The 144,179-nt window shown below is 42.4% G+C and overlaps 1 protein-coding gene and 1 long non-coding RNA gene across 2 annotated transcripts; one reads left to right on the top strand and one right to left on the bottom strand.

Annotated features, from left to right (window-relative positions):
• Positions 1-33,762: 33,762 nt before the first annotated feature.
• Positions 33,763-49,930, bottom strand: LOC144694565 (uncharacterized). The gene is made up of 3 exons (XR_013579776.1): positions 49,242-49,930; positions 46,908-47,047; positions 33,763-35,273 (listed from the first exon to the last, which is right to left on the bottom strand). It is a non-coding gene; the product is annotated as an uncharacterized LOC144694565 (long non-coding RNA).
• trim8b (tripartite motif containing 8b) lies at positions 48,415-136,861 on the top strand. Its single transcript, XM_078565133.1, has 6 exons — positions 48,415-50,031; positions 121,507-121,602; positions 124,199-124,432; positions 127,206-127,237; positions 129,333-129,448; positions 134,451-136,861. Exons 1-6 carry the CDS (start codon positions 49,369-49,371, stop codon positions 135,119-135,121), a joined length of 1,812 nt encoding a protein of 603 aa, XP_078421259.1. The 5' UTR covers positions 48,415-49,368; the 3' UTR covers positions 135,122-136,861.
• The last annotated feature ends 7,318 nt before the right edge of the window (positions 136,862-144,179 follow it).

Here is a 144,179-nt window from a genome sequence, read left to right as displayed (position 1 = left end):
TTGATTTCTGAGTGTCTATCTTATTGTGATAGCCTCTAGTTTTACTCTTCTGGCAAGTGGAAACGCTCGCTCTGTCAAATTATTTCACAATGTTAAAGACCTGTATTAGGTTACCCTTCAACCTTCCCTTTTCAAAAAAAAAAGAGACCCAAACTGTTCATCCTTCCCTAACCTCACCGTTCTGGCATCGTCCTTCTAAATCTTTTTTGCACACACTCCAATACCTCTATATCATTTTTATAATATGGCAACAGAAACAACATATAGTATTCCAAGTGTGGTCTAACCAAGGTTCAATACAGGTTTAGCATAACTTCTCTACTTTTCAATTCTATGCCCCTAGAGACAAACTCCTGTACTTGGTTTGCAGTTGCTATGGCCTTATTGAGCTGTGTTGCCACATAGTGATTTGTGGATTTGTACTCCCAGATCCCTTTACTTCTCTACCCCAATTAGGTTCTTATTTTCCAAGTATTGAGAGACCTGCTTATTTTGCTTACCAAAAGGTAAAACCTCATACTTGTCTATATTTAAATTAATGTACAACTCATGTACGATTCTGTGAAATGATTCTGAACAACACAGGCACAAATGCTGTTGAACCACATGTTAAACTCAACAGGCTCAAGCCTGAAGTGTAGTCCTGTGTGCCACCGAATGGTTAGTTTGTCACAGAGCTAAAGGCTGATCCTGGGATCTTCCTGGCCTTCGAGGCTCAATTTTACGCTGGACAGTGCGTTTCCTAACTGAGCTATTGGGAGCCCACATGAGGACCAGAGGGGGTGAAATTCAACTCTCGGCTGCTCATTTTTCTGGATTAAAATTGGCATAAGACCCTCTGAATTTTGTGTTGTACACTCTGCTGAGCCTGAAGTGTGCTGGAAGCCATATTGGCTTGGGTGAATTTTAGATGTCGGGGTCGTCCCCCTGATCTGGTGTTAGGCTCCTTAACTGTGCAAGTCAGGATCTTACATTGATTCCAATCAAGGCACAAATGGGAGGAGGCATTTTGGCATTCCTTGTCTAGTTGCCCCAGGTCAAGTGACCTAACCAGCAATTGTTAAAAGGGTAGTGAGTACAGAACAAGGAGTGAACCTTAAAGTTAGAGATAGGTCTTTCAGGGTGATGGCAAGAAGCACTTCTCCACAACAAAAGGTAGTAGGAGTCTCGATTTCCTCCCCCAAAAAGCTGTTGGAGGCTGTAGTTCAATTGAAAATTTAAAAACCAAGATAGGGTTACGGACCCAAGCCACGTAAATGGAGTTCAGTTGCAGCTCGCCCATGATCTAACTGAGTGGCAGAGGACAGGCTTGAGGATCGCGATGGCCTGCTCCTGTACGAGGATTTGTTTTATTCAATCACTGGATGTGGGCACTGCTGACAAGGCCAGCATTTATTACCCCTCTCCAATTCCCCATGAGAAGGTGGTGGTGACCTGCTGCCTTGAACCGCTGCAGCCTGTGTGGTAAAGGTACACCCACAGTGCTGTTAATTAAGGAGCTCCAGGATTTTGACCCAGTGATGATGGAGTGGCAATATATTTCCAAGTCATGATGGTAATTGACTTTTTCTTTATTTGTTCATGGGATGTGGACATCGCAGGCAAGGCAAACATTTATTACCAATCCTTAATTGCCCTTGAGAAGGTGATGGTGAGCCACCTTCTTGAACCACTGCAGTCCATGTGGTTTAAGTAGGCCCACAATGCTTTTCGGGAGTTCTAGGATTTTGCTCATGCAATGGTGATTTGCTCATTTGGAGAGGCGGTGCAGAGACGATGGGCCAAATGGCCTCCTGTGCTGTAACAATTCTGTGATTTGACATAGCAACATTGAAGAAATGGTGAGATATTTCCAACTCAGGATGGCAAGTGACTTGGAGGAGAACTTGCACATGGTGGTGGTGCCATGTGTGTCTCATTGTTCTTTAGGTGGTAGAGATCTCAGGTTTGGGAGACATTGTCAAGGTTAAGTCTTAACCTTAACGTTAGAGCTAAGCCTTTTAGGGGTGGTGCCAAGAAACGCTTTTCACAGTACATTTTGTAAAAATGGTGCAAATTGCAGCCATGGTGCCTCAGTGATAGAGGGAATGAACATTCAAGGCAGTGTGTAGGGTGCCAATCAAGTGGGCTGCTTTGTCCTGGATGGTGTTGAGCTTCTTGAGTGTCGTTGGAGCTGCACTCATCCAGGCAAATGGAGAGTATTCCATCACACTCCTGATTTGTGCTTTGCAGGTGGTGGAAAAGCTTTGGGGAGTCAGGAGATGTGTTACTCACTGCAGAATTCCCAGCCTCTGACCTGTTCTTGTAACTACAGTACTTTTATGGCTGCTAAGTTTCGTTTCTGGTCAATGGTGACCCCCAGGATGTTGATGGTGATGGATTCAATGATGGTAACACCTTTGATTGTCAAGGAAAGTTTTTTAGATTCTCTCTTTTTGAAGATGGCCATTCATTGGCACTATGTTATGCAAATATTACTACTCATTTACCAGACCAGCCTGAACATTGTCTAAGTCTTGCATACGGTCACAAACAGTTTCAGTATCTGAGGAGTTAGAAATGGAACTGAACACTGATCAGGAATTTCTATTTTTGTGGTCCCTGAAGAAGCAGGAGTTCTGTTCCTGAATCCAGAAAAAAACAACTCCAGCGAACCTACTGTCCGGCGCTCAAGAGTTCCCCCAATCCGGGGCCACATGCCAGCCAGTCCATTTTAGCAACGCAAACTATTTTCCACCGTCTCCAGCTGACAAGCTGAAGGGCAGCATTTAAATGAGGCCCCTAATGCATTTGACAGGCCTCTGGCCATTACATGGAGTCGTCGCTCTGCCAAGTTTGTACCCTTTTGGGTGCAAGTTGATTTTCTCAGCCATAGTCTTTCCTTGGATTGCCTGATGGTGTTAATTCCACAATGTACAAAAATCTAAAGTAAATCCAGGAGGCTGGGACAAGGGGGAACTAGTTAGGTGGAGCTGACTTATGATGGTGAAAATGTGCAAATATTTCTGTGAACAAAGTCATCTTAGAGCCTGGGGCAGAGATTCTAAAGTCACACTCATTTCAACAGAATTTGTCTGTGTTCTGCCAATTGGAAATAGTTGCAGCTTGACATGAAGCCTAAAGGAAAACATCAGGAAAGTTGAGCAAACCTGACTCATTTCCTGCACACAACGTGTCTCACTTTTTGCAAATAAGACCAATCACAGAACCGGAAATAAAGCAAAGCAGAAGAAAAAGGTGAAAATAATCTTTTTCTGCTCTTCGAATAAATTCTGGCTATTTTCTATGTAAAAACAAAGTAATCTGCGCAACCCACACAAGGAAACACTTCAATAAACTGAGGATCAGAAAAGGGACTTGGGAGACATATTTAAGATATCTTAAATGCATGACAATAATATTTCAAGCACAGAAGGGTGAGACTCATTCCCCAGGAGACAAGACTGTAGCTCAGTTAGATTGCCCAGTTAATGCTGAACAGATGCACAGTTCACATCCATCAAATTCATACAGAAATATGATAGGACAGAAGGACGCCACTTGCCCCAACGGATCTGAACTGGCTCTTTAGAAGAACAATCCGGTTCATCCCACTCACCTGTACTTTCCACATATTCCTGCAATTTTCTTTTTCTTCAAGTATTTATCCAGTTCCCTTTTGAAAGCTACAATTGAATCTGTTTTCACCGCTCTATTAGGCAGTGTATTTCATGTAAAAAAAAAAATCGACCTCATGTTGCCTCGTATTCATTCTGAGCCTTCTGGTTATCGACCCTTTAGCTATTGGAAATAGTTTCTTTTTATTTACACTATCAAAACCCATCTTGATTTTAAACACCCCCATCAAATCTTCTCTTAGCTCCTTCTGTTCTAAGGAAGACAAGCCCCAGCTTCTTCAGTCCATTGTTGGGCTTCAAGAAAACTGTAGGACTCTCCCATTGGGCCAAGTACTTTTAAACAGCGTGGGCAGTATTTAAAGAGCAGGAAATGTGGTGGGCAGGCAGACCTAATTAGGCAGGAGCCAAAGTCTCGGTTTCCTGACGTCAGGTTGAGTTTGTGAGATGTAGTGGGCAATGTGTCAGCGGCAGAGCGGCCAACATGTCATCATCTGGCCGGAACCAATTTAACATTCATTTGCATACCATGAATACTTATTAATAGGATGCACACTAAATTAAGCCCCACTTTCAAGATTAAGTCAGTAGCGCGCAGGAAACTTGTGTCTCTTGTTTCCCAACATCTTAACGATGGTGTGCGCCAGGCGAGATTGTTCAATCCTTGGATCTGAGGTGAGGTTTTGTCTTTGACTAACTCAGCTGCACAGGGGACCTGGGGAAGATGGTCCAATAGCAGAAAGGACGAGATGGGGATGGAGAGTATGGTGCTCGGGTCCTCAAAGCGCAGAAGTTGAGCTGGCAAGAGGGTGGAACTTTTGCTTGGATCCTCAAGTGGCAGCACAACAGGGCACTGGCATATTTGGGGGCGAGGAGGGGCAGAGGTGTCAGAAGGGAGCCAGGCTCCGGACTGTAGGGCAGGGTCCATTGTTGCAGTGCTCGCCCTTTGTTCCTAAGGGAAGCAGCTGCACCACACATGGCAGGTCAACAATCAGAGAAGGAACCTTGAATTTGAAGCAGGGCAGGTCCAGCTGCAGGGGGAACAGGTCAGTGGTCTATGAGGGAGGGTTGAGGGAAAGCGAAGGTCGATGAAGAATGATGGAGGGAGGCTCCAAGATGATAGCAGGAAGGTCACGGGTAAGGATGGGAGGGTCAAGGGTGAGAGATGTAAGGTTGAGGGTCAATGTCTCCGGATCAAGGATGATGGTTGAATGATCCAGGATGATTGGGGAAGGAGACGGGTAAAGTTGGGAGGGTCAAAGGAGATGGGAGGAAGCTCGAGGATGACAGAGGGAGCGTGGAGGTGGGTGAGCTCAAGCTGCAGGGTCACAGTGTTAGTGTCCGTTGACTTAGCCAATAAGAAACTGCTACATTGCTGGAGATAAGGTGCTGATAGGAAACATTTACCTCACAGTAGATCAAGTTCTTATGGGAGGAGAGCACTGTAGGATGGGAGGAGTTCTGGGTGTGGACCCTGGGAGGGCATTGGATTCCCATTGGTCAACCGCAGCTGCTCTATGAATGAAAGCCCTGTCAGCAGAGGTTCTCATATCTCTGCCTGCCTTCTTCACATGGTTCACTTTGTTGATTTGCGATAGGTTTTTGCAACCTCAGACGGCGGAGGAGAGGATTTTCCAGAGAAGGGCATTGGCTGCATAACAACATAGGCCAGAAAGTTGTCAAGATGGCACCGGCTGAGCAGGAGGGAGGTTGGGAGGAACCCAGCCAGGACCATCTTCATTGCCAAAGAGCGCTGGCACACTAGCACACATTGACCTGTGTGTGCTCCTACAATAAGACTTGCAGCCCCATGGCTTTGGAGGGAACCCCATGTCAGCCACCTTCAAGGTAACTGTGGCCCTATTCTTCTCCTCTAGTGGTTGATTCTAGGGCTCCACAGGGTACATGTGGCATTTCCCAGGCTGTAACAAATAGGTGCATATGGGAGGTGACCAAGGCCAACAAATTCATCATATTCTCAATAGATGCTGACAGCCAGGCTGCCTAAGCAGTTGGCTTTGGGGCCATGGCATGGTTCCCACAGGTACAGGATATAATGAACTGCATATATGTGGTCATTAGGGCCCCCTGGGAACAGCCAGGTGCATTTGTAAATTGGAAGGCATTTTGCTCCCTTAATATTCGAGTTGTCTGTGACCACCAGCAAAACATTATGTGGGTGTGTGCTCATTTCCCAGGGAGCTTTCATGACGTATACACCTTAAGGAGCTCCCAGCTGCCACAGCTACTTGATGCCCCTGCCCAAGTGCAGGGTTGGATCCTGGGTGACAAGGGCTATCCTCTCAGGACGTGGTTCATGACAGTAGTGCATCCTCCCCAAAGCCCTGAGGAGGAATGTTACAATGGTGCACACTGCTCAATAGGGCAATTGTAGAGCAGACCATAGGATTGTTCAAAATGCACCTCTGATGCCTTGATTGTGTCACAGTGGGTGTCCAGGATTGTCATTGTACATGGCACAGCAGACAATGCAGCATTGCAAAGGGGAGGAGAATTGCCAATCGAGGATATGGAGATGCTGCTAACCTCCTCAGATGAGGATGATGGGAAGAATATGAGGAGGAGGAGGACAGATCTCACGGCAGCTCTCCTAGATGCCAAGGCCATGGAGAGACATGCCAAGGCTGTCTGGGATAACCTAATCTTCAATCATTTTAACACAAATGATGCACCAACCTGACCATCATTTCCTCGCCTGAAAACCTTTGCCTGCTCCAGTGGCGTGCCCACTTCTGCCAACCTCCATGATCTCATGGCTACCTCACTACAAATGTCCTCTACCCCCTAGAAGACCAAGAGGAGTGGACCGTTTTCACACAGGATGAAAAGCGATGACTCCCCCACCCCCAAGGATACTGGCTTTGCACTGACACAAGTCAATGAAGCTATCATGAGCTATCTCTCAGCCCTTTGCCCAGATTGTCAATGCCATGATTGCACAAGCAGCACATCACTTCTCTCACTCATCAGTGACCTTGGCCAATCTCCTTGGCATGTCATTTATAGGGAGGCCAGCATGATGCTGCATGTTCAGCCACGACGCATTGTCTTGAGAATACAAATCACACCACACACATTACCATCCAAAAAAGACTGACCCCTAACACACTGCCACATTATTGCCGGGACATGTGAGATGTCTCTCAATTCCCTTAATTCAACTACGACTGTCAAACATGAAGCATGACAGTGCAATATGCCCTCCAAAGGAGGACAACCCAACAAATGCACATAATGCATACAATAGTCAAGTGAACAAAATATATTATGATATCCATATACATATGCTTACCATAACAGCATCTCAGCACCTGTGTCACCATTGTGGCCTCAATACTACTTAATTTTTCTTTTATAATCATTACACCTTGTTGTAACCCTGATATCAGCAACTGATAAAGAGGCAGACTGCTGAGAGTGAAAATCGCCCGCCACGTGATTGCACATTCTAGACATGTCCGTCATATGCATGTGAAAGTTGCATTGTGATTTGCATGGGTGGCGGCTCCTGACAGGTAAGTGGAAGTGGCGCTCACTTTACGTCCCACTATCGGGGAACTGTGCTCATCTTATTAAATTCCACCCCTTGCATCTATGCCATACAAACTAGGAATGCTCCAACTTAATTTCTTGATGAGTGCCAAGTTAACTCATCACTGCAGGGCACAGAAGTATCCACAAGGAGGGTGGAGCAAAAAAAATCTGGCAGTGCTCCCACTCTTAGTGGAGGTAAGATATGTGTATGGGCATTGGGTAAGGACTATTGTGACATCCCATGGTGTTAATGCTCATTGTTCAGACTCCCACATAAGCAATGACTACAGTACAGACAGCAGCCTATATCTGTGGAGACCTATCCCATGTGAATCAGTGTCCACAGGTCAGGTATTGGCATTGAACCTTCTCAACAAGTTTCCCTGTAACAGCAGCAACTTGTAGTTATACAGTAGGTTTAACGTGAAAAAAGTCCCAATACACTCAAGTGGCCATTGACTCACATGAGGTGTGATTCCATAGGTGCAAGCTGTCTAGCTGTATGGAAAACAGACTTGAAGGTGTGGCTAAAAGCTTGGTCAAAGACAGATGTAAGGAAATTTTTAGAGGAGTTAAAGCTGGAGAAGTTGACAGAAGGGGTTTCCAAAGATGCTTTCTCTTCTAAATTCTCCTTTCTCACATAAGCGTCTGTTTTCCATACAGCTAAGCATTCGGAGAAGCAATGATGGGAGGTGACCTTTCAGACTGGTGAAGTATACGCTCTGTCTGCTGAATCAAGCTAGCTTTCCCATCGGAAATGGGGTCTTCTTTCATGTGCTTATACCCTGTCCCACAACCCAGGACATAACCTGATAAACTGTCTGCCATTTTCAGATAGTTTTCACGATGGAGTGACAAATAAAGAAGGATCCAACTGCACCTGATCATCAAAGAGTCAGTCAGTTTGACTTTGAGACACAACATACTGGAAGTCTAGGTCAGTGTAGTCCAATAGTAATCCAACTGACCACAGGTGTGGTTATTGTGACACTGTGTTAGCCACCTGCACTCATTTTAGTAGAACGTACACTCATGTTAAATTTACCTCAAGATGTTTTTATTTAACAAACATCTATCACCATTCAGTAACCAAGAATTGCAAGCACTCAGAACCACCAGAAAACACTCCCATACTCTGCTTTTCACCAGCAAATCCCAAAATAGGTTAAAGTTCATTTGTATTTGCAGTATGAATATGAGTATTCAGATCATGTGCCCAACAACCATGTCTATTACTCATTTCTCGTTCATTAAAATTCATTCTTGGGATGTGAGCATCGCTGGCAAGTCAGGAGGCATTTGTTACCCAGCCCTAATTGCCCTTGAGAATATGGTGGTGAACTGCCTTCTTAAACCAATGCAGTCCATGTTGTTAAGACACACACTGCTTTGGATTTTGACCCCGTGACAGTGAAGGAATGGTCATATAGTTCCAAGTCAGGATGGTGAGTGACTTGGAGGGTAACTAGCAGGGGGTGATGTTCCCATGCATCTGCTGCCTTTGTTCTTCTAGGTGGTAGAGGTTGTGGGTCTGGAAGGTGCTGTTGAAGGAGCCTTGATGAGTTGCTGCAGTGCAACTTGTATATAGTACACACTGCTGTCACAGTGCGCTGTTGGTGGAGGGAATGAATGTTTAAGCTGATGGTTGGTGTACCAACCATGCGGGCTGCTTTGTCCTGGATGGTGTTGAGTTTCTTGTATGTTGTTAAAGCTGCACTCATCCAGGTAAATGGAATTCCTTGGAAATGGTGGACAGGCTTTGAGGAGTCAGGAGGTGAGGTACTCACCACAGAATTCCCAGCCTCAACTTATGAGCCCCCACTGTGAAGCAGCAGTCTGACACTGTGGAAGCTTTTGAGTTCTCTAGCATGGCAGGCATGTAAAAGCCGATCCAGTGTCTGCAAAAGATGTTGCCAAGGAACAGCACAGTAGCAGCAACATGCACGATCAGGACTTCATCATAGATTGTTGGGGGGAATCTGGTGGTGACAAGGTAGTCAGGAACAGAAGCCATTGTTCTCTCTATATTCAAACCATGCAAAAGCAGTTCCATAGAACTGGACAATGGAGGAGAAGTGTTGGAGGAGGAGGTCAACCATGACGAAGGCCATGGGGAGGGACAAAGCGCTATAGTCAGTCACAGAGGATGTAGTTGATGACTTCAGTTAGAATTTAGTTACTCCCTTCTTTTCCTCTAATTTTCATTTTGATATTTCTCTCTTTAGCAGTTCTCTCCTCGAGGGATTGACTCATATTGGGCTATGCTTCCGTATATACTAGTGACTCACCCATAACTTGCCCAAAGTGTTGTGAGCCTACAATTGTCAGGATATTTGACTATGAAGAGAAACTCATGCTAAGTTCGTCATCCTACCCAAAGGCTACTGTTACACTTTAGGATTTCTGACTACTGTGGAAGAAACTAGATGTAAAGAATGTTAAAAATGCTACCATTGAGTTACACTTAGCTCTTAAGGTGTTAAATGTACAGGACAACATGGCTAGGAGATGTAGATGAGAATTTACTTAAGTAGCATATGCAGCACTGAAGCAGGTTATTCAGCCCAACCAATCTGTGCCAGTGTTTATACTCCATACAAGTCTCCTCTGATCCTATCTACCTTACCACAACCTTCCAGCATATTTTTCTATTCCTTTTTTCCCTATCATCTAAGTTTCCTGTTAATAGGGACCCCTTCCTCCAACACTTCTCCCCCATTGTCCAGCTCCATGGAACTGCCTTTGCATGTTTCGAATGCAGACAAAGCAATGGCTTCTCTTCCTTGTCACCAACAGATTCCCCCAGTGATCTATGATGATGCTCTAATCTTCCATGTTGCTGCTACTGTGCAATGAATGTTAATTTTGACATTTCAGTGACTGTTAGCAACTATTCTGTTTGAGGTGACTCAATTTAACTGAGTTCTGTGGAGGGTTGCTAGGCTAGTTTTGTGAAATTCTGCTTCCTAGCAATGAGGAAGGAAAACCCATGTTTGGGTCATTCAGGTCAAAGGTTGGGTTACGGACAGGAAGGGGATTAATTTAAACAGCCCTGATTTCTCTTCTCACTACCAGTCCATAAACAGAAAGGTGTTTTTGATTTCTGATCTCCCCCTTTATAAGTGGTGGCATGTTTTCACTAACCCTTCAGTTTGGAGTGATCCAATCCTCTATTAACAATCCCATAACAAATTCGAGATAAGGTAAAATAAGATGGTTGGTTTATTTTTATCCACACACACAAAACAGGCGAAGGGGGATTTGCAATGTCTGCCCCTTTTTGCACTCGTACGATAAAAGAGGGATAAGGGAAAGAAAGGGACACAGAGCAAGACCACGATAAAAATAAGAGTTATGGTTTCACATGAGTTCAGAATCAAAAGTCCAGTGGCGTATTCCTTCAGAAGTTAGCAGGCTGAAATTGTTGCAGGGTAATACGTCTTTCCAGAAGCGAGAACTTCCATGATGGGAGAAGGCATGTAGAGATGAATTAGTCTTGAAGGCATTGTTACAGAAGTCCCAATGTTCCAGGTGTAGATGAGGGCCAGGCAATTTACCTGGACAGAGTTCTTTCTGCTGCTACCTGTTAGATGGTAAAATGATAGACTGTTTGGGTTCAGATCCACACAGCAAGATTACAGGTTCCAGCAGCTTGGGGGAGGTCATGTGACATACCTCCCACTTCTTCTCCTGGGTGTTGGACAAAGGATGTATTTTCCCAGGTCTGGAATTTTGAGGTGTTTAATAGAGGAGTCAGCATCTCTTTTGTCCTTGCAGTCATGCCTCTCTGTTGGCCAGCTCTGCCTTAGAAATGTAAAAGGATAAAAGCAAAATACGGCAGATGCTGGAAACCTGAAACAGAAAATGCTGGAAAAACTCAGCAGGTCTAACAGCAACTGTGGAGAGAAAAAAAAACCAGAGTTAACATTTCAAGTCCTTATGGCTCTTCTTCAGAGCTAAAGAGGATGTTGGTAGATTTCTTTGGAATTTGATTTTCTGCAGTCACAGGGTCATTAGTGCCTCTTTAAAGCTAACGAGGTCACTGCTGGTTTCTGAATGTTAGAAATTTCTCTGGTATGAATCATGGCTAGTCAGGGTAAAGCCTTGGTTAATTTAAAAAATAAAATAATAAGTTTATAGAGTAGCCAGGTTGACTTGGATATATATAATTTGTAGGCCTGTGTCATTCTTGAAGAAAATATGGCTGGACAGAAATTGATTGCTGTAAACATGCAAGTCCGATTCAAGGGTGGCCAACTTAACAGCCGCAACCGTTCTCACAAATGCTTTGCTGGACTCCACTTCCACTGTCATGTTGGATATTCCCGAAAGGATCTTGTGTTAGCAACTATTCTGTTTGAGGTGACTCAATTCAATTCAACTGAGTTCCGTGGAGGGTTGCTAGGCTAGTTTTGTGAAATTTTGCTTCCTAGCAATGAGGAAGGAAAACCCATGTTTGGGTCATTCAGGTCAAAGGTTGGGTTACGGACAGGAGGGGGATTAATTTAAACAGCCCTGATTTCTCTTCTCATTACCAGTCCATAAACAGAAAGGTGTTTTTGATTTCTGATCTCCCCCTTTATAAGTGGTGGCATGTTTTCACATGAATGTAAAAGGATAAAAGCAAAATACGGCAGATGCTGGAAACCTGAAACAGAAAATGCTGGAAAAACTCAGCAGGTCTAACAGCAACTGTGGAGAGAAAAAAAAAAACAGAGTTAACATTTCAAGTCCTTATGGCTCTTCTTCAGAGCTAAAGAGGATGTTGGTAGATTTCTTTGGAATTTGATTTTCTGCAGTCACAGGGTCATTAGTGCCTCTTTAAAGCTAACGAGGTCACTGCTGGTTTCTGAAGGTTAGAAATTTCTCTGGTATGAATCATGGCTAGTCAGGGTAAAGCCTTGGTTAATTTAAAAAATAAAATAATAAGTTTATAGAGTAGCCAGGTTGACTTGGATATATATAAAATGTATATATTTTCCTTCCTGTCTGGCTGGGACAGTTGTGAGAATGGAAGGTCAAGGCCTGAATTGAGAATTCAGGTAGGGAAGTGATTTCTTTCTCAGCTAGAAGCTGAGCCAAGTGGAAATAAAACAAATATTGACTATTCTGTCAGCAGATAATCCAATGTGTTTTTCTGTTGTTATGGGATTTATTATGGGAGAAGATCAGAGATGTATGAATTTTGCAAAATAATTAGGTTTGTTTCTTTGTCTCAGTTTTTCCAGCATGTTCTGTTTTTGTTTCAGATTTCCAGCATCCGCAGTATGTTGCTTTTTCCTTAGGTTTGTTGTTGACCTTAGTATAGAACAATACAGCACAGAAAGAGGCCATTCAGCTCATTGAATGAGCGAGGTCTTCCAAAGAGGAATTTGATTAGTGCAGGTTCCACAAAGAGCAATATGATGAGCAGATAATCTATTCTAGTGAGGCTGGTTGATAAATATTAGCCAGGACACTTGGGAGAACACCCCTGCTCTTCCCTTTTAACAGTACCATGGGCTATTTTATATCCACCTGAGAGGGTAGACAGGCCCCAGATTAACACTTCATCTGAAAGATGGCATCTCCCTCAGTACTGTGTTGGAGTATCAGCCTAGAACTTGTGCTCCAGTCTCTCTAGTGGGACTTGAACCCACAAGCTTCTACCTCAGAAGAGAGTGCGCTAACAGTTCAGCCAGGAATGATATACACTGAGACACGGCTGACACCTATATGCAAAACTGGCACTACATTAGCAATTTCACTCAGAGAAGCCACTGGATAGCAGGCACGGAAAATGTCATGGTGGTACAGAGGAGTTTTCCACTGAGCTTTGGGCTTAGGGATATTGTTGGGCAGAGTTGCACAATTTTACCAACATACAAAATAGGAGCAGAAGGAGGCCATTCGGCCTCTCGAACGTGCTCCGCCACTCAATAAGATCGTGGCTAATCTGTTTGTGTTTTGAATTCCACATTCCCATCTACTTCCGATAACCAATGATTCGCTTGTCTAACAAGAATCTATCTACCGCTGCCTTAAAAATATTCAATGACCCCTCCTCTACCATCATCAAAGGCAGAGGGTTCCAAAGTCACACAACCCTCAGAGAAAAAAATTGACCCTCATCCCTGTACCAAAAGGGCAACCCCTAATTTTAAAACAGTACCCCCTAGTTCTGGACTCACCCACAAGAGGAAACATCCTTTCCACATCCACCTCGTCAAGGCCTTTCAGGATCTTATATACTTCAATCAAGTCACCCCTCACTCTTCTAAACTGCAGTGGAAATAAGCCCAGCCTGTCCAACCTTTCCTCAAAAGACAAGCCACTCATTCCAGGTATCAATCTAGTAAATCTCCTCTGAACCGCCTCCAAAGCATTTACATCCTTCCTTAAATAAGACCAAAACTGCACACAATATTAAAGATGTGGTCTCCCTAATGCCCGGTGTAACTGAACCATACCACCCTTACTTTTATGTTCAATTCTATTTGTAATAAAGGTTTGCATTCTACTAGCCTTCTTAATTACTCGCTGTACCTGCATACTAACTTTCTGTGACTCATGCGCTGGAGCACCTTGGGATCCTGCATCAGTTCTCCGTTTAAGTAATCGCTTTTCCTTCAGTATCACTCTGCTTTTTTATTCTTCCTGCCAAAGTGAACAACTTCGCATTTTCCTACATTAAACTCCATCTGCCAGATTTTTGCCCACACACTCAACCTATCTATATCCATCTTCAACTTCCTTATGTCCTCTTCACAACATACTTTCCTACCTATCTTTGCGTCATCTTCAAATTTAGCTAGCGTGCCTTCACTCCTCGCATCTAAGTCATTGAAGTAAATTGTAAAAAGTTTGGGTCCCAGCACAGACTCTTGTGGGACTCCACTCGTCACATCGGGACTCCACTCGTCACATCGGGACTCCACTCGTCACATCGGGACTCCACTCGTCACATCGGGACTCCACATGTCACATCGGGACTCCACTCACCACATCGGGACTCCACACGTCACATCGGGACTCCACTCGTCACATCGGGACTCCACTCACCACATCGGGACTCCACACGTCACATCGGGACTCCACACGTCACATCGGGACTCCACTCGTCACATCGGGACTCCACGCACCACATCGGGACTCCACTCGTCACTTCGGGACTCCACTCGTCACATCGGGACTCCACTCGTCACATCGGGACTCCACTCACCACATCGGGACTCCACTCACCACATCGGGATTCCATTTGTCACATCCTGCCAATCGGAAAAAGACCCATTTATGCATATTGTCTGCTTTCTGCCAGCCAGCCAATCTTTCATCCAGGCTAATATGTTACCCCCTACACCACAAGCGTTTATTTTCTGCAATAACCTTTGATGTGGCACCTTATGAAATGCCTTCTGGAAATCCGAGTACAGTCTGTCTACAGGTTCCCCTCTAACCACCGCACATGTTACTCCTTCAAAGAACTCCAATAAATTGGTTAAACATGACTTCCCTTTCACAAAACCATGCTGACTCTTTCCGATTACTTTGAGTTTCTCTAAGTGCCCACCTATAACCTCCTTGATGATCGATTCTAACACCTTCCCCACAACAGATGCCAAGCTAACCGGCCTATAGGTTCCCACGTTCTGCCTCCCTCCCTTCTTGAATAGAGCGGTTATATTTGTTACTTTCCAGCCTGATGGAACCTTTTCAGAATCTAGTGAATTTTGGAAAATTAACATCATTGCATCTACTGCCTCATTAGTCACATCTTTTAAGACCCTAGGATGAAGTCCATCAGGACCAAAACTTGTCAGCTCACAGTTCCATCAGTTTGCTCAGTACTGCTTCCCTAGAGGTTGTAATTTCATTATGTTCCCCTTTCCCTTCCAACTCCTTTACAGCTATGACTGGAATGTTTTTTGTATGGTACTACTACCGTGCTTAATTTTGAACAGATCTAGCAAATCAAGACTGGGCATCCATGAGGCATTGTGGACCAACAGCAGCAGCAGAATTGTGCTCAACCACAATCTGTAACCTCATGGCATATCCCCCATTCTACTATTACCACCAAGCCAGGGGATCAACCCTGGTTCAATGAAAAGTGCAGGAGGGCATGCCAGGAGCAGCACCAGGCATATCTAAAGAAGAGGTGTCAACCTGATGAAGCTACAACACAGGACTACTTGCATACCAAACAGCATAAGCAGCAAGTGATAGACAGAGCTAAGTGATTCCACAACCAACGGATCAGATCTAAGTTCTGCAGTCCTGCCACATCCAGTCGTGAGTGGTGGAGGACAATTAAGCAACTCACTGGAGGAGGGGTATCCACAAATATCCCCATCCTCAATGATGGTGGAGCCTAGCACATCAGTGCAAAAGACTGGAATATTCACAACAATTTTTAGCCAGAAGTGCCTAGTGGATGATCCATCTTGGCCTCCTCCAGAGGACCCCAGCATCACAGATGCCAGTCTTCAGCCAATTTGATTCACTGCATGTGATATGAAGAAACGGCTGAAGGCACTGGATACGGCAATGGCTATGGGTTCTGACAGTAATTCAGCAATAATACTGAAGATTTGTGCTCCAGAACTTGCCACGCCCCTAGCCAAGCTGTTCCAGTACAGCTACAACACTGGCATCTACCCGGCTATGTGGAAAATTGCCCAGGTATGTCCTGTACACAAAAAGCAGGACAAATCCAACCCGGCCAATTGACGCCCCACCAGTCTTCTCTCAATCATCAGTAAAGTGGTGAGGAGGCCATCAACAGTGCTATCAAGCGGCACTTGCTTAGCAATAACCTGCTCACTGACGCTCAGTTTGGGTTCCGCCAGGACCACTCAACTTCCGACCTCATTACAGCCTTGGTTCAAACATAGACAAAAGAGATGAACACCCGAGGTGAGGTGAGAGTGACTGCACTTGGTGTCAAGGCCATATTGGCCGAGTGTAGCATCAAGTAGCCCTAGCAAAACTGGAGTCAATGGGAATTAGGGGGAAAACTCTCCACTGGTTGGAGTCATACCTAGCACAAAGGAAGATGGTTGTGGTTGTTGCAGGTCAGTCATCTCAACTCCAGGACATCACTGCAGGAGTTCCTCAGGGTAGTGTCCTCGGCCCCACCATCTTCAGCTGCTTCACCAATGACTTTCCTTCCATCATAAGTTCAGAACTGGGTATGTTCACTGATGATTGCACAATGTTCAGCACTCCTGAGATACTGAAGCAGTCCATGCCTAAATGCAGCAAGAGCTGGACAGTATTCAGGTTTGGGCTGACAAGTGGCAAGTAACATTCGCGCCACACAAGTGCCAGGCAATGATCATCTCCAACATGAGAATCTAACCATCGACCCTTGAAATTCAATGGCATTACCATACCTGAATCCCCCACTATCAACATACTGCGGGTTAACATTGACCAGAAACTGAACTGGACTAGCCATATAAATACTGTAGCCACAAAAGCAGGTCAGAGGCTAGGAATAGTGCGACGAGTAACTCACCTCCTGACTCCCCAAAGCCTGTCCACCATCTACAAGGCACAAGTCAGGAGTGTGATGGAATACTCTCCACTTGCCTGGATGAGTACTGCTCCAACAACACTCAAGAAGCTTGACACCATCCAGGACAAAGCAGCCCACTTGATTGGCATCACATTCACAAACATTCACTCCCTCCACCACCGACGCACAGTAGCAGCAGTGTGTACCATCTACAAGATGCACTGCAGGAATTCACCAAGGCTCCTTCGACAGCACCTTCCAAACCCACGACCACTACCATCAAGAAGGACAAGGGTAGCGGATAGATGGGAACACCACCACCTGGAGCTCATCATCCTGACTTGCGAATATATCGCTGTCCCTTCACTGTCGCTGGGTCAAAATCCTGGAACTCCCTAACAGCACTGTGGCTGTATCTACACCACAGGGACTGCAGTGGTTCAAGAAGGTAGCTCACCACCACCTTCTCAAGGGCAATTAGGGACAGGCAATAAACACTGGCCCAGCCAGCGCCACCCACATCCCGTAAATGAATAAAAATAAATCCTCTATAGTAAAGACAGAAGCAAAATATTCGTTCATATCATCCGCCATTTCCATATTATCTTCTATTAACTCCCCACTGTCATTCTCTAGAGGACCAACACTCACTCACTTTACTTACTATTTTCCTTTTTAAATATCTGTAGAAACTCCTGCTATCTGTTCTTACATTTCTAGTTGGCTTGCTTTCATATTCTAATTTCTTTCTACTGAATAACCTTTTAGTCATTCTCTGCCATTCTTTATATTCCGACCAATCATCGGACCTGCTGCTCATCTTTGCGCAGTTATATGCTTTTTCCTTAAGTTTGATGTTTTCCTTAACTTCTTTAGTTAACCACTAATGGTGGGTCCTCCCTGTAGAATTTTTCTTTACGGTAGGAATATACTTACTCTGAGTATTCTGAAATATCCCCATAGATGTCTGCCACTGCTTCACTATTGATCTATCACCCAGCCCAGTATCCCAGTTCACTTCAGCGATATACTTGACTTTGATTTAACAGCAGTTCTCAATAATTGGAATATGTACCACTATCTTGTACTTAGATCAATCTCCTAGATGAACATAAATTTAATTTTAAAAATGAAAGAAAATATTAGAACACAAAACAAGAATTAATTGAAACACTTAATAAGTAACAAATTATGTGCCTCATTTGTTAAAAACTGTTTTAATAGCAACCTTTGACAATACTCAAAATTGAGTCACTAAACTTGTGATTTTGTTTCATATTTCTATGGGGAAGAATATTGACTGTTGAAACTTAACTGAAGCAAGTTGCACAGCGATTTATGAAAAAAAAACTAAAGAAACAGTTGCAATAGTGGGGAAAGACTAGGTGTGTGGCTATAGACAAGACAATGAGTCAGTCATTGTTATGGCCAGCTGCCAAGAATTGGCAAACACCAGGTCTAGAGCCTTAGGCTGTCTTTATCTTGGTATTCCATGATAGTGCAACACTTCAAAGCACTTCTAACATTTTGCTCCATAGAGTTGTCAAGATGGAAGATTGTAGCAGTGATTCACCACACAATGAGTTCCCTATCTCAACCATGCTGCAGTGAAAAGGAATCAAGTGAAAGCCAACCTTTTCCCCATTAAAAGAAATAACTTGCAATTATATAGCAACATTAAAATGTCCCAAAATGCTTTACTGGAAATTAAGTACTTTTAAAGTGTAGTCACTGTTGTAATATAGGGACCCCCTAAGATAATGAGGATATAAAGGACAGTTGATTAATACACCTCTAAACATTAAGGTATACAGTTGCATTAGTTTTATACTGATGACAGGTCTTTCCTTATCTACTCAGCCACAGAAACAACTTGGTGCAGGAGAACATAGGTGAGACAAAGACAATGAATTATCCTCCTCCCTCAAAATAAAATCTTAAATACTGGGTCCAATGCAACTGTGACAGACAAGAAGGGTTGGTCACATATAAGTTTATGGAGTGAAATTGGTCTAACCTGATGGTACAAAACAGATGATAGTGAATCCACAGCCTATTTTACACCTTACTTGATCTCCAGAAAGCTGGCTCTAGGTTGGGAAAATGATGGCTATCAAGAATTATGGACAGCATCAAGAGCTGCAAGGTGTCATAAAAGGAAAAAAGTCCAACCCAAATAAAATGGGGATTTATACACCCTGCATGGTAAACAGCCCACTTAACCCTGTTTTGAAGACAGGAATTTATGCTAAGGCACAGTCCTGTGGATTAGTACAATACACATGTGTCACATTTGAGCCCTCAGGGTGGGTCAGTCAACTACACTGGCGATGTTGAGGCCAATTATAGCACTGCCATTTCAGCTGACAGTAACTAATTCAGCACAGGCTTTCAAACAGATCTGGGACCTTCCTGATCAGTACAATGCCTTATTGAATCGAAGGAAGGGAGGGAGTGTACCTCTAAAACAACCTGGTAACTGCATATCCTGAATAGCCAGCAAGTTGAGCAGAGTAGGCCTAGTTGCTTCTCTAGTTTTATTGGTTAACTACATACACACAGGACAATTGCTAAATTTTGCAATCTGGGTTGAAAAAGGCATTTGCTCTTACATGATTCATCTGCACTGCTCACCTGTTGGCTCTTAAACACTCACACAAGAATTTTCAGGAATCATGCTGGTTTCTGTTACTCAGGAAAGGACAAAATATCATATATGTCAGATCTTGCATGTCTATGTCCAATTGTTTAACAAGCCAGAATTTGTCCAGCTAGTTCACTTAACAATTGTTGCTAAATCCAACCAACCCTTTAAATCTCTATTCAATTCAATTATCATTGTAGGTGAATGAATTGGGCCAACAAATTGAAGCAAACTATTGATATCTTCAAAATACAAGGATAGGATGGAAGAGTTCTTTGATTTGAATAAGGTAATGGTGATGTGTCAGGCAATACAACTGAAACATGTCAGATTGAGGTGGATGTACTTTCAATTTTACTTTTTAAAATACAGAATTTAGAGAATACACATTTGAACCTGAGAAACCTATACATCAATGACAGGAAACTGGACTCTTTTTCTTTTATTCATTCATAGAATGTGGGAGTTGCTGGCTGGGCCAGCATTTATTGCCCATCCATAATTTTCCTTGAGAAGGTGATGGTGAGCTGCTTTCTTGAACCACTGCAGTCATGTGGTGTAGGTACACCCACAGTGCTGTTAAGGAGGGAGGGAGTTCCAGGATTTTGGCCCAGCGACAGTGAAGGAACGGCGATATATTTCTAAGTCAGGATAGTGAGTGGCTTGGAGGGGAGCTTGGAGGGGTGGTAGTGTTCCCATGTGTCTGCAGCCCTTGTCCTTCTAGATGGTAGTGGTTGTGGGTTTGGAAGGTGATGTCTAAGGAGTGTGTCCTGACATCAACCCACGCTCGCGCGATATTTCGGTCAGCGGGCGCGCTTCCAACTTCTGCGCGCGCCCGCTGACAATTAAGAGGCCAATTAAGGTTATTAAAGGTGCAATTGTCTCTGATTTTTCATGGTCCTTCCAACCTTATGGTTGGCGGAAGGGCGAATCAGCCAGGCGGACTTTGCATTTTTCATGAAACCTCATCCAAGGACAGGATGAGGTTTCCGTTATTAAATGAAAGAAAAATAAAAATCTATGGGCAGCATTTTTATTATTTACATATTCAGGTGACAGATTGTGATGCTTAGACCTTCTATATTCAACTTCCTAAATTTGGATTTCGGGGGTCCTGACTCATGGACCTAGCCTTTAAGAATACAAGTTAAAAGTAGACCAGTATGAAAGTAACTTAAACAGGAGATGAGAAGAACATCCAAACTAGTGCTCACACATAAAGACAACGGTGTACCATTGCTCTAATTATGCATTGAATAAAGAAGAGTTTTTTCCTGATTTTAAAAACTTTATTTAATGCTTTTAAGCATTCTCTCTGCCTTCACGGAGCTTTCTACCAGCGCTGCCCAGGCCCACGCTGACGTCAGCGCCCACCCTCCTCCCGCCACCACCCAGCAGCGCTGAACTCCTCAGCGCGGGCTGCAAGGCGATCTGTTCACTGGCTGATCCCAGACCCGCCGATCGCGCCCACCCACTGACCTAAACGTTCTGCCCTTGGTGACTTGCCCTTAAGGGGATTTGAATTTATGGAGAAATTTTTTGATGCTGGCCTCTGTTCTTTATTCAATGTATAATTAGAGCAATGGTACACCATTGCCTTTATGTGTGAGCACTAGTTTAGATGCTCTTCTCATCTCCTGTTTAAGTTACTTTCATACTGGTCTACTTTTAACTTGTATTCTTAAAGGCTACGTCCATGAGTCAGGATCCCTGAAATCCAAATTTAGGAAGTTCAATATAAAAGGGTTTTTAAATTAGTGCTTGAGCCTCTAATAATGGGAGTGTGCGGTAATCTGAACATTGTCAAGAGGCACAAATTGACAAAAATAAAAGTACCCAAAGATCAGTACTATTTGTTTATAGTGAGCAAATGAGTCAAATTAACAGCATAGGATTCTGGAAGTTTTACTAGTATTTCAGTACTCTCATTCCATCCATTCCATTCCAGGAATTCACCAAGGCTCCTTTGACAGCACCTTCCAAACCTACGACCACTACCATCTAGAAGGACAAGGGCAGCAGATAGATGGGAACACCACCACCTGGAAGTTCCGCTCCAAGCCACTCACCATCCTGACTTGGAAATATATCGCCGTTCCTTCACTGTCGCTGGGTCAAAATCCTGGAACTCCCTCCCTAACAGCACTGTGGGTGTACCTACACCATATGGACTTCAGCGGTTCAAGAAGGCAGCTCACCACCACCTTCTCAAGGGCTTTTAGGGATGGGCAATACATGCTGGCCTAGCCAGCGAAGCTCACATCCCGTGAATGAATAAAAAAAATGAATTTTATAATTAGGGCCATTGGTTTACAGTGACCAAATAGGTGAGATTTAATATTATTGCATGAGATTGTAAGGTTGTCTGGGATTCTGGCCAGTGTTTCTGGTGATAGTTTCTGTAATTCTGTTCATTTTTTGGTGAAAAGCTGAAAATCAGTGAACTTGCCAATAATATTCTACTTAATATTCTACAAGCCTATTGCCTAGCTATGTAATTTAGATGAATAAGGCAAGAATTTTCATTACAAACTGAAATAAAAGGTGATTTTTAACAAGATGGCAGTCCGCTTCTCAACCAGTATTTGAAAAAATGGGGGAAGGGACACCTCAGCTGACCCATGCATCCCCAAGGCCTGTCCAAAACAATTTTCAGGTGGGCTTGTAGGCCTGTTTTAGGCCATAGGCTGCTTACATTTGCAAATCAGCAATCTATCCTGGTTGTCGAAACTGGAATTTTTAGGCACAACAACAACTTACCGTTCTATAGTGTCTTTAACACAGTAAAAGTCCCAAAGTACTTCACGGAAGTGATTAGGAAACAAAATTTGACAGTGAGCCACATAATGAGCTATTAGAGCAGATAACCAAAAGCTTGATCAAAGAGCTAGGTTTTGGGAAGTGTCTTAAAGGAGGAGATACAGATAGACAGGTAGAGAGGGTTTTTGGAGCGAACTCTAGAGCTCAGGGCCTAGGCAGCTGAAGGCAATGCTGCCAATAATGGAACGATTAAAATTGGGGATTCCAAAGAGGCCAGAATTAGAAAAGCACCGATATCTCGAAGGGTTGTGGGGCTGGAGAAGATTAGAGAGCTAGGAAGGAGGCAAGATCATGGAGGAATTTGGAAACAAGGATGGGAACTTTAAAATTGAGGTGCTGCTTAACTGTGAGCCAAGGAGGTCAGCAGCACAGGTGATGGGTGAATGGAACTTGATGGAAATTATAGTATAGGCAGCAGAGCTTAGGATAACCTAAGTTTATGGAAGGTAGGATGTTGAAGACAGGCCAGGATTGCATTGGAATAATAGAGTATTAAGGTAACAAAGGCATAGATAAAGATTTCAGCAGGTGAGTTAGGCAGCAAATGTTCTGAGCATTTGTACAGGCGGTGAATGGCCGAACCTGTTGGCCCTTAACAGGGAATGTATTGAGGCTGATTGCCTCAAAAGCCGAAAACATTTTTGGAGGGAAAAGTTTTTGCAGGGCAGGAGGAGCATTCCACAAAAATACTCCACAGCTTCAGGCCCACTTATGGACTGAAGTCAAGAATGTGCTCTGTAGAGTCTTGACCAGTCTTATATCAGATCTCTATATTGTTGATTTCCCCAGCCCTACCTGCACAATCCACAAACACAATTGCTGAATTTTTCTGTGGGACTATTTTTTTTAAAGAACAGTAAGACCATAAGACATAGGAGCAGAAATTAGGCCATTCGGCCCATCGAGTCTGCTCCGCTATTCAATCATGGCTTTCTAAATCATGGCTTAAAGACTTTCTAATTATATGTTGATTTGTTACAAGGTATGGGATACAAACAGCTCAAATAGAAAGCAGTTTGCTCATTTTAATGGATAGATGAATCTCCTCGTCAGCTAATCGGAAGGAAACTTTATATTTCTGCCCACGAGCACTATCACATAGGCCACATTAAACTATTCTACTTACAGCAGCAGGATGTTTAAATCATGCAAAAGTGAACTGTGCCTATTTAAGGTTTCCTTCTGGCAGAAGCTCGTTTCATTTCCTCTAACCATTGACTATTAAAAGGCTTCAATTATCCAGGAGTTGCTAGCACCCTGCTACATCATGTAGAGGAAAGGTATTTATCAAGTTAAACCTAACCTGCCAGCCAGTAACGAACTATAAGCATTAACATGAGCAATGGCCTGTCCCAGTATCATAGCCAGGGCATTTTTTTTTTAACTCATACATTGGAAGTGGGCATCTCTGGCAAGACCAGCATTTATTGCCTATCCTTATTACCCAGAAGCTGGTGGTGGAGAGCTGCCTTCTTGAATGCAGCTGAATAGTTTGCTAGGCCATTTCAGAGGCGGAAGTAGGCCAGGTCAGGTAAGGATGGCAGATTTCCTTCCCTAAAGGACATTAGTGAACCAGTTGGATTTATGACAATCCGACAGTTTCATGATCACCAGCCCTGGTGTTAGTTTTTTATTCCAGATTTTAAAGGACCTTCTGCACTGTATGATTCAGCTACACATTGACCGCAAAATTCCATGAGGTGATTTGCATCAATAAATTGTGCCCCTGTCAATATTCTACAGAGCTGTAGCTGCCAGAATTTTGTGGGACTGCTCAATTACACATCCATGGGAGGATCCATTGGTGTAAAGAAAGGAACAAAGTGCTGGAGGTCCCTCAAAATTGGAGCGCAATCTTTAAAAAGTGAATTCTGACTCAAGGATGCAGCAGCTGTTGGAAGGACAGCACAGAGGACCCCAGTTTCAAGCTTTGACCTGTGCTAAATCAGCCTGGCTTGGATAAAGATGACTGTACTACAATTGGCCTTGGCACAACTGGGTTCGGGAGAGAAAAATCTGCTCGAGTTCCTGCTCTTAACTGCTATTCAGTGACTCCTGCTTCAGAAGGGGATCAAGTGAAAATATGACTTTGCATGGTAAAATATGCACCAACATTCACCGTCAAAGTTTATGCATGGAGTGGTCTCATGGGTGTCACACTGGGTCATATGTGTTGAACTGCATCCAAGCATGTCAGCATCTTTAAAGAAGGGGAGTACATTAGAGGGAAAGCATTTGTTAAGTATTGATTTAGGTTGGGTTAGGTTGGTTATGTTACTGCACTAGTAATCCAGGGGCATAGACTAATGATCCAGAGACATGCACCTGGGTTTTTCCTATGGCGGATGGGCTGGGCGGGCGGGGGGAGGAGGGAGAGTCGGGGCCTGCATTCTTTCCCACTCATGCAGGGAAGACCGTAGCAATCTCCCTGAGGCACGGAGCTGCCTCAGGGAGATTGAATATATAATAAAATAATGACAGAAATGATTTAAAAATTTATTTAAACATGTCTCCTCTTGTGACTGTGTCACATGCGTGGGGACATATTTGTAAGTTTATGACAATTTATTTATTCATTAAAAGCTTCAGGAAACCTCATCCCACCCATGGATGAGGTTTCCTGAAAAACGCAAAGGTTGTTTGGGCTTTTCGCCTGCCCGTCAACCTTAAGGATGGATGGGCAGAGTTCTTAATTGCTTTAATTCATTTCTTAATGGCCTTAATAGGCTGTTGACATTTCAGTGGGCGCGCAGCCGATTCCAGCACACACCTGCCGGAAACGAAACATCGCGATGGCGCACGTTGATGTCAGGACGCACGCCCGACTTCATCGCATGTCATTTTACATGTTAGCGTGTTGGACCTGCCCCTGCACGCCGGCCAGAAGATTCTGCCCATGAATTTAAATCCCACCATGGCAGCTGTGGATTTTAAATCTCAGAGTTCACTGTCAGCTAGCTGCCCTAAGTGGCATAGTCTAAAAATTAGACCCAGACCTTTGAGTGAAATTATGAAACACTTCTACATGCAGAGTGGTAGAAGTTTGGAACACTCTTCTGCAAACAACAATTGATACTAGATCAATTGTGACATTTAAGACAAATCAATAGATTGTTACACAAGGTACTAAGGAATATGTGGCAATGATGGGTGTATGGGGTTAGGTTGCAGATCAGCTCTGATCTCATTAAATGGCACAACAGGCTGAGGGGATAGGTGGGCTACTTCTCTCCATCTGCAGTGGATTATATGTTTGCCACACTTATCAAGAATGTCTATCCAGTAATAAAGGTTTGGTTTGCAGCACCTACATTACTAAAGTTGAGATTTTTAAACTTATCACTGGATCCACTGACTGGGCTTGGAACTCTGTGCAATTATATGGGTTGCATGGCCCTAACACTACCCCTGTGAGGGTCTGGCAGAGGCAGTCTCAAAAAGGACAAGGGCACAGTCAAGTTTAGTGTGTCTAACTTTCAAACCATTTCTTGAAAAAATAGCAGATAGGAGAGGCCGTCCCTTGGTCCTGCGTTGAAGGAAAACTCAAATGTGTCTTGTGTCACGGAAGGAATTGCCAATTGTGTGGAGTACCAACTGATTTAAGCCCCACCAAACGCCACAATAAATTCAATAATCTGATCAGAGGAGTTAACATAAGACCATCCAAAGCCAACAAAGCTCCCTAACCACCTCTGGGTCACAACCTCCCCGATACATTGGAGCATCCTTGGAGTGAATGGAATGTAGTAGTGCAAGCTGGAACTTTGTGTCTAGTTCCAACAAATTTGGTTTCCTACCTTGAGCACCCTGGGTACAAGTTAACTTTTCATCATCTTAAAATTAACACTGACAGGAGGGTCAGTAGCCAGAGGACATAGATTTAAGGTAAGTGGCAAAAGAACAAAAGGGGAAATGGGGTTTTTTTGGTACAGTGCATTATGATCTGGAATGTACTGCCTGAAAGGGCAGTGGAAGTAGATTCAATAGTAACTTTCAAAAGAAATTGGATACATACTTGAAAAAGAAAAATAAATCAGGGTTATGTGGAAAAAGCAGGGGGTAGCTCTTTTCAAAGAGCTGCCATAGGCATGATAGGTAGAATGGCTTCCCTCTGTGCAATAAGATTCTATCATTTCATTATTCCAGTAAGGGTTATTTACCATGGTTACTTGTGCTGTCACCCTTACCTCATTCTCTCCAGTGCATCAGAGGGATCTATAATTTAAGTTGTTCATATGGTGCACAAGAAAAAAGGCTTGTATTTGTATAGAATCTTTTCATGTTTCCCAGAAACATCTCAAAGTACTTCATATAAAATGATTAACTTTGAAGTGCAGTTACTGTTGTTGAGTGCTGTATGCTAATACTTAATATATTTCAAACATGTCAGCCACATCTTCCTTTCAACAATAAAGTTTCAGTAGGCCTTCTGCTCATCATTAGTAATGACCTGGCTCCCATCCATTTTCTAAGCTTCCTGTATATCACTGCCTGTATTGTCAGCTTTGGCTCAGTGACAGCACCTTTTGCCTCCGAGTCAAAAAGTTATGGGTTCATGCCTCACACTCGAAAGTTAAGCAGATAATATAGGCCAGAGATGTCAAACACAATTTACATGGTGGGCCAGCTCCAACATCCTGGCATTTTCTCTGGGCCACATTCAGAAAAACTTATTTGAACACACTGGGGAAATATTGGCGTGCAATTTACCCATTTTCTTTGAGCGTAAAAAACAGTCACATTCTATACCAATTGCTGCGCCTAATCTGTTGCCATGTTGGTCCTCACTGTTTGTCGTTACTGCCTGAGGTCAGCTTTGGATCCATTTAAATATGTAAGAAGGGTCCTGTGCCTGTTTCGAGATCCTTCTGTAAGATGCGTGAAATACTAGAGTGCAGCATGTGTGTGCAAGTTCCGACTAGTTTTTCCTGTTCTACAGCTGGAGGCTGCTGAAGAAATGGTAGGGGAAGTTTTTTTTTTAATATCCCCTTCCTACTCACCAAACTGCTACCGAGCCATATTTTCTGCCTGCTGGAATTCCCTTGTGACCCTTGTGATAATTTCCCAGAAACAAGGGGAAGTGATTAGTCAATGTTTTCATTCACCTAGCAGAACGTCATCCTTCGCTGACCCAAGAACAAAAAACAAGCTCTACATGTCGGTGAAGCTTATGGAGTGGAAATATTAGGCCTTGATTCCCTCAATCTGCGCCTAGTATTCTCTGAAAAAACTATATCTAGTTCTTTTGGTTGTCACCCCTGGAAGCGAGACTATTACTGCACCTAGCTTGGTGTTTGCTCCACCTGCTAAGAAACAATTTTTACCGCTGTACTTCAGATTATGTGTTACATATCAATGACATTTAAACTGGTGATAGTGGTGCATGATGTATGCTGTGAGAAGTCCATCTTTTTTTCTGTGACCTCTGCCTCTCTCTCCTCCTCTTAAGACATTTCTTAAAACCTACTTTTTGACTTAACTATTGGTTACCTGTCCTATCATCTCCTAATGTGTCTTGGTGTCAAAATTTGTTTTATCACACTCCTGTGAAGCACTTTGGCATGCTTTACTATGTTAAAGGTGCCAAATAAATGCTGATTGTTGTTATGAAAAATTCTCTACAAAAAATAAGACCAAATCAATACTGCGAAGCTTTCAAGAAAATGTGGGTTAGATTTTGTGCAAGTGTAAAATGATAGTGTATCAATAGCCAGTTTTATATCTCCCCTAATTTTACCTATATGGACTCCCAAAGAGGTAAAGATCCAGACTAATCCGTAGGATGGCGGGATTGTCTTATGAGGAGAGATTGAGGAAACTGGGCCTGTATTTTCTAGAGTTTTAAAGAATGAGAGGTGACCTCATTGAAATTAGAGGTTGTGACAGGGTGGATGTAGATAGGATGTTTCTCCTGGCTGGCGAGTCGAAAACCAGGGGAAATAATCTCAGAATAAGGGTAGGCCATTTAAGACTGAGATGAGGAGGAATTTCTTCACTCAGAGGATCGTGAATCTTTGGAATTCTCTATCCCAAAGGGCTGTGGAAGCTCAATTGTTGAGCATGTTCAAGACAGAAGATTTCTGGAGACCAATGATATCAAGGTATATGGAGATAGTGCGGGAAAGTGGAAGTTGAATGGTCAGCCATGATCTAATTGAATGGTGGAGCAGGCTCAACAGGCTGAACGGCCTAGTCCTGTTCCTATGCTCTTAGAGATGCCTTCTGATTCGCCATCAACTATTTTATATCAGAAAAAGTACCTCCAATGACTTCAGCCCTAAGGCTTTATTTCCATCTATCTCTGGTGTGCAGATTAGTTTTCTTAATCTGATTTCAACAAACCTGAGATGTTTTGTGGTCCTTATTACACAAAAATTACAGGATAATTTCAAATGAGGAGGGCCATTTGATCAATATTAGTTCAACCATCTGGGACAGATCCTAATGTTCTCCCAGCTTTCACTTACTTCTTAAATGAGTCCAAGGTTTTTGTCTGCATTACTGTCTGGATGTTTAACTCCATAAATGTATATTTTGTTATTATTCACAGGATGTGGGGATCGCTGGCAAGGCAAGCACTTACTGTCCATCTTTGATTGCCCTTGACAAGGCAATGGTGAACTCACTTCTTGACAACTAAGTGACTTGCTAGGCCATTTCAGCCTGTTGAGCCTGCTCCGCCATTCAATTAGATTATGGCCGACCATCCAACTTCCACTTCCCTGCACTGTCTCCATATCCCTTGATATCATTGGTCTCCAGAAATCTTCAGAAGGGTCAATCACATTGCTGAGGGTTTTGAATTACATACAAATCAGACTGGGGAAGGAAGGCAGATTTTGTTTCCTAAAAGGACATTAGTGAACCAGTTGGGTTTTACAACACTCTGGTAGTTACATGGGGCAGGATTTTCCGCTTAGCGTGCGGGTGCACGCCCACACACCCGTGTGTGAAATAGCGCGCAATGACTTTGGGCGAGTGTCCTGATGTCATCACGTGATAATTCAATCGGCAGGCACGCGTGAGAGTTGGAAGCGCGCCCGCTGACAATTAAGAGGCCTATTAAGATCATTAAAGCGTTAATTAAGTGCTATTTTTCGCTGCCTGACCAAACTTACGGTTGGAGGGCGCGCGAATAGGCCAGGTGGCCTCAAACAGGCGGGATGAGGTTTCCATAATTAAATTTAAAAAAAACATTTTTGGGCAGCATTTTTCAAATATACATGTTAAGGTGAATGAGTTTGTTGCGTGTACATTTTTTCCAGATTTTTAAAAACTTTATTAATTGGTTTAAAATTCTTCAGCTCCCTGCCTTCAGGGAGCTTTCAGTGTACGCTCCCCTGCGCCCACGCACAGACTTTTGCGCTCGCACTCCTCCCAGCCCCCACCCCAGGAGCACTGAGCTTTTCAGCGCGCCTTTCACGCTGGCTGGGCGTTAATTGGCCCGCCAGCATGAAATCGCCGTCGGGTGCCAATCGCAGGGGGCGGGCCATTTCCCAGCCCACCCAATAACCCGAAAATCCTGCTCGTGGTTACAATTACTGTTACTATCTTTTTATTCTAGATTTATTTAAATTGAATTTAAATCCCCCAGTTGGATTTGAACTCATGCATCCAGACCATTAGTTCAGGTTTCTGGATTATTAAGCCAGCATGTAGAGGTCTGGATTTTGAAGTAGAAATGATGGCAAAACTGACAGCGTTCACCACTGTTATTCCTCTGAAACCGACAACAACTTCTGGAGTTCGCCATGAGGAAATCCAAAAGTTGCTGTCAGTTATTCTGTGCTTCTCCTGAGGGTGCGCTGCTGAAGTCCCCCCCACCCCACCGAATACAATCGATTAGGAATCGTGGAATTTATGAGAATTTCCACTTTAACTCCCTGACTCAGTGTAAAAACCCTTGAAAAAGTTACATCTTGTTGAGATGTAACTGGGATTTTAACGTAATGAGGTCATACTTACTCTTTCAGGGCCAATGTGCCATTTAAGCATTAAGTTCATATTTGTTGAATATCAGATTTCTCTATTTAGATATGAAATTCCACAATTTTAAAATTATTTTTAAAGTTTGTTTAATGTGTATATCCCTATCATTTATTTCGCTATCTGTGGGATTCACTGCATTTTGCTTCCTGGTTTGCTATCTGGGAGAATACTTTGATGTGACTGCTTGCTTAGCGTGTTTGATGACATTACACTTGCTGAATGCCTGGAGATCCCCTTGACAGCACTAGAATCAAACTGACATTGGAAATGGAGAAGTCGGTAGCTTTCTTTGACGTCAGCACTGATTTGCACTTTTTTAAAAAATTCATTCACGGGATGTGGGCTTCACTGGCTGAGCCAACATTTATCCCCCATCCCTAGTTGTGCTTGAGAAGGTGGTGGTGAGCTGCCTTCTTGAACCACTGCAGTCCATGTGGTGTAGGTACACCCACAGTGCTGTTAGGAAGTTCGTTCCAGAATTTTGACCCAACGACACTGAAGGAATGGCGATATATTTCCAATTCAGGATGGTGAGTTACGTTGAGGGGAACTTCCAGGTGGCAGCATTCCCACCTATCCGCTGCCCTTGTCCTTCTAGATGGTAGTGGTCGTGGGTTTGGAAGGTGCTGTCTAAGGAACCTTGGTGCATTACTGAAGAGCATCTTGTAGATGCTACACACTGCTGCTACTGTGCGTCGGTGGAGGGAGTGAAATTTTGTGCATGTGATGCCAATCAAGCAGGCTGCTTTGACCTGGATGATGTCAAGCTTCTTGAGTGTTGTGGGAGCTGCACTCATCCAGATAAGTGAAGAGTATTCCATCACACTCCCGACTTGTGCCTTGTAGATGGTAGACAGGCTTTGGTGGGTCAGGAGGTGAGTCACTCTTTGCAGGATTCCTCGTCTCTGACCTGCTCTTGCAGCCACAGTATTTATATGGCTAGTCCAGTTCAGTTTCTGGTCAATGGTAACCGCCAGGATGATGATAGTGGGGGGTTCAGTGATGATAATGCTATTGAATATCAAGGGGTGAGTGATGATTAAACTCTCTCTTGTTGGAGATGGTCATTACCTGGCACTTGTGTGGTGCGAATGTTACTTGCCACTTGTCAGCCCAAGCCTGGATACTGTCCAGGTCTTGCTGCATTTGAACATGGACTGCTTCAGTGTCTATGGAGTCGCAAATTGTGCTGAACATTGTACAATCATCAGCGAACGTCCCCACTTCTGACCTTATGATGGAAGGAAGGTCATTGATGAAGCCGCTGAAGATGGTTGGGCCGAGAACACTACCCTGAGGAACTCCTGCAGTGATGTCCTGGAGCTGAGATAAATGACGTCCAACAACCACAACTATCTTCCTTTGTGCTAGGTATGACTCCAACCAGTGGAGAGTTTTCCCCCTGATTCCCATCAACTCCAGTTTTGCTAGGGTTCCTTGATGCCACACTTGGTCAAATGCGGCCTTGATGTCAAGGGCAGTCACTCTCACCTCACCTCAGGAGTTCAGCTCTTTTGTCCATGTTTGAACCAAGGCTGTAATGAGGTCCAGGGTTGAGTGGCCCTGGCGGAACCCAAACTGGGCATCAGTGAGCAGGTTTTTGCTAAGCAAGTGCCGCTTGATAGCACTGCCGATGACCCGTTCCATTACTTTACTGATAATCGAGAGTATACTGATGGGGCGGTAATTGGCCGGGTTGAATTTGTCCTGCTTTTTGTATACAGGACATACCTGGGCAAATTTCCACATTTACGGGTAGATGCCAGTGTTGTAGCTGTACTGGAACAGCTTGGCTAGGGGCGTGGCAAGTTCTGGAGCACAAGTCTTCAGTACTATTGCTGGAATGTTGTCAGGGCCCACAGCCTTTGCACTATCCAGTGCCTTCAGCAGTTTCTTGATATCATGTGGGGGAATCGAATTGGCTGAAGACTGGCATCTGTGATGCTGGGGACCTCCGGAGGAGGCCAAGATGGATCATCCACTCGCCACTTCTGGCTGAAGATTGTAGCAAATGCTTCAGCCTTATCTTTTGCACTGATGTGCTGGGCTCCCCCATCATTGAGGATGGGGATATTTGTGGAACTTCCTCCTCCAGTGAGTTGCTTACTTGTCCACCATCATTCACGACAGGATGTGGCAGGACTGCAGAACTTAGTTCTGATCCATTGGTTTTGGGGTTGGTTAGCTGTCTATCACTTGCTGCTTATGCGTTTGGCACGCAAGTAGTCCTGTGTTATAGCTTCACCAGGTTGACACCTCATTTTTTGGTATGCCTGGTGCTGCTCCTGCTATGCCTTCATTAAACCAAGATTGGTCCCCTGGCTTGATGGTAGTGGTAGAGTGGGGGATATGCCGGGCCATGAGGTTACAGATTGTGTTCGAGTATAATTCCACTGCTGCTGATGGCCCACAGTGCCTCATAGATGCCCAGTCTTGAGTTGCTAGATCGGTTATGAAATCTAACCCATTTAGCATGGTGGTAGTGCCATACAACACGATGGACGGTATCCTGAATGTGAAGGCGGGACTTAAGTCTCTAAAATGGCTGTATGGTGGTCACTCCTACCTATACCGTCATGGACAGATGCATCTGTGGCAGGCAGGTTGGTGAGGATGAGATCAAGTATGTTTTTACCTCTTGCAGACCCAGTTTGGCAGCTATGTCCTTTAGGACTTGGCCAGCTTGGTCAGTAGCCAATCTTGGTGATGGACATTGAAGTCCCCCTTGCCACCCTCAGTGCTTCCTCCAAATGTTGTTCAAATGGAGGAATACTAATTCTTCAGCTGAGGGAGGGCGGTATATGGTAATCAGCAGGAGGTTTTCTTGTCCATGTTTGGCCTTCGTGGGGTCCAGAGTCAATGTTGAGAACTCCTAGGGCAATTCCCTCTGACTGTATACTACTGTGCCGCCACCTCTGCTGGGTCTGTCCTGTCGGTGGGACAGGACATACCCAGGGATGGTGATGGTAGTGTCTGGGACAATATCTGTAAGATATGATTCTGTGAGGATGACGACGTTGGGCTGTTGCTTGACTAGTCTGTGAGCCAGCTCTCCCAATTTTGGCACTAGCCCTCAGATGTTAGTAAGGAGGACTTTGCAGGGTTGACAGGAGTGAGTTTGCCATTATGGTTTCCGGTGCCTAGGTCGATGGTGCGTGGTCCATCCAGTTTCATTCCTTTTTGAGGCATTTTTTCAGAAGACATTTTAGAGTCAACCACATTGTTGTGGAGTCGCATGTAGGCCAGACCAGGATGGTAAATTTCCTTCCCTAAAGGGCATTAACAAACCAATCAACAATGATTTCATGGTCATCATTGGACTTTTAATTCCAGATTTTTAATTGAATTCAAATTCCACCAAGTGCCCTGGCAGGATTTGAACCCAGATCCCCAGCACATTACCCTGGGTCTCTGGATTACTAGTCCAGTGACAATACCACTACGCCCTGCTTTTAGCAGTCAGTTGCTTTACCACTGACTGCAAAATCCAGTCCCAGCTCTTTGCTGGCATTCCTGACAGTGTTCAGGAATATTAGACAGATGATCTCTGTTCCAAGAGGTTCTCCAGCCAATCCTTATTTACCTGTTCTCGGGTATACAGCTAGAATCCTCTCTGTAACTGAAGAGACAAATAATTTTACAAGAAAATCAATTAATATTTATTTACATCACCTTTCCAAATCATTTGTGGTGGATTACTTTCAAATCCAGAAATTTTTTAGGGGTATCAAATACAACGAATTCAGTGGCATAAAAAGCTTGCTTCTGTTCTTACAAGCCTGTGATCTTTCCTCCATCAGAGTAAATAGATAGAAGACTGTGGACTGGCAAGTATAGAAGCAGAACATCTACCCAGTCTATCAGGCGTATATTTGATAATGGTAGTGCTTTATATTGTCCCACGATGCATCAACTGTTGAAAGTGGTTCACTGATGGTCACATTGTGAAGCTCCTCTAGTCAGTTTTCTCTCTCATTTCCATTTCGTGTTGTCAATCCACAATGATGAAAGCATTACTCAATGCTTTCGAGGCACGAACCACAGACCCACATCAGCTGCAAGATGGTCTGCACCCCAATGTAAAATTCCCCCATGATAAGTCCCCACATAATAGAGCTGTTACATTCTACTGAGGTATCTTTTCCTCCATCCTCCACTGTCTCCACCCCACCCAACTGCACAGTTTTCACCCCTCTTCTGAAGGCAGTGATTTATTTTGGGTGCAGTTCTGTGGAAGCAATGACCCTCAACGCATGGTGTCATATTTTTGGGTGCAGGCCATTCAGTTTGGGATCTATTGATCTCCTGGCATCTCTTCGTTCACCTCATACATTCAGCCTTGAAATGCTATATTTGGGGCCAAAAAACCCAATCCTCATCATAGCTTTTAATGGGATCCACTGACTCATGGGACTCTGTCATTTATATTCAAATACCTTACCATACCCTGAGATTTTCTGTAAGTCTGTTGTGGGAGCTCCTCTTACACGCTGCCTCTTTTCTCAGCTTTTCCTTTTCTGCTGAAATCTTGTAACTGCTTCAATTACAGTCAGTTTCTCTGAATTGGCAGGTAATAAAATATTTGACTAGTCCAGTTTACACATATACATTATCTCCTGTTAAAAGACAAAAAAAGTTAAGTAACTTTCCCATAAAATTGACAAAACATATGGAATCATACAGCAAAGGAGGCCATTTGGCCCATCAAGCCTGTGCTGGATCTTTGAAAAAGCTATTCAATTAGTGCCACTTCCCTACTCTTTCCCATAACCTTGTAAATGTTCCTTTAAGTATTTATCCAATTCCCTTTTGAAAATTACTATTGAATCTGCTTCCACCACCCTTTCAGGTAATTAGCTGCATTTAAAAAAAAGTGTTTTAATCTCTCCTCTGGTTCTTTTGCCAATTATGTTAAATCTCAGACTTCTGGTTACTGACCTTCTGCCACTGAGACCAGATTCTCCCTATTTACTCCATCAAACTATTCATAATTTTGAACACTTCAATTAAAACTTCCTTTAGCTTCGCTGCTCCAAGAAAGCCAATCCCAGTTTCTCTAGTCTTCCACATAAGCTCCTCATGCCAAGCAGCATTCTATAAAATATGAACAGCAATGCTGGAAGCACTCAGGGAGTCAGGCAGGCAGCTCTCGCTGTGGAGAGAGAAAACAAAGTTAATGTTTCAGACCTGTGACCTTTTGTCAGAACAGTAAAATGTTACATTTATGACAAGTCTTAAGCAAGTATAGGTGCAGGAAGAGAGGAGGAGGACAGGTAAGAATAAGAGCAAAAGTCTGTCGTAGGATGGAAGACAACTACAGCAACAACTTTTATTTGTATAGCCTTTGGCATCCGTCCATCACTTGAGTCAATGGACTGCGCCCAGGGTGTATGTCACTCTGTTTTGAACATCCTCTTTTGTGGCTGCAGAGGCTGATTCATGGGGCAGTCCTTCCACAAGACTGGCAAGATTTGTATTCCTAAAGGAGGAAAGTGAGGTAGAAAGGCAAAGAGCAAATAGGTTATTTCAGAGCTTAGGGCCTAGGCAACTGAAGACACGACCATCAATGGTGCAGCAATTAAAATTGGGGATGCACAAGATTTAAAAGAGCGCAGATATCTCTGAGGGTTGTGGGGCCGGAAGAAATTACAGAGATAGGGAGAGACACAGCTATGGAAGGATTTGAATACAAGGATGAGAATTTTAAAAAATCAAGGTATGTCTTGACTGCAAGCCAATACAGGTCAATGAGCACAGGAATGTTAAGGGAACTGGACTTGGTGCGACTTAAGACACCATGTGGTTTTGGATGGCCTCAAGCATATAGAGAGTAGAATGTAAGGGACCAGCCAGGATTGTGTTGGCAGGAGTGATGTTATGAATAACAAAATCATCTAGTAGCACCTATCGAAAAAATGGGAGCAGTGGTTATGCTCTGAAATTATTGAACTCGATTTTGAGTGTGGATGGCTGTAAAGAGCCTATCTGAAAGATTGAGGTGTATGATATCAAGGAGAAAGCCCTGCATTTATATAATACTTTTCATGACCTCAGATTGTCCCAAAACACTTTATGCTTTTACTGTTGTAAGAAGCAAGGTAGCCAATTTGCACACAAGCTCTCACAAACAGCAATGCGATGATGACCAGAAAATCTATTTTTAGTGATGTTGATTAAGGGTTAAATATTGATCAGGACACCAGGGATAACTCTCCTGCTCTTCTGAATAACGCAATAGGATCTTTTACATTCACTCTGGAGAACAGATAGGGCCTCGGTTTAGCGCCTCATCCAAAAGATGGCATTTTTGATGTTGCAGGACTCCCTCTGTTTTGCCCGGAGTATCAGCTTAGATTTTTGTGCTCAAGTCTCTGTAGTGGGACTTGAACCCACAACCTTCTGGCTCAGAGATAAGGGTGCTACCAACTGAGCTACCAGACAGGTAAATCACAGTTGAAGCGGGACAGCAAATTAAACTGACAAGCAACCAGAAGCACAGAATCACCCTTCTAAATCAGAGATGTTCAGCAAAGCGATCATCCAGTGTAGAGGAGACTGCATCACGAACAGCGAAAATAATTATAACAAACTGGAAGTAGTACAAGTAAATCACTGTTTCATCTGAAGGAGAATTTGGGGCCCCTGGACATTCAGAAGGGAGGAAGTAAAAGATAAGGCTTTTTTCTGATTCATCCATGGATGTGGGCATTGCTGGCAAGGCCAGCATTTATTGTCCATCCCTAATTGCCCTTGAGAAGGTGGTGGTGAGCTGACTTATTGAACTGCTGCAGTCCACATGGTGTAGGTACACCTACAGTGCTGTTAGGTTGGGGGTTCCAGTATTTTTACCCAGCAATAGTGAAGGAATGGCAATTATAGTTCCAAGTCAGGATGGTGAGTGACTTGGAGGGGAACTTGCAGGTGGTAGTGTTTCCATGTGCCTGCTGCCCTTGTTCTTCTAGGTGGTAAAAGATCAGAGGTTTGGAACCTGCTCTCAAAGGAGCCTTGGCAAGTTGCTGAAGTGCATCTTGTAGGTGGTACACACAGCTGCAAATGATGGAGGGAATGAATGTTTAAGGTGATGGATGGAGTGCTGGAGTGCAGGCTGCTTTGTCTTGGATGTTGATGATCTTCTGGAGTGTTGTTGGAGCCACACATCCAGGCATATGGAAAATATTCCATCATGATCCTAACTTGTGCCTTGTACATAGTAGAAAGCTTTGAGGAATAAGGAGGTGAGTTACTCACTGCAGAATTCCCAGCCTCTGACCTGATCTGGTAGCCCCAGTATTTATGTGGCTTGTCCAGTTAATCTTCGGGTCAAATATAATCCCCAGGATGTTGATCATGGAGTATTCAGTGATGGTAATGCCTTTGAATGTCATGGGGAAGGTAGTTATATTCTCTCGTTAGAGTTAGTTATTGCTGGGCACTTGTGGGGCATAAATAACATTTACCCCTTATCAGCCCAAGCCTGAAAGTTGTCTGGGTCTTGCCACCTGGGTCATGGGCTGCTTCGTTAACTGTGGAGCTACAAGTGGAACAGAACACTGTGCAACCATCAGCAAACATCCCCCCTTATGATCTTGTGATGGAGGGAATATTCTTATGAAGCAGCTGAAGATGGTCAGTTCTAAGACATGGCAGAACTCCTTCAGCAATGCCCTGAGTCTCAGTTGATGGATCTCCACCACAACCATCTTCCTTTGTGTTAGGTATAACTCCAGCCAATGGAGAGTTTTCCCCGAAACCAATTGACTTCAAATTTATTAGAGCTCTTTGATGCCACAATTAGTCAAGTGTTGTTTTGGTGTTAAAGACAGTCATTCTCTTGAATTCAGCTCTTTTGTCCATGTTACAAACACACACATGATATATGGATTATTTGCTGGAGTAGGCTTCTAAAACTTCAATGGATACAGGCCCAACTTATTCAACCTTTCCTCATAAGATAACTCCTTCACTTCAGGAAACAATCAAGTGAACCTTCTCTGAATTGACTCTAATGTAATTATATCCTTTCTTAAGTAAGGAGACCAAAACTGTACACAGTACTACAGACGTAGTCTTACCAATGCCCTGTACAAATGTAGCAAAACTTCCCTACTTTTATATGGGGGACGGTCATACGGACTTAAACTATTAACTCTGTTTCTCTCTCCACAGGTCCTGCCAGACCTCCTGAGTTTTTCCAGCATTTTCTGCTTTTATTTCAGATTCCCAGCAAACGCAATATTTTGCTTTTATCTTTTCCCTACTTTTATATTCATTCCTGTTGCAATAAACAACAATTCAATTTCCCTTCCTAATCGCTTGCTGTACCTGCATACTTTTTATGATTTATGTACCAGGACACACATCCCTCTGTATTGCAGAGTTCTGCAATCGCTCTCCATTTAAGTGGTATAGAATCACAGAATTGTTACAGTGCAGAAGGAGACCATTTGGTCCATCATGTCTGCACTGGTTCTCTGAGCAACTCACCTAATACTATTACAGTCTGGAGCCAAGTGGTCCTGATGGAACTCAAACTGAGCATTGGTGATCAGGTTATTGGTGAGTAAGTGCCGCTTGATAGCACTGTCAATGACACCTTCCATCAGTTTGCAGATCGTTGAGAGTAGACTGATGAATTGGTCAGATTGGATTTTCCTGCTTTTTGTAGATAGGATATACTTAAGACAATTTTCCACGTTGTCAGGTAATGCCAGTGTTGTAGCTGTACTGGAAAAGCCTGGCTAGGGGTGTGGCTAGTTCTGGAGCACATGTCTACAACACGAGAGCTGGAATCTGATCAGGGCCAATAGACTTTGCTATATCCAGTGCAGTACTTGGCCATTTCTTGTTTTTACATGGAGCGACTGAAATTTTCTGAAGCTTCAAATTTGTAATGCTGGAGACCTCAAGAGGAGGCAGGGATAGATCGTCCAGTCAAGAATTTCTTGCATGCAATATCTTTTGCACTGATGTGGCATTGCTGCACTTGCTTAAGAAAGTAAGTGGTGCTGGGGGTGCTGCAAGACCCAACCAAGACCAAGGGGTGTGGAGGGAACAGTCTTTACGTTTACAGCACAGGCCATTCAGCCCATCAGGTTCTAGCTGGCCAACAAAGATCTGACTATACTATTCCCATTTTCCAGCGCTTGGCCCACAGCCCTGGAGGCTATGGCACCTCAAGCGAATACCTAAATACTTCATAAATGTTACGAGAGTTTCTGACTCAACCACCCTTTCAGGCAGTGAGTTCCAAACTCCCACCATCTGGGTGAAAAAATTTCTCCTCAACTCCCCTCTTAGACTTCTACCTCTTACCTTAAATCTATGCCCCCTGGTTATTGACCCCTCTACTGATGGAAAAAGTGCCTTCCTATCCACCCTATCTATGTCCCTCATAACCTTATACACCTCTATCAAGTCCCCTCTCAACCTTCGCTGCTCCAAGGAAAACAACTCCCGCCTATCCAATCTTTCCTCACAGCTCAGACCCTCCAGCCCAGGCAGCGTCCTGGGAAATCTCCAATACACCCTCTCCAGTGCAATCATATCCTTCCTATAATGTGGAGACCAGAACTGTACGCAGTACTCCAGTTGTGGCCTAACCAGCACTTTATACAGTTCCAGCATAACCTCCCTGCTGTAGTGCTCTATGCCTCAGCTAATAAAGGCAAGTATCCCATATGCCTTCTGAACAATCTTATCTACCTGCCCTGCTACCTTCAGGGATCTGTGGATATGTGCACCAAGGTCCCTCTGATCTTCAGTACTTTCCAGGGTCCCAGCATTCATGTGTGTTATCCTTTGCCTTGTTAGTCCTTCCCGGGTGCATTACCTCACACTTTTCCGGGTTGAATTCCATTTGCCACTGCTCTGCCCACCTGACCAGTCCATTGATATCCTCCTTCAGTTTACGGCTATCCTCCTCACTATTTACCACCCTACCAATTTTGGTGTCATCCGCGAACTTCTTGATCATACCCCCTACATTTAAGTCCAAATCATTTATGTACACCACAAACAGCAAGGGCCCCAGCACAAAGCCCTGCGGAATCCCACTGGAAACAGACTTCCAGTCACAGAAATATCCCCCAACATCACCCTCTGCTTCCTGCCTCTCAGCCAATTTTGGATCCAATGTGCCACTTTGCCTTGGATCCCATGGGCTCTTACTTTCTTGACCAGTCTTCCACGAGGGACCTTATCAAAAGCCTTGCTAAAATCCATGTAGACCACACCAAATGCATCACCCTCATGAACACTCCTGGTTACCTCCTCAAAAATTCGATCAAATTTGTCAAGCACGACCTTCTCTTAACAAATCAATGCTGACTATCCCTGATTAATCTGTCTCTCTCCAAGTGCAAATATATTCTGTCCCTCAGAATTCTTTCTAGTAACTTCCCCACCACCGAGGTTAGACTGTCTAGCCTGTAATTTTCTGGTCTATCCCTTCCTCTCTTTTTTAATAATGGGACAACATTAGCAGTCCTCCAGTCCTCTGGCACCTCACCTGTGGCCAGGGAGGATTTGAAAATTACTGCCAGGGCCCCTGATATCTCTTCCCTTGCCTCCCTCAACAGCCTGGGATACATCTCATCCTGCCTGCAGATTTATCCACTAAGGCTGCTAAACTCGCTAGTACATCCTTTCTCTCTCTGTTAATTTCCTCTAATATTTCACAGTCCTCCACCCTGATATCTATACCTGCGCTGTCCTTACCATTGTGCAGACGGTGCAAGGTATCCATTGAGGACTGTACCATCTCTTCTCGGTCCACATAAAATTACCTTTGTGGTCCCTAATCGGCCCTACTCTTTCCCTAGTTATTCTCTTGCTCTTTATCTATTTAAAAAAACCCTTGGGTTTTCCCTTATTCTACCCACCAGTGCTTTCTCATGCACTCTCTTAGCTTTCCGAATTTCCTTTTTAAGTTCCCTGCCTGCACTTTTTATACTCCTCTAGGGACTCTGCCGTATTGAGCCCTTGACATCTGCAATAATCTTTTTTACTTAATCCTAACCTTTATGTCTCTTGACATCAAGAGTTCTCTGGGCTTGGTCCCCCACTTTGTCTTTCCGGGAACATATTTGCCGTACTCTCGCTATTTCCTCCTTGTACGGCTCCCATTGCTCTGACACAGTTTTATTTGCAAGTAGCTGCTCCCAATCCACTTGGGCCAAATCATATTGCATCTTAGGAAAATTAGCCTTTCCCCAGTTTAGAACTTTTATTTCCAGCCTAACTTTATCCTTTTCCATTACTTTCCTAAATCTAATTGAATTATGGTCACTGTCTTCCAAAATGCTCCCCTGATACGCCTTCCACCCGCCCAGCCCAGGCTCATTTCGGGATATTGGGTCCTGAACTGTCTCCTCCCTTGTTGGGCTTTCTACGCACTGGCTAAAAATGTTCTCCTGGATGCAACTTAAGGATTTTTCTCCCTCCCTACCTTGCACGCTAAACCTATCCCGGTTAATATTTGGGTAATTAAAATCCCCAACTATTACTGCCTTATTATATTTACACATCTCTGAAATTTGGTTACATATTTGATCCTTTCTCCCTGACTGTTTGGGGGCCTATAGTACACACTCAACAGCTCGTTTGCCCCTTTTGTGTTTTTTACTTCTACCTATATGGCCTCATTTGATGATCTTTCCAGGATATCATACCTCCTCATTGCCATAATTGATTCCTTGATCAATATTGTGACACCCCCTCCTCTTCTATCCCACTCTCTCTCTATCTGAATACCCTATAACCAGGAATGTTGAGCTGCCAATGCTGCCCTTCTTTTATAAAAGCAAAATACTGCAGATGCTGGAAATCTGAAACAGAAACAGAAAATGCTGGAAAAACTCAACGGGTCTGACAGCATCTGTGGAGAGAGAAACAGAATTGATATTACTGGTCCGTATGACCCTTCTTCAAAAGAAGGTTTATACGGACTTGAGGCGTCAACTCTGCCCTTCTTTCAGCCAAGTCTCAGTCATAGCTATGATATTATACTCCCACATGCCTATTTGTGCCCTCAGCTCGTCTGTCTTATTCCTCAAGCTCCTTGCATTAAAATACATTCCATTTAGCCTTGCTAAACTCACTTCTTTCTTATCTAGCCTATGTTTCCTCTGCTCTCCAGACTCACTCACTAGCGTTTTAACTTCTAATTCCACCCCAGCTTCTCTCCCCTCTGAACTACTTTTTAATATCCTGTCCCCCTGCCAATTTAGTTTAAATCCATCCCAACAGCATTAGCAAACCTCCCCACGAGGATGTTGGTACTGTTCCTGTTCAGATGTAACCCATCCAACTTGTACAGGTCCCACCTCCCACAGAACTGGTCCCAATGCCTCAGGAATCTAAAGCCCTCCCTCCTGTACCATCTCTCCAGCAACGCATTCATCTTCTCTATTCATATTGTCACTACTGCGTGGCACCGGGAGTAATCTGGAGATGACTACCTTTGAAATCCTGCTTTTCAATTTCCTACCTAACTCCCTAAAGTCTGCTTGCAGGACCTCATTTCTCTTTCTTCCTATGTCATTGGTCCCAACATGGACCACGGCCTCTAGCTGTTCACCCTCCCCCTTCAGGATGCCCTGCAGCCATTCCGTGACATCCTTGACCCTACGACTCTACGGCCACAGAAATGACTGTCCACTCCCCTCACTAACGAATCCTCTATCACTATTGCCCTTCCACACTTCTTCCTCCAAATGTTACACCCTTTTCTGAACAAGGGTGTAAAGATAAGCCCAGCAACTACAGGCCAGTCAGTTTAACATCGGTGGTGGGGAAACTTGGAGGAACAATAATTCAGAACAAAATTAATAGTCACATGGACAAATGCAGGTTAAGTAAGAAAAACCAGCATGGATTTCGTAAGGGAAAATCATGTTTAACTAACTTGGAGTTTTTTTGAAGAGGTAACAGACAGGGCTGATGAGGGCAATACTGTTGATGAGGTGTACATGGACTTCCAAAAAGTTTTTGATACAGTGCCGCACAACAGACTTGTAAGCAAAGTTATAGCTCATGGAATAAAAAGGGACAGTAGCAACATGGATACGGAATTATCTGAGTGACAGGAAACAGACAGTGGTGGTTAATGGGTGTTTTTTGTGCTGGAGGAAGGTTTGTAGTGGAGCTCCCCAGGGGTCAGTGTTGGGACCCTTGCTTTTCCTGATATATATTAATGACCTGGACCTTAGTGTACAGGCACAATTTCAAAGTTTGTATATGATACAAAACTTGGAAGCACTGTGAATTGTGAGGAGGATAGTGTAGAACTTCAATGGGCCACAGACAATTTGGTGGATTGGGCAGACAGGTAGCAGATGAAGTCAATGCGAGAAATGTGAAGTGATTCATTTTGGTAGGAAGAACATGGAGAGACAATATTATATGAAGAGTACAGCTCTAAAGAGGGTGCAGGAGCAGAAGGACCTGGGTGTATATGTGCATAAATTATTGAAGATGGCAGGACAGGTTGAGAGAGCAGCTAAAGCATACAGTATCCTGGGCTTTATTAATAGGGTCATAGAGTACAAGAGCAAGGAGGTTGTGTTGAATTTGAATAGCACTAGTTTGGCCTCAGCTAAAGTATTATGTCTGGGCGTCGCACTTTAGGAAGGGTGTTAAGGTATTAGAAAGGGTGCAGAAAGGATTCACGAGAATGGTTCTATGAATGAGGAACTTCAGTTGTGAAGAAAGATTGGAGAAGTTAGGACTGTTTTCCTTAGAGAAAAGAAGATTGAGAAGAGATTTGATAGCGTTATTCAAAATCTTGGGGGGCTTTCCCAATCATGAAAGGATTGAGAATGAGGGCACAGATTTTAAAATAATTAGTAAAAGGAGCAAAAGGGATACGAGGAGAAACTTTTTTAAGCAGCAAATGGTTAGGGTTTGGAATGCACTGCCTTGAGGGTGTGGTGGAGACAATTGAAGCATTCAAAAGGGAATTAGCCTTTTATCTGAAAAGGAAGAATGTGCAGGGTTGCAGGGAGAAGGCAAGGAATGGTACTAGGCAAGTTGCTCATTTGGAGAGTGGGTGCAGACACAATGGGCCAAATGGCCTCTTGCGCTGTAACAATTGTGATACTTCAACTGAGGCCTAACCAGTGAATTTTGAAGGTTTGCCATAACTTCATTCTTTTGTACTCTGTGCCTCTATTTTAAACATCCAGGATCCTGTATTATTTAATTTAAAAAATCTAAGACTTGCATTTCTAAAGCACCTTTCACAATCACAGGATGCCCCAAAGCATTTTGCAGCTAGCTAATGAAGTACTTTTAATTGCAGTCACTGTTACAATGTAGGAAATGTGGCTGTGAGCATAAAAAATAGCAATGTGATAATGAACAGAATCTGTTTTTGTGATTTTGATTGAGGGATAAATATTGACAGGGCACCAGGGATAAATTTCCCTGTTCTCCAAAATAGTACCATGAGATCTTGTACATCCACCTAAGAGCGTGGAAAGGGCCTTGGTTTAATGACTCATCCAAAATATGTCACCCAACAGTGCAGCACTCCCTCTGTACTGCACTAAAGTGTCAGCCTAGAGTTTGTGCTCAAATCCTGAGGCAGAATTTTGCTGTCGGTGAGCAGGGGGTGGGGCGTAAAATGACGCAGGATGACGTCGGGCAGAACCCCCAATGTCATCCCGGCCCATTTAAATTTTCAGGAAGGTGGGGGCGCAGCAAAATCAGCTGCGGACCTGCTGACCTGTCAATGGCCAATTGAGGCCATTGACAGGATCATTTATACAATTAAAAGGACCTGCCCGTCCTTTAAGGTTGGCGGGCAGGCCAGGAGCCCCGGCGGCAAACAGATAAAACACGAAACCTCATCCACCGGCAGGATGAGGTTTCATGCAGGGTTTTAAAATTTTTAATAAAGTTATTGTATTAATTATGAACATGTCCCATCTGGGACATGTTAGGAATTTTTTTTTTTCTATTTTTAATATTTTTTAAAAGTGTAAGTGATTTCCCTGAGGCAGCACTTAGCCTCAGGGAGATGTGCGCTCTTTCATGTGCATGCGCGAAAGAGCACACTCTCGCTTTTGGGGAATCCACCCCCCCTCACAGGAAGCGCATAGCGCTTCCCACCGGATGTCATGCTGGGCGGGCCTTAATTGGCCCGCCCATGTAAAATGGCAGCGGGGCCCGCTTCTCCGGTGGGGATCGGCTCCCCACCTTCCAGAGATTAGGTCGGGCCCGCCTGCCCGACAGGCAGAAAATTCTGCCCCTGGAGTGGGACTTGAACCCATAACCTTCTGACTCAGAGGCAAAAGAGCTACTCACTGAGCTGATACATCTAACTGATCCTGGCACTTTCACAGACTTGTGTATGTGAACCCAATCTCTTTCTGTTCTTGCACCCCCTCTAAACATTAACACAGTAAAACTGGAACTTAAAAAGCTTCCACCCTTTTTACAGTTAATTTGTATTTGGTGCATCCCCAGGAACAACTCCAGGTGAGTGAAATGAGTGTCCAATGCAATACTATCTTAGGCAGAAAAAAAATAGCATTATGATATATTTGAAAAGTTTAAATTAAATTCTTCTCTAATTAGAGTGAAGCATCTTAAGCTGACTAGAATATTGCATTTGTGGACAAAAATGGTACAGGTCTCTTTATAAGGGTATTCACCTGATTCTTTGTTGCCCAACTCCCCACCCCACTCTGAACCATAGTGACCAGGGAAAAACCTACAAAACATGATATTATGGACATCCCCCTTTCCAGTTGCTCTGTGAAGCCTCTAGGGTCCCAAAACTTCAGTTCTAAAACCTGTGCGGCCCTGAGAATTCCAACCATCACCCCCTCCACCACTAAAACCTATGCTTCATCCAGAATCCTAGTTGTAAAACTTGTGTCTCCTCCTCAGATCTCAGACACTCCGAAACCTGCTCCAAATCCTACAAGACCTTTAAGAACATGTTTGCATTTTTCAACTGTAACACCTTAAACTTAAGGGCATTCTCAACATTAATTTTACTTTTTCCTTCTACATTAAAATGACTACAACTCATATTTGTATAGTGCCTTTGATGTAATAAAACATTCCATGGCGCTCCACAGGAGCATTTTAAAACAAAATATTTAAGGAGATAATAGGTCAGATGACAAAACATTTGGTGAAATTGGCAGGTTTGAAGTAGTGCCTTAAAGGAGGAAAGCGAGGTATGGTGAGGGCATTTCAGAGCTTAGGGCATTGAGGACTTAATGCATGGTCACCCAATGGCACAACCATTAAAATCAGGGATGCTCAAGAGGCCAGAATTGGATAAAGGCAAATATCTCAGAGGGTTGGGAGTCTGGAGAAGATTACAGGGAGAGGAAGGGGCAAGGTCATGGAGGGACTTGAAAACAAGGATGAGAATTTTAAATTTAAGGTTTTACTTGACTGAGAAAGGAGGGACAGTTAAAGTGGAACCTACCTGACGAAAAAAAAGAGTCGTGAGGGCAATAAGAACGCAAGGCGGATGATGAAAGGAGAAAGTGTGCTGGGTGGGAAGTGATGGCGATTTATGGGAAAATGGATTACAAATTTTTCCGATAAGAAATTGAAGCAGCGATGTTTGTTTACTGTTTTAACAGCAGAGTCCGCCTGGAATTGCACAATAGCTTTGATGAAATTTGCAACAAACTACAGTGACCCTTTGAATCGGGTGGGTTAGAGTTAAATATTTTTTAAAATCCCCTAATCATTTTCGACATTTTTTTTAATTGCCAGGGAGAGAGAGAGAAAAAATAAAACGGAGAGAAGTTTTATGAACCTTCCAATAAAACTTGCCAGGCGAAAACTGGCGTATCTGAGCAGGAAATGAGTCACAATCTTTTTTTTTCACTGTGTGCGTGCGTTAATATCCGCCTCGTCATTTTCGGGAGTGATTGGAAACAGCCGGCTCCCTCACCCCTGAAATAGAGAAATGATCAATTTTGCATATCACAAGGAAACACTGCCTCATTACTCACTGACTTGAAAATGTTTAATCATTTTTAATGTTACTGCTGTGCAATTTGATCGCACAACGGTGTGTGTGTGTGTATGTGAGGGGTTGTAGAAACTGCATTCATTATACAGCAATCTTAATGCATTTCTCTCTCTATTTATATATAACTCTACCGCAAAAATAAAAAAATATAGAAAGCATATTGTTTTCTTTATAGCAGATGAATACTGAATCTTTATGGGCTGCCTAATAACCACAATCTAGACAAAAGTAGGAGCTTAACCTATCATATGAAAGGCAATCGTTTTAGTTATTAAGAATTTAATCTCTTGGAAGGGGTCGAGTAAACTTGCGAGCTGTAAAGAGTAATTTAAAGGGGGGAAGGATGGAATTGGGCTTTCAGGTCACACGTAATGAGCGGTGGGTGACAGGGAATGGCGAGGCTGTCCTCCTGCACACTGACTGTGGTGGGTCCCACAGATACCATCAGCCTTTCCGACAGACTTCTACATACAGTTGCACTGTTGGGATAGTAGCTCCATTTCAAATTTAAGAACGTTTGCTCATTACATGTATTAACATTAGTATTAAATATCTTTAATGGGATTTTAAAAAATCTTCCTGGGATTTCTTAAGAGGCCAGCTTGGACCATTCTCAAGGGGACCACTAAACATGCAATTAAGTATATAATATACACGCGCGCACTCGTTCAAGTAAGGTGCAAAATAATTATGGAGCCATTTCTGTCAGACGTCCCATTTTTTGGAAGAAAAATATCGGTTTAGAAACGCACGTTGCACATTTAATAATCCCGACGACGATTCAAATTGGAATGTGTTAGGAATTAGGCGTTTTTTAACTTGGATCATTTAAAAGCTCCACTTGACTTACCTGATGACAAAATTGATTTTAAAACTGTATATTTTTTTTAAAAAAAATCAACTTTTGCCAGGCATTTCCTATTTAATTGCATATGGCTTTTCCTGACTGTGTATATATATATATATATATTTTTAAAAAGTGAATTATCACATGATGAACGAAAAAAAGGGGAGGAGAGGAGAGAGGGGGAGAGGGGGGAGAGCCAAACTCAGTTTGGGCAGTGCGTTGTATATTTATTCTGATGATAAGAGCAGACAGGATTTTTTTTTTCCATATCCTCCTCCTCCTCCTTTTAACTCCCCCCCTCCAACCAACCTCCCCTACACCTCTGCCTGCGTATGTATGCTTGAGGAAGCCTGTGGTCCATTACTGAAAGATCAATGCCTTCTATCTGATTTAGTGCATGTGTTTTTAAATTATATATATATAGGCGTACGTATAAAAAGGAAACCTTTCAACATAAATGCACACTTTTAAAATACGAAGGTGGTGGAGAAGAAAAAATAACAGACAAGAAGAAAGCAAGATGGCTGCAAACTGATTTGTGTGTGTGTGTTAGTGTGTGTTAGATTTGGATTTAATGGTGATGAAAGCGAGCAGCAGATTGGATTTTCACCTCTTCTGAGCCTTTTATTTAGATTTATCTAAGGACTGGGGGGAGGTGTGGTGGGGGGGAGGAGGAGAGTCGAATAGTTTGGAGTTGACAGAAGAGGGTGGTGTTCGTCTGCGGAAAAAAAAAGCTGAAAAGGTAGAAGGTGGTGGTGGTGAGGGGGAAGAAAGAAAGAAATGTGCCATAAATATAAATGATTTAAAATCCTTGAGGAGGAGGAAGAGGAGGAGGAGAGTGAAAGGCGGGGAGAAAAAAAAAATAAAACGAGCACCCAGTTTTTAAAAAAAAAATAATAAGACTCGCTTTGACGATGGCTGTAAACGAGTGGATTTGAAACCCAAAGAACATTTTTGGCGCTGCCTTTTTTTCTCTCTCTCTCTCTCTCTTTCCAAAAGGATTTTGCAATAGAATGATGCCAAGAAAATTGGAATTTCCCTTTTAAATCTCTTTTTGGAAGAGAGAGAGAGAGCAAGAGAGAGAGAGAGAGAAAAAAAAGAAGCGAGAGGCTTTTATGAGCTGGATGGCAGTGAAGAAGTCAGACAGTTGAGGCTGTGAAGAAGAAAGGGAGGGAGAGATAGAGAGAGATAGATAGAGGGGAGGGTTGGCTGCTGTAGATTATTTTTAAAATTTAGTCTAGTTGTCTTTTAAATGAGGAAAACCTCACCTGATATTCGTTGAAAAAGGTGGTGGTGGTGGTGGAGGGGAGAGAGGGAGGAAGAAGCTCGAGAGAGTTTGGCCGTTGGTGGTTATTTTTTTTAAATTTTTTTTGAAAATAACGACTTTTATCCAAGATGGCTGAAAACTGGAAGAGCTGCTTCGAGGAGGAACTTCTGTGCCCCATCTGCCTGCAGGTCTTCGTGGAGCCGGTGCAGCTGCCGTGCAAGCACAACTTCTGCCGGGCGTGCATCGGCGAGGCCTGGGGGAAGGAGTCGGTGAGCCGCTGCCCCGAGTGCAACAACGTCTACCCGCAGAAGCCGGCCCTGGAGAAGAACCTCAAGCTCAGCAACATCGTGGAGAAATTCAACTCCTTCACAGCCGATGCCGCCGCCGTGGCCGCCGCCACCGCCGCCGCCGCCGCTTCTTCTTCCTCCTCCTCCTCCTCCGCCGCCTCTTCCGTCGGTAACAACGGCAACTCGGCCGCCTCAGCCGCCGCCTACAGCCCGCTCTGCTGCCGCTACTGCCGCAACTCGCCCGCCCAGAAGGTCTGCCTCCGCTGCGACACGGGCTGCTGCCAGGCCCACGTCGGCGCCCACCTGCAGGCCGCCTCGGTCAGCGGCAGCCACTTGCTAATCGAGGCCGGGGACGCGCGGGCCTGGAGCTGCGCCCAGCATGACGCCTACCGGCTGCTGCACTGCGAGACGGACCAGGTGGCCGTGTGCCGCTACTGTTACTACATGGGCAGCCACCACGGCCACAGCATCTGCGACCTGGAGGTCAGGAGGAATGAGATACGGGTAAGGCCGCCGCCGCCGCACCTGGAGCTGGGTCGCGTTAGAGCTCGTTAATCTTTTATTTAAATGCATCGATTTAATATTCCGCCCCCCCCACTCTCTCCCCCCTCCCCCCCCCCACACTCTCTCCCCCCTCCCCCCCCCCCACACTCTCTCCCCCCTCCCCCCCCCTCTCCCCTCCCCCCCCCCACACTCTCTCCCCCATCCCCCCCCCCCACACTCTCTCCCCCCTCCCCCCCCCACACTCTCTCCCCCCTCCCCCCCCCACACTCTCTCCCCCCTCCCCCCCCCACACTCTCTCCCCCCTCCCCCCCCCACACTCTCTCCCCCCTCCCCCCCCCACACTCTCTCCCCCCTCCCCCCCCCACACTCTCTCCCCCCTCCCCCCCCACACTCTCTCCCCCCTCCCCCCCCACACTCTCTCCCCCCTCCCCCCCCCACACTCTCTCCCCCCTCCCCCCCCACACTCTCTCCCCCCTCCCCCCCCCACTCTTTCCCCCCCCCCCCACTCTTTCTCCCCCCCCCAACACTCTCTCCCCCCCCAACACTCTCTCTCCCCCCCCAACACTCTCTCTCCCCCCCCTCCCCCCCACACTCTCTCCCCCCCTCCCCCCCACACTCTCTCCCCCCTCCCCCCCACACTCTCTCCCCCCTCCCCCCCACACTCTCTCCCCCCTCCCCCCCACACTCTCTCCCCCCTCCCCCCCACACTCTCTCCCCCCTCCCCCCCACACTCCCCCTCCCCCCCACACTCCCCCTCCCCCCCACACTCCCCCTCCCCCTCACACTCTCTCTCCCTCCCCCTCACACTCTCTCCCCCTCCCCCCCACACTCTCTCCCCCTCCCCCCCACACTCTCTCCCCCTCCCCCCACACTCCCCCTCCCCCCCACACTCCCCCTCCCCCCCACACTCCCCCTCCCCCCCACACTCCCCCTCCCCCCCACACTCCCTCCCCCTCACACTCTCTCCCCCTCCCCCCCACACTCTCTCCCCCTCCCCCTCCCCCCCACACTCCCCCTCCCCCCCACACTCCCCCTCCCCCCCACACTCCCCCTCCCCCCCACACTCCCCCTCCCCCCCACACTCCCCCTCCCCCCACACTCCCCCCCACACTCCCCCTCCCCCCCACACTCCCCCTCCCCCCCACACTCCCCCTCCCCCCCACACTCCCCCTCCCCCCACACTCTCTCCCCCTCCCCCCCCACTCTCTTCCCCCTCCCCCTCCCACTCTCTCCCCCTCCCCCGCCCACTCTCTCCCCCTCCCCCCCCACTCTCTCCCCCTCCCCCCCCACTCTCTCCCCCTCCCCCCCCACTCTCTCCCCCTCCCCCCCCACTCTCTCCCCCTCCCCCCCCACTCTCTCCCCCTCCCCCCCCACTCTCTCCCCCCTCCCCCCCCACTCTCTCCCCCTCCCCCCCCACTCTCTCCCCCTCCCCCCCCACTCTCTCCCCCCTCCCCCCCACACTCTCTCCCCCCTCCCCCCCACACTCTCTCCCCCCTCCCCCCCACACTCTCTCCCCCCTCCCCCCCACACTCTCTCCCCCCTCCCCCCCACACTCTCTCCCCCCTCCCCCCCACACTCTCTCCCCCCTCCCCCCCCCACACTCTCTCCCCCCTCCCCCCCCACACTCTCTCCCCCCCCCCACACTCTCTCCCTCTCTCCCCCCCCCCACACTCTTCCCCCCCCCCCCCACACTCTCTCCCCCCCCACACTCTCTCCCCCCCCACACATTCTCTCCCCCCTCCCCCCACACTCTCTCCCCCCCCCACACTCTCTCCCCCCTCCCCCCCCCACACTCTCTCCCCCCTCCCCCCCCCACACTCTCTCCCCCCTCCCCCCCCCACACTCTCTTCCCCCCCCCCACACTCTCTCCCCCCTTCCCCCCCCACACTCTCTCCCCCCCTCCCCCCCCCAACACTCTCTTCCCCCCCCACACTCTCTCCCCCTCTCCCCCCCCCACACTCTCCCCCTCTCCCCCCCCAACTCTCTCTCTCTTCCCCCCCCCAACTCTCTCCCTCTCCCCAACTCTCTCCCTCTCCCCCACCCTCTCTGCCCACCTTCTCCCCCCACCACCCACCGTCTCGTTCCCCCCCCCCCCAATCTCCCTGCCCCCCCCCCCCCCCCAATCTAACACCCTCCGGCCCCCTCCCCCCCCCCGCCCGCCCATTTGCTCCGTCCCCGATCATGTGCCCCCCTCCCCGTCACCCATCTGCCCCCTGTCTCTAGCCACCTCCCCACCCCCATCTCCCCCACGCCCCCCGCCTTTGTCCCCTGGCCCCCCCGCCCCCCCCGCCATCCGTCATGCACCTACCATCCTTGTCTGCACACCCCTGTCCTGTCCCCTCCACCCTTGTCGTGCCTTCCCCCCCGCCGTCGCCCTCCCCCCCCCCCCGCCGTCGCCCTCCCCCCCTCCCGCCGTCGCCCTCCCCCCTCCCGCCGTCGCCCTCCCCCCTCCCGCCGTCGCCCTCCCGCCGTCGCCCTCCCCCCTCCCGCCCTCTCCTCCCCCCTCCCGCCCTCTCCTCCCCCCCTCCCGCCCTCTCCTCCCCCCTCCCGCCCTCTCCTCCCCCCCTCCCGCCCTCTCCTCCCCCCCTCCCGCCCTCTCCTCCCCGCCCTCTCCTCCCCCCCCTCCCGCCCTCTCCTCCCCCCCTCCCGCCCTCTCCTCCCCCCCTCCCGCCCTCTCCTCCCCCCCCTCCCGCCCTCTCCTCCCCCCCCCTCCCGCCCTCTCCTCCCCCCCCTCCCGCCCTCTCCTCCCCCCCCCTCCCGCCCTCTCCTCCCCCCCCTCCCGCCCTCTCCTCCCCCCCTCCCGCCCTCTCCTCCCCCCCCTCCCGCCCTCTCCTCCCCCCCCTCCCGCCCTCTCCATCTGCATCAATATTTCTTTCCTCTTCAGCTATAGAGTGATGAGGTCTTAAGCTAAGAGGGGCTGTAGTATGAGGGAGTCGGTGATGTGTTAGGCTATAAAACTGAAAAATGTTGAGTTCTGTCATGAGCAGATTTCTTCTTGAGACTTTGCCTCCACCCTATAAATTCTAGAATTTTAGCATGAAGTTCTGTGATGTGTAGAGGAAAAAAATGAGAACCTGGAGACTCCTTCTCAAAGTTATAGAACTGAAAGCTTTAGATGGGGGAATTCTGTAATTACACGCGTTAGAACTGGGAGGCTACACCTCCCATAAGAACAGATGACATTTATCAGCTGCAAATATCTTCTGTTGGGGAAAGGATGGGAATATAAACTTTCCTTTATAGTAGAGTTAAATTCTGACATGGCCTAAACTGCCTGGAATTAACTGAGGATTCACATATCTAGAGGTGGGAGCAGGTAGTTGGGATTTGTGGTGGTAGGGGAGGGTCTCAGAAGTGCGTGGTGGTTATCCACATGGACACAATTCTAATTTATAGCACAACATTCTTCATGTTTCTATGCAATTCCGTTTTGGTGGTATCTTCAACTCTGACAGAATACGGATAGTGTCCTAATAAAAATGCACCTTTTAAAATTTTTTATATATTTCATTTTTATTAGTGGTCAGATTGTAAGTGAAATCTTAGTCTTAATACCTTCTTGAAGGTTGTGAAAATTGGAGATCTGACAGACCAAAACAATAAACTGGAGTGAAACTTGGTCATGGGTTGTGAGTATATAACAGTAATGATTTCCCCATGTACTGGAATGTTTTAAAGGCAAGCTCTACATTAACAAGAATAGTTGGTTGTGCTACATATGAAGTATACATATCTTTTGACAGAAAAACCCTGGTTGGTTGTATTTTTTTATATATATATATGTATATATAGAAACTGAAGCAATTTAAAAAAAAATCTTTTTGAATGATATTCCATTGAATCCATGGATCAAGTCCCTACATTTAAACAATTTGCGTGGGAATATTTTAATTTTAATTATTGCAGCTTTTTCAGTTTTGTTACTAAATTCATCCTTTCCACTTTTTTTAGTATGCAACTTTTTCCCCCAACCCCATAAATATACTTAACATTTGGACAATTGATTCAAGAGAGCTAACTTTTATTAAATCTAGAAGCCCAAAGTGATTGTCCTATTGCCAATATTTTCATCTACCCTGAATATCTCTGCCTTCTCTTCAACAAACATTCATGGCAGTATTTAAGTGAGGTTGGCAATTGCATTTTAAGATGTTAGGGCTGGTACTTGTGTTCATCAGTGTAAAAGCCATTAGACGGCTTAGTTTGGAGACCACAAAGAGTGCTGCATTAGCTAAATGTTAGCACTTTTTCAAAATTAGCTAATGGCATTGCCAGTATAGTGCGGACAGACAGATAGTGTGCAGGTGTGGAAAGGAGGAGAGGTCAGATTAAGTTCAGAAATGCAGAATTACTGCTACAATTTCCATGAATTTATGAAATCAGCAACACTATCAACAACGGCTTGCTGCTCAAAGTCGAGATGGTTTGGGAAATGGCTTAACTCCCATTCATCTTAAGCTTTGTGGGATCATAGAATTAATTAAATCTGACTTTTATGAGGACAGGGTCTTTTGATCTTGGTTCTGAACATTTTCCTTAAAAGCATTTTTAATTGTGAATAAATAATCTGTTTTGCAATATTCTTGGATTTATTTTTCTATTTCTCGAAAGGAGCACAGCCTGCCTTGAGGTCTGTAGATGATGAGGGTTTGGGGAGTATTTGCTTCCTGTTGCTTGTACTGTGCAGATGTAAACAGGCATCTCTCAATTTTTTTTTATTTCATTCATGGGATGTGCCAGCATTTATTGCTTGTTCAGAGGGCATTTAAGAGTCAACCTGGAGTCACATGTAGGCCAGACCAGGTAAGGGTGGCAGATTTCCTTCCCTAAAGGACATTAGTGAACTATTTGGGTTTTTACGACAATGGTTTCATGGTCATTAGACTTTTGATTGAATTCAAATTCCCCCATCTGCTGTGGCGGGATTCGAACCCAGGTCCCCAGGGCATTACCCTGGGTCTCTGGATTACCAGACCAGCGACAATACCACTACCCCATCACCTAATTGTGATAGACTCTGAAGTTTCCATGATTTCTGTAACTATGGATCAAATCAGGTGGCCATTTTGAAGACAAATGCAGTTTGCTGCTACAGCAAGGAGCCACAGTGATCGCAAAAAGGAGTGTAGGTCCAAATGAGAAGCTTAAGATTTTGAATGAAGACTCCATTCACTAGCCAGTTTCAATAGAACAGAATGTGAGGTGGCCTTATCCACATGTTGTGCGATTTCCCCCTTTGCCTTTGTTTTTCTAAGTTTCCTCAGATTGTTTGTCAGGAACCAGTGTAACTTGTTTATTTTTAAGTCCATCAATTATATATGTCCCCGGACCAAACAATTTAAGGAAACTTGAGCTGAATTTACCAACAGCAACAACAGCCAAAACTATTTCCAGTTCACTTAAATGGTATGACAAAGTGGATCAACTCCAGCTAGATCCTTAAAGTTCATTGACTTAAATCTATCAGTCATCTCGGATAGGAAGGCCAGGGAAGGAGGGTTTAGGAAATCTGTTCACCAGGTAGAAATTTTATTGCCGATTTTCATAAGTGGTTTTTGGCAGTCCCAGCTTTCCACAGGTTGGGTTGGTCAATGCATAAACTCTTAACCATTGTCAAATTTGAAAGTGACTGAAATGTGATTGATTAATCTCAGAGCTAGTCTGTGTGGCTATGATTCTCTCATTGTATACTTGGTTTGACATGATCATTCAGCTCCTGCTCTGTAGAGTAGCAGTGCCATTGTTGCTGTAACAAATGTCATTCTTGTTGAGTGAGATCAGCTGTCAGCTGGGAGGGGAAAAGCGCAGGTTGGCTGGGCTTGGCTTTGCAAGATGCAGTGTTAACCAGGAAACTGTTGCCAGGCCTGTGAAGACTCACTTATGTAATGGCTCTGGTTTTTGCTTGTCTTTTGCCTGGAACTGAAACTGAAAACCACCTCTATCTCTTGCCCAAATGAAGTTCGGTGAAGTGTATAAAATGGAAATAAGAGGCAACTTTTGCACTTTTTTGGTGACTTCTGACAGTCAAAATAAAGCTTCGTTTTGGTTTTCCTTCATTGACCTTTGTCTGACAGCGTGAAGTCCTTGTCACATCCATGTGATCTACTGAATGCTCCACTCCAAAGAATATTCTATGCACCAACTTTGGTTTCTCAAGGAATAGAGCATGATTCAGTGCAGTTCAGTTAATAATATTTCAGATGTATTTGCTGTCCTGCATGCAGTTTTTTCTTCCCTTAGGGTGGTGACCTATGTTCAATTTTACTGGTGCTGGTAGTCCTTCTGGTCCTACATGAATTGCACAGTCTACTCATAGTTAGGGGCTTCATGGCCAAGCCCGGATTTGTCCACTCTTGACAATCACTTTTTTTTCTCATAAAATCCAGTTTTCAATGAAGTTCACTGGATACTGAGGAAGTGGGAATTCTAGCTTCCTTCTTCCTTCCCCCAACTGAGGCCATTTATGGTGCTTCCCACTAACTCTGTATAGGCCAGGGTTTAAAGTGGGGACTTGTATGATTGTATTCCTCCTTCACAGCCTTTCTGCTGCACTCTATCTTCTTAAACTCCCCTTCCTCTGTATTGAAGAGTGGAGGGAGAGGGCAGGATAAATGGAACATGCACTCAGAGCTTGTTTTCTCAAGGGGTTCTACATATTGGAATATCTATAAGTGAGTTTTCAGGCATGGCTTGTTTAATTATCTCTGCTCTGCAGCATGTAGTTGCAACTGACATATTCCAGATTAGACAGCATTCCACTGAAAGATCAGTCCCATGTCTCTTGTCTGCTGGAAACTGCTTGAATCTGGGTAAAGGCAAAGCCTCTTGGAAGTGGGATAGCAGCTGATGTTTGCAGTGCTTTGCTGTCTGAATTCGACTGCAGTGCCAACAAAAATGCATCAAAATGAAGGATGACTACTTGCACCCATCTGACTAATGGATTAAGGTCTCTTGGCTAAAAGATCAAGAGAAGCGCAAGCCAACCAGAAATGTTGTCCGTATTTTGTTTAATTGACTAGTGGAAAGTAGCCAACTTGAAGCTGTTTGCACTGCCAAAGTCAATACTTCCCGATGCAATTAGCTACCAATGGGAGGGTCTCAACGTTTGCCATCTGTGACCACGTCAGTTATTTTCAGCCGTGTTCATGCATCTTTGTCAGTCATTATGACGGTGTGATGTATTGCTCAACCAGATAGAGGACAACTGGAGCTTGAAGTGCTGTTTTCTGTTGAAGGTATTTCTTTAACCAGGATTGCACAGAAAATTGGATACTTGGAAAAAATACTTGGGAGAGATACTGTATCTTTTCATCCCCCTCGCTGTTTTGTTTTTATTGCTTTTTGTTTCTCATTTCCTTTACTTCATACACAGGATGTGGGCATCACTGGCTAGGCCACTATTTCTTGCCATTCCTAATTACCCTTGGGAGGGTGGTGGTGAGCTGCTCTCTTGAACCACAGTTGGTGCAGTGAAGGTACTCCCACAGTGCTGCTGGGTATGGAGTTTGAGGATATTGACTCAGAAGATAAAGGAAAAGCAATATATTTCCAAATTAAAGATGGTGGTGTTCCCATGTGCTTGTTGCCCTTGTTCTTTGAGTTGGTAGAATTTGCGGGTTTGAAAGATGTGGTCCGAGAAGCTTTAGTGAGTTGCTGCAGTGTGTCTTGTGGTTGGTAGAAACTGCTGCAGGTGGTGGAGGGAGTAAATGTTTAAGATGGTGGATGGGATGCTGGTCAAGCTTTCACCTGGATGGTGATGAATGTCTTGAGCTGCACTCATCCAGGCAATTGGAGAGTATTCCATCACACTCCTGACTTCTGCCTTGTAAATGGTGGACAGGCTTTGGGGCATCGGGAGATGAGTCACTTGGCTGCATAATACCGAGCCTCTGACCTGCTGTTGTAGCCACAGTATTGTGTGGCTGGTCTAGTTAAGTTTTCCGGTCAATGGTAAACCCCAGGCTGTTGATGGTAGGGGATTTGACAATGGTAATACCATTCATTGAATGGCAAGGGGAGGTGGTTAGACGCTCTTGTTAGTGATGATCACTGCTTGGAACTTGTTATTCATGTGGAACCTTTGACTTACGGCAGTTCAGCATTCCTTGCTGAATGGTTCTTGCATTCATTGCAAGTTCCTCCTCCAGAAGTGAGGGTGAACCCACAAGCTGTGTACAGCACTAAAGAACATTGATAGTCAGTGCATCTAAAAATTGGAGTACTTTATTTTACCTACTCTTAGCAACTATCTTGATATTTCAGTCTACTTGTAGACTCCCAGGAATAGAAGGGTAATTTTCCCTGCAATCTCATTGGTTTGTTTACTCATTCCCTTTTCTATGAAGAAATACGTTGACTCTTTGCTGCATCCTTTTAACCCACTGAAATTGTCACATGATGTGAGGATTCTGAATGTTAACCTACATCTGATGTAAGAAATAGTAAGCTGACATGTTAAAATGTTTTTGAGGCATTACCACATGATGACTTCTTGTTGAATTTAATGCTGCTCATAGCTTGGGCAGATTTTTTAAAATGCTATATCCTGGCTCATAACTCTATATGTAAGCTAAAATATGCATGAGGTCATTGAAACCCTTTGCAGACCTCACTGGTCTCCAGCACTAGATCATCCATTAAAACACTAATCGACTCTCAGCAAGCTAATTAAGAGTTTGCTTTGCATCTATCTGGTTATAGTGGAAGGAAAGAGTGTGTTGATTTTATCCATATATATTATGTATGTGCCTCTGGGATAATTTCTAGGTGGTCATATTTACCTTGTTTGATGGTGAAGCAGACAGTGTCAATGGTTTGTTTGAGAGCAGGAATGCCTTGCTTACCATGTTGCTTTCCTGCCACCAACCTGGGGGCAGTGCAAATACTGTCAAGGAGAGTCATCTTCCGTTCTTGGTAGTTATCTCTTATTCTTTGCTGTTTCTGAGGTTACACCCAAGGGACAAAACTGGTTTAAAATCAGGAATTTCCAGCCTGGATTTCAAGCCTTTGTATAGGGTGCACATTGCTTAATGACAAAGAATGCAGGGAGAGAAAAGGCCTTGGAGAGGAAAAGCTTTCATTTTATATTTTCTTTAACAAAATCTGGGTCAGCACCAGGCCATATTGAGAGTTATGCTGTGGGCAGCCCCTAACCCTGCAGGTTGTATGTGTGCATTGTACTTGTGCTAACACCCCACCTACCTGATTGTGTTTCCATTGTGCAAGTTTGACTTTTTGCATTGCTGTTATTAGAATCATATATAAGGAAACAATGTTTGTAATCCTTCCCCCGATTCTGTTTATTTGATTGGCTAAAATCCCTTGCCAGTGTTAATGAGATGATCAGTTACATTGTAAAGAAAGACTTGCATTTAAATAGTGTCTTTCATGATCACCTAACATCTCAAAGTGCTTTACAGCCAGTGAAGTACTTTTGAGTACTTCATTGTAGGAAACACAGCAGCCAATTTGCACACAGCAAAATCCCCCAAACAGCAATGTGGTAATGACCAGATAATCTGTTTTTGTAATGTTGACTGGTGATAAAAATTAGCCAGGACAACAGGGATAATTCCCCTACTCTTTCAAATAGTGTCATGGGATCTTATATATCCACCTTATATCCTTATTTGAAAGACAGCACCTCCAATAATGTAGCTCTCTGTCAGTACCACACAGGGATGTTGGCCCTTGATTTTTGTGCTCAAGTCTCGAGTGTGGGAGTTGAACCTTCTGACTTGGAGGAGAGAGGACTACCCACTAAGACACAAAATGGCAAAGCCATTCAACGCTCATTTTAGAAAAAAATTTAATACCAGGCTGTTTTATTTTAGGTTTCTGGTTTTGTGGGTGGGTGGTATAATGGTAAAATGGCTGGTAAGAAATTTTTATATATTTTGCAGAAACTACTGACTCCCTCATTCTCCACGTGCTCACCAACTTAATTTCTCTTTCCCATATGATGGCTGTTTTAACTTTTTTGAAGCAAGGCATTAACAAAAATTCTCTCCCTTGTGTCAGAACTATATTTATTCTTTGTACTTTTCCTACATAGAGAATACATTGTCTACATTGCCTTATATGAAATTAGTCATCTGCTCAAAAAAACACACTGCAAGACAAACTATCTCCTTGAAAATGTTGATGAGATAAGGCCCTGAAAAACTGGAGATTAATTGAATTTGGGACAAAAAAATAATAAATCCCTGAAAATAGAGCCCATCCATAAATCCTCCAGCACAGAACGTCAGTATATAGCAATATAGTGACAGAGATAGCCAGGGAATATACTGATCTGTATAGCTGAGAAGGGGATCCAGTTATGATTCTGGGCAGCAATGATCTAATCAAATCATAAACCATAAGAGTAAAGAGCTTAAGCTGTTTATATGGACATTGGACCCCCAAAATTGAATTGTAGCCTTATAAGTCCCTCCCTAGCATCTCTCTTTCTCAATATTTTACAAGGGGTCTAAATTAAAATTAAGTTCTCTCTGCTCTTTTGTGGAAGGTTTCTTTTAGCTAGTTAGACCATAAGACATAAGAGCAGAAATTAGGCCATTCGGCCCATCGGGTCTGCTCCGCCATTCAATCATGGCTGATAAGTTTCTCAACCCCATTCTCCCGCCTTCTCCCTGTAACCTTTGATCCCCTTACCAATCAAGAACCTATCTATCTCGGTCTTAAATACACTTAATGACCTGGCCTCTACAGCCTTCTGTGGCAATGAATTCCATAGATTCACCACTCTCTGGCTAAAGAAGTTTCTCCTCATCTCTATTCTAAAAGGTCTTCCCTTTACTCTGAGGCTGTGCCCTCGGGTCCTAGTCTCTCCTACTAATGGAAACATCTTTGCCACGTCCCCTCTATCCAGGCCTTCCAGTATCCTGTAAGTTTCAATCAGATCCCCCCTCATCCTTCTAAACTCCATCGAGTATAGACCCAGAGTCCTCAAATGTTCCTCATATGTTAAGCCCTTCATTCCTGGGCTGGTTCTCGTGAACCTCCTCCGGACCCTCTCCAGGACCAGCACTTCCTTCCTGAGATATGGGGCCCAAAATTGCTCACAATATTCTAAATGTGATCTGACCAGAGCCTTATAAAGCCTCAGCAGCACATCCCTGCTTTTATATTCTAGTCCTCTCGAAATAAATGCCAACATTGCATTTGCCTTCCTAACTACCGACTCAACCTTCAAGTTAACCTTAAGAGAATCCTGGACTATTCTTCCTAGCAAAGTGCATGACCTCACACTTCCCCACGTTGTATCCCATCTGCCACTTCTTTGCCCATTCTCCTAACCTGTCCAAATCCTTCTGCAGCCTCCCTGCCTCCTCAATACTACCTGTCCCTCCACCCCCAAAATTGAATTGTAGCATCTGCAAACTTAGCCAGGATGCCCTCAGTTCCTTCATCTAGATCATTAATGTATAAAGTGAAAAGTTGTGGTCCCAACACTGACCCCTGCGGAACTCCACTAGTCACTGGCCGCCATCCTGAGAAGGACCCCATTATCCCCACTCTCTGCCTCCTGCCAGACAACCAATCTTCTGGTAGTTTTACCGGTAGTGTCAAAGCACATAGTGCTTAGTGATACGAGTGCAAGGCTATACGATAAAATGTGGGGTTATTTTCCCCCGAGGGTAATTCTGATCATGTGGAAGGTACTGTGGTATAATCACTTTATTTTCTGCAGCAGTTTATCGCTTTATGTCCCTGCGGTATATATCGTATCAATATTTAAGAGCGGTGACTGTTGCACCATCTGTTCTCTTTCTGCTTACTATACATGATTGGCTATGTACTTGTGATCAGGCAACAATGACTGGTATCTGGTCATTTGTGACTAAAAATCTATTGTTAGTGTGATTTTAAAATTTCTCTTGCAAGAGGGAGAAAGTGACTAAAGGTTAATTGAAGTGCCAGAGCCTCACTTGACTTTCATGTTTTGATGGGGACAAGGCAGGAAAGTGGAGTCAAGGATTACCAGATCAGCCATGATCTTGTTGAATGGCGAAGCAGACTCGATGGGCTGAATGGCCTACTCCTGCTCCTACTTCTTATGGTCTTATGTTAAATTGCCCCCAGCCATTTTTAAGGCCGTTTTCTCAATCGTGTTTTTGGGATAATTCCTATCCATCTTGCAGTTTAACTCAACTTTGTTTTTTAAGGTGCAAATTTAAGATGCTTTCTTGTAGTTCGTAATTTTTCAAGGGTAGCAGTGTCTGGAAAAACTTATCTGCCTCTAGTACAAGTGCTGGGAAAACATTCAAAACTGAACAGTGTGATTCTGGCTGTGGTTGTAAGTTTTGAAGCAGGCTAGTGCCACTTTGATCGATTACTTTCAGGGATCAGAACCATAGAACCATAGAACACTACAGCACAGAAAACAGGCCATTCGGCCCTTCTAGTCTGTGCCGAAATATTATTCTGCTAGTCCCATTGACCTGCACCTAGTCCATAACCCTCCAGACCTCTCCCATCCATGTATCTATCTAATTTATTCTTAAAACTTAAGAGTGAGCCCGTATTTACCACGTCAGATGGTAGCTCGTTCCACACTCTCACCACTCTCTGAGTGAAGAAGTTCCCCCTAATGTTCCCCCTAAACCTTTCCCCTTTCACCCTAAAGCCATGTCCTCTCGTGTTTATTTCTCCTAATCTAAGTGGAAAGAGCCTACTTGCATTTACTCTGTCTATACCCCTCATAATTTTGTAAACTATATATCATATCTCCCCTCATTCTTCTACGCTCCAAGGAATAAAGTCCTAACCTGTTTAATCTTTCCCTGTAACTCAACTCCTTAAGACCCAGCAACATCCTAGTAAATCTTCTCTGCACTCTCTCAATCTTACTGATATCCTTCCTGTAGTTAGGCGACCAGAACTGCACACAATACTCCAAAGTTGGCCTCACCAATGTCTTATACAACCTCACCATAACATCCCAACTCCTATACTCAATACTTTGACTTATGAAGGCCAGTATGCCAAAAGCTATCTTTACAACCTTGTCTATCTGTGACGCCACTTTCAGGGAATTATGTATCTGAACTCCCAGATCCCTTTGTTCCTCCGCACTCCTCAGTGCCCTACCATTTACTGTGTATGTCCTACCTTGGTTTGACCTTCCAAAATGTAACACCTCACACTTATCCACATTAAATTCCATCTGCCATTTTCTGGCCCATTTTTCCAGTTGGTCCAGATCTCTCTGCAAGCTTTGAAAGCCTTCCTTTGAAAGGAAGGAAAGAAATAAATCTCACTTTGTCTGGATATAATTCTTCTATGTCAGGAACAGGGCGAGAAGAGAAATGGTGTGTGCTAGATCTTTACATCCCAGTTTTGATACTATTAACACTAGAAAGCAGCGTGAAAACTTAAAACAATTTTATTCCCTTCATCTTTACACCTCCTTAAAGCAAGAGGGCAACCAGGTAATCTGTTCCTAGGTCTTCTCTACCTAAACCACTGAGAAGTATGTCGATGTGGTCTGGTTTCTTTCCTCATCTACTTCCATTTGGCATGATTCCATCTGTCACAGATCAGCTGAGACTTGGAACCCAATACCGAAGATTCTAAAGAACAAACCTCCATCGCTGCCAATTGAAAATACAGCATTTTGGTATCCACTATTCCATGCCACTTGGGTTCCCTGACAATCCTATCAAATAAGTTTTTTGCCACTTGTTTGTGGCAAGCACCTCCTTTTGATACATGGGATGCTGGAATACTGGAACAAAAGCAGGAAATACTGGAAGCATTCAGCAGGTCTGATGAATTCTGAAGAGAGGTTATCAATCCAAAATGTTAACTCTGTTTCACTCTCCTTAGCTTCTGCTTGACCTGCTGATTATTCCCATCATTTTCTGTTTTATTCCACAAACAATGCCATTGGTTTATGGAGTTGGATTCTGATAATTTTGCATGCATTCTTATCACTGTCCTGAGGATTATATCCTGGAGTTCTTTCTATGGATAATTAGGGCCATTGGCCAATAGTGACTGTCAGGCTTTATCATGTGGGACTATGAGTTCTCACCATCGTTGATTTTTGTCCATTTGTTTTCTATGAAAACTAAAGGGTGATTCTTTGATTCTGTTTCTTTGCAAATTGAATTTTGTTTTTTGAATTCCGTTTTCACCTAAAAGCTCAAATAGTTCAAGTATTTTCTGGGCGACCCTTTAATTCACCAGAATGTCCATCCAAATAAAATGGTCAAGTTTGTGAGAAAAGCAAACACTGGAAATACACAGCTGATTGGTCAGCATCAGTAAAGAGAGAAAACTGGCTATGAGATATACTCTTCATCCTACTGAAGGATAAGGAATTAGGGATGAAATAGTAAAAATAGGGAGAGAACCAGCTGATGCAGCAACTAAAGTAAGGCAGTTAATGCATTGCTTAATAGGGGAAAAATGTTTCCAAAATAAATTGTGAACAATTGTTGACATCTAGAATAGCTCAAAAGAATATGTAAATAATGGTGGGGGAAAACCATGTACAATAAAAAACCTTAAAAAGAAAGGAAAAGGAGGGTGGAAAAGCTGCCAATGCAGCAATGAAAATAAAACAGAAAATACAACTGGACTGCAGTGGATCTGTTCCGGGCTGGGACAGATCCCAACCAGAGCTGTGCTGTGGCTAAGGGCCTCTGGCCCAACTATAACTCGAGCTTCACTCTCTCTGGGCATCAAGTGACCCTCTCCACATGTCTTGCACTCACTGCAGTGAAGAAAATGGAGTATACTGTGAATTTTGCCCGTACTGGATAACCATTTCGTGTGATCAGCACCAGTCTCATTTCTGCAAGTCAGCTATCCATAATATGGGATGTACGTAATGCTTTTAACCTATCTGGAGTTTTTAAGTTTGAGAATGTTTATATGTCAGCCATCTTGCTGTGCCCATGAAAATAATGGTTTTGCATATATAGTAAATTATTCCATTACATCCCTTGCTGAAAGGTTTATTATGTTTTAGTTTCTCTAATAGGTCAAAAACATGCCTCTAGATAACTTCAAAGCTATTTTACCAATCCACCTCTCTTTTGAAAATAAGTCAGGCATGATGTAGCACTGTGGGAGTTATTGAGACAATGTTCAGTTCTTTCAATCTTCCAAACAAATAAAACTACCTGTATTGTCCTGGGGTCTAAAAATCCTCCAGCCCTTGCAGTGCAATGATTAAAGCACACATTGGTTCCAAAAGACTGAGGACTTTTGCATTCTGCCTCAACATGATTGCCCCATTCCTTTCAGTGCTTGGACATAATTACTGCAGTGATTCCCACCAATAGTCTGTATACTCTGTAGTTCACCTATGGCTGGTTGTCCAATGTACTAGAGATTGCATTCACATCTAATACAGAATAATTATTCTAGACATTCTGTTTCATGGTCTATTGGTAACCCTGGAGGAAGATTGTCTTAAATTGCAGTGGATTGTATATTGGAGACCATATGGCTTTGAAGTTGTGTTTCCCATCATTGAATAGACAGTTGTTGATATTGAGGAGTTAATTATAAAACTGAAATATTGTATGCACACCTCCTTACAGACTTAATGTGATGGATGTCTCATCATACTTGTTCCACTAGAGGCAGCCAGGAACATAAATGAGGCAATACTGGTGCATTTGCATAAATATGCATGCCATTTCAACTCAGGTTATGATTGTATTAATCAGCCACTTTGTAAATAAGTGAGGGTATTTTAATTCTTCTATTTCTGCCTTGTAACCTGTGTCACACATACAGGAGCTGTACTTGGAACCATGCAGATGGACTTCCTAGCTGAACTTCGAGAATTTTAAAACAATAGACTAGTTGGCTCAGTGTGTTCAACTACTAATGCGGTGTGTTGCAAAAGAGGAAAAAATCTAATTGTGGATGAAACTAAACCTGACCATTTTTGAGCGCTGCCTCCAAGTGAGTTATTAGGGATTAACAAGGACCTGGGAATGGGTTGCCTGCTTAGCTTTATCATAAAGAGGGAAGGAGGAATGAAAAGCTGGTAGTGGTGTTGTAGCCCATTGTGTTTTTCTTGCAGTATTAATGTAGCCATATAAATGCATATGTTCTTTATTAAAATAGAACTACGAGCATTACAATTTCCTTATTCCAAGGTAGAACTAGTTTGTTATGTTGCTGGATGGCTTGGCTCCCGATTCCAATGTTCAATGAAGATTTTGAGCTATGAAACCTGGTTGGAGGTTAGTGGCTGTTTTCCACCCAGCTGCTGATCTGTTGTAATTAATGCTTAATCTTGAATAGCAGGAAGGTAATGTTTCCAGAAACTGTTCAGTGTGTTTAAAACTTCTACTATTTAAATGAATACCATAATTTATTTTCCAAAAAATATTTTCACCTCACATGGGTTTCAAAGAGGGTGCTCCAAATATAGTCCGTGTCTAAATCCTAATCACCCAATATGTGGTCAATTTTGTGGAATCCATGCTAGCACCGGCTTAGAAAATTGTGACTGTTGAAACTTGCTGCATAGTCTCTTAATTGAAGCAGGGCTACATTTTTAAATCTTCAAGATCTTCAGTTATGTAGTCAAACTTAAAAACCCAAGGACTTTACCTCAACTTGACCGTTGAAAACTGCCCAGAGTTGCAATATCTGTAGTAGCCAGCACCAGCTCCTATAGAAAGATCGAGTTAAGAAGCACTCTACTGGCAGACATTTCAACAGCAAACTTATTCAGTTCAGGATGCTAATTTATTTTCAAATTTTAAAAATTCATTTTTATTTGCTAGGCCTTACTGACTAGAGTAAGTATAAATCTAATCTCTTATAAAGTGTATTCCTTTATGCTACTTTAGAACCAGCTGCTAAGGGATGAGAGCATTTTGAGATTACTTCAGTTTTTTGTTTGTTTTTTCTTGTTCCTTCAGGAAAGAGCTTGATCTCTGCTCAGTGCCTCTCTAGAAATGCATAGCTGAGATTGGAAAACAAACTACTTGGGTAACTGTGGCCTCAATCTTGCTGTGGTTGGCACAGTGCAAAATTCCAATGTTAGCATGCGGAGGGGCTTGTTTAAACATTTAATCATGTTGGGTACATGTTTGTTCATTTCTATCTTTTAGGAAAGAATAGAAGATAAGGTAAATCAAAGCGGTGTCTAGATTATGCCAGTCTTGAGTTTTAAAAGATTGTAGGGAGGAATGAAATCTGTGGGAGATAAGAGTTGTGCTCTGTTATGAGCTCGTGGGAAAGGACGAGAAATGGAGGAGGCCAATGTGTCAGTCTTGATTTCAACATTGGGGGTGTATGGAGGAGGAAGGACATGTTGGACATCTTATTGATGTTTAGGTGGAAGAAGAGAAGAAAGTAAGATGTTAATATTAGCTTTGAAAGGGAGAATTACAGAAAAATGTTGCAGAAAGTAACTTAAATTCTATGAGTGAGTGAGGGATAAAAGATCCAACAGCTTTTTTGTGCTGCAGTGCAAGACAGCTGCCAGAAGCGGCTTCCAGAATATGGGAGCCACATTCTAGTCATGGATGTTAATTGAATATTAATTGTGTTTAATTATATGCAGGTGGAGGGCATTAATTGGGGTTTCACTTGATCACATTTAAAGAGACATATGATTGAGTTAGGTGGTGTATACTTAGTTACAGTGTGAAACATTAAGTGTAAGGCTGAGTAAAGATTGGCTCCAGTATCATCCTTCACCAACTGGCTCTCCGGATTAGAACAATGGACATAGTTCTATTCAAGATTTGAAAGGAGAAAAGGCTACACTTACCATGAAAAGGAAATAGAACCTTTAGGAGGCAGTTTTCTTACTGGAAGAATTCTGTTTTGGCTCAGAGGAGATAGAGGCAAAGAATTTTATTCAGTGAGAAAGGACAAGAGGTGAACCTATAAAAAGTCAGGTGATAAAAGATATGGCAAACATCTGGTTCCATAAGTCATTTTAGAAGAGAGCTGTACAGGTGCTTGAGAATGAGGAATTTATAGGGTTATAGACAAAAAGGTGTGGTACAAAGCACAACTGCTCTTTCAAAGGGGCAGAACAGTCACAATGGTTCGCATGGCTGCCTTCTGTACTGTGATTCTATGATTGTGAAACGATCTTTTGAAGAGTATGGAGGATATCAAAGAATGCTTCAATCATTGTACTTGTACTATGAAGACCAGAGGTTCTGTGTACTGAGGGCTTGGGATCTTGAGGTTGATGAATGTAGAATGGAATTATCAGTAAAATAATGAAGAGAGTCATAATGGGCGGAGGTTGTTAATATTGAAAAGGAACTCAACAGGAGAGAGACAAAATGCTTAGGGGGTCACTAGAAAAGCCAGCAGATGAACCATTAAATAAAGGACAGTACTTTGAGAAACCAGCTATATATGATCAAAGCTATGGTGTGGGCACTTATTATTGAAACTTATTGAAGTGTTAAATACTAAACCCTGTCCAAGGCTTTGGAGATGTCTAGGACAGCTAGATGGAATGATTATAATTGGTTGCTTAGAAGTGCACAGTATCACACCGTATCAAAGGCTTTAGGTATGTCCCAAGATAATGACGACTAACAGTGATAAGTATTCAAGAGCAGACTTCCAGAGGTGAATATTGTAGCTGGCAAGATTTCAGACTTACCAAAGTGCCAGGTGTGAAGGAAAAAAATTTTTGAAAGCCAGTGGAATACAGCCTTGAACTCTTTGAACTGAGATGTAGCACCAGATCTGATGACACTGTCAGCTGATATAACATTGATTACAGACAAACAAATGAGAGGAATGAAATCAATAGTTGGACCAATTAATTAAATCCAAGAATTCTGCAATTGCTCCAGTTGCTGATTACAGTACCAAGCAAGGCAGAACCAGTTTACACAATTCAAGCTACTTGAGGCATCTATAAGGTGATAAGAAGGTGTCGGGTCCAGGATTTGAAGCTGCATAATAATTGTACATTCAAACAGGCAAGCTTTTTAATTGTTGTCTTCCTTATCTGACTGCAGTCCTTCAGTTTCAAGCAGGTTGGTTTGGGAAAAATCCCAAGCCAATTCTTGGTTAGCAGTCTGGATGCACAGACATTTGTTCTAGCAATGGCATGTATTGAACCTAATCAGAAATATTTCAGTAATGATAATACAGAAGACCAAGTATTCATATTCTGTTCTGTCCTCACCAGAATTTAGAATGTTCTAGTTTATTCTTACAGCAACCAGCATAAACAGCTGTGTGTTGTGACACTAACCCTCTATTTTAGCTCCAATAAATGAGTATGGGTAGTGCTTATGAAATTTGAAATGATCTATGCTGAAACTATGCAGAATAGGCTGGGAGAATGGGATCTTTATAAACCACCATGAATTTTATAGAGATTTTTGATTTTAAACCCTAGATGCTTTGGATTGTTGACATTTAAAGGGTAATTAAATGTGAATCAAGTTTGGTATTTGGCTGTAAATTCTCCCTGGCTTTTCCTTAAAACTCTTAGTTTGCATTTTACAAAATATGCAGTTCGGGTTAGATGATGTAGGGTTGGAGAGGCTCATGTGAAACATAAACACCAACATAGGTCAGTTGGATCAAAAGGCCTGTTTCTGCACTGTAATTTTTGTAAAATTGTCTTTAAATTCAAGGTGACTGTCCTTGGGGAAATCTAAAGCACTGCCTTGTCTTTTCACATTGCATTTGGAAAACTGTTCAGACTTGATGGGATTGGAAAGTTAGCAGGTGGGAGGCAAGAGGTGCTTCACTGATTTAGTGAGCTAAAAGTCAAAGTCACTTAATGTTGCTTAAAATCCCATTTCTGCATTTATCTCATAGTATTCATGCTTTGGTTATTTCTGTGATTCTTTTTTATGTTGTGCGCCCACTGATCTTTCAGCTATTTCTCTATTTTGCTGTTTGTTTAATGTGTATTTTATCTTTGTTTCAGAAATGTTTATCTGGTTACAATTCATGATTATAAATTGGGCTTGAATAATTTTTAACTTCAATAATGATCCTGATGTGCATTTATTTTTTTTTAAATGGCAGTTTTTAAAATAACTCTTAAGTAAAGATATTAACTCATGTTCAGCCAGGTGTGGCAGGTCAGATGGTAGATTCAAGGGGGAACCTTTCAACTTGTAAATGATAGCTATTCTAGTTTTCTGTTGAATTGTAAACCAAAACGAATGAAATTGCAACTTTTTCAAAAGTTCTCATTCTTAAGGTGTTATTTATTGATCAGATAATGATTTCCATCTCGAAATGAGTGTTGAACCAGACCAGCTAAACCTTGATACATATAACTGACCAAGGAGCAATACCTGCATTAGGATTTCTCGGTGGGAGTGAATGGTAAATTGGGATTTTCTGATTGTGTCAGAATGCAGCTTGGATTATATTTACATATATTTGGACTGGATATGTAATGTGGGTGGGTGTCATAGTTTGAAAAGCAGAGATCTGATCCTTCAGAGAAGGGGGTTGTGGCTTAGTGCTGGCTTGAACATTGTTCATATATTCTGTTTGACTGCTTGGATGATCTTGGGGAAAGGATTGTAAGGTGAAATAATTGGTATTTGTAGTAATTAGTGACATCAGTCAAAACCCTCAAAGGGTATCTAAAGTCCAGTGGTTGCTTTCAGCATGCCAAAACTGGTCTTTACTTTCTGCTTAGGTTCTATGTATCCCCAGTCTTCCATTTTCTTGTCACAGCCTGGCTGAACAGGTAAGTGTGTGCAGGCTATTTGCTATGCATTTGGCAGTGCTGCTTGTGACTTTCTTGCCGCAGAGTGTGAGAAAGTGCTTCACAACCAACTGCTATTCTTTATCCCGAGTTTCAGGACCCTAAAAAGAAAACTGAACATAATTGAAATGCACAAGTTCATCAAAAGGCAAAGAGGCTAGCACTTAGGATAGATGATAGATGAACTTCAGATGAACAAGAGCATAAAATTTGGGGATGAGAAATAGCCACTTGGGCCATCAGTGTTTACCCATATATTACATTAATGTTCAACATAGGATCTAAAAGTATTTTGAGAAATATAAACGTTTGCTCTTATTACCTTGGCAGATTATTAGAAATACTTATTTCACTTTAAGACCCCTCCCATCCTTGTTCATTTTATACTTTTTTTGCCTTATTTGGAAGGAATCTGGGTTATTTTTAATTCTGCCATTTAATATTTGATGTACTTCGATGTTTTCCCTTTAACTGTCTTCCTGATTAGACTGCTAAACTTCAGCTTTTCTTGCTGTTTCTTCATAGCGTGTGATCATTTTCTTGGAATCAGTTTTGTTGCTTTTTTTTGTGTTTTTCTAATGTAAATTTCTTTTTCATGTGGTGATCAGAAATGTGTTTCCAAAATATTCCCATTTCTTTTTGCTTTCCTCCTGCTTGCAGAGCTGCGAGTGCAAGACGGTGTCACCCTAACCTGATACACCAACACGGGCAGCACCCATTTGAATTGCTTTCATTCTGTGCCTCCCACAGCTTCTGGCAGCCAAGAGAAGTTTCCAGATGCTTGACCCAACTTTTTCAGATGTACAATGCAGCCCAAGTGGGAGGCTTAGTAAATTGTAGAGAGACCCAGTGGAAAATCCAGCCTTCGTTTTGTTTCATTCTATATCTCTGCATTAATGAACTCTTGTGTTTATATTGCTGACTTTCACTTGCAGCCACCGTGCCTGCTTTTATACTGTTGTAGTGCCACTGGCTCCAACCGTGCTGGTTTCACTAGCCGCCCTTAATCCCAACGTAAGCGTGCTGGATTTGCTACAGCCGGAAAGACCTAGTTTTTAAAAGAGACACATGCAGAAACCTGCATGTCAGTAAATTAAATGTAAAAGCAGCTTCTGGAGCTGGCTTAGTTTTGTTCAGTGGTTAAGCAAGAATCACTGGCTGGCAGTGCTGTAGATTATTTTGGTGTGGCCGACATAACTGCTGTAAAGAAGGCAAAGTGACTTTCACTTAAAACTGGAATGACTTCATTTGCAGCTATTATACATGGAGTGTTTTGTTTTCCCACTGCAGTATTTTTGACAAAAACTTGGAGAGAACCTTCCACCACCCCGCCCCCGCCCCTCAATATTTGATCTATAGCTAAGATACCAAACACTATGGCAGTGAGGTGACCTGTTCCCAGGCCTTTGACGATGTCTTTCTTGCACCAGATGCTAGGAGGTGAGCGAGAGCATTCAGGGTGACTTGCTAGCTTTTGTCCTCCCATCATGACAGCATGGGAACTAGTGACTGAGACTCCATCTCCGTGGCCAAGAGCCACCCACCAACCTTTTTGTTTTGTTGTTTTAAAGTCAGCAATCCATTCAAAACCAGGATGACCCTTAAAACTATCTGTAGCCCACCTTCTCGGCACTTGCGAACATTTTCTTTCAACTGTGCAATTGAGCATGGGGAAAATGCAGGAATGGCTGTAGATGTATTTCTGATTAAATTTTCATGTATGTGCATGGCGTAGACCTTTTTTATATGTTCCTATTTACAGAGAAACAAAGCTACATTGCAAGAATTACTTATCTCTTCTGGTTTTTGCTTAAAGCTGCTCCAATACCCTGGAGTGGAGGGGGAGGGGTGGAGCAACAGGCCACAGATGTCTGTGACCACCATCAGTGTTGCTTTGTGATGGGTGTGCAGAGCAGGTCACCCGGATTGAAAAGCAGCAACACCAAGCCTGTAAAGCTGTCTTTTCTCTCAATATAGAAATATATATAATGCGTCTCACGGCTAACCACCCAAACTTTGGAAATATGTGAACAACTGATCCTTTTGTACAAAACTGGGTGGATAAAATTGAAAGACAGAGCCGTTCTTTATTTCAACATAACATGTATTGGGTTAGTCAGAAATATCAGCCATCATATAACGATGGTTAAGTTGGACTTCCTTGGAATCAAGACAGGCACATTTTCAGTAACCGTACTATACCCTGTATACCCCGCTCACTGTTGCAGGCCTGTTAAGTGAAACCAAGTTGTCGCATTCTTGGAGTTCACTGTGATTCCCACAAATGGTTCCGCCAGTTACCACAGGTAGTTGAAGTCTCCAGTTTTTTTTTCCTCTATTCTCCTGCAGTTAGCCCCGATCTGTGTTTCTAGATAGTCAGCCTGCATTTGTTGCTGTAAAACTATTGCACTTGTGCTTCCGGTAGCACTGTTGCTCAATATGTAAGCCCTGACCATGTGTGGCTTTTTAGGAATTCAGTTATGGCCATTTCTGATTAAATTAAAATTTGCAATAGACACTAGTTGGGCTTGTGATCTCAATTCTTGTTTATACAGTATATGCATGTGTGCTTTAATCCCCTTATGCTTTTGTTGATAAAATGGAAAGACAGAAGGCAGAGTGTGCAAATGTGTTTTGTTGTTTGAGTGTTTCACTTTGTTTCTGAAATGTGGTGGACACAAGAAAACGTTTGCCTGTATTGTGCAGGGGCAGCCATTTGTTATCAGAAGCCGCACTGGCTTAAATGTCCCTATTGACACAGTGCCATTCCGCAATTTCTGTTGTATAGCACAGTGTTAAACTTGTCTCTGTGCCACTTATGGAGTAGATACTTTTCCTTTGCCTGTATCAGTTTACATAGGTGAAATTTGCAGATTCTAATCCTGTAGTTGGCCTGCAAAAAAGTTTCAGATGAACTGGTTGTCATTCATGTCACTGTTCCTTTAGCTTTAAGACCATAAGACCAGAAGTAGGCCATTCGACCCATCGAGTCTGCTCCGCCATTCAATGAGATCATGGCTGATCTGATAACCCTCAACTCCACTTTCCTGCCTTTTCCCCATAACCCTTGATTCCCTTACTGATTAAAAATCTGTCTATCTCAGCCTTGAATATACTTAATGACCCAGCCTCTACAGCCCTCTGCGGTAAAGAATTCCACAGATTCACTACCCTCTGAGAGAAGAAAATCCTCCACATCTCTTTCTTTAATGGATGACCTCTTACTCTGAGATTAGCCCCTCTGGTCCTAGACTCTCCCACAAGGGGAAACAACCTCTCAGCATCTACCCTGTCAAGCCCGCTAAGAATCTTATATGTTTCAATAAGGTCGCCTCTCATTCTTCTAAAATCCAATGAGTACAGGCCCAACCTAATCAATCTCTCCTCATAAGAAAATCCCTCCATACCCATGATCAATCTAGTGAACCTTCTCTGGACTGCCTCCAATGCCAGTATATCAAAACTGTTCACAGTATTCTAGGTGTGGTCTAACTAGTGCTTTGTATTGTCTTAGCAAGACTTCCCTATTTTTATACTCCATTCCCTTCCTGATTTAACAATTCTTTGATTTGTACAAGGTAGCACTTCTGGATCTAATGCTTTCTTTTTACATTTTTTGTGTATCGAGGTTAAACCTGAATATTGGGCTCCAAATTAAATCCTAGTTTGAATTGTGTATATGCAGATACATCATAATATTCTCCCCTCAAGTTAAGTAACTGTGCTTGTTAGGTGCTGGTGCGATGGATGACTGGTTGATCAGTTTATGATTTGTTTACAGTATTTTCTTGAGTTTGTAAAATATCATGTCTAGGATGACAGTTTAAGGCTTCTGGTGCTCCTAACCTGTAGCTGAAGACTCATTTTAGTTCTGCAACTGGCCAGCTACCCTGATGACTTCACTGGCCAATCTACAGTTAGCAGTACAAACCAGGAGGTGCCATGTTTGGTTCTGGGTATGTGGTGGGTTACGTGATTTTGCCAGGGTGGTGGAATCCCAAATTTGCTTCAATTGGGGTGCACTTGATGAATAAACTAGTGTACTGGTAACTGTACGCTCAGATGTCTGTCTATTCATTTCAGGTATTAAGACCATCGAGGTTATTGTTAAAAGTATAGTCGTGATCCTTCCTGGAATTAAGTATATCTTCTCAGCTTACTTTACTGACTGTTTTCTATTAAACGTTTTCAGCCTGTCTTTCATTTATAAAGTCTATCTGATGTGAAGTCAAAACCAGAAATCTGTGTGCTGATTAGCTGTTACCCAATGATTTCTTGATAATGGGTTAACCGCCAAAAAACAATACCTAATCATAGAACTGTTAATGCTAAGGATGTTTTTGTTAATGTGGCAGGTTTATGCTGTGTGAACTTTGTATATGGGCCAATAAAAAATGGTGGTTGTAATGGTCAGGGTGGATTTTTGAGATGGGCTGTGTTGAGCCGTTGCGGATGTTGGCATGATTTGAAAGGTACGCTACGAGTGTCTCGTATTTCTTCTTGTATTTGAAATACAGCCTAAGAAGGCTTAGAGGAGATGGATGCGGTCTGTTCTTGAAACAAGAAAACACTCTCTTTGAACATTTTCTCCACCACTCCACCCCTTCCCGTTCCCTCTGACCCCATCCCGTCTTCTAATCCCAGCCCTTGCCGTGTATTCACCATACCCTCTGACCTTCCCCTCTCCGATGCTAAACGTTCAGTGCTCAGCAAAGGACTCAGTTTCGTACCCTTACACTTTCACCTCAAAATGAATTTCGGGCTCGGCACGATGCTGAACTCTTCTTCTGCTGCCTTCATCTCCGTGCTCACTTCTTTGGGCAGGTGTCCTCCCCCCATCCCACGGATTCTTTCACCCACCTCCAGAATTCTCCCTCCACCCGGACCCTTCCCTCTGGCCTCTTACCTGCTCTTGATCTTTTCATTGAGATCTGTCGGTGTGACATCGGTCGTCTCAATTTCTCTGCTCCTATTATCCACTCTAACCTGTCTCCTTCTGAACTTGCTGTGTTCCATTCTTAGGTCCAGCCCTGACTTCATTATCAAACTTGCCGACAAGGGTGGTGCTGTTGTTGTCTGGCATACTGACCTCTACCTCGCAGAGGCTAAGTGCCAACTCTCAGGCACTTATTCTTATCTCCCCCTGGATCATGACCCCAAAACCGAACATCAAGCCATTGTTTCCAGGACTGTCACTGACCTCATCTCCTCTGGAGATCTTCCCTCCACAGCTTCCAGTCTCATCGTCTCACAACCCCAGCAGCCCGCTTCTACCTCCTTCCCAAAATCCACAAACAGGACTGTCCCGGTACACCGATCGTGTCAGCCTGTTCCTGCCCCACGGAACTCATTTCTTCCTATCTTGACTCCGTCCTCTCTCCCCTTGTCCAGGCTCTTCCTACCTACATCTGCGATTCCTCTGATGCCCTACGTTATATCAACAATTTCCAGTTCCCTGGCCCCAACCGCCTCCTCTTTACCATGGACGTCCAATCCCTCTACACCTCCATGCCCCACCGGGATGGTCTGAGGGCTCTCCGCTCTTTCCTTGAACAGAGGCCCAAACAATCCCCATTCACCATCACTCTCTGCCGTCAGGCTGAACTTGTCCTCTCACCGAACAATTTCTCCTTAAACTTGTCTCACTTCCTCCAAATAAAAGATGTGGTTATGGGTACCTATGTGGGCCTCAGTTATGCCTGTGTCCTTACGGGATATGTGGAACATTCCTTGTTCCAGTCCTACTCCGGCCCCCTCCCACAACTCTTTGTTTCGGTACATCGATAACTGTTTCTGTGCCACTTCATGCTTTCATCTGGACCTGGAAAAATTTATCAATTTTGCTTTCAATTTCCACCCCTCTATCACATCACCTTCACATGGTCCACCTCCGACACTTCCCTTCCCTTCCTTGTTCTTAACAGAGGTTTCCTACCCACTGTGGTTGACAGGGCCCTCAACTGCATCTGACCCATCTCCCGCACTTCTGCCCTCACACCTTCCCCTCCCTCCCCAACCATGATAGGGCCCCCCTTTTCCTCACTTTTCACTCCACCAGCCTCTGCATTCAAAGGATCATCCTCCCCTTTTCCTCCAATTACAGTATGGTGCCACCACCAAACACATCTTCCCCTCACCCCCCCCTTGTCAACACTCCGTACGGACTGTTCCCTCCGGGACACCCTGGTCCACTCTTCCATCACCCCCAACACCTCATCCCCTTCCCACAGCACCCTCCCATGCAATTGCAGAAGGTGCAAAATCTGCCCCTTTACCTTCTCCCTCCTCACTATCCAAGGGCACCCCTTTGAGGTGAAGCAGCACTTCACTTTCACCTCCTTCACTTTGGCCCACTGCGTTCGCTGCTCCCAATGCAGTCTCCCCTACATTGGGGAGCCTAAACGCAGACTAGGTGACCACTTTGCGGAACACCTTTGGCCTGTCCGCAAGCATGACCCAGACCTTCCCGTCGCTTGCCATTTTAACACACCATCCTGCTCTCATACCCACATGTCTGTCCTTGGCCTGCTGCAATGTTCCAGTGAAGCCCAACACAAACTGGAGGAACAGCATCTCACCTTCTGATTAGGTACTTTACAGCCTTCCGGACTTAACATGAAGTTCAACAACCTCAGACTATGAACTCTCTCCTCTGTCTTCACTCCTCATTTAAACCCTTTTTGTTCAAAATTCATTTTTATTTTTTATCCACTCATTGCTATTTTTATTTATTTTTATTCATTTATTCATTGTTTTATCCCTTTTTTATCCCCCCCATGTTATCCCATTTTCTATTCATTTTTATCACATTCTGCTTTCTTACCTTTATACAACTATCAGCACCTTCTTTAGCTGTTACCATTACCATTAACATTCACTTTGTCTTGTGTCCATGACATCTTTGTCAATCTCTCCTTTGCTCCCACCCTATTTCTGGCCTTCCATCCAGCTTCACCTCCTCCACTCCCCTGAAACAGTATGAATTTCATCACACTTCTACTTTTTTTTTAGTTCTGAAGAAGGGTCATATGGACTCGAAACGTTAACTCTGTTTCTCTCTCCACAGATGTTGTCAGACCTGCTGAGTTTTTCTAGCATTTTCTGCTTTTGTTTCAGATTTCCAGCATCTGCATTATTTTGCTTTTATCTTTGAACATTTTTGTTTTACCGCAGTATGAACTGTATCCTAAAGCCATCATTTTCAAAAACTGTCCTTTTTGAGGTGTCGAGAGCTGAAAAGAAGAAAAGCCCTGTAATTAACAAAAACAATACAGTTGCTACAGTGGAACAGTTTGTGCCTAATGTCCATTTTGTCGAGCAATGATTGTAAATAGATTGGACTCAATTAGCTATTGTGAAAGGGGCTTCCATTTTCTTTTGGAAGAAGAGTTCTCCCCAGTGTCCCAGCCAATATTTATCCCTCAACCAAGATCATTAAAACTGATTATCTGGTCATTATAGCATTGTGCACTGTGAAAAGTTGCTGCAGCATTTCCTACACTACAAAATGTTTCATTGCTGGAAAGTGCCTTGGGATGTCCTTTACTCATGAAAGACATCATATAAATACAAGCCTGACATTTGCTTAGATGACCAGAGTATTGATTGATTTTTTAAAAATTAGCTTTTGGTGTTTCTCCTCTTCTATCATCACCCCAAGGTGTGTAACTGACACATCGAAGATATTTGGTTCTCGGATTGTTGTCCATCTATCCTAAAGTTTATTTATCCTGACCTGACTTGCAAACAATATGACAGTACCGAATTTCAATAACAATCCCTTTTAATGTCTTATTCCAGATCCTGTCCAGTATTTGGAAATTAAATTAATCTTGCTGAATATCATAATGCTTGCCCTATGTTTTATGCACCAAAAGGAATGATTAAATACTGTACTGGTGAGGCTAACCATGTAGAGCATTTACAGTAAGGGCAAAATGGAGATGTTTTTATACAGCATAGCGATTGCTGGGAGGGATAACGTGAATTAAAAGATATTTTAGGGAGTGTCATAATAGCAGGAAACATATAAGATGTCATTTGGATCCTGTTGCCTTTTTTAGTTGCGGAATCCTTGAAAGGGGCATTGTTGAATAATCTCAACCTAATTGTATATTTACGCCATCACTTTCCTCATTGCATCTCAACATACAAATGGAAGCTTTAGTGAGCTATATTAACCTTGTATTTTATGCAGTTGACATATTTTCAAATGTTTCTTTTCTTTGCATTTCTTTATTCAAATAATGTATGGTAGACCCAAGGTGGATTTTGGGAAGAACAAAGGTTTAGCGTTGCATTTTTTTTGAAGAATAACTATTTTTAAACTCCTTGGTGAAAAAAGGATATATTCTTGTAAAGGTACCATTTCCATAATTTGGACTGGCTCGCATCTCGAGTTTTCTTCCATCAGTTGTACTTGGGCCTCTAAAGGGCATTTGGCCTCCATCAGTGTCAGTTGACCTCTATCAGTGCCACTCTATGTTGGCTGCAGGACGCGTACAGCTTCTGTCTGGATTGCTGATTCTCTGGAGAAATGACTTCACGGCACTGTTATGTTGCCTGAAAGTCAAACTGATTCTGTAAGTGGCGCTTCATTATTACTGAGCGCTGTAGTGGGGAATGCTTCATAAAGGTAATGCTATGCTGTATATTATATGCAGCGTTTTACCTTTTCTTTGGAAAAATAACCGCTCCATACTTCAGGAATTACTTTGTCACTTAAGTTGTAAGCATTTCCTATTTAAAAACTAGAGCTTTTTCCATAAAGGACCCTGCCATCATTTTTTAAAAATCTATATCGCTTTCCTTTTAAATGCTACCTACTATGCTAGTAGCGGCCCAGTTAAGAAACTTGCTTTCATGTCCTAGTGCTTTCAGAGTTGCGTTCTAAGGCTGTCCGGTCCAGTTTACCAATTGCACTGGAGGTTTGTCAACTCTTGGTGGGGCCCACTGTGGCCCTGGAACTTCTGCCAAGGCGAAAGGAGAATGACTGCATGTGCTGTAGAGTGAAGAGCCACCAGGTCAAAGACATGAGATGCCCGAAGCTGCTTCACTCTCCCCTACTGCTGGATGTGTGGGGGGAGAGAGAGAGAAAAATTGAGGGTTGGGGACGGGGAGAGTAATTTGGATGTAAAATTTAAAAATAAATTGATTAACCATGTCGCTTTTAATAAAGTCCCACACTATAGTTTTCTTTAGATAAAACAACTTTCTTGCCAATATTTTTGACTGTATTTGGGAGCCGGAAACAAGACTTGAGGGCTGATAGGTGGAAGGGGAAGCCAATTAACATTTAAAATGTAAAGTTCAGAAAGTAAAATTCTTGGAATCTTCATTTTTCGAATAAAATAGGAAATTTTCACTATCTGGAAAAAGCCCCAATTGAGCATTTCCAGCATATTGCTGATTGACTATAAGTTGAAAAAAAAATTTCATCTCCTATTAAAATGTTCTAAGTACATTAAAATTTCTCTCTTCCATAACGCCTTAAAGGATTTTTTTTCCACTAGACCTCTTGTTAGACATTGAAATTTTTTAAAATAAATTATCACGTGGGGAACCATCTGTGTCTGATTGTATCCATAAATATAGACTTGTTGCTTCAATAAGTTACTGATTTGTAGAATTTTTCATCAAACTTAACAAATGATTCTCTTACGAGACTTGGGTGCTTCTGAAAATTGGTGAATGAGGAGAGAGCGGGTACACGGGAATTAGCCATCCATGAACATTAGCTGGAAAGCTCATTATGTTGCATAGTGGATAAATAATTTACTTTGATCAAGCTCTGGGGTCCTTAAGGAAATGGCTATCCTTCATTGTTTTTCTTAGTAACTTTAGTAATCCTCTAAATAGTTGCCATGGTTATTTCTTAACTCATATAACATGTTTTATTTCACTTCTATTTGGCATGCTATTCTTTTGTCCTTTTCCTGGTTTTTTTTTCTGACCATATATTCTCGTTTTTCCCTTGCTCCATGACTAAAGCAAACCAGGTCCCCTGAGGGCATTGATTTCTCACAAGCATTTGGTTCTTTGGGCAGCAACCAAGTGCTGTGTCTCAGTCTTGCTGTGGGAGGTCTGACGGGCAAGTCCAGTCCTGTCACCTGACATCTGCAAGTGCACGTTTTTTGCAGAATTCGCTTAATATTGAACAGGAGCAGAAAACCCAACCAGTTAATCCCTCCCTAATCTAGAGCAGTAGCATCCTGGCTGAGTTCAGAGCTCTCTAGTTTGTATGGTTCAACTCAGCTACAGCCGCCTCAACCAGCTGAGTTACTGGGGATACCCTGTTTTGCATGTTTAATGATTTTACAATTTTACACTTTTTTATAGAATGAGAGAGCTAACAATTAATTTGCAATGCATACAAGAATGTTGGCTCTCTGTGGTAAAACCGTACCTTGCTGTCTGCCGGTTTGATTATAGCACTGGTTTAGAATACTGAAACATCTCGCCGCATGTACAGAAACCCAGCTGGTTTATCAATGTTATTACCTGGTGAGAAATCTAATAAAATATAACGGGAAAGGTTGATTTTTTTTTTTCTCTCAAAAACAATACTATGGATGTAAGCTGCACCCAGCAAGCAAAAAGCTTGCTCACACCACCCCCACGTTTTCATGTCACTAAATTACATTTCCAGTTTACCTTACTAGAATAAAACCACCAGTGTTTGGGAACGTGAACAAGGCACTAACACTTCACACTGATGATTTTGACGTCACTAAAACCTCTGCTGGGGCCTTGTAACACAATAGTCTTGCATGTCTGTGATGTACACTTCCTGCTTTTTGAGTGCTTTCTAACACCGCATTGAGTTAACCTCTGTTTTAGTTTTCAGTCTTTTTTTACATTGGGTCATTTCACATAGTCAGGAAATTGCATTATTTGTATTAACTTCACAAAAACTTGAGTCCCAAAAGCTTATGCAATGTTTTGCATGCTTTTTAAAAAAAATTGCTTTGTGAATAAAATTTACTGTAATCTAAATATCTTGTAGAACTATGTATGAAGTGAAATGTTACATTATTTTGTTAAAAAAAGAACACTTGACTGCCTGTCTACAGTTTTAAAAAGTTTTTTCCTCAGCCCAACCTCTTTGCACACATGTGAAGATAGACTGTCAATCTGCTCACTTGACTGCATGAATGTTCTTTAGGGGCATGTGTGATCTGTGATGAAGCCCCCAAATATTTATCAAAACCCTTTCGAATGGTCCCAGGGCCTGGCAGTGCCTCCTTGAATGTCCTATCTTTAATAGGAAATACAGTAGTGAGGTGATGGACATTCATTTGTGGGATAGGGGCATCGTTGGCAATGTTTGCATTGTCACCCATCCCTAATTTCCCTTGAAGGTGGTTGTGAGCCATCGCCTTGAATACAACTGGCTTGTGAGGCCATTTCAGAAAGCAGTTAAAAGTCAACCACTGATTTGGATTCCGGAGTCATATAAGTCAGATCTGGTAAGGATGGCAGATTTCCTTCCCTGATGGGACATTAATAGCCCGTATGGCTTTTTAGCGACAATCCAGTAGTTTTGTGATCATCGATACTGATATTGGCACTTCTTTAAATTCCGGATTTATGTAATTAATTGAAATTAAATTCCCCAGCAACCATGGTGGGATTTGAACTTGTGTCTCTGGATTAATTGCCTAGGCCTCTGATTTTATGGTCCAGTAGCATAACCACCATACTATTGTACCTCTAATTAGTCTTTCCACAAAGTAATATAATCATTCTAATTACTAATGCATATGAAATCTTCTATTTTACAGAAAATGGCTGTTGTAGTTTTAAAATAGTGAAAATATCCTGGTGTTAATGTTTCTGACTCGGGGTTTGCTGGCTTCAGAAGTGCAGTGACCCATAGAAAGCATTACTCAAGTGTTTTTGCAATCCTGTGACTCGGGCATTTGTATGTGTTGCTTGGTTTTCCTCCCAGTTTGTCCAGTTGTCCACCAACAGCTAATGCCTAGTTTGAACACCAAGTGCAATCTCCAACTCAGATTGCTTCTCATTTTATCCCAGCTCCCATTAACGACCTTGGAGGCTCCAGTGTACTTCAACTCTTCAGCTTGCCCTGTTGAGCAGTTACCACTTGTCTAATTTTGCATCAGACAATCTGAAACTTTCTTAAAAATATGTAAACTGGATATAGAGAAGCTTTTAAAATGGATTTTTCACCCCAGTTCTTCACTGTCTTATGGTATGGATATATTAAACCTTCTCTTGGCAGTAGAGATTAGATTTTGAGCTATGACCCCTTACACAACCTGTTCTCTGAAAAGATGGTAACCTTATTGCTGTTTTTTTAATTCATTCACGGGATGTGGGCTTCGCTGGCTGGGCCAGCATTTATTGCCCATCCCTAATTGCCCTTGAGAAGGTGGTGGTGAGCTGCCTTCTCGAACTGCTGCAGTTCATGTGGTGTAGGTACATCTACAGTGCTGTTAGGAAAGGAGTTCCAGGATTTTGACCCAGCAACAGTGAAGGAACGACGATATATTTCCAAGTCAGGATGGTGAGTGACTCGGAAGGGAACTTCCAGATGGTGGCATTCCCATCTATCTGCTGCCCTTGTCCTTCTAGATGGTAGAGGTCGTGGGTTTGGAAGATGCTGTCCAAGGAGCCTTGGTGAATTCTTGCAGTGCATCTTGTAGATGATACACACTGCTGCTGCTGTGCGTCAGTTTGTGGATGTGCTGCCAATTAAGCGGGCTGCTTTACCCTGGATGGTGTCAAGCTTCTTGAGTGTTGTGGGAGCTTCACTCATCCAGGCAAGTGGGGAGTATTCCATCACACTCTAGACGTGCCTTGTAGATGGTGGACAGGCTTTGGGGAGTCAGGAAGCGGGTTACTTGGCACAGGATTCCTAGCCTCTGACCTGCTCTTGTAGCCACAGTGTTTATATGGAAGTCCGGTTCAGTTTCTGGTCAGTGGTAACCCCCAGGATGTTGATAGGACTGCTTCAGTAACTGAGAAGTCGTGAATGGTGCTGAACATTGTGCATTCATCAGTGAACGTCCCCATTCTGATGAGCAGCTAAAGATGGTTGGGCCAAGGACACTACCCTGAAGAACCTCTGCAGTGATGTCCTGGAGCTGAGATGACTGACCTCCAACAACCACAACCATCTTCCTTTGTGCAAAATATGATTCCAACCAGTGGAGAGTTTTCCTCCCTGATTCCCATTGACTCCAGTTTTGCTAGGGCTCCTTGATGCCACACTCAAGTCAAATGCTGCCTCGATGTCAAGGGCAGTCACTCTTACCTCACCCCTGGAGTTCAGTTCTTTTGTCCATATTTGGACCAAGCGGTAATGAGGTCAGGAGCTGAATGGCCCTGGAGGAACCCAAACTGGGCATCAGTGAGCAGGTTATTGCTAAGCAAGTGCCGCTTGATAGCACTGTTAGTGATCCCTTCCATTACTTTACTGATGATTGAGAGGAGACTGATGGGCCGGTAATAGGCTGGGCTGGATTTGTCCTGCTTTTTGTGTACAGGACATAACTGGGCAATATTCCACATAACCGGGTAGATGCCAGTGTTGTAGCTGTACTGGAACAGCTTGGTTAGGGGCACGGCAAGTTCTGGAGCACAAGTCTTTAGCACTATTGCCAGAATATTGTCAGTGCCCATACCTTTGCACTATCCAATGCTATGTTCATTAGAAAGCCATTTATTTGATTGAAAGCAAGCATATAGGCTCATCACTTTTTCTGTTTCTGAATTTGCCTTTGATTGGGACTTCTGAGTTCTACTGGTAGTTGTGATCAAAGTTGCGTTGTCCCAACAACTAGTCAATTTGTCCGTGTTGATTGAACTAGGCATTAGAGCTCAGTGATGTTCGATCTGATGGTTTGCCATTCAATTGGAAATGGACCAAATCTGAAGGTGGGGTGGGGAGAAGGAAGGGGAGATGTGGGCACTTAGGGTTAATAGAGTCATTATGGTACAGAAAGAGGCCATTCAAGTCCATGCCAGCTTGCCGTAGAATAATCCAGTCAGTCCCATTCACCAGCTCTATCCATGTAGCCCTGCAAGTTTGGAATTTGAGTCATGTTGAGCAACCATTTCATAGAGCTGATGAGGGCCATTTTTAATAAGTGCCGGAATTCCTGAAATGCTTCATATTTTGCAGTAGCAGAATTTGCTTTTATTCGCAACATTTTTGTATCTAAATTACTGTATTACTGTGGCGCTGTCTCTGGTAGCGGACCGAGCTAGCTTGACAACTTGTCTTGTTTCTAAATTAGTGATGGGGTGCTGGGAATGTTGGGAAGCAAGCAACCCAATAACAATTAAAAGTCTAGGTATTGAATCACAATGGTACATACTGTGTTTTAAACATGCCACAATCCTTTTTTTATGTACTGAGCCTATTTGAATGGTGTGTGCAGGATATTGGCGAAATGGTTAAAGTTGAACTATTTGAAATTCTAAAAGAAATGCATTTTGGCTGCACAGCATTAGATATGCACTAAAAAAACATTAATCATTGTGCCTTTCTTTGAAGTAAGTAGATTCATGAACCCTTGCCAGTTCTCTTGTGTGTTAGATTTTATGCATTATTGAATTAACCATGCTACCTAGAAATTTAAATTAATGTGCAATAAATTCCTCTTTTATATTTAACAGTTAGATTGTAATTTCACTGAAAAATTGAAGTCCAGATGTGTTTTCCCTCCACTGAGTTATTTTTGGTTTTAGGCCAGTCCTGTTCCCTGATAAAGCTTAACTGGCTGTCCTCAAACTTAAAAGAATTATGTCTCTGATGGCATTGCTTGCGATTTTGTAATGGTGGTTATGGGGAGAAGTATTGAAGTAACTGTAATACAGTAGTGTGCACACAGGAAGTGTGCTTTTTTAAAATAAATCTTGCATCTGGTATAGACTTCCTGTGAAAGTCACACTACTGTAATCATGTGTTCTTTTTAAAGTTCATTCTTTTATGTAGGTGTCCCTGGCTATTTATTGCCCATCCCAAGGCACCCTGCAAAGGTGGTGATACAACTAAGTGGTTTGCCGGGCCATTTCAGAGAACAGTTAAAAATCAACCAAGTTTATATGGGACTGGAGTTGTGCACATATTGAAAGCAAAATACTGTGGATGCTGGAAATCTGAATTAAAAACAGGAAATGCTGGAAAACTCCAGTCTGGCAGCATCTGTGGAGAGGGAAACAGAAAGTTAATGTTTCGAGTCCTCACTTGAATGAATATTCAACTTGAAGTTCTGAAGAGGAGTCATGCAGACTCAAAACATTAACTGTTTTCTCTCCACTGATGCTGCCAGACCTGAGATTTTCCAGCATTTCCTGTTTTTTATCGCACATATATTAGACTGGGTAAGGAGGCAATGTCTTAGTAGAGTCATTAGTGTTTTATTTACTAAGTGGACAAGTCATATATAGTTATAGAAAAAAGTGCAAAGAATTCATAGTGTGATATTTACCCACAATTTGAGATTTTATTTTGGCAGTCTTGGTCATTTACTTGTCTCTGAATGTAGAGTCTCCTTTAAATACTTTGTGGGTTGCTTTAAGAGGTAAACATCTCATTCTTATTGAAACCAGTTTTGTGACTTTTTTGCCATCGGGTGAATGCTTTATGGGGAGAGCAAAATTATGAAAACCTTTATCTGTGAAACACATTTTTTGCATTTCAGCATCTTAAAGTTTCTGTTGAAAAATGATTTGTTGGTGGTTTATGCAAATTGAAAAGCTTATCATACATTGCATAGCATGACCCACACAATCTTGTGACTCAGCCCTAGCTTTGCTGTATATACCCTGCCTCTTATCCAGGAAGAACTCTGGCTTTTGTACAAAAATGCAGAACTAGAATGTATCTTTTTTGGAGCTTGTAGATTAAGACTTTGTTCTTTGAAAGAGTGCCTTCTGAAGCTACTTATCTCTCAGCATTTCAATTATAAAATCCCAACATTCATATTCCTACTTGGGGAGAAACTAGAACTAGGTGACACAGTTGAAATATAAGGGGTCTCCCATTTAGGACTGAGATGAGAAGAAATTTTTTGTCTCTGCGGGTCGTGAATCTTTGACTTGAGGGGCCAAATGGCCTTCTCTTGCTCCTAATTCATATGTTCATAATATAATTTAGTTTCATTTTGCTTCCCTTCCAATTGTTGACGGCTTGCTCCAAACTAATGATACTCAAAATAAAAGCGCAAACTTTACTTCCAGGCAGCATCCTTCAGGCTCAGGTAACCCTTTGCCTCAGCCCTCCAGGTGGTTAGTTTGTCTTTCTTTTGCGGCAGAACACTGGGGTAATGGGGCTCTTGTCTAATCCCCAACCACCTCAGTTCAGCATATTCTTCACACTGACAGATTCTCATCATTTCTGAAGCTGATGTTGGAGTACCTGTAATCCTGCATTTTAAAATTAAAAACAGAATAACAATCTTTTCAAATCATTTCTCCATACGTGTGCTGAAGTTGGCACTGGGTACACTTGTGATTTTAATATCTGTTGTATAAACAAAGAAGCCACCTTGCATTTATATGCAGCATTTCATGTACTCAAGGCATCCCAAAGTGCTTCAGGGTCAACAGCAACTTGCATTTATATATCTCTTTAACATAACAAAATGACTGAAAGCACTTCACAGGGGATTTAGAACACAAAATTTGACACTGAGGTAAACAAGATGATATTCGAGTAGATGAACAGAAGCATGGTTAAGGAGGTAGGTATTAAGGAACCTTTTAGAGGAGGGGAGAGATTTAGGAGGGAAATTTCAGAGTTTAGGCCCTAGGCAGCTAAATGCACATTGACCAATGATAGAACCATCAAAATTGGGGATGCTCAACAGGCCAGAGATAACCCTCCGTCTGCAGTCTGTGAGCTAGAGGAGGTTTGAGGTAACTAATGAATTACTCTTTGAAGTAAATTAACAAGCAACAAATTGTAGGAGCGAGTGAGAAATTTTATCAGTTCACCTGTTTTGATTTTAATGGAGGTTGGCCAAGATACTGAAAAATGCTCCATAAGGAAGTATATCACTTGCCTATTTTTATTGATGGTATCCTTTGCACCTCTTCATTTTTGCTCCTAATTTTCAGCATTAGCTGTTGATTTTTTAATATTTGTTCATGGGATGGGCGTGTCGCTGGCTAGGCCAGGATTTATTGCCTATCCCTAATTGACCTTGAGAACTGAGTGGCTTGCTGGGCCATTTCGGAGGGTATTTACGAGTCAACCACATTGGAGTCACATGTAGGCCAGACCAGGTAAGGATGGTAGATTTCCTTCCCTAAAGAGCATTAGTGAACCAATCGGCAATTAGACTCAAATTTCACCATCTGACGTGGTAGATTCAAACCTGGCCACATTACCCTGGGTCTCTGGATTACTAGTCCAGTGACAATGCCATTATGCCACCGCCTCCGTCTATGCACACACACAATAATAAATACAGGTGCAGTATCTGAAAACTGGCAACCTCTGGATTGCAGCCGCGTGGATTACCTATCTTGCTGGATTTTGAGTTGGGTGGTTCGGGCTATGGTGGTTCGGGTCAAGCCAGGTTAATAGGGGCCAAGGGTCACTTGGGGCATGGGAATAGACTGCAAACAGTGAAGGGGATAACTAGTCAGGTGCCAGCACCAAGCTAAATTGCCCAGGTAAGTTTTTTTTTTTCATTTTATTCAATTAAAATTGATGCATGGCACATTCTAAAAATGCCCAATTTTCGGATAACTCTGGTATCTGGGCAGCCAAATTTGAGACCTTGTACTATACTCAAAGTAACTTGCAAAGCTGGAAGGAACATCATTGATTTTTGGCTTGTCTAAGTCTGGTTAGCTGAGTCGAACTAGTGTAAGCACTCTCACACCTTTTCTTGGCAAAGAATTCCTGTGGCTCACCAGTGTTTCAATTGCTGTGCAGTAATTTCCGTGGGCTAAAGCAAATATTGTAAAAGGGCGATTTTATATTTGCAGCACCTTGTGACTTGGGAAGGTCTGTTTTTTGTGTGAAATAGACATGAGCTCTATTTTTGTGTGCTTATGTAACAATATCAATGTAGTGTGAGATCCCAGTGCTTCAACTACCAAATCTTAAATACTGTCTAATTGGTTTTCTTATTACATCTTTTCCAAGAAAGCTTCTTTGTTGGGTCATTTTAACTACAATTTGTTGGAATTATTGCCTATTCTTTCCTGTTGATTCAACAGGTCAGGAATTATGTTTTGTACAGTCTGTTGGCACTTGCCCTTTTACAGCCATCAACTCCTTTTAAAGGAGATAATTCCATGTAGTCCAGTGTTTTTTGGTCACAGAATCACCAAAATTGTATTGAAAGGGAGGTTAGTACTAACTCTTTTTGTTCATTTGTAGACTTGAGCAGTACTGGAGTGATCACATTTATTGCCCATCCCCAGTTGTCCTGAGAAGGCGATAGTGAGCCATCTTTGAGTTGTCAATTTACTTGTTCGTGCTCTTGTTTTGGGAGTTAGCAATTCTAATCACATTTCCTTGCCCATGTTCCTTGTCATTTTCAAATATTTAAAAGAAAAGTTAACTTCCCTTTAAATGATATGGTTTCTGCTTCATTAGCCACTTTGGTGGAGAAAATAATTCTCCTGATTCTCCTCTATGTTCTCTGTGGTAAACCTGAATCTATGGCCTCCCATTGCTGATATTGACAACAAATGGAAATGGCTCTTACTGCTAGCTTTTAAACCATTCATAAGTTTTAAAATTTCTATGCAGTGCAGTAATTTCCGTGGGCTAAAGCAAATATTGTAAAAGGGCGATTTTATATTTGCAGCACCTTGTGACTTGGGAAGGTCTGTTTTTTGTGTGAAATAGGCATGAGCTCTATTTTTGTGTGCTTTTTTTGTTATATCAATGTAGTGTGAGATCCCAGTTTCTGCTTTAAGATGTCATGTTTGAGTCTTTCTTCATAACCATAGCCTCTTATTCCTCACATGCATGTGGTGAATTTTTACTACAATATCCTTTCGATACTGGGCTCCCAGAACTACGCGCAGTACTCGAACGGTGGTTTAACCAATGTCTTGTACAAATTCACTATCACTTTCTTTTGTGTTCAATGCTCTAATTTTTTTTTAAATGGCTTCTTCAATTTGTACTGCGTATTTTAAAGATTTATGCATCACTCTTAGGAATATCTAGCATGCACTTTTTTTGCAGTTCTTTTTCCCAAGTGTACTACATCCCTTTTCTTCACACTACATCTGCCACCTTTTTGTCTATCCTGCTGCTTTCTTCCATGGTATTTTGTAGCACTCCTAAATTGGTAATATCAGTAACCTTTGATATGATTATTACTTGGCCAATTTACCAGCTGTTGTTCCCCTGAAATGTATCCCAGCTAAGATCAACACTTTCAGAAAGGAAATGGAGAAAATCTCAAGGCAGTGTGGGAATATCTCGAGTTGGCTGATCCGTCCTGTTGAGTTTGAAAATCTGAAGTGACCAATTAAAATGATATTCCAATTTAAGCAGTAACTAGATATGCAGCTGGCTTAATGTAGCTTAAATCACTGCTTATCTGCAGTGATTTAAAGAATGGGGGGATGGGCAGGAGGTAAATTTGCATCTGAAAATCCCATTTCACATTCTTGACTGAAATTAGAGTTCGATTATAACATATTGACTGTAAAAAGTGATGTAACTACAAACACTCCTACCTCTACTCGTTTATAAATTGACTTTGTTATAAAACGCTAGCTAGGAAACGGTTCATGCTGTTTGGTAAATGTAGCCATTGTCTTAAAATAATTTTGGCAAGGAGCTTTATGCAGCTATTGTTAAACACCAACCTCCACCACCACAGTTTGCTGAAGACCTTTGCAGTCTGTAATTCACCATGGGGTTGCAACCTTCAAAGATCACATTGTCACAGAAGTTCCAGAAAATTTCTGTAAAAGTTAATGTGTTACAAATGGACTATGCACAAAATGCTGACTCTGGGAGTTGGCTTAAGGGTCAGCAATTTTTGATAATGATTCAAGGGTTCTCACTATTAACGTTTACTTTCTATGGAAAGACTAAGAGGTCTTGAGAGTTGTGCAAAAGGGCAGTTGATTTATTCCAATGCAACACAAGTTAGTACAAAGACTAATTTCTTGTATTTTGGGAGAACTTACAATAGGGAAAAGGGTATCGCCATCTTGTATGCCTGTCTAAAACATGAATGGTCCATCCCAAAGTACCTGTTAAAGGACAGCTTATTGGCCAAAAAGAATAGCGTTGTAGAGCCAAAGTGGTGAGACTGGACAGAGCATTGGGGTGGGAGGGGGGAGAAGAACAACAGACTCATCAGCTTTTGTTCTAGATTATGCAGTAACGTTGAACAATAGCTAAACATTTTTTTTAAAAAAGTAACAATTGATGTTTGATTTGAGACTGATATTTAATGTGCTGTTGTGCCATTTCATTGCCAAAACAGTGTTCATAATTACACAAATGAGTTTTCAGTAATTTCATCTACCACTTGGAACACATCCTTGATAATTATACAAACCTTTTGCATTTAACATATGTTTAAGGTTCAGGACCACAGCTGGTATGTCGATATGTCTTGCATCTACATGTATAATGCAGCCCCCTTTTTAGTTTTGAGTTGTGCACTAGTTGTGTGTGTTTTAGCTAATTTGTTTTTGGTAGGAATGTGTTTCAGAAGATTTGTTCAGTATTCTAGTAAATGGCAGTAATTTATATGTCAGAGGTTAGCAGGAAATAGTGTTCCGCTGATGATAGTGTGCAAGAATCCAAGCAAATGGAATCTGCATCAGGAAAGGATTAGAGACGCTTGTAAGCAGCACAACTGTTTAGTCAGATGTCTACTGGGGACACAAATGATCAACGTGTTTAGAACATGAAGTAAGAGATACTGTACAAGCTGTTGCATTGCAGTCAGTAGTGAAGCTTCTGCAGGACCATTGTAGCCTAATTTGTCATCGTGCAGTGGGTGCTGTTATAGTGGGCGGTTTGATTCTGCTGTGTTGTAGCATGTAGCCTGTCATGCTTTTATTGTCCCAGTAAGACTAAGAATTATTTTTTATTTTGGGGAAATTCCAAAATTGGTCATGACTTAAGCTCAAATGTAAGTCTCTTGAGTTCAACAAATCTTTCTATTTTGGGCAGTAGAGAGAGATGCATGTATACAAGTGTGTGCAACACTAATACCTCTCCCTAGCAGCAGAGAGGCAGAATGTTGTGTAAACGTGTGCAGTACTGAAGGCGGTGTCGAGTGAGAGCTTGTTCTGCAAGTCATCCTTGCATAATGTGGTGTGAGTAAGCCAGATATCGAGCTACTCAAAAAAAAAAAGTTATACCATTTTTAAAAAGGCTGTAGCAAGGAGGGGCTGTTGAAATACAGAGTGCTTTTCACTTCTGAGTACTGAATCTGTTCCAAACCAATAAAATGAAAATCAGTCTCTTCCTCCTGTCATTTGGGTATGAGTCACAGTGCAGAACTATCAATAATTCGGCATTAGATGATTGGTCTTGCGTAAAGCGCCCACAAGAGTGCCTCTTGGAAATGTCATACTGCTGCAGTAGGAGCTGTTTGAGGTGACCAGAATGATTTATGAGAACACATTGGAGCAGTGAGAAGGGAATTTATCTTGCATTAATCCAAGTTTTGTTCCTGGTTTCGGAATTTAAATGTAAATAAGGAAAAAATTCCATTTTCCAATGATTACAATATCCAGTATAATTTTAAAGCTGTGAAAAAGTTACTGTAATTGAAAGAAAATATAAACCAACTTGAGGTCTAAATGTGGGTTTTAACACATTTAGCCGGAACAGTTGCTTCTATAGGAATCTCGAAGTTTTAAAAACATGTAAAACACTGACTTCAAGGTACTGCTCTATACCATTCAGCATTTTTAACATTATGGAGCATTTCAATAAAAACATCCACTGCAGAAGTCATGAGGTGGTTTGTGCTTTCACTTTTGCAAAACTTGACATTTCAACACTGCCTGGACTGTACTTGCTCATACAAAAATGGTCACAGAAAATATTATGACAAAGTTGCACAATGCTTTTTAAACAGAAACCTTTTTTTTGAACAAGTATATTTCTGCTCTTTTACTCCTCTACAATTCTCTGCCAAGTGTTTACAACTAATTTATCTGAAACGTCCATTTTGTTTTTGCTTTACTTTTTTATGCAGTTTTTTCATATCACGTAGCTGTACAGAAAAGCTTGTGTATTTTTTTTGGTGCGAACCTTGTGCTCATCAAGGCAAGCAATGCCTGTGCCAAGTGTAGAGCAATTTTCCACTGTCTGCAACCACCTCTGGTTTTAAACACCCACTCCCACTCTGGAGCATAGTAAATTACAGAGCAAAGCTTCGTATAGTCTGTTCCAGTAATGTTCTGACTCTGTACTGCTGCATTGTGGGACTTTCTTTTTCTCTCGCTCACCCTCTTTTTTTTTTACTTTCTCTTTTTTTTCTCTCTCCTTTTCACTCCTTCCTCCCTTTCACTGTCTCTCTTCTACCACGCCCCTCCCCCACCCTCAACTCCTTTCTCCCCTCCCACATGTGCCCTCAGCCTCCCTCTCTCTCTCTCTCTCCCTCCCCTGCACCAGCAGTACTTTTGAGCCACTTGAGTACTTGTGCAGTGAACCCTGTTCATCAGAAGCTGGGTGGAGTCTACCAAACCTTCCTGTTGCTAACAGAAAGTTGCCTTTTATCCACCTTACCCTGAACTACATTCAAACTCAGTGCTCAGAGTTCCGGGTTTTTTCCTGAATTGAGTCTGAGTAATTATTTTCCCCTGTTTCTTCCTCCTTTTGTTAGTTTTTTTTCCAACTTGTTTATGAGTAAGCATACTTTGGTCCAATGGACTGCCTAGTCAGCACAAGACCCTTAGGCCTCTTGCTATTTATTTTTCTATAAAAAGCTTGTGGAGGGTGACATATCTTTTAGGCTACATTTGAAATGAAATAGGGAAACCTCTATTAGAATCCTGGTGACTGAATGGCGTTGGAAAGGATATGTGCAAGTTGTTAGAACAGGGATCTTGATTGGGTGTGCTAGTATCCTTGGCATGCCCTCTCTCTTTCTCTCTTTCCACCCCCCCCAGCCATGTCTCAAAATATAGCATTGCTATCTTTCGCATCTTTCTCATTATAAAACCTTGTGGATTTCTTCCAGTCATCCTAATTTGTTACGGTAAAACTAGCAAGTCTGTACATGGGTGTGAACCCCTGCACTATTGATCAGATGTACAGCTCTACTGTATTTTGGGTGAATTTCTGCACTTTCCTGTGCTTGTGAGGAAGATGGGCCAGCATGATGGCGTTCAGCCAGAACCCAGCTTTCCAACAGATTCGTAAATGTATGAAAAATGCTTATCTTGTAAAATGCTGCTTAAAAGCAGTGCAGTACTTAATTTTTAATGGGTAAACGAATTGAGTCACAAATATTAAACAATATGTAGAGTCTTTTAAATTTTGTACAAGCTTGACTGCAGTAGTGAAGTTTAATTTTGGCCTTCAAGTGAAAAGAATTGGGCATTCTTGCTTTTTGCTGTAGCTTATTTAAAATTATTTTATAAAAAGCTCAATGCAATTTGTGAGCTGTTTCTCTTTTTACTGGTTGGAAGTTGAAAACTAATGTCCTGACAAGCATTTTTTAAACTATGCACATAGTTGGCCTTTTCATGTCTCCATGTTGAAACCACCATAACGTGAGTAATTAGCCTGCAGTTCTGTTGGTGCAACAGTCTCCGTCTCAGTCTGTCACTTATGATGTATCTTAGAGATCAGCTCATTGAGCTTTTAGCTGTAGCAATTGAGGAATTAGGAGGCCAAATGCCTGCCTCTTCAGTTATTTTTTTTCGTTTGACAATAGCTTTGTGAATCCTATTTTGGTTGATGAGGGACAGGTACCCAGGAACAAGGTGTGGATTTCTCAAAAGACTAGGAAGGTATACCACCAGTGGTGAGGAAACCTGCAGCCACTCTGGATTCTGAGTGCAGCCCTTGAGACATTTTGTTGACTGTTGCCCACGTACAGGGTTGCCAGATTCCGCTGGTTTCTATCTGCATCTTTCTTTTCCTACAGGTATTACTGAAGTGGTAAGCACGCAAAGCAAGGGTACATAAGTAAGGTGCATGCGGATTGTACACAACTTTGTGAGAGCGCGCCCTCTGCATCCAATCAAAGCGCTGCTACGGTTCAATCGACACACCTCGCTAATTCTTATTCATGGGGTCATGGTTACTGCACATGCCCCGTTTCAATCTTGCAGCCCACTGAGATGAAGGAGGGCCACTCATGAGGCCCACTCACTATCCTAGGTTGCCCATCATTGTATGCCACAGATCGCCAAATGTGTTGAACTATCTCAAACCCTACTTCTGGTAGCCTAGGTTTGTTTGTTGCTTTTTAGCAACATGGTACCAGGCAACTCTTAATGCTTCTCATTACCAGAATTATTAATGAATAAAAGCAATACTAATTACCCTCGTCATTGTTGAGATGCAAGGGATTACCCTTAGTAGAGGTGAGCTAAACCCATAAGCCTCTTATCTCCCACCCCAACTCCCCCAAAAAAGTTGAAAGAGTTGAAAACACACTGTGCTGGAGTAACTTCATTCCAAATTTAGTTCAGAAAGAATTCTTTCTGCGCAAGGCTGTACATTCTGAATTCTTCCCTGATTTTATCAAAAACTGGATACTTTTGATCTATATAACAAAATGGGAGTCTGAATTATTCCCGACCTGAATTAAGTACATGACTAATACTGTTTTATATTGCAGTGCTGTTTCCTGAGCCAGCACTTCAATACAAATAGCAGTGTGTGCAAGACTCCTGAGGCACAGAGCACCATCTTGTGAAGCGGTCGAGCTTTGTGTGTTCAGAGGCAAAACGGAAGCCAGCAGTTTAAGTAATTGGCTTGATGCTGGTTACAGCAGCTACCATTTTATTGTGGCCTCTGCAGACTAAGCTCTTAGCTTGTCAGAACAGGACAACACTGTAGTGTTTATACTGCTGACCTGTTTAACCTTCCCAAGATATTTGGGATGGTCTACATCCAGAAATAATACACAGTTGCCCACTTGCTTTGGATCTGTCCTGGGCTATCAAGCAGCTCGATCAAGTTAAGGAACTGCTTCCACAACATAACTGGGGTATCAAATGCTATTTAGTACTGACATTTGGAAGACAGTTGGGATCAGGCACTTAACCTTCAGTTGATAGTATAAACTGAGATTTTGCTTCATGAATCAGCCTCTCCACCCATACATACACTTTTCATATTAGTCAATGCTAAGGCTGTGTCACATTTTGTGTTCTGACTCATTTCTGTACTGACTTTGTTTCCTTCAGAAGTAGAGAAAATTTGAATGCCCCCATTTCTCCCCCCCCCCCCCCGCCCGCCAAAAAAGAAGCACATTACATTAATTCAATCTGGACTTGGCATACAAAGTCACATAGTTTGGGACTACACATAAAGTTAGACCTTGGCTTGGTTTATGATTGTAGTGTTAATAGGCTTATTTGTTTCATCAATAAATTTTTAGTGTCTATCTCCTTCCCAGTCAATTGCCATGGGATGCAAAGAGAAAGTGAGGGTGCACTGCTGTAGTGTCAGTTTGAAATGGTTTCAATTTTGCCTGACACTATATTAAAGTAGATTTTTTAAAAATTTATTCTATCATGGGATGTGGGTGTCACTGGCAAGGCCAGCATTTGTTGCCCATCCCTAATTACCCTTGAACTGAGTGGCTTGCTAAGTCATTCCAGAGGGTAGTTAAGAATCAACCACAATCCACACACAATGGATTGGGAGTCACATGTAGGCCAGACCAGGTGAGGACAGCAGGTTTCCTTCCCTAAAGGACATTGGTAAACCAAATGGGGTTTTTACGACAGTCGACAACGGCTTCATGGTCACTATCACTGAAATGAGCTTTTAATTCCCGATTTTATTAATTGAATTTAAATTCATATCCCCAGAACATTAGCCTGGGCCTCTGGATTATTAGTCCAGTGATATTACGAGTATGCCACACTCTCCCCTTACTGAGCTTCCCTGAAGATGAAAGTCTCATTTACTTCACTTTGGATTCAGATAGGGCATTGACACCATACAGATTTTAGCCACAGTGCTTCTTAGGCAATCCCCCAGCAGTGAGGATGGTTCAATGGGTTCTGAGATGGCTGATAAGCCCAATGTGTGATCTGAAAACTCTGCCAAGTGTGGGCAGGTGGTGCTTGAAAATTTGGGTAGATGAGGTTTTTGCACTCTCTCCAATGGCTCAACTTCACTGTATGTTCTGACTCATTTTTCATTCACGGGATGTGGCCTTTGCTTGCTGGGCCAGCATTTATTGGGCATCCCTAGTTGCCCTTGAGAAGGTGGTGGTGAGCTGCCACCTTGAACCACTGCAGCCCATGTGGTGTAGGTACACCCACAGTGCTGTTAGGGAGGGAGTTCCAGGATTTTGACCCTGAGACAGTGAAGGGACGACGATATATTTCCAAGTCAGGATGGTTAGTGATTTAGAGGGGATCTTCCAGGTGATGGTGTTCCCTTCTATCTGCTGCCTTTGTCCTTCTGGATGGTGGTGGTCGTGGGTTTGGAAGGTGTTGTAAAAGGAGCCTTGGTGAATTCCTGCAGTGAATCTTGTAGATGCTACACTCTGCTGCCACTGTGCGTCGGTGGTGGAGGGAGTGAATGTTTGTGGATGTGTTGGCAATCAAGTTGGCTGTTTTGTCCTGGATGGTGTTGAGCTTCTTGAGTGTTATGGGAGCTGCACTTACCCAGATAAGTGGGGAGTATTTCATTACACTCCTGACTTGTGCATTTTAGATGGTGGACAGGCTTTGGGGAGTCAGGAGGCGAGTTACTCGTGGCAGGATTCCTAGCCTCTCACAGTATGGATAGTCCAGTTCAATTACTGGTCAATATTAACCCCCAGGATGTTGATAGTGGGGGATTCAGTGATAGTAATGCCATTGAATGTCAATGGCCGATGGTTAGATTCTCTCTTTTTGGAGATTGTCATTGCCTGACACTTGTGTGGCGTGAACGTTGCTTGTCACTTGTCAGCCCAAGCCTGGATATTGTCTAGGTCCAGGTCTTGCTTCATTTGGACATGGACTGCTTCAATATCTGAGGAGTCGCGAATGGTGCTGAACATTGTGCAATCATCAGCAAATATCCCCACTTCTGACCTTATGATGGAAGGAAGGTGATTGATGAAGCAGCTGAAGATGGTTGGGCCAAGGACACTACCCTGAAGAACTCCTGGAGCGAAGTCCTGGAGCTAAGTGACCTCCCACAACCATCTTCCTTTGTGCCAGGTATGACTCCAACCATTGGAGAGTTTTCCCACTGATTTCCATTGACTACAGTTTTACTAGGGCTCCTTGATGCCACACTCAGTCAATTGCTGCCTTGATGTCAAGGGCAGTCACTCTCACCTCACTTCTGGAGTTCCGCTGTTTTGTCCATGTTTGAACCAAGGCTGTAATGAGGTCAGGAACTGAGTGGCCCTGGCGGAATCCAAACTGGGCATCAGTGAGCAAGTTATTTCTAAGCAAGTGCTGCTTGATAGCACTGTTGATGACTCCCTTCATTACTTTACTGATGATCGAGAGTGGCTGTTGATGTGTTCAGTGCCTTGCCAAAGAACCTTCTTCATGTTGTTAGTACAGAACTGAGTATTACTGCCATCAAGGTAAAAAGACGTTTTGCCTACCACACGAATGAATAATGTGGTATATGAATTTTGTTGTCGATGCAATGTAGGCTGTATGTCCTACCAATTGGCGGATCACACCAAACAGCACATCCTTTCAACTGTTTGCAATAAGCTGAGTACTAACCGTATTCAACCAGCCCATGTTTGCAAAACTCAGAATGTATTGCCTAATGTTAGATGTGATTCCACGATTGTTCAGCACTTGCTGAACAATCCTGAGTGTACTAAGCTTACACTAACAACCAATTTAAGATTATCAGTCAGGCTCGCATGTAGCTAACTCACTTACATATATTCATAAACAGGGACCTGTCATCGGCAAAAGGAATATGCCCAAACATTGCACTGTTTTTGAATTCAACAAAGACGTAAGGGAGAATAATACCTCCCTGGTGCATTCGCCGTGGCAACGCTTCAATCTATCAGAGCTGACTTCCCAACCAAACGGCACCCTTTACTCTTGCAGCATAAATTGTTGCTCCTTTTGAAATTTGGTATTCTTGTGTGTGTCCTGGTGAGTGCAAGACGAAAAGCTTTGACAGCATGTCTCTTTTTCAGCAATACTTATTTTGGTTGATCACAGTATATAGCTTCCCAGGGGTCATTAGGGATGTTTGACCTCATTAGAGAAGCTTTGAGGACATCCCTAAAGCATTTCTATGTCCTCTTGGGACACTCCTGGTATGACTGAGTCACGAGTAGAGTAGTTGCTTGAGGAACCTGGTGTCAGTCTACAAAAGGCATGTCCTAACCAGCTCTGCTGGGTTTGAGTGATTAGCGTCTTGATGCTGGGCCTGTTGGCTTGGGAAAGGATGCTGCTATTGGACTGTCTTTCTTGCCACTAGATTTGGAGGATCTTGCAAAGTTACTGCTGATGGTACTTCAGTGCTTTGAGGCACCTTCTATAGGTTGGAGAAGCCACAGTGTAATGCTGAAACTGCTTCATACATGATATAGTTTGTAGAGTGAATGCACTGGATGTAGCACATTAGCTGCATCTTGGAGAACTTGACAACATCTCTGTTCTCTGGATTAATTTATTTTTATTTATTTCCTTCCTGTACAAGATAAAATTTGTGAACAGCCATGTTTTTCACAGACTATTCTTTTTGTCAATCAAGACTTGGAAATTAAACCATAAATAATGACTGTTGTTTTAAGGAATGGTTCTAATTCTTGTGGATTTTTATGATTCATTTGGAAATTGAGCAACCGCCTACTCTGATTTGTCCCAATATCCATAATAATCCTGAAGAATGGTCTCTTTCCCCCACACTTTAGCCTTTCTCCCCATCAAATATAGTGCAGGTCTGGTACAATATTGGGAGGCTTCCTCAAACTTCCAATCCCTGGTGCACCAGAGTGACGTTTCCCCACCCAATCCTGCTTATGGGCTGTCTTAACTGAGATTTCCTGATTTGATGCTAGGAAACTGGCCTTGTGCTGCAAATCGATGAGCTCAGTTAGGAACTGATTGGGACATGGGATTTTGAATTTGACTATTCCGGAATTTAAAAGGGGTGATGTTTTATCTGTGCTACCAACTGGTTCCAGGTTCAAATCTTGTGCCAATAAAATATCTGGGGTGGAATTAGAAGGAAGGCCAACAGAAACTGCTGGTCAGCAAGTGTGATCTGACTGAACAGTAATTATTACTACTGACCAAACTTCCGGTTTGTTTTCGAGGGTTTGGCACCCACAAAGCAGGTTTTTTTTCCAACCTGATTTGATTAATAGAATAAAACCTTGCAAAGAAAAATATATTGGAAAGCAGCAGTGAAGTGCACTGCTTTAAAGCTTGATATTTAATTATCTGTGAAAGTGGATCACTAAGTACAAATGAAACAGGTTGGGAATTGAAAAGCAATGGCATTCCAGAACCTGCACTCCATGAAGAAAGAGAAATGAAAAACCTCGGTTCTTCAAACAGTGCCTGGGGCATGTAGAAATTTAACAGTATGTCCTGGTAACGATTTCTTTTGATCAGTGCACCCTGTTAAATTATTCAGAAACTGTTTACTTGTGAAATATTTGGCTGTCATTCATTTGGGCTATGAAAGTGAGAATCTGTACTTGACCCACATCCCATCCTATAGTCAATACTTCTCTTGCTGTAGAGCATTCTGTGTTTGAAGGACTTCCGCATCACTTGAGCCTTCTTTCCCTCACTCAAATAATCAGCTATACTTGCCATATTCAGCTTGGGAAAACTAAGGGATTATTACCATCAACTCACCATCAGTGCAGTACTGAGGGAATGCTGCATTTATTTTTTCACTGTTCATTTACGGGTGTCACTGGCTAGGCCAGCATTTATTGTTCATCCCTAATTGCCCTTGAGAAGATGGTGGTGAGCTGCCAACTTGAACTGCTGCAGTCCATGTAGTATAGGCGCTGTTAGGGAGGGAGTTCCAAGATTTTGACCCAGCAACAGTGAAGGAACGGCAATATAGTTCCAAATCAGGATGGTGAGTGGTTTGGAGGGGAATTTGTGTCTAATGCCCTTGTCCTTTTATATGGTTGTGGTCATGGGTTTGGAAGGTGCTGCCTAAGGAGCCTTGGTGAGGTCCTGCAGTGCATCTTGTAGATGGTACACACTGCTGCTACTGTGCATCAGTGGTGGAGGGAGTAAATGTTTGGCGAAGAGGTACTAATGAAGTGGGCTACTTTGTCCTGGATGGTGTCAAGCTTCTTGAGTGTTGCTGCAGCTGCACTCATCCAGACAAGTGGAGAGTATTCCATCACACTCCTGACTTGTGGACAGGCTTTGGGGAGTCAGGAGGTGAGTTACTTGCTGCAGAATTCCTAGTCTCTAACCTGCTTTTGTAGCCACAGCACTTATATGCTAGTCCAGTTCAGTTTCTGTTCAATGGTAACACCACCCCCCCACCCCCTCCCAGGATGTTGATAGTGGGGGATTCAGAAATGGCAATGCCACTGAATGTCAAGGAGCGATGGTTAGATTTTCTCTTATTGGAGATGGTCATTGTGTGGCACTTGTGTGGCACGAATGTTACTTGCCAATTGTCAGCCCAAATCTGGATATTGTCCACGACTTGCTGTATTTGGACAAGGACTGCTTCAGTATCTGAGAGGTGCTGAACATTGTGCAATCATCAGCGAACATTCCCGCTTCTGACCTTATGATGGAAGGAAGGTCATTGATGAAGCAGCTGAAGATGGTTGAGCCGAGAACATTACCCTGAAGAACTCCTGCAGTGATTGGCGATACTACTTTCAGATGAAATCCTAAGCCGTCAGGCACAGATTTCAGTTTAGGAGAATGTAGAAGATCCTCTGGTTCTGTTCAAAGTGGTAAACTAGCAAGTAATATAAAAATGGACAGTAAAAGCTTCTTTAAATATATAAAAAGGAAGAGAGAGGCCGAAGTGAACGTGGGCCCCTTAGAGAATGAGGCTGAGGAAATAATAATGGAGAACCAGGAAATGGCAGAACAATTGAATAAATACTTTGCATCAGTCTTCACGGTAGAAGACACAAATAACATTCCAAAAATACTAAATAATCAAGGGGCAAAAGGCAGGGAGGAAATAAATACAATAACTATCACTAAAGATAAAGTATTAGGGAAACTGATGGGGTTAAAGGCTGATAAGTTCCCTGGACCTGATGGGTTGCATCCTAGGATATTAAAGGAAGTAACTACAGCGATAGTGGATGCACTGGTGGTAATCTTCCAAGAATCCTTAGATTCTGGAAAAGTCCCAGAGGATTGGGAAACTGCCAATGTAACACCCTTCCAAAAAGGGATTGAGACAAAAAACAGGTAACTATGGGCCAGTTAGCTTAACATATGTCATTGGGGAAAATGGTAAAGTCTATTATAAAGGATGTAATAGCAGAGCATTTAGACATGCATAATATAATGAAGTAGAGTCAGCATGGCCACGAAGGAGAAATCATGCCTGACAAATTTATTAGAATTCTTTGAAGAGGAAACAAGCAGGATAGATAAAGAGGAACGAGTAGATGTAATATATTTGGATTTCCATATGGCTACTTGAGAAGATAAGAGCCCATGGTGTTGGAGGTAATATTAGCATGGACAGAGGATTGGCTCACTAATAGAAGACATAGAGTTGGGATAGGGGGGGGGGGGCGCATTTTCAGGATGGCAACCTGTAACAATTGGAGTGCCACAGGGATCATTGCTGGGGCCACAATTATTTACAATATATATTTATGACTTGGATGAGGGAAGTGAATGTACTGTCGGCAAGTTTGTGGATGACTCAAAAATAGGTGGGAAGGCAACAGGTAAGGATGACAGAGTCTACAGAGGGATATAGGCAGGTTAAGTGAGTGGGCAGAAACTTGGCAAATGGAATATAATGTGAGAAAATGTGAGGTTATGCACTTTGGCAGGAAGAATAGAGGAGCTGAATATTATTTAAATGGAGAAAGACTGCAGAAGGCTGCAGCACAGAGGGACCTGGGGATCCCTGTGTATGAATTCCAAAAAGCTAGCATACAAGTTCAGCAGATAATAGGGAAGGCAACTGGAATGTTGGCCTTTATTTCAAAGGGAATGGAGTATAAAAATAGGGAATTCAAGCTAAAACGATACAAGGCACTAGTTAGACCACACCTAGAATACTGTGAACAGTTTTGGTCCCCTTACCTAAGGAAAGATATACTGGCATTCGAGGCAGTCCAGAGAAGGTTCACTAGGTTGATCCTGGGTATGGAGGAATTTTCTTATAAGGAGAAGTTAAGTAGATTGGGCCTGTACTCATCCGAGTTTCAAAGAATGAGAGACGACCTTATTGAAAAATAGAAGATTCTAAGTGGTCTTCACAGGGTGGCTGCTGAGAGGCTGTTTACCCCTTGTGGAAGAGCCTAGGACCAGAGGGCATAATCTCAGAGTAAAGGGATGTCCATTTAAGATGGAGATGAGGAGGAATTTCTTCTCTCAGTGGGTGGTGAATCTGTGGAATTCTTTACCACAGAGGGCTGTAGAGGCTAGGTCATTAAGTATATTCAAGGCTGTGAGAGACACATTTTTAATCAGTAAGGGAATCCAGGGCTATGGGGGAAATGCAGGGAAGTGGAGTTGAGGATTATCAGATCAGCCATGATCTTACTGAAAGACAGAGCAGACTCAATGGGCTGAATGGCCTACTTCTCCTACGTCTTATGGGCTCATGTGAGTTCCCAAGGTGTCCTGGCTAACTTTCTTTTTGGAAAAATATACTTTATTCATAAAATATCTGAAAAAATATTTCAAAATGGCCATCACAAAAAGTGCAATCACATTCCAGTTGTCCACATACACCATGAGGTGCTTCAATACAATCAATGAACATTACAGACATTCAGTACATTCAGTCAGGCAGTGCAATGGTATTCAAGTTATAGACATAGATCATGTTGCACTCTGAGGCGCTTCAATACAATTGTGATACATGTAGTATTTGTTACATACATTCAGTGTGAGTCATACAGCCCAAGGGGTCTAAACAATTCCCAGCCTCTCGGTGCACTATGGCAGAAAGGTCTTAGACAGCGACCTTTCCCCATTGCGCCTTTGTGGCGGCTGCCCCAAACGTTAGTGCATCCCTCAGCATGTAGTCCTGGACCTTGGAATGTGCCAGTCTGCAACTCTTTGTCGGGGACAGCTCTTTGCATTGGAAGACCAACAAGTTTTGGGCAGACCAAAGAGCATCTTTCACCGAGTTGATGATTCTCCAGCTGCAGTTGATATTTGTCTCGGTGTGTGTCCCTGGGGACTGGCTAACTGGTTCAAGGTGTTTTGAACCTTGAGACTGCAATATGTGCAAGAGGTTTAGAAAAATTAGGAAGGCCAAGAGAAGCCGGTGGTCAGTAAACATGACCTGACTGCACGGTCATTATGCTACTGTCTGAGCTTGCTTGCTTCCCTCCAGCATTTCGCAGCTTAACCTATCATTTCAAATACATTTTGCCTAACTAAATGCCATGCCCATTATACCAGTACTATTTCAGAAATATTACACTGAGTATCCATGATGCAGTGTTGACAACATTTTGGGATTGACATACAAACCCTGTTGTTGGTTTGTTTTACTAGTGTTCTACCAATACAACTGAAATGGCTAAACTGGGTCATTTATCTCACTACTTTTTGGCAATTGACTGTAAAATGTTTTGGGCCATTGTGAAGGTGTGCAAGGCACTAACAGTATAAGTTAGTTTGTTCTTTGTTTGTTTCCTACGTTACAACAGCGACTACACCTCAGAAGTTTTTCATTGCCTATTAAGTACTTTGGGATGTCCCAAAAAGCCCTAATATAAATGTAAGTCTTTCTTTCAATGGACACCTTTTTATGCATGTAGCTAGCTGAAAAGTAGCTTTTTTTTTGAGTTGGGCTACAACTAGTGCTGACCCTATTCGGGTATGGAAATGACTGCCTCTCGCTGTGTACCTTATGTGGGCCGCACACATGTGATGTGAGCCAGTGAACAGTTAGGTATGTGATTTCATTTGTGGCAGTTCTATTTAGTAAGTGAGAAAAGCACACACATCTCACTTAGAGGTGATAGTAAAAAGAAAAATTCAGTTGTGCCGAAACTATATATGGAATTTAATCACCAGTGAGATGCTCTCATTCTTGGCATGTGTCTTAAACTTGATTTCAGCTTTTAGAAGGCACTATGTTGTTGATTTTTCACTTGAATTATTGCTTTTAATTTTTCATATGTAGGGAATAAAGCTCCTGTAATCAATGAAAGGTTGCTGCTTATGCATATACATAATAGCGAGTAGGCTATCATCCTGGCAGATTCATGATACACAGGAGAAATTTAAACATATAGAAACCTTGAGTTTTAAATGTACCATGTGACTCAAATATTGAATGCTTCCAGAAATCCATTGCATTTGAGTGCGTTGGCAATACACTGTGCCAAAACTCTTGCATACAAAAAATATATTTGAGCCACCTGTAGCTTAAAATTGGTTGGATGCCTTTCCTATCACTGAAGTCTGCTTCTCCCTCCAATTTCTATCCTCTTCTACTGCTTGGCTTGTAATAGTTCAATCTCTTCCTCTTCCCCCCCACCCCACCACGACAAAGTATTGCTGCCTACTTTGCTTCTACTGCCTTTCCCCATCTCCCAAACCGTCACATAAAGGTTTGTGTGAACTCTAATCTCCATTCAAAAAAAAAGTTGCTTGAACCTCCCTAGCCCAGAGGGCTGGCAAAGTGTCATCCTGTTTGATGTAAAACAGCTGTTCCCTCTCTGGTTAAAATTCTCCAACCAGGAGAAACCTTTTTAATTCATCAGACCCAGGAAGTTCAAAGAGCTGGGGTTGAATGTTGGTGGAGGAGGACTTTGCAAACAAGTGCTTCATAGAGAAGAAAATTGACCGGCTTGATGGATTGTGGACCACATCTTGGACATTCTCCTCTTCATCTATTCTTTTAATCCAAAGAAATTGTCAGAGCACATAACAGACTGTTGAAATTTAGGTTTATTGTGAGAGACAATAACATGATACTGAATATCCAATAAATTTTGGCCATTATTATATTGTGAACTTTTGTAAGTCTTCCACATTTATTTGTAATGCGCAGCCCAGCCAGATATACTGTGCTCGGGTTGACTGACAATATTGAGTCGCTAATTTTGATGTGCAAATCCAGCTTGTATGACAGGATTGTTCATTACTGTGACCAGAACAAGTTAGAGTTTAGTGTGTGGATGATGTTACCATAGAATTTCCCCAATTTCTCTTCTCCCCAACCCACAACCTATTTGGCTCACTTTGATAAAATGGCCTACCTTTATGTAAAATGTGTTCTGGATCTCCCACTTGTTCCACTTCTGATTGAGAGAAACGGTTGTGGGTTACTAATTTGGTGTTCTTGCCATTATCAGTTTAATTTTTAAAACTTTTTACACTTATAATAGTCAGGGAATTTATTTGTATATATTTTTAAACAAGTGCAGTTAGCACACTTTTTTAGTATTTAGAACCTCCTGTGTTTTGAGCAGTTAAGCTGTTAAAATATCACATCTAATTGCCTCTTCATGACTAAATCCATAATTGCTAATAAGTTTCTTGGTCTAGCTATGCCTTTGATATTCCTTGTGCAACACTCCTAAATGTGGCATTTGGTCAGTCATTCATCATTGCCACGGACATCTCTTTGAGATCTAGCACCTTGCTCCTCTGAACAACTTTTCTTCTCTCATCTGGCAAAGCTGTGTTCTTAACTAAATAGTTTTCTCTCAAATCCCTCTATTTGCATTGTAGTTGATGGTTAGTACTAACTTTAATTTAAAAAGTTGTTTTATTCTTTCCTGGGCTGTGAGCATTGCAGGTCAGTACAGTTGCCCATCCATAATTGCTGTCGAGAGTCTTGAACCACTGCAGTCCATGTGGTGTAGGTATACCCATAGTGCTGTTAGGGAGGGAGTTTCAGGTTTGGGTCCAACGACAGTGAAGTAACGGCAATATAGTTCCAAGTCAGGATGATGTGTGGCTTTGAGGAGAACTTTGCAGGTGGTGGTGTTCCCGTGAACCTCTTGCCCTTGTCCTTCTAAGTGGAAGAGGTCGCTGGTTTGGAAGATATTATTGAAGAAGCCTTGGGCAAGTTGCTGCAGTGCATCTTGTTTATAACATACGCTGCTGCCACTGTGCACGGTGGTGGATGGGGTGTCTGTCAATCAAGCTGCTTTGTCCTGGATCGTGTTGAGCTTCTGAGCATTGTTGGAGCTGCATTCATTCATGCAAGAAGAGTGTATTCCATCATACTCCTGGGGTGTGCCTGTAGAGGGTAGACAGGCTTTAGGCAGTCGGGAGGTGGGTTACTTGCCACAGAATTCTCAGCCTCCGATCTCCTCTTGTAGCCACTGCATTTAGATGACTAGCTCTTATATGGCTAGCCCTGTTAAGTTTCTGGTCAATAGTAACCCCCAGGATGTTGATAGTGGGGGATTCAGCAATGGTGATACTGTTGACTGTCAAGGAGAGGTGGTTAGATTCTCTCTTGTTGGAGATGGCCATTGCCTGGCACTTGTAGCTTGAATGTTACTTGCCACTTGTTGTCCAAGTCTTGCTGCATGTGGGCACAGACTGTTTCATTATGTTGCCAATGGAACTGAACACTGTACAATAATTTGTGAATATCCCCATTTCTGACATTATGATGGAACGAAGGTCATTGATGAGTCAGCTGAAAATGGCTGGGCCTAGGACACTACCCAGAGGAACTCCTGCAGTGATGTTCTTGGGCTGTGATTTTTGGCCTCCAGCACCCACAGTCATCTTCCTTTGTGCTAGGTATGACTGCAACCATTAGTGTTCTTGGTCTAGCCTTAAATGGAAGATAAATATCATCTTCTTTGCTGAAGCTGCCTCGGTAAAGTTTGGTAATATCTTCCCATGCCAAATGCTTCTTTTCCCCTCAACTTTCCACTCTTCCTAGAGGCCAAATCAGTCAATATTTAATAAGTATACCAAACGAATGCTAAGCTCCTGAATGTATTCATATAATTGAGTGGCTGAGATGGCATAAGAGCTGATCAAGGTTTGTTTAAAACAATCATCTAAACCCCAATATTAACTTGCATCTGTAGAATCATTTCCTGGTATCAATAGATGGTGGAATTTGAATTCAATAAAAATCTGAAATTAAAAGTCTAATGATAACCATGAAACCATTGCCAATTGTTATTAAAAACCCATCTGGTTCACTAATGTTCTTTAGGGAAGAAAATCTGTCCTTGGGTGGTCTGGCCTACATGTGACCCCAGACCCACAGCGATGTGGTTGACTCTTAAATACCCTTTGAACAAAGGCATTTAGGGATGGACAATAAATGCTGATTTAGCCATGAATGAATTTTTTAAAAGTGTCCAGTACATAATGCCATTCAGGGTGCACCATATTATGACATTTCTATGGTTGTGATGATTTGTTGTATCTCTTGGACCTGGATTTGAATCCAGCCAGACTGCCATCCCTAAGGATCCTACAGATTAAAGCTGTATGAGTCTGGTTCATGCTTCGTGAGAATTCATGGCACAAAACTGCCAAGTTAGCCACACTTTGGTGGTAGTTTATGTGCAAGAAAAGGAAGATGAAATTTGAGGACTGTACCTTTGACAAAGGAAACACCAAGCTAATGTAAAGTAGGAACTACTTGTTGTCTGGTGAATTAACCTTCCACATAAGAGCAGTGGGATGCTGACTCTGTTGAAGAATTCAGATTGGAATTTAAATCAATTCTTGATTCAGCCAAGGACTAAAAGGTTTCAGGTAAGACAAAAGATGAAAAATGGCAGCCTTGGGTGCTGAAACTGAAGCTGGATGGAAGGGGACCTAAAGCTTTTTCTGGTCTTGTAATGCATTATATAGAGAGACCAAGGGGCTAGCTATTGAGGGAAGTGTGGAAATTTCTTCAGGTCAAGATAAGGCCCAATTTTGAGGTGGAGAAGATGTTGCTTTACTTTACATCTAGCTTGTCAAATTCTTAATTTGGAACTATAAAAACAGGATGCCAAACCATAGAAAAGTTACAGCACAGAAGGAGGTCATTCGGTCCGTCTTGTCCATGCCAGCCCGAGGACACCCAGGTGCCTTTTCTAATCCCACCTGTCTTCACCCGGCCCATAGCCCTGCAGCTTACAGCACTTAAGGTGCAGATCCAGGTACTTTTAAAAAGAGTTTAGAGTTTCTGCCTCTACCACCAACTTGGGCAGTGAATTCCAGACACCCACTAACCTCTGCGTAAAAAAGTTCTTCCTCATGTCCCCCCTACAACTTCTGCCACTTATCTTGAATCTATGTCCTCTGGTTCTAGAATTCTCCACCAAGAGAAACAATTTTATTCTATCCACTCTATCTATTCCCCTCATAATTTTGTATACCTCAATCAAATCACCTGTCAGCCTTCTTTGTTCTAAGGAAAATAACCCCAACCTATCCAATTTCTCCTCGTAGCTACACTTTTCTGACCCTGGCAACATTCTTGTAAACCTCCTCTGCGCTCTCTCCAGAGCTATTACGTCCTTCCTGTAATGTGGTGACCAGAACTGCACACAAAATTCCAGTTGTGGCCTCACCTGTGTTTTATACAATTTCACCAGTGTTTTATACCTGGAGAAGTATTGTATTTACCATGCTGATATCCCCACCTTGAAAACAAAAGAACTAAAAATAAGCATTGTATTAATGTTCTGTCTTTTCTAACTTGCGATTAGAAATCGAGAAGTCCCTTTGTGCTGATATTTAATTGTAAACTATGGTTATCTTCTAAATTGCAGGCAGACCATGTTAGATAAAATGAGTACTGTAATATGAAAGATACAGGGATAAAATACCTAAAAGATATCTGGGTATTTCCTACCGAAAGCTTACATTTTATTTAATCACAAATTTAATTTAACTGAAAGAGCACTCTCCCCTTAAGTATTGTTTTGTTTGGAGGGTTCAAATGTAGCATGGCTCATAGTTAGAAATATGTCCACTTCTACATTCTTTATGCATGCAAGACATTTTGCCAATAAATTGAAGTAGATTTCTTTAAAGTTCAATTTTTTTCTCATTTTCAAGTATTTAGCAATATCAGGACTTATTTTTATTGTATTTGCATTTACAAAAATTGGGAGCAAAATACAATCCTAAATTTATAAATATAAATTGGAATATAGTGTCAGTATATTAAATGCCCTGTAAGTACTTTATTAAAATAAAAGCCTTTTGTGAAGTAACTTTATAACACAGATTAAAATCCCTAATACATCTTGTGAAGTCATTTGAATGGGGTTTATAAAAAGAGTGCATCAATACAGCCAGGTTCTTTGGCACGAGTGCTCATGCTGGGAGCGACACGGGCCAGAGTCAAAGTAGTTTGTTAGGCCTTGGTTTCTGGGGATCTGTTTGGCCAGCAGCTCAATTCTGCAGCCATGTCTTGTATTGACATGCCCTTTGTGGCCAGTGGATGAGCTGCATTGTTTAACAACAGACCCCAAATTACATAGTCATGTGGAAGATGAATGTTCCTCACTGATTGATTGATTGGGTTTGTTCCTCACATTTTAGTGATGTGGTAAAGTTACAATATATTAATTTGCTTTATCCCCCACTATCAACATCCTTTGACCAGAAACTGAACTGGAGAAGTCATAAATACTGTGGCTAAAAAAACTGGTCAGAGGCTGGGAATTCTGTGGCAAGTAACTCACCCCCTGACTCCCCAAAGCCTGTCCACCATCTACAAGGCACAATTCAGGGGTGTGATGGAATACTCTCCACTTGCCTGGATGAGTGCAGCTCCAACAACACTCAAGAAGCTTGACACCATCCAAGACATAGCCTACTTGATTAGCACCCCATCCACATCCACTCCCTCCACCACCGACACACATTGGCAGCAGTGCGTACCATCTACAAGATGCACTGCAGGAACTCACCAAGCCTCCTTAGACAGCACCTTCCAAACCCAGGACCACTACACAAAAACTTGGCAGATGGAATACAATGTGGGAAATGTGAAGTTATGCACTTTGGCAGGAGGAATAGAGGAGCTGAATATTATTCAAATGGAGGAAGGCTGCAGCATAGAGGGTTTTGGCAGTCCTTGTTCATGAATCCCAAGTTCAGCAAGTAATAGGGAAGGCAAATGGAATGTTGGCCTTTGAAAAGAGAATAGAGTACAAAAATAGGGAATTCTTGCTAAAACTATACAAGGCACTAGTTAGACCACACCTAGAACACGGTGAACAATTTTGCTCCCCTTGTCTAAGGAAAGATATACTAGCATTGGAGGCAGTCCAGAGAAGGTTCACTCGATTGATCCTGTGTATGGAGGAATTTTCTTATGAGAGGTTGAGTAGGTTGGGCCTGGAATTCAGAAGAATGAGAGGTGATCTTGTTGAAACATATAAGATTCTTGGGGGGCTTAACAGGGTGGATGCTGCGAGGCTGTTTCCCCTTGAGAGAATCTTGGGCCAGAGGACACAATCTCAAAGTAAGAGTAATTTAAAACCGAGATGAGGAATATTTTCTCTAAGGGTAGTGAATCTGTGGAATTCTTTACCATAGAGGGCTGTAGAGGCTGGGTTAAGTATATTCAAGGCTGAGATAGACAGGTTTTTAATCGGTAAGGGAATCGAGGGTTATGGAAACAAGGCAGGAAGGTGGAGTTGAGGATTATCAGATCAGCCACGATCTCATTGAATGATGGGGCAGACTTGATAGGCGGAATGGCCTACTTCTGCACCTATACCTTATGGTCTTAGAAGGACGAGGGCAGCAGACATATGGGCTCACCACCACCTAAAAATACCCCTCCAAGCCACTCACTATGCTGACTGGGGTCAATGTCATTGGGTCAAAATCCTGAAACTCCCCCCTTAACAGCACTGTGGGTGTACTTACACTACAGGAACTGCAACAGTTCAAGAAGGCAACCCACCACCATCTTAAGGGCAAGAAATACTGGCCTAGCCAGTAACGTCCATATTCCATGAATGAATTAAACAGAAGTTTTAGTATTAAGTCTGAGTACATCTAAATGTATTGATGCTAATCACAGAATCTAGAAAGCATATTGATCTGGCTTCTGTGAAATGGATTTTTATCCAGCTGAATCCTTTCCTGTTCAGCCATTCATAACATAAGAGAAGTACGTTTTTCTTCTGACTATGGCAAATATTTTTGAGAGTTTGAGCATTTTGCAAGGATAAATACTGGATCTTGCAAAAGTCAGTGAGTATCACGCACACAACTGAGATACCATTTGTTTTCAGCAGATACAGAAATATTTGAGCTTTAGTTTATTTTATACAGAGACTTTCCCAGATTATGCAGACTTTGTTAGTTGAATACTTTCTCCAAATTGAAACGTATTTGTTCTGAGTTCAGTATGTTCAAAGGGTCTGTAGGAATGTGGTGAGCCCCCATGATCCAGTAAAGGCTTCCCAATGCCATTTTCCCCCCTGCTCTGGGTTCCCACACACGTGACCTTGACCACATGCAACACATTTACCTATGTGGATATTAGTGTGTTAGAAGCTGCATGTGCAGTACTTTGGACTATTTGTTCTTACTGCATTCCAGTAACCTGCCAACCTCCTTTTTTAAAGAATAAACAGCCTGGATTTGGAGCCCTGCAGCTGTCCATCAATCGGAAAGAGATTGCTCCTTGCTATTATTTAAACATCTAAAAACAGCAAATAATTCTTAGCAAATTAAATGATCATCAGTTTCAGGGAGTTGTAGTGTTTAGAATCACGTAAAGAACAATGAGGCTAAAACTGACAATAATGATGACGTAATGTGATTAAATTTGATGTCATACAAACAAGGAGGAGAAGTAGGCCATTCGGCCCCTCGAGCTTGCTCCGCCATTTAATAAAATCACGGCTGATCTGATAGTAACCTCAAATCTGCATCCTGCTTACCCCCGATAACCTATCACCCCCTTTCTTACCAAGAATATATCCACCTCTGCCTTAAAAATATTTAAAGACTCTGCTTTTCAGGAAGAGTTCTGAGAGAGAAAATTTCATCTCATCTCAGTTTTAAATGGGCAACCTCTTATTTTTAAGCAGTGACCCCTAGTTCTAGATTCTCCCACAAGAGAAAACATTCTCTCCGTATCCACCCTATCAAGTCTCTTCAGGATCTTATATGTTTCAATCAAGTCGCCTCTTTATTCTTCTAAACTCCAGCTGATACAAGCCTAGCCTGTCCAACTTTTCCTCATAAGATAACCTGCCCATTCCAGGTATTAGTCTGGTAAACCTTCTCTGGACTGCATCCAATGCATTTACATCCTTCCCTAAACAAGTTAACCAATACTGTACACACTACTCCAGATGTGGTGTCCCTAGTGTTCTGTATAACTGAAGCATAGCTTCCCTACTTTTGCATTCAATTCCCCTCGCAATAAATGGTAACATTCTATTAGCTTTCCTAATTACTTTGCTGTACCTGGATACTAGCTTTTTGCGATTCATGCACTAAGACACCCAGATCCCCCTGCATCTCAGAACCCTGCAATCTCTCACCATTTAGATAATATACCTCTCTTTTATTCTTCCTTCCAAAATGGACAATTTATCATTTTCCAACATTATACTTCATTTGCCAGATCTTTGCCCACTCACTTAACCTATCCATATCTTTTTTGTAACCACCTTATGGCCTCTCCACAAATTACTTTCCTACCTATCTTTGTGTCATCAGTAAATCTGGCAACCCTCCCACCCACTCCTTCATCCAAGTCAATTGAAATAGTAAATGTGTGATTAGATCGAGCCAGTCCCTGGCTTCAGGTTGTCCAGCCTGGAATGTTGAAGGGTCACAGACGTCAAAGCTAGGCTAATGCAAAATGAAGATGAAACTCACTTTTAATATGAATGTCTTTTTATTGAGGTTTTTGATTACTATCTATAATCTTCAATGAAGTTCTGTGGGCAATTTTGCTGACTTGAGTAAAACATTTCTAGCCAATAATCAATTTTAGAATTTGCCCATTCTCCGAGACCAGAAAGTCTTGTATTGTTCCTTTTTTTCAACCCCTGCAGCCTGTTTCAGTTTCAATTACTTGTGATCAAACAGCCAGTAATTGAGGACTCAGCATGACTGGTAAAATCTTTACTTCTTTCACCTGGCCTGATTTGACAACCATGGGTAATTGCGTTTGGCCAATACCAATGGCACTTCATGGCATTAATTAAAGTTCACACACTATTGTCAAGCTTTGTGAAACTTATTGCTTTTCAGTTCCCAAATGGTTCTGGTTAGGTTCATCCATCTAAAACCAGTACTGAGATTTAATTGTGGCTATTTTGGCTTTTTGGAATACAAAAATTTATCTGGCATGCGGGGGTGTGGGTGGTGCCAGTTAATCAAAAATGCCTGTCAACGGAGAGTTCTATTTACCGATGGGATACAGTGCAATACTTGTAGCATGAACTAATATGCAAGTACTCAGGAAGTAAAGAACGGTATTCTTTTTACTTCTAATCTTCAATAGTACGTTAAAACATAAAGCATAAAATAATATAGTGTACAGGCTCTGGATAACTTTGTAATTGCTTCCAGTTGGTAAAGTGATGATTCATATTCAGGGAACGTCAGAATATCCGGATAGTAGAGAATTCCAGTTGCTAGAGTGCCAGATAACACACAGTTTACTGTACTTTTTGGGGCCCAATAGCATTTGGTATATCCAGAGCCATTCTGTGTGGAGTGTTTGTTGTCTTTTAAAGTTTTGTACATAAAATAAATCTGACATAACTGTCAGAAACAGTCTTTTTTTTTAAAAATCAGCTTTTTTTTTTCCACGTGTAAGTTGGCCTTATGTCTGAATCAGGAACTTGGTTCAAGCCCCACTCCAGAGGTTTGAACACGTAACCTCAGCTGATATTTCCATGCAGCACTGAGGGAATGCTGTACTGTTAAACCAAGCTGCCCACCTCGGGTGGGTGTAAAAGATCCCATAGCACTTTTTGAAGAGAAGAACAAGGAGTTCTCCAGGTGTCCTAACGAGCATTATCTGGGCATTTTTTCTCATTTGCTGTTTGTGGGACCTTGTTATATGCAAGTTGACTGCTGTGTTGCCCAACATTAAAATGTGCCTACACTTCAAAATACTTTAGTTGAAAAAAATGTGTTCTTATTTTCTCTCTCCACATCTGTTATTTAACCTAACAGTTTACTTTTAGTTTTGTCTCTGCTTTCCAGCTAGCTGTTTTACAGTGAGTAAGTGAAGTGTGCAGACCAGTAGCTTCCCAAGTTTACAGTCTGGGCTGTATTAGCTGGTGTAGTAGTATTTTATCTATTGGCTACTAAGTTATTTGGTAGTACAGAAGAGCATTGCTAAGACATTTTGTCAAAGCTTTTCATCTTACACTCACCAGGACAATTGCAAGAATACCAATGTCAGGGGAAGCAACAACTTTATACTGTATGAGAAGAGAGTGCTGATTGGTTGGTAGAGGCATTGCCATGGAGACTGACAGTTAACTGCAAAGCATTGTTCAAAATTTAAACCAGGCAGCCTGACTCTGGTTGATCAAGGCATTGCCCTGAGGAGTGAACCAGCAAAAGGCTATCACTTATTTTGTTTAGCTGAAACAGGCGCAATACAAAGAACAGAGCCCTGTGTATTAATAGGTAGCTTCCAGTACACGTAAATACGTTACACTGCGAGCCCAACTGACAATCTTAAATTGGTCGTCAGCGTAATTTTAGCACACTGATTATTTAGCAAATGCTGTCCAATCGTGGAATCACATCTAATGTTGAACACTGTTTTGAGCTTTGCAAGCATGGGCTGGTTGGGTACAGTCTGTACCTTGCCTGTTACAAACAGCGGAAGGGACTTGTTGCTTTATACGATCTGCCAGCCTTTGGGACATACAGCCTATATACCTAGCATCACACTAGCGCTTGAAATTCATATACCACATTACTCATTTGTGTGAGAGGCAGAAAGTCTTTTGGCTTGACGGCAGCATCCTGTTAGTGGTAAACACCAATTGTGCTGTTGCTGCATAGTATCAGAGTGAAATGGCTAGCTTCACTTGTTGCTCAAACTTTTGAGATACCTTGCCCTACCAGGGTAATCTGAGGTAGACGGGGCCGAAAGTGACGGCCTTAGGCCCATTCCTGAGTTTGCAGGTTATGCAGCACGTGATGATCTGATCAGGGTAGCCATCATTCCGTAGGATTTGTTTGATGCGTCCTGTTTCAGCATCAAGCTTGCATAGTGAACAAATGGCTTGGGCCCTATTTACGAGGTTGCCGATAAGGCCATTCTCATAGCACGTGGAACTGTAAAAATCCCAATGCTTTTATTGACCAGTGAAGGTGGGCTTGCGGTAGACTATGATAGAGTCCCCTGGCAGATTTCTCAACTAATATGTCAAGAAAAGGGAGTACATTTGACTGCTCCATTTCAAAGGTGAATTTGAGCGCAGGATGGAGCCCATTAAGACATGCAAGGAAATTATTACACGCTGCTATGGATTTCAATATAGCAAAGCTATCATCTACATATCGGAAATATTGGTATTCTTGCGATTGTTCTGTTGAGTACAAGACGAAAAGCTTTGACAAAATGCCCTTTTTCAGCAATATTGACTATTAGGCTGGTGGAATGATATAATAGGATGTTGAAAAATCTGTGTGCCAAGCGTTACAGAAAAAAACACTGGGTATGCCTGCCTTACATGGACTGCAAAAGTTCAAGAAGGCCGCTCACCACCATCTTTTCATGGACAATTAAAAATGAACAATCAATGTCAACCTTAACACTGATACCCACAATTCCAAGAAGGAATTAAAAGAATTACGCTTTTGCATGTCTCAAATTCATCCTCATCTGGGCATTAGCTTAGTGTAATATTGATGAAAATTCTCTCTCTGGATACAACCTAGTTTTACATTGACAACATCTATCACTTGGTGTTTCTCAAATTTCATGATGACATGGTAGAAATTTAAACAACTTTCGTTTATATTGCACCTTTAATGTAGTAAAACATCTCAAGGCACTTCACGTTATCAAACAAAGCTTGACACGGAGTCACAGATATTAGAACAGGTGAGAAAAGTATGTTTTAATAAGTGTCTTGATGGCAGAGAAAGAAGTAGAGAGGCAGAGGGGTTTAGTGGGGAAATTCCAAAGCTTGGGACCTAGACAGCTGAAAGCACAGCTGCCAGTGGTGGAGCATAGAAAATCAGTGATGCACCAGAGGACGCAGTTGATTGTGGAAATTAGAGATGAGGGGCAGCAGGGCCATGGGGTGGATTTTAAAACCAGGAAGAGGATTTTAATATGGTGGCGTTGCTGGACCAGGAGGCAGTGTAGGTCAGTGAGCACAGAGATGATGACTGAATGGGCTGAGTTAGCAGGGCAGCACAATTTTAGATAAGTTCAAATTTACAGTGGGTGCAAATTGGGAGGCTGATCCGGAGAACATTGGAATAGTTGCGACAAGAGGTAACCAAGGCGTGGATGAGGGTTTCAGCTGCAAATGAGCTAAGGGAGCAGTAGAGATGGGCAATTGTTACTGAGATGGAAGTATATGATATTGGTGGTCTTTGAGCATGCACAGTACACTGCATCTTACTGAAAATCACCAACAGTGCAGCAGGTCCTTCTGCTTTTAGTAAAATCCGAGGAATAGCATGTGCACATAAGCATCTGCTTATCACTACAGGTTTTATTTAGTGTGTGTGACTAGTGATTTAGTGTGGGGACCTGTACTCACCATCAGCTTTGCTCTGTGTAGAGAAACTGTTATCCTAGTGATCATTGTAGAGGCACCAAAATATAGAACTATGATTTTTCAGTTTGGATAAGAGAAACTATTTAAAGCAATGTAAATGTAGGCCAGGTTCTTCGTATTTTATATCTGTGGAGGTCCAGATGAAATCTATGCACTATGCACCTAGTGAGATTTGTTCTCTAACATGAATGTAAAAGTAAGTGTGGGTGCAGAGACACTGAACTGTAACTTCTGAACTCCAGGCCAGTGTATCTGAGGGGTACCCCAAAGATGCACTGGGGAACCCACCCCCTTCCCTAGAAGTTCCCAGTTAATGATTGTGTGGCAATTGTCCCGCACCAGGAACCATGCTTAATGGGATTTAAATCACAAACTTCGGATGGTCCCGACATACAGCAATAGTTAGCCAGAAAAAGTTAGAAGAATTAAAACCACTTCTAGCTTCAGGGTAACTATAGCATTGACCCACCCTGACCCCCACAGGACTACCCCCAAGCCCCACTCCACGGAGTGATCTCACCTGGCCTGAGTTGGAAGGTCAAGCAAGATAGGAGCAGCTTCATTTTAAGGTAAGAAACTAGGAGTGGAGTGGCAATCTAATTCAGTTGCCCTTCTGGTGGAAGTTACAGGCAGTTTTTCGAAGGATGGGCGAAGTGTATTTGAAAAGGTCTATCATTATTAGCATGAAATTCTTCACAAATTCAAAAGCCTTGAAAATGTTTTAGAAGGCGCAACATTCAGGCATCTATAGAACAATGGTCAAGAATTAATTCTAGACATGTGTGTGGTCCTGTGGTGACTTTGGAAGCACTGCTATTTCCAGAACACTAGAATCACAACCTAAAAATACCATTCTGCTATGAAAGAACATCTTGTGCATCCGCCTGTCTTGGGAAGTTGAAAGGTCATTTCCTGCATAGAAATCTCTATGCCTTCCTATGTCAGACTGTCTATCTGTATTCTTCGTCTTTGTCTTTTTGACTGTTTTCTGACTTTTCCTTGCAAAAATTAGAGGAAGAAACAAAGGGAGGAAAACGTGAAAAATAGGTAGGAAAGTAAGCTGTGAAGAGGACGTAAGGGGGCTACAAAGTAACATAGGTTGAGTGAGTGGGCAAAGACCTGGCAAATGTGAAATTGTCCATGTTGGCAGGAAGCAGAGGGTGATGGTCAAGGGGTGTTTTTTTGACTGGATGCCTGTGTCCAGTGGGGTTCCACCGGGATCGGTGTTGGGTCCTTTGCTGTTTGTGGTATATATAAACGATTTAGACTTGAATGTAGGAGGGTTGATCAGTAAGTTTGCTGATGACACAAATTGGTGGAGTAGTAGTGAGAGGATAGCCTTAGATTACAGGAGGATATAGATGGGCTGGTCAGATGGGCTGATCAGTGGCAAATGGAATTTAACCTGGATAAGAGTGAGGTGATGCATGTGGGCAGGACAAACAAGGCACGGGAATACACGATGAATGGTAGGACCCTGGGAAGTACCGAGGATCAGAGGGACCTTGGTGTGCATGTCCACTGGTCCCTTAAGGTAGTGGGTCAGGTAGATAAGGCGGTTAAGAAGGCACATGGGATACTTGCCTTTATTGGCCTAGGCATAGAATATAAGAGCAGGGAGGTTATGCCGGAACTATGTAAAATGCTAGTTAGGCCACAACTAGAGTATTACGTGCAGTTCTGGAATCCGCATTATATGAAGGATGTGATTGCACTAGAGAGAGAGTGCAGAGGAGATTTACCAGTATGTTGCCTGGGCTGGAGAGTTTTAGTTATGAGGAGAGATTGAATAGAGTGGGGTTATTTTCCCTGGAGCAGAGGAGATTGAGGGAGGACATGATTGAGGTATATAAAATTATGAGGGGCATAGATAGGGAAGACAGGAAGGAGCTTTTCCCCTTGGTGGAAGGATCAATAACCAGGGGGCATAGGTTTAAGGTAAGGGGCAGGAGGTTTAGAGGGGATGTGAGGAAGAATTTTTTCACCCAGAGGGTGGTGGGAATCTGGAACTCACTGCCTGAAAGGGTGGTAGAGGCAGAAACCCTCATAATACTTAGGAAGTATTTCGATGTGCACTTGCGATGCTATAGCATACAAGGCTATGGGCCTAGTGCTGGAAAATGGGATTAGAATAGTTAGGTATTTGTTTGACCGGTGCAGACGCGATGGACCGAAGGGCCTTTTTCTGTGCTGTAGATCTCTATGACTCTATAAGAATAAAAAAAAAGCATATCTAAATGGCGAGAGATTGCAGAGCTCTGATGTTCAGAGGGTGTCCTAGTGCATGAATCACAAAAGGCTAGTATGCAGGTACAGCAAGTAATTAGGAAAGCTAATAGAATGTTATTGTTTATTGCAAAGGGAATTGAATGCAAAATTAGGGAGGTTATGCTTCAGTTGTACAGGGCACTGGTGAGATCACATCTGGAGTACTGTGTACAGTATTGGTCTCCTTATTTAAGAAACAATGCAAATGCATTAGAAGCAGTTCTGAGAAAGTTTACTAGGCTAATACCAGGAATGGTCAGATTGTCTAATGAGGAAAGGTTGGACAGGTTAGGCTTGTATCCACTGGAGTTTAGAACTTATCAAAACCATTAAGATCCTGAGGGGTCTTGACAGAGTGGATATGGGGAGGATGTTTCCTCTTGTGGGAGAATCTAGAACCAGGTTTAAAAATAAGGATCCCTCATTTGAGACAGATGAGGAGAAATTTTTTCTGAGGGTCATGAGTCTTTGGAACTCTCTTCCTCAAAAGACAATGGAAGCAGGGCCTTTGAATATTTTTTAAGGCAGAGCGAGGTAGATTTGGATAAGCAAAGGAGTGAAAAGTTATCGGGGTAGACAGGAGGTTACAATCAGATCAGCCATGATCTCATAGAATGGTGGAGCAGGCTTGAAGGGCCGAGTGGCCTACTCCTCCTAGTTCGTATGCTCGTACGAACTGGATATAGCAAGATAATTGGGGGTCAATGAGAGAGGAAGAGGAAGAGAAAATTAAGAAAAATAAGATTGAATATATCATCCATAAGTTTTCCCTTCTAAATTCCCTAGTGCTACTGCACGTTGCCCACAACCAAAGTTAATCAATGTAATTGCAGGCTTCAACATAGGCAACTCTTGAACTGGCTGTGTAGTGTGCTAACTTGTGTGTTTTGTTTGCTCATGCCATCCACCTGATGCCATACACCTAAAATCAACGACTCCTCTGGTGAGAAATTGGGCACACCAGTCTGAAACCAAGTGAAAGGTCAAAACCTATAAATGCAAGACAAACCAAGGTGAAAAGATTAGGAGAGGGGGTAACTCAAACTAGGTGATAACAGATTTGGGTATTAAGTCTATAGGAGGAAGGAAAGACAAAAGGTGATCAGCTTTCCCTTTATGACGTACATTTAATGCTCCTAATTCTGCTCCTGATGTTCCATTCAAATCTGTAGTTTGTTTTTATGTTGGATTAAGTGCCACTGGCTCCCATGTGAAGGCTAGCAGCAATCCTTGTAAACTTGCTTGATTTAAGGCTAGTAGGGGAAACTTTTTTTTTAAACCAGTTCTTCCCCATAGCCAGACCTAGTGAATCCAGCAAGTTTACTTTGGGATTGCAGCTGGCTCTGTCAGACTTGTGTCTGGACCTCACAGTGCTAGCATGGGCCTCATGCAATAGAGGCAGCTAATAAAATTTCTGATATGGCATGAAGCAAACCTTCTGCTAGAAATTATTATTTCGGAATGATGTGTTTTCTTTAAATTTAATGACCACTGTCACTCTGTTTTTCTTTACAGCAAATGCTGATGAAACAGCAAGAGAGACTGTCAGAAAGAGAACAGGATATTGAAGAACAAATCTACAAACTGAAAACTGATAAAAGCGTGATTGAGGTAAATAGAGTTCCACATTTAAACTTCTGAGCCTTGTGATCTAACTTCTTTAGGCTGCAGGAATGTTAAGTGGAGATGGTTCAGTGATGTTAGTTGAGTCTTTGGCGTTTTCTCTTGGACTTAATTTGGAGCATTACGCTCGTCAAGCTGATGAATGATGCCATTAAGAAAGCAGATCATTATTCTGCCTTTATTAGTTAGGCGTAACTGTAGTAAATCTCCAGTTCTAAATTCCCTCTTCATCTCCACATTCTACTGCCCATATAATTCCCCGCTCATTTTTCCTCCTAACGTACTGAATTAGTTTTTTTTTGGTTGAAATTGGCTACTTGCTTCAACTGAGAATACTGTCATCTGAATCAGAAGATTGAGTTCAAGCTCAATTTCAATACTTGATACAATTTAGGCTCAGACTTGTGCTCCATTGTTGGGTACCTCCATTTGAATGAGACATTAAACCAAGATGTGAACATTAAAGATCACCATAACACTGTACAGAGATTTCTAAAGGTACTTTAGTGGCCTGACCAGCATTCCCCTCTTTCAACATCACCAAAACTGATTCATTGGTGTTTGTTGTGGTACTTTGCATACAGATGGGCAGCAGCATTTGCCTCCATACATGAACTAAAGTAGCACATTTGGTTGTGAAGTAGTTTGGGAGACCCTGAGAATGAAAAAGGTGCTAAACAAATGCAAGTGCTTTCATTTCTCATAGAAGCTTTAACAAAACAAAGCTTAGAACCCTATCTGCCTGGAATGGAGCCTGCATCTCTAGGATCAAGTTCCGACATGGTGCATCGTAAAGGCCTTGGCATAATTGCTAGGGCTTTGGTGGAAGTCAATGAGAGGGAACAACCGGACACCAAATAAAATTAGGCAAAAGATTTGAAGTGAAGATGGGAATGAGGGTGGGTGAGACTGGGTGTGGAGCTGTACAATGGGATGGTGAAGGAGAAATGGAGTCCCCTAGAGACCATATGCTTTATCATAATTATTCTGCTTTTAGTAATTTAAGTTCTGTACATTTCAACAGTTGTGACTGTTGATGTTCAGTCATGTCCTCCTACTGGAAGTATTATCTAATATGTGGAAGAGATGGCAGTAATGTTGCAATTGATGCAGATATTCAGAGTCTGTTTGCCACTCTTAGCTGAAGGAGGTAAACTGAAGCACATAGCTATAATAAGGTTAAATGTAGGCATATCACAATTAGTGACCTGGAGACAAGCTTGTAGCAAATTTTAAAAGTACAAAGTTTATAAATGCGTGTTCTATTGGTAACTTCAGTGCGATTTTGGAAATTAAATTTCCAATTTGTGTTAACCTGGGGGAGTGTGAAAGAGAGAGAGCGGAGTTCAGGTAAATATGGATGAGGAGGGCCATTTGGTCTATCTGATCTCCTTTTCAGGTTGAAGAGCCCAAATTTATTCAACCTTTCCTCACAACTCTTAACTGACACTGCCTCTTGGCTGCACTATTTCCAGTGCTTGAAGACAGTGCTATAAAGTTTGATCATTGCTGCTCCTGGTTTATATTCTAATGTTTGACTGTATAGTTAAATTTCTATTCTGTATTGCTTGAATTTATTTAGCATCAAGTTTATGAAGTCTCTTGGTTTACTTTGGATTTATCCCTAACTTTTTTAAAAAAATGATATTACAATGCCATTCATGGAGGACGTGGGCCATCTTTTTTTTCCCGTGGATCCCTGATGCCTTCCGATATGATATATCTCAGATTTCTAATGAAGCACAGGAGAAATGCTCTAATAGATATTGGATTCAATTGATCTTCACATTTATGCCCAAAGGCAGTTTTCCCTTCATAAACATTGAGAACTTACTTGAGTACTACAGCCACATGGCCTTCAAGCATTGTTGTATATATTTATGTTAGGACTTCAAAAACTGAACACTGGGAAGGGGAGCCACCTGACATTGACTCCTTTTTGAACCTTTGTGCAAGGTAATTCATAATTATCCAAACAAGCTATGCCCAGGGTGGATGCAGCGGTGTTTACACATCGCAGGAAAGGCAAAAACATTGGGGCCTAGCATGTGTTTGCCCTCTCAATGAGAAGTGTTTAGTACGCACATTGCTGAGCATAAAGAGTGTTATAAAGATTGATCTTGACCCATCCTGTTTAAAGAAGGAAACTATTTGACATGCTGTGAATCATTTCAATTTTCGATTGTATATCTGCATTTGGTGATTTGAGACCTCCTGTAGATAAACAGAAGGCTGAGGAGTGGTATTTCCACATTAAAAAAAACAGTCCTGAACTCCCCTTGTATTGGCACAGACATGAGAGCGTGTGCAAACAGCAAGACTTCTGCAATTTCCAGGATGTCTGCATCCACAGATAAGCCTAAATGGCACTGGTTTGAGGCCTGCCCAGTGAGCCATTGGGCTGGATTTGCTTGAGGCTTTGTGATTTTTTTTTAATATATCATTTGCTGAAATAGTATCTAAATTCTCTCTTCCTTCTAGCCTCTGGTCCCTCCCCCCTTCCACCGTCCCCAAGGACCAGTTGCATTTCTCCAGATTGTGTACATTGGATAAATTAAATGATTTCTGTCACTGCCTTTTTAAGGAAAAAGTCCAGCAATTAAAAGAGGAAGTACGCCTGCAGTATGAGAAAATGCGTCAGATCTTGGAAGAGGATCTGGGGAAGACTTTGGAACTGATTGATAAAACACGAACAAAATTCTGTGACGAAAATGCATCTCAAGTGCATCAGCTAAATGAGCGACTGGAGGAGGCTAAAAAATTACTGAACTCTGTCCAAAAAATGTGGGACAGGACAGAGGATATTTCCTTTATGAAGGCAAGTTTTAAAGTAACGCTAGTTAATCTTCAATGATATTGCAGATGGACTCGATCAAGTCTTTAACTGAAGTGGGGTTAGACCAGGGCATGCAAGCATAATTCAATATCCCTGATAAAGTCCTACATTCAGTCTTTTATTTTTGCAGTACTTTGATTTTATATGATTTATAATTAAATAGCAAAACTTAAGGTGTTTTGGCAAGTAGAATTAATTGGAGCATAGGATTTTCTCTGCAACACAGGCTAAGGAGTTGAGGAAAGTACAAAATTGAGGAGCTACAGTGATAATACCAGCAGGATGAGTTCCTAATTCTGTGACTCATTTACATTGGTACTTTACTGTTTAAATATGGCTGTAGAAATTTAGAATGGAGCAAGTTAATGGGAAGGCTTTAAATATTATTATAACTATATTGCCCATCCTCCCAATTCATATGTTCATATTATGATATTGCATCTCCCTCCATCTTAGAATGCTTTGAAGGTGCGCACCTAGGCAAGCTAGACAGCCAATACTATGGCTGAACCCAACATTGGGAAGTATGCCCCAGTAGATGTGTATTTTCTGCTTCTTTTGCTTTATTTCTGCCATCCTTTTGGGGAAGAATCAAAGAGTTGACTAATTGAAGACATACCTTACTGCCTTTGGATATAGCATGTTTGAAAGGAGGTGCTGTGTTGCCATGCTGCTTTGACTGGCTGCCGTCTTTCAGTATTACTGGCAAAGTACTTGCAACTATGTATTGGCAAACAAAGTTTTCTACTTGAAAAAGAGAAATGCAGGTATGAATTTCCCCACTCCGCCCCAAACTTTAAATTAAGGCACACACCCTAAAACAACCCAATTAGATTGTTTCACTGTCAGCTGAGATAGGATGTGTGAAATTAACAGATTTAAATATGTATAAATGTATTTATCAGTTCATCCCTGACTAAAACATTCTTTTGTTTGAAAGCACTATTCAGCAAAACAAAATATTATATTGCAATTATTTTCAATTAAAGTGCGCCAAAGAAAAAAATCTGGTGCACTTGGTGGGGGGAGGGGGGGATGTTTTAAAAACTCTCATCGTTGTGTCAGCTCATCACAGCAAAAAGGGAGTTAAATTGCATTTGCAAAAAGAGACGTGGGGTTTAGTTTGTTTCTGTGCTTTTGTTTCTTTAAGTTAATGGAGTGAATATGCATTACTTCAGAATGGCTATAATTATTTCATCCTCGTCGTTTCCTCATTCTGAAGGTATTTTTTATTGCAGAAATGAGCAGTTTACAGAAGGCTCTTCGTTTCTAAGTTAGCTTGAAAAACATACACACAGCTAGTTTCCTGACTTTTTTTAAGTGGCCAACTATTGACAAGTAGTCCAAATAGGAAAACGGTTTAATTCCTGCCCAGAGTTGAGCAGCAATAAAAAAGACTTAAATTCCAGGTTGAGTTGCCAGAACTACAGTTGCTTGACTTTGTTCCTAATGTCACTGCATATTTTTTTTGCCAGTTCTCTCTTCCCCATGTTACTGTTAGTCAACAAGCCAGTGAATACACTAGAAAAAAGATGTGTCACTGTGGGTATAGATACCTATAAATAGGACTGGGATTTTTTATTTTGATCTGTGTTAAAATCCTTTCTTTCTGGTTTCCACTGAGATGAAAAAATCTCATAATTGCATTTTCCTCCCTTTTCAGCTTTAGGCTTCTAGGATACTTGGTTTTGGGAGTCAAATTCTGGTAGAAATAAATAGCAGATGGTGTCTGTGGGCAAAGGCCAGCTGCAATATGAATTGGTGATCTCGGTTGGGGTTCGGTTAAGTGATCTGCGCTGGGTTGAAAGTAAGGGTGCTGCACTTTGTCTCTGTTTTTCCAATTGTTGTCCGTTGACCTTGGATGAAAAGTGCACACGTGGGTTTTGGATGCAAGTTTATTGTTTAACTTATTTGATCGTATTTCATTCCACCACCAAAATTATACATTTAACAGTTTCCAACTTTCCAGATTTAATGTTTTGACCGGTTTTAAAATATGTAATTTAGACATTGCTGTTTCCATCTTCACTGATGCAATAGCAATTGATGAACTCTTGCCCCTTCGCAATAACCCATAAATGTAATTATCTTGGAAAACTTGCAACATCTTACAGCAGGGGTTGAACCTGGGACTTGATAATCTAAATGAAGGGAGGGGGGGGGGAAAAATTAACTAGAGTGACTCCTGATCACTCGCTCATCTAGTCCTGGAGAAATTAATTATTTGACTGAAGGAATATATGTATACTATATTTTGCAAATTACAGATATTGCACTATTCAATTGTAGTGTTGGTGAAGAAAACCAAAGAATACATACTAGGGCCCAGAATAAAAGGGGCAAATTCACCTGGGATTCCTGTTCCTGATCACTGTCCTATGATTCCAGCTGGGAAGCGCCCATGCCGAATAGTTGGTCTAGCACAGGGGGAGACTTGAAGTGCCCATTCAGTTACATAGCATGCTCACCATCACTGTCCGGACTCTTACATAAGGAATGGCAACTTGTTTACATTGCCAGAAGGCTACTAGTGCCCTATCAAGAATGAGAGCCTGTAAAGAATCTATTGATCACGGAACTTTCCATTTCTATTCATTCAGCTTTAACTGTGGGCTGTAAACATTTTAAAGGATTTTATCAGGAAAAGCCCAGATTCCCCCCTTCTTTCACTCATCTTAAATGTAATTGTTATGATGTCAAAAATACAAATAAAATGGTAGCCATGTTGCTTATTGTAACTTTATTTTTTTTCCAGAATACCAAATCAGTAAAAATTTTACTGGAAAGGTAAGCATTAATATCTTAGATTATTTAAATGATTCGTAAGAGAATGAAGGGTCATCTACGTGTAAGGGATAAAATTTTGAAAACGGCCCTGATGTGTTTTTTTATGGAAAGCTGTAATGTGCTGGAACTAACTGAACTGAGAATCTAATCATTTGGGCTATCACTGATGGCATTAATTCTATTAATTGAACTAGACTCACAAAGTTGTATTACTTAAAATATAGTCTTCCCCTGTAAATCTGTCTTAGCACCAAATTTAGGTAATAAAAATAACACCACTACAGACTCTTCAAGGTAGACTGGACTGTGTTTCTGCATGATCTGTTTGAACTTCAAAGTACCCTCATCAGTTTTCTGTGGTGTTGCTTGCAGGAAGTGGAGACCAAGTATAGTCTTCAGGTGAAGCAAGCAAGGTTAGCAGCAGGGAATAATTGGACTGTGGTATGCAGATGTAATTCAGTTCCCAATTTAAATAATATTTTTTTCTTGTTTTGATATAATATGTTGATTTTATATTACTTGAAAAACTTGAGGTCAATCAAGAAACCTAGGACTGTTTGGGAAGCAGAAATGTCAAGTTGCTTGGAGCATGAGTGCTCTCCCGAAGTACAGGTTGATGAACTGGGAGCTGTATAACTGTATTACTGCTGGTGGCAGGGTGCTATTACAATGTGCAGAGTTTCCATAAACGTGAATGCAAGAACTTATGGAAAAGAACTTATGGAAAAGTATGGCAAAAAATGACTTATTGAATAGGAAGTGTACAGTTACATAGTATTTTTAATAATTTTGAACCAGCCACCTGTTCATTGTCTCACATTACTGAACAAGGCATAGCAAACTGAAGGATTCACTCTATCCACAATTCCTGTGGTAGAACAAGCAAAACCCATTAAATAAAAGTGAGAGAATGCTGGAAATACTCAGTCAGCATCTGTGGCAAGGGAAACAAAGTTAGTGTTTCACCAAAGCCTTAAAATTTACATATAAAAAAATTGCTGCAAATGCCACCCTCACTTACAAGTGCCTATTTCACTGAAATGTTGATTCTGCTATTAACATTTCAGGAGAATTGGGCAGGTTTTGCAAAGCACCATAGTATTATTTTTGGTGGGTTTGCATTGTATTGGCATAGCTGTTGCCTTGATTATCTGTAATGTGCATCTTTACGTGGTAATCTTACAGTTTATGTCCATTCAGAGAATAAATGTAGTGAATGAATGGTAGCACATGTGTAGAGATTACCCAATGATAATTTGTTGCCTCTGATCTTGGAACTATAGTTTTTAGCTGGCCAAGATTCGTGTTGACTATTCTGCACCATTGAAGTTTGGAATGTAAACCAGCCCAAAAATGATGTCCTATCAGTGACAAGCTAAATATGCTTTCTGTTCAAAATTATGAATGTTTTTCTATCCCCAATAACTATAGCTATTTGTCTGTGGGATTTTCCCGTTTGAGAGGGATGAAATAATACAGGCTATGTCAGAGAATGACTTCAGAACCTATCGTTTCCTCATTGGTATCCAGTGTGGCCTAGAATGCGAGTGCTGCAATGTTAACAGACTTCCAAGAACGTTTTTATAAATAAGTTTCATGTAAATGAAGCCTTCAGTTTTAAATATTTCAACAGTAATGTGATTGAGTGTGTTTAATAGTTTGTGTAATTTTGGATGGCAAGGAGACATTTTTCTACTGGTGACCATTATATAGTACAACTGTTCATTTTCAGTCCCTTCCTGGTTAAATAACAGCCCCTTTTAAACCTAGTTGATGAAAATCCTACAGGAGTCATTTAGAATGAAGTTTTGGTTTTGTAAGTTTGTTTTGTACCAGCACGATGCTGGATTGGAAAAGTGTAAATTTGACAGTGGGCCTGACATAATTTTGGTCTGAATTATCAAAGCATTATCACAATGCATTAAGTAAACCATGTTTTGTCCAAATGTGTGAACAGGCAGAGTCCGGAAAAGTGGACTGCCTATACACTGCACCTTGAGTAGGTGTTTGATGGAGAGTTTTATGGTCATGATATAAAACTGAACTTCAAACATTTTTCTGTTTTGTAATGTTTATTTCTTCCATTTTTTTTAAGGACTCAAGCTTGTACAGGAAATGGACTGCCACCTCCCAAATTTGGTCACCTCCAGCCAAAACCTTTCTTGAGTGAGATTGGTAAGAAGGAGAAACACATCAGAAAGTTGCTTGAAGGTAATGTGTCCTATTTTTTTAAACAAGTATTCATACGGGGTCACAACTAAGTATTGTTTTCAGGCAAAGTGGGATTGGAGGGTAAGGTATAATTAAATCATATGTAACAAGTTGAAACTTTATAGTTCTATGTTCGCTATTTTTAGAATACTTAGATTTTATACTATTTATTGTTGAAGAGCAAAAACTGGGGGAATTTTGGGGAGCAGTAGAGTTGCTGGGGGCAAAAGAGTTTCCCTGCAGGCACAGGCTGAAAACCTGGGAGCTGCATAAATGCCTTACAGGTACAACGGTGCAGTTACAATATTTCATGTTTGCTTTGATTTTGATTATAAATGGGGGCATTGGAATTTATTGTGAAAATGTTGGCAGGAATTGTTTGTGTGTGTGCCTGTCTCTATATCTTTGTCTATTCATATGTGTGTGTCAATGTATAATCAGTATATGTCTCTGTCTGCTCATAGGAACAAGAATAGGCCATTCAGCCTCTCAGGCCAGTTATACCATTCACTGAGATGATGGCTGATCTTTGTATCCTAACTCCATCCACCCACGTGGCTCCATGTCTGTTAATACCTATGTCTAGGGAAAAAACCTACCTCCGAATTAGATTTAGAATTATTAACTGAGGCAGCATGTGCTGCTTTTTGTGGGGAAGGGGTGGAGGGAGCGAGCACACTCCACCATCCTGTGTGAAGAAGCGTTTTCTAATTTCTCTCCTGAATAGGATGGCTCTGATTTTAATGATATATCCCCCAGTGCTAGACTCTTTCATCACTGGGAAAACTTTCTCTTTTTACCCTATCAAATCACCCATTAACCACCTTCTATAATTCAGGAATACAAACCTCGCCCATCTCATCCCTCCTCAAAATCTTATCCTTGGAACTCTGATGGTGCTGCATTCCTTTCTAGGCCCATATATCCTGTACACAGCACTCTAGATGTGGTCTAATCAAGGCTGCAGCAAAACCTCCGCTTTTTATATTCTAGCCCTTTGTTTTTCTTTTGATTTTCTTTTGTACCTGTCTGCTTCATTTTAGTGGTTTGTGTAAGAATACTATATTTTCTTTAGTCCAAAAAGGATGATTTCACACTCAACCTGTGTTGAAATTTATCTGCCACAGTTTTGCTCACTTGTTTAATCTATCAGTGCCTCTTTGCAATTTTATACTCCTGTCCGCACTACTTGCTGCCGCCAATCTTTGTGTCCTTGTTAAACTTGGATATGTGGCTCTCTATTACATTACATAAGTTATTGATAAATCTAGTGAATAGTGGAGGCTGCAGCACAGATCCTTGTAGGACACCACTTGTCTCGTCCTTCCAATTAGAGTACATACCTGTTCACCATACTCGCTCTCTTCTACTCTGTAACCAGGTTGATAATTTGCCTTCTGTTCCATGAGCATTAATTTTAGCTAACAGTCATGTGAAGGCATCAGATGCCTTCTGGAGGTCCAGATCTACTACATCTTTAGACATTCTCCTGTCTGTTACTTTAGTTACTTCAAAAAACTTTGATTAAATTTGTTTGATCCCCCCTTTACAATTCCACCTCGACACACTCATATCAGCTCAAGTTTCTTTGAGTACTTAATTATAGATTCCAATAATTTCCCCATATCAGATGTTCAACTAACAGGTCTGTAATTTCCTGCTTTATCTAAGACCTTTCTTAAATAATGAATTATATTTGCAATTCTTCAATCTAAAGGGGCAATCAAGAGTGCTTTAGACAATTGTGGCTAAAGCATCTGTAATTTCCTCACCCACCTCCTTTGTTTTCACCTTTGGTTTATCAGACTTTAGTGCCATTATTTTATTCTAACACTGTTCTTTTGCTCATGTTAACTTTAGTGAATGCCAGTCCTTGATTAGTTCTTAGTTTATCTGGAATATTTCATTTGTTTGTGTGATGTGGGCGTGGCTGGCTAGGACAGCATTTATTGCCCACCCCTAATTGCCCTTGCTCAGAGGGCATTTAAGAGTCAACCACATTGCTGTGGGGTCTGGAGTCACATGTAGGCCAGACCAGGTAAGGACAGCAGATTTCCTTCCCTAAAGGAGAACCAATTGACAGTGGTTTCATGGTCATCATTAGATTTTAATTGAATTCAAATTCCACCGTCCACCAACCCGGGTCCCCAGAGCATTACTATGTCTCTGGATTACCAGTCCAGCAACAATACCACTACTCCGCCACCTCTATTTTAAAGACTGATACAAAGTAATTATTCACTTTGTCTGGCATTTCCTTGTTTTCATTTGCAATATTACCTGCATCTGTTTTTAAAGGGCCCCCATTATCTCAACACTGATAATGCTGCATTCCTTTCTAGATCCATAAATCCAGTACTTAGTACTCTAGATGTGGTCTAGTCAAGGCTGCAGCAAAACCTCCCCCTTTGATGTTCTAGCCCTTTACTTCTGTAAAAATTTAGTTAATTTTGATATCCTATACAAATTTCTTTCACACTGTTCTTTTGCTCATGTTAATTTTAGTGAATGCCAATTCTTAATTAGTTCTTAGTTTATCTGGAATATTTCATTCGTTCGTGTGATGTGGGCATCGCTGGCTCGGACAGCATTTATTGCCCACCCCTAATTGCCCTTGCTCAACAGAACATTTCCATTTTGCAGCTCTTACCATATTTTTTTGCCTTCCTTTGCTGTACTTTATATCTTTACCAGTCCCTTGGATCTATACTATTCTTTGCACTTCGTATGCTGTTTCCTGAAGTTTTATGTTATCTCTCACCTCTTTTGTTGACCAAGTAGAACTCTTTCCCCTGAATGGTGTATATATCGGTATTTAACCACATTCTCTTTTGAACATCTCTCACTGTTCATATGTCAAATCTCTTATCGAGTAAAACTACCAGTTTACTGTTATCAGTATCTGTCTCATCCCATTAAAGTTAGCCTTACTAAAATCCAGGATCTCAGGTTTGAAAAGGAGAAACTTACTAACATTGTGTTTGATCACATTCTGATCACTGTTAGAGAAATGGTCCCTTACTGTTAGCTAATAACCTGAGTCTCGCTCATTACTAAGTCATCTTGTTGGTTTTAGAGCATAATGCTTCAGAAAACTGTCCTCAGTACACTCAGGAAGTTCAGTAGCTTTCTGATTTGAACTGCTCTGCTCTTCGCAATTGTTGTGAATACTGTTCAGTGGAAAATATACCAGTGTAAAGCTATATTTAAATTTCATCAATCTGCCTAAAACCAGCATAACCACACTAGTTTTAAATAAATGCAATATTTTAAAGGAGCCTCCATGGGGGAAAAAAATCATCTTCCACATATTTCTAAAGAAAAATGCAAGTATAAAAGATGCAATCACTAGGGCTGTTTTTTTTTAATCCCTCCCAAATGACGGTCATCTTCTGTCTTCCATCAGCAACTTTCTGTGATTATTGTTGAAGGCAATGATGTTGGTCTGTGATTTCATCAATATTAGTTCAAACACTGCATTTTCTTTTTTATGAGTAAATGTTTTTTAAATTTTTCACCTGCATCCCACTGTTTATAGATATGGTAATGTAGTGGATATAATACTGAGCTAACAGTCCAGAAGAATAAGAATTCAAAACTCACCATGACAAATTGTGACATTTGGATGTAATGTTAATTTGTGATCTGGCACCAGGAAAACTGATCATGAAAGCTGCTGGATTGTAAAAATAAAATCCAACTGATTCACTAATGTCTTCCACCTCCCTTGTCTGACCTATATACAGCTCCAGTCTTATATTACATGCATCAGGAAAAGTAGGGATAGGCATTAAGTACACGCCTTGCCTGCGTTGTCCACATCTTGAGAGCAAGTAAACAACAAAAAAAGGGAGTTGTAAAGTTGTTTACAAGTGTTGGTTCATCAAGTAATACAGTCATTTTAGTTTGTCATGTAGTTTTTCTCTTGTGGAGTAACTATAATATTTATAATGAATGCTACATGTAAAGATGCTACTTATGGTGGAAAGTTCATCCAACTGAAGTGCAAGTTTTTTTAGGTAGACTAGGGCCAGGATTTTCCTGGGCGGTGGGTGGCGGGGCCCGCTTGCCGACGTGTAAAATGATGTGCGGTGATGTCAGACGGAACTCCTGACGTCACCGCACCCCTTTTAAATTTTCAGGTAGGCAGGGCTCAGCAAAATCAGCTGAGCGTCCGCCGACCTGTCAATGGCCAATTGACGCCATTGACAGAGTCATTAAAGTAATTAATGGATCTGCCCGTCCAACCTTAAGGTTGGCGGGCAGGCCAAGAGCCCTGGCAGGCATTAGGAAAAGCATGAAACCTCATCCACAGGTGGAATAAGGTTTCATGTAGGTTTTAAAAAATTTAATTAAAGTGTTTTTAAAAGTTACGGACATGCCCCAACTTATGTGACAGTGTCACATGAGGGGACATGTCAGGGAATTTTTTCTTCTATTTTTAAAGTTTTTAATGTACAGCCAATCTCCCTGAGGCAGCACTTTGCGGGTCTGAATGTCAGCATGTGCTCACTGCACCCGCCATATAAAATTTGAAATCTGAATCAAAGCATTGGTGAGTCAGGCAAGTGCTGATCATAAGCCCAGCTGGTCACTGGTAACTTGCACCATTGCTTAAATATTAATTAATTAATTAAAGTGCTGGTGAGTGAAGAAACTGGGAAAGCTCCAGGGGGCATTTGCATTCAGGTGGGGATCAACAGACTTTAGTAAGTGTTGGGTTTGGTAGAATGAGGTCTCAAAGTACCAGGAAAATACAACCCCTTGTCTTGCAAAATTTCCACAGTTAATTTACAGGTGAGCAAGAGAAGCATCTTGTATAATTTGGACAAAAGCCAAAAGTTTTTGATGGGAAAACAGAAGCTTAAACGAAACAAATATTTTGCGTTTCAATCTTGTAAAACCAGTCAATTAAATAACTAGCAACAGTACTTGTGTGCATGTGTTTGTTGTAATTGCAGATCCCTGTGTAACCTGCTTTTTTTTTTGCTATACTTAACAGGAACAATAAGCACTCCTGTACCGTTTCTGCAGAGCGTTCCGGCTTACACCTGCAACATTTCCAATACTGCTGGAGAAAAACGCAAGCACTCCACTGCTTTCCCTATGCCCACGACATCTGCTGTGGACAATGGTTTCCTGGAAGTTACGGCTGGGAATGTTGCCAGCCAATTCATGGGCCAGGGCGGGCCTGTTGTAGAGGGCCAGTCAGCACAGTCCCTTGTGCCCTGCAGCTCTTCCCCACACATTGTGGGACTGACCAGCGGTCCGCAGCCTGTCCACACAGGTCCAGTCTTCAATACAACTCACTATCCCAATGGCACGCCTCCCCAGCAGTCTGTACTTTCCCAGTCAGTCGGTTACGGTGGGCGCAAAATCCTTGTCTGCTCTGTGGATAACTGTTACTGTTCTGGTGTGCCTTCTGTTTCGAACCACAATGGACACCAGCCATACGGCAGATCGGGCACTTTCCCATGGTCTGTGACGTCACAGGAATACGCACACGCTCTTCCACCTGCTCCTTCGGTACCTCAATCCCTAATATCGTATGGAATGGGATCGGCATCTCATAACAACACTGCAGGCAAGATAACTGCAGGATATATGGCCAATCCTTCACTGAACACTACACCGCAAACTAATCTTCTAAATTCTGTCTACCATACATTTTGAACAGTTTGCGCATATTCTCATTTTTTAAATTTTTCTTCTTTCTGTAAATGTTAATTTCAAATCATTTGCTTAAAAAGAAGTTAGAAAATACATTCCGCACATGATGTAACCTTTTTGTGCAATTGAATTCCAGTGCTGGTTTAGTAATCCATTCACAGGTGAAGTCATGTTCTGTATTAAATGACTTCCTTTGGTTGTTTCTGCCATGAGTGCCACAACCATAACAGAATTTTTATATGAAAACTCTTAGCACTTTTTGCAGAGGCATTTAATATTAGTTAATCACAGTAGTGCTCTGGTATAATAATAACAGCAATAAACAGAGGTACCATTTGACAGTGAAGCACAAATTACGCTGATATGCGTTGACACCATTTGTCTGACCTGTTAAATAGGCGGATCTGAGAGGAGAATGATACCCTAACACTGGAAGTTGTCACAAGGTAACGCAACGCTGAATGGAGGATTGTCTCTGGCGAGTTGTCAGGCAGGACGTTCAATCATTGATTGTCATAGTTACCCAATGGTCCTTTACAATAAACCCTTTGAGTATGGACTTCCCTTGTGGAACAAGAAATCTAAGAAGAAAATAATTTTTTTTTGTTTAAAGCGTTCAAGGTGTGACTCTGGCTTCCTGGAGATTGGAACTGTACCCTAATTAAGCTTGGCAGATTTGGCCTGTCACTTTAATCATGTAATTTTTTTTTAAAAGTCACAATGGGACTACTACGATGCAGAGTGAAAAACTGGTCAGGCTGGGTTCCTGGCCAGCTAGAAGAAAGACAGATTATTTTAGGTTTGGCAAATGCTGTCCTGTAAACTATATATTGATAAATAATTGGGAATATGCTTAATGCATAACATGAACATTTCTTAATCGGTATTCTGTAGAAAAACTGGAGTATTTGGGAATCTTGTTTTTATTTCTAGAAAATGGTAGTGGGGGGCGGGGGGGAAATGTTACAATAATGCTCAAAGGGTTGAAGATCTGTTTGTCGAACAAACATCTTTTCAGGCCTGTTGTGTTGAATGGGCTATTACAGTGGAACCTCATTATTACTAACCCATGGTGGTTTTTGTCAGTGATGGGGGTGGGGGCTTCACCTTGTCAAAATTTGAGCTCTTCAGTTCTGACCTCATTCCTTCGCCACTGACTGCTGGGAAAAATATTTCACCGATTTTTTTTTTTGTTTGTTTGTTTGTTTTCAGTTCTGCATCTGGGCAATGATGGTGGCACTAGGATGTCCTGTGAATGGTAAAAGCAATTACAACAGTGCAGTTTGTTATCACTGGGCAAAAGAATGAAAGATAATTCATTACAAATGGTGCCGATGGATCTGCTGGTCTGCATGTTATAACAAAGTTTGTTTCATCAAGGGATTGAATTCCTTGGACTTTTTTTTTAAATTAAAACTGAAATGGAGCTTCAGTTGGGGACCTGGGGAAAGTTTGATGTAACAGAAGGTTTGTTGTAACGAGGTTTGGCTGTATTTTAACTGTATGGTGATGGTCCATAGGCATTTGACCACGGGAGCTCTGTTTTGCTTTGTCCCTGCAGAAAAGGGTGAATGTCAGTGTTTGGAAAAACTATTGTAATCCGTAAAATCAAAAACTGTCGGTATTTTGTCTTTCTCAAATACTTATAGTTACCAGGTTATGCAGGGTTTATCTTAACCTCCTATTTCATGTCACTTTATCAATATCTTCTTTTAAGGCATTGAATAAACATGTATACATGCATTGTTGAGGATTGTCTTTTTTTCTTATGTATGAAAAGATTCTAATTTCATTCAGCCACGTTTTTTGAGCCACCGGGCAAGGAGGATCTCAGATTTGATTCTTAGTGGCAGCTGGGCTGCTGTCTTTGGACCAAGTCACTCTGGTATAGGGAGGGAGAGGAAACAACTAGAACCCCACATTCCTGCCAGCTGTCCTTTATTCTCTGCTTAATTTTGTGGCCATGAGATGAAACAAGGATCAGGCTCTGCTATAAGCCCCACTTTAGTCGAATAACTGGACAACATTCACCATCCTAGGTTGATGTATGAATGGCTAAAGAATTGAATGAGATTCTGACATGCTGCATAAGCTATTGTCTTTCAGCTGAGGGAGATAGAAGTGTGAAGAAAATTACGGGAAAAATTGACTTTTGGGGAAGTTGGTTTTACGGTACTTTTGCTGCAGAAGTTAAAATCAAGCTGACATAATGAAATTCTATCTCTGCTCACTGTAAGCTTCTAAATGAAGGAATTACAAGAAACTTTTGACCTAGCTTCCCTGGATTTGGACTGACAACACAATTAGCCACTGACTGGCACTTGCTCATGACATGATTGCTGGAAATTTAGTTCCTACAGAATTCATGCAGAAAATGTTTTTCTGAAGTTGGTGTTTAAGATCTGTTGTAAAGGGTATTTCAGAGACACCTTTGCCTATGTACCTAACCTTTGCTATTCCTGATCTGCAAGTGCTTGATGCTTTCTGTGACTTCCCAGATGATCCTGGCATCAGCCACCTTGGGTGCTAATTTTACTTTTAATAGTAGTCACCTGTTCATGATGTACTTAATGGCTGTTCCTAATTTTGGCCAGTACATGCTGAGTCTGATTTCCATGTGAATTCAACTGGCAATGAATAAGTAGCACAGCTGTGAGTAAAATATAGAAGCTCTTTCTTGCAAGTGAAGTAAATGTCAGATTGATTACTTGCTATAAAATGTCATTTTAAAAAATATATCCTCTGAAATTACATTGTGGAGTGCTAGCACAAAACATTGGTCTCAGTGAATGTGTGGTTAAGGAAGTGTTATTATTTCATGTTGTAATTTCAGGATTACTGACTTATGTCCCCGTTCTGCTAGACATGATTTCCGTATTTTGGTTTCCTTTCTTTCTTCCTCATTTCCCACCATCGTCACTCCCACCACCATTAAAAATAAAAATTCTATATATTATCTCGTGGCTGAAAGGGATGGGTAACCTGCCAATGCAACTTTCTTTTCCCCCTCTTATCTTTCCATTGGTTTCTGTCCTAATTGGGCTCTTTGTAATAATCAGCCACTATCCCAAACATTATGCAAAGTAAGTACCATTTCAAATCTTTTGTGAAATGACTGTTTGTTTATTTAGAAAAACTAGACGGCAACATGCAAGGACAGATGAGTGAGGTTTTGGTTTCTTCACTCTGAAGCCAGGTCAAAACTAAAGGAACTGCCATGTCACCAGTTACGGGACTACTTCCATTCATTTAATCATGGGATGTGAGCATTGCTGCCATGCCAACATTTATTGCCCATCCATTGTTCAACTTGTGATGCCATTTCAGAGGACAGTTGTAGGCCAACCACACTGCTGTGCGTCTGGAGTCGCATGTGGTTAAGAGCAGGTAAGGATGGCAGATTTCCTTCCAACTGAATTTTAATTTCCCTGCTGCCGTGGTGGGATTTGAACCAGCATCTCTTAGTGCAGGCCTCTGGTCTAATAACCACTATGTTACTGTTCCCTTAAATAAAACAGGGCTGTTGTATGTTTTAAATATATATATTTAAACCTACTGGATAATTTTTTTTTTAATGTGGTATAGATAGTTCCTACATACGATCTAGGAGCAGGGATAGGCCACTCAGCCTTTCAAGTCTGCTCCGTCATTTAATAAAATCATGGCTGATCTGATTGTAACATCCTGCCTAGCCCTGATAACCTTTCACCCCCTTGTTAATCAAGAATCTATCTAGCTCTGCCTTAAAGATATTGAAAGACTCTTTCCACTGTCTTTTGAGGAAGAGATTTCCAAAGACTTGTGACCCTCTGTGAGAAAAAATTTCTCCTGATCTGTCTTAAATGAGTGATCCCTTATTTTTAAACCATGACCCCCTAGTTCTAGATTCTCCCACAAGAGGAAACATATCCACTCCATATCCATTCCATATCCACTCTGTCAAAAGCCCTCGGGATCTTCAAGGTTTTGATCAAGTCACCTCTTACTCTTAATTCCAGTGGATAAAGCTTAACCTGTCCAACCTTTCCTCATAAGACAACCTGCCTATTCCTGGTACTAGCCTAGAATACAGCCTCTGAACTGCTAATGCATTTACATCTTTCCTTAAATAAGGAGACCAATACTGTACACAGTACTCCAGATGTGGTCTCACCAGTGTCCTGTATAACTGAAGCATAACCTCCCTACTTTTGAATTTAATTCTCCTCAATAAATGATAACACTCTATTAGCATTCCTAATTACTTGCTGTATCTGCATGCTAGCCTTTTGTGATTCATACACTAGGACACCCAGATCCCTCTGAATCTCAGAGCTCTGCTATCTCTCACCATTTGGATGATATGCTTTTTATTCTTCCTGCCAAAATGGACAATTTAATGTCTGCCTGCTTTATACTCCATTTTCCAGGTCTTTGCCCACTCATTTAACCTATCTATGTCACTTTGTAGCTTCCTTACACTCTCTTCACAACTTACTTTCCTACCTTTCTTTGTGTCGTCAGTAAATGTAGTAACCATACCATCTGTCCCTTCAACCAAGTCATTTATATAAATTGTAAAAAGTTGAGGCCTCAACACTGATCCCAACATCCGCCAACCAGAAAAAGACCCATTTATGTCTACTCTGGTTCCTGTTAGCTAGCCAATTTTCTATCCATGCCAATATGTTAGCCTAAAAGAATCAAACAGTGTAGTTTTGTGCTATTATGTAATTTTCATTTTGATAGAGCAGGGCATACTAAACTTATGATTAGGGCTATAATTAAATCTTAATCCAAATCTCCATGGTCTGTCATGTGCATTTTTTATTAGGTTATTAAATTATTAAAGTTTCTCTTCTGCAGCCCACAAAATGTTTGGCGGTAAAACACACTGACGCTGTCATTCTGACTAACAAAAGTGTAGGTTTGATTTGTGGACCATACTAGGTTAAGCAACCTCTATTGCCCAGATAAGGGCAAAATTACTTGTGGATCACATTCCTGATTGCTATCCATTGAACATTGTTGAAGTGGGTATATAATTTGTGAAGATTGGGACTTTGTCCTTGTGGTGACATAGTCCGCTGACTTGCTATTCTAGCTCCTTGAGAAGATTGACCATTTAGTTGTCAGTGTCAGATGTCAATGATATCTTTTGGGAGAGTACCTCTGCATGAGTCAACGTACTTATACCGGAAAAGTAGACAGGGCAGGGAAAGTGTATCATTTTTTTGCAGTTTCTAAATTTGGAAACCATATAAATTAAGGAACATGGGAAAGCTTAGGCACCCATCTGAGTGGATCCTCTTGTTTGGGGGAAAAATACTTCAACCTCTCACCATATCCTCAAACTTTTACCAGAATTATGTGTGGTTGGCTTGAGCCCATTTAAATGTACATCAATGGCATTCTCTAGTAAATTATTCCACATTTGAATTATTTATGAGAAAGAAACCTGCAGGCTCCTCCTATAGTGGGATTCGGATGAGTCAGCACTTGACAGTCATACTCACTGAAAGGTTTGATGTGTTTGTGTTATCACTTAAGGATGCAGAAAAAACTGCAGTCGATTCAGAAATTGTAGGTCTTTGATCCAGGCATTGACAAGATTGCTGTGGCAAATTTTCAGGACCTAAGGAGAAACATTTGTACTAATGCTGTTTTGCCTCTAGATGCCTAATGTGCTTTATAAATTCCAAACAATTCTGAATGTAGCTAGTAGTAGAAAATGGGCGCTATTCTAAATTTTGCTTCCTGCTTGTTATCAGATAGGCACAGACTTTAGAACGAAATCTTGACCCATCCTCGACACACTTCGAAATTATCCTGCCCTGAACAAGTAGGATATATGTTTTGTGTTTGCTAGGTTTCTCAAATGCAAGAAAAATAGTATCTTTTAAAATGCTGGATCCATAACAGCTCAGAAAAAATGTCTGAGAAATGCTGACTAAATCTGGTGAGAAATGGTAACTGCATTGCAAAAGCGCTAAAACAGTGCTCAACAGATGGGAATTCTGAATTTTTACTGGATCATATTGATGCACGCACAAGTATAATCAGGTCTGATTTCTATCTTGGTTGTTGAAAAGATTTAAGGGCAAAAATAGGATGCTAATGTTTTCTCATTCTATCATTAATTTAAATCTTTTGAACAAGCCTACCACATTGTGGCATTGGTATTTTTTGGCATTGCCCTTTTGGCTGGAGTGGGTTGGTCTCTTTCCCCACTCCTAGAAATAATGCTATCTTCCCATTTGACATTACATAGTTGGCAGCTCTACTGAAGTGGAGATGGAAAGCAGAACCAAAAGCTGGCAATCTGAAATAAAAACATGGTTATGGAATATTTAATGTTTTTTTCTTCCATATGTTGACCTCCCCCCTGCCCCCACACTGTGTATTGCCAGTACTTTTACAGAATCTTCAACACCACAACCTGTGAGTTTACCTGTAGGAAACAGAACACAGGTGCATGTGATACCTTCTGCAGAAATGTGGTGTATAAAATCTTAGATTAAGACTGCTACAATGCCTGCAGCAACTGTGCAAAATGTTTAGTATTAGCTTACCTTCAATCAACAATCTAACATGATAAGGAACAAGGAGTGAACCTATGAGGTATTCTGGAACAATTCAGCAGAAATTCTTTCCCTTTATTTGAAAACCATTATTCGACCAGTGGATATGAAATTGTGACAAATGTTGACAGATTATCTAAGTTGCCCATGAATAACAGAAGTGACCCAAGCACATAAATGGGCTTTTCTGCTCCCGCCTGCCACCAGGATAGGCCAGTCCTGCCAAAAGTCAATGGGCTTTTGGCTGGGCTGCAGAATCCCCCACAGTGGGTCCCACCACAACAGGGCCGGAAAATCGTGGCCACTGTTAGAAGGTCAAGTTAATTCCTGTAACACAATGGATAACACTTCACCATTTTGTACTGATTTTATATTATTTTGGAACTAGAAGTTCCTTCATAACTGCATGAGAAGTTTTGTGGTGCACTCGGTTGTGTCCCTCCCTCTGGGCCAGAAGGTCTGGGCCCGAGTCCCACCCCAGGACTTGATGGCCAAGGAAGGTACATTAATAACAATGCCAAACAGGTTATCAACCAGCAAACCCTCCCAACATGCCAATGGCAGGGGATGAGAGTGGGAGTGAAGCCTGGTCAGTCATGTAATGGAAAGAAAGTTGGAGCTTTAACCATCACACTACAACATGCCTGTAAAAGTATGCTTTTTAAATTCATTTACGGGATGTGGGTGTCACTGGCTAGGCCAGCATTTATTGCCCATCCCTAATTACCTTTGAGAAGGTGGTGATGAGCTACCTTCTTGAACCGCTGCAGTCCCTGTGGTGTAGGTACATCCACAGTGCAATTAGGGAGGGAGTTCCAGATTTTGACCCACCAACAATGAAGGAACAGTGATATATTTCCAAGCCAGGATGGTGAGTGGCTTGGAAGGGAACTTCCAGGTGGTGGTATTCCCTTGACTTTCTAGATGATAGTGGTTGCAGGTTTGGAAGGTACTGCCTAAGGAGCCTTGGTGAGTTCCTGCAGTGCTTCTTGTAGATGGTACACACTGCTGCCACTGTGCGTCAGTAGTGGAAGGAGCAAATGTTTGTGGGTGGGATGCCAATCAAGTAAGCTGTTTTGTCCTGGATGGTGTCAAGCTTCTTGAGTGTTGTTAGAGCTGCACTCATCCAAACAAGCAGACAGTATTCCATCACACTCCTAACTTGTGCCTTGTAGATGGTGGACAGGTTTGGGGGAGTCAGGAGGTGAGTTACTCACCACAGGATTCCTAGTCTCTGACCTGCTCTTGTAGCCGCATTATTTATATGGCTAGTCCAGTTCAGTTTCTGATCAATGGTAACACCCCCCAGGATGTTGATAGTGGGGGATTCAGGTATGGTAAAGCCATTGAATGTCATGGGGTAATGGTTAGATTCTCACTTGTTGGAGATGGTTATTGCCTGGCACTTGTGTGGCACGAATGTTACTTGCCACTTGTCAGCCCAAGCTTAGATATTGTCCAGGTCTTACTGTATTTGGACTGCTTCAGTATCTGAGGAGTCGCAAATGGTGCTGAACATTGTGCAATCATCAGCAAATATCCCCACTTCTGACCTTATGATGGAAGGAAGGTCATTGATGAAGCAGCTGAAATGGTTGGGCCGAGGACACTACCCTGAGGAACTCCTGCAGTGATGTCCTGGAACTGAGATGATTGGCCTCCAACAACCACAACCATCTTCCTTAGTGCTGGGAATGACTCCGACCAGCAGAGAGTTTTCCCCCTGATTTCCATTAACTCTAGTTTTGCTAGGGCTCCTTGATGCCACACTCGGTCAAATGCTGCCTTGATGTCGAGGGCAGTTATTCTCACCTCATCGCTGGAGTTCAGCTCTTTTGTCCACAGCAACTCTGACTCCCTGAGTGAACTGTAGCACACGACCATAGCTGCGTGTTGACTGCCTCATAATGATCCAGCAAATATTTCTAGTGATTGAATAGTGCCTAGTTATCTAATTGGGACAAGACTGAGGTGAAGTGTAACATTGAAAAGAATGGGAATGAAAACTAGGTAAATTGGATAAATATTATCACATCTATCAAACCTGCTAGAGCATTTCTCCTATGTTGGGTTCGCTTGAGCTACATTATTGTTCATAAAATTAGCTGCCATTTGTATACAAGATACCACAAACTGATGAGGTATTCTATCTTTGCCATTGAATGGGGGAGGGATGTTGGCTGGGAGATCTTTGTGCTGATTAGGTGAACGTTATTAGTGCTGGTGAATGGGTCTATTTCCATTTTAGGCACCTAGAGCTTAGCATCTGGCAATGCCAGATACTTTATAAAAATTGTTTTACTCTAAATGCAGCACAATGTGCCTCAGTCCCAACCTTTAGTAGAGCTTTCCTTTCTTCCACTAGTGGAGAGTGAATTAAAGAAAAAACAATTTTGGGATGTGGATGTTGCTGGTATTAATTGCCCATCCTATTTACCCTGAAAGGATGGGGAGTGAACTGCAGCAGTCTGTGTATCGAAGACACTCCTGCAATGCTGTTA

The sequence above is a fragment of the Cetorhinus maximus genome, chromosome 20 (genome assembly GCF_964194155.1).
Source record: "Cetorhinus maximus chromosome 20, sCetMax3.hap1.1, whole genome shotgun sequence".
NCBI classification, from domain to species: Eukaryota; Metazoa; Chordata; class Chondrichthyes; order Lamniformes; family Cetorhinidae; genus Cetorhinus; species Cetorhinus maximus.
Note: the sequence above shows the minus strand (reverse complement) of the source record. Positions and strands in the feature narration are given on the sequence as shown.

What these genes read in the sequence shown, in the direction of transcription:
- trim8b (XM_078565133.1), top strand. Translation starts at nt 49,369, where the DNA reads ATGGCTGAAAACTGGAAGAGCTGCTTCGAGGAGGAACTTCTGTGCCCC. An exon ending in CTGATAAAAGCGTGATTGAG is followed by an intron (nt 121,603 to 124,198) that starts GTAAATAGAGTT and finishes TGCCTTTTTAAG; the next exon opens with GAAAAAGTCCAGCAATTAAA. An exon ending in AGGATATTTCCTTTATGAAG is followed by an intron (nt 124,433 to 127,205) that starts GCAAGTTTTAAA and finishes TTTTTTTTCCAG; the next exon opens with AATACCAAATCAGTAAAAAT.